This window comes from Platalea leucorodia (genome assembly GCF_965183815.1).
Source record: "Platalea leucorodia genome assembly, chromosome: 3".
Taxonomy (NCBI): domain Eukaryota; kingdom Metazoa; phylum Chordata; class Aves; order Pelecaniformes; family Threskiornithidae; genus Platalea; species Platalea leucorodia.
The window spans coordinates 39,835,723-39,979,149 of NC_138825.1; the positions used below are offsets into that span (position 1 = coordinate 39,835,723).

General features: G+C 43.4%; 4 protein-coding genes across 9 annotated transcripts in view; 1 reads left to right on the top strand and 3 right to left on the bottom strand.

Annotated features, from left to right (window-relative positions):
• Positions 1–11,965: 11,965 nt before the first annotated feature.
• LOC309588294 (protein ELYS-like) lies at positions 11,966–70,959 on the top strand (the record flags this gene model as incomplete). Its single annotated transcript, XM_082307346.1, has 28 exons — positions 11,966–12,112; positions 13,326–13,579; positions 16,721–16,901; positions 17,695–17,902; positions 19,180–19,296; positions 20,296–20,380; positions 23,008–23,158; positions 24,996–25,128; positions 25,216–25,397; positions 25,870–25,931; positions 26,913–27,041; positions 58,063–58,153; positions 58,241–58,330; positions 58,493–58,633; positions 59,414–59,518; positions 60,301–60,394; positions 61,411–61,534; positions 61,658–61,714; positions 62,907–63,053; positions 63,840–64,027; positions 64,200–64,344; positions 64,441–64,572; positions 65,383–65,530; positions 65,618–65,768; positions 66,314–66,421; positions 66,931–66,983; positions 70,600–70,697; positions 70,750–70,959. The coding sequence occupies exons 1-28, from the start codon at positions 11,992–11,994 to the stop codon at positions 70,957–70,959; spliced, it is 3,705 nt and encodes a 1,234-aa protein (XP_082163472.1). The 5' UTR covers positions 11,966–11,991.
• LOC309588156 (saccharopine dehydrogenase-like oxidoreductase) lies at positions 42,082–50,898 on the bottom strand. The gene is made up of 12 exons (XM_082307079.1): positions 50,643–50,898; positions 50,296–50,408; positions 49,360–49,440; positions 48,752–48,881; positions 47,123–47,172; positions 46,541–46,671; positions 45,891–46,008; positions 44,603–44,722; positions 44,415–44,471; positions 43,770–43,881; positions 42,872–42,953; positions 42,082–42,409 (listed from the first exon to the last, which is right to left on the bottom strand). The coding sequence occupies exons 1-12, from the start codon at positions 50,848–50,850 to the stop codon at positions 42,304–42,306; spliced, it is 1,308 nt and encodes a 435-aa protein (XP_082163205.1). The 5' UTR covers positions 50,851–50,898; the 3' UTR covers positions 42,082–42,303.
• A 121-nt stretch (positions 70,960–71,080) lies between the features above and the next one.
• Positions 71,081–79,889, bottom strand: LOC309587940 (saccharopine dehydrogenase-like oxidoreductase). Of its 2 annotated transcripts, XM_082306566.1 has the most exons (12): positions 79,634–79,889; positions 79,287–79,399; positions 78,351–78,431; positions 77,743–77,872; positions 76,118–76,167; positions 75,536–75,666; positions 74,886–75,003; positions 73,598–73,717; positions 73,419–73,475; positions 72,774–72,885; positions 71,876–71,957; positions 71,081–71,413 (listed from the first exon to the last, which is right to left on the bottom strand). In XM_082306566.1, exons 1-12 carry the CDS (start codon positions 79,839–79,841, stop codon positions 71,308–71,310), a joined length of 1,308 nt encoding a protein of 435 aa, XP_082162692.1. In that variant the 5' UTR covers positions 79,842–79,889; the 3' UTR covers positions 71,081–71,307. The 2 variants fall into 2 exon arrangements, with proteins under 2 accessions (XP_082162692.1, XP_082162693.1); XM_082306567.1 differs by lacking the exon at positions 71,876–71,957.
• Positions 79,890–105,877: 25,988 nt separating this feature from the next.
• CNST (consortin, connexin sorting protein) overlaps positions 105,878–143,427 on the bottom strand; it is a 52,293-nt gene continuing 14,743 nt past the window's right edge. For all 5 annotated transcript variants that reach the window (XM_082306106.1, XM_082306105.1, XM_082306108.1 and 2 more), the window contains 10 exons: positions 143,317–143,427; positions 135,612–135,817; positions 131,805–131,835; positions 129,150–129,236; positions 128,569–128,683; positions 126,003–126,024; positions 125,730–125,823; positions 119,786–120,636; positions 111,620–111,755; positions 105,878–110,209 (listed from right to left, as the gene is read on the bottom strand). The exon at positions 143,317–143,427 is cut by the window's right edge and continues 327 nt beyond it. In XM_082306106.1, the coding sequence (XP_082162232.1) occupies positions 110,004–110,209; positions 111,620–111,755; positions 119,786–120,636; positions 125,730–125,823; positions 126,003–126,024; positions 128,569–128,683; positions 129,150–129,236; positions 131,805–131,835; positions 135,612–135,817; positions 143,317–143,427 (1,859 nt within the window). In that variant the 3' untranslated portion in view covers positions 105,878–110,003. The remainder of the gene's footprint in view (positions 110,210–111,619; positions 111,756–119,785; positions 120,637–125,729; positions 125,824–126,002; positions 126,025–128,568; positions 128,684–129,149; positions 129,237–131,804; positions 131,836–135,611; positions 135,818–143,316) is intronic.

Below are 143,427 nucleotides of genomic sequence, written 5' to 3' on the forward strand. Positions count from 1 at the left end.
AACTAGTACGTGCTTGTACATAATGGATGAATGTGGTAATAACCGACTAAGCTGGGAACAGAAGTTTCTTCTGGGGCCGTGGTTTTTCTGTCTCGGAAGAGGTCGTTCTAGAGAAGCAGTTGCATGCACTTGGATGCTTTTCCCCTTGGGAGTATTCATGGCTGAATGAAAGCTTAAAAACAAGCCACATGTTGACAGTGTGAAAGTGGCAGCTCGAGTGAGACCTTTCAGTCAGGTTCGTAATTATTTACTCTGAACATTTTGTACTTGAGCTACAATATAAATTTGGTCAAAGGGGGCGGGGAAGTTCTAGCAATATTTTTTTAAATTCACATTGTACAGAAATGTAGCGCCTAGCTCAGAAAATGGGGTAAAAGATGAAACTTTCAAAACCGGAAAAGAGAATGGGCGTCAAAGCTGAACAGACGTTTTGTGTAGTGCACACGAGTATTTATAAAATGCTCCAACTGCTGATCGAATAGAAGTGACTGATGAAATGCTAGTGAAGATTGCTTCATAGGATTTTAACGTTTCTGTCATTTGTACGTACAGTATAGTCTTTGTATGAAAATCAACTGCAACAAACGAAAACATGATACTAGCTGATTTTATTGATCATTTGTAGTAATTTTAGCCTCTTTATTTTATAACCAGCTCAGCTGAGTTATCCTCATTCGGCAGTGCTTTGGAGGAAAAAAGAAAGCAAGAGTAGTAACATGAAAATTGGCATGAGATTTAATAACTTCCTAGAGGTTTGTAACGGTCTAGTAATTGTTTACTTTAAAGGCGTTTTAATCCAATTTTATGTTAAAATGTTTTCCTCCATTTTTCTTCAGTGACTTGGATTCAGTGCACAGTTCTTGGGTGCTGACCAGTTTCCCCAGGGAGCAGTTTAAAAAGAACGGGCGTGTAAGCGTAACGCATAAGAAGGAGTGGGATTTCGGAAAGCTAAAGGACATAGACGGAAGCAAAAAGAGGCACTGGGAATTTTTATTTAGAGCCTGAGAAAAGCAAAAGAAGCTAGCTAACAGCGTCAAGATGGCAACTCAAGGATGGGTCGGCAATGAAGTGGAGAAAACAGATTTTCCTTGAGGGATTCTTTGTGTAGGCTTGCTGCAAGTATGTGAAGGATAGACCGGAGAGATTGTTTCAACAAATGTGCGAGAGAGCCGGTGCGTGAGCAGTGCTTCTTAACAGCGAGGATGAATCTGAACAGTGAGGCTGAATCGGTGAGAGATGATCTTCACGGTGCCAGAGAAGGGCGCGAGGTGCCTGTGGCAGAAGAAGGGGGGTGATGCATCGTTGTGGTGGATGCCTGCAGAAAGCTCTAGGGGCACAGAGCAGCAATTCTCTTGCGAGCAAGATGAGCATTTCCCAGGAGCTCCTCAGTACAGTTTGTCACTAAACACAGCAATTCTGAAGTTTTCCTATAGGAAATGTAGTTGCTTGAGGGTTGGTTGGTTGTTTTTCTCCCCCTAAAGAAGAGCTGGGATTTCTCAAGAGTGTTTGGATGCATCTGCTTTGGCCTAATGTCAGATGGCTAAAAGCTGGAGCTAAACTGTGCATCTGTGCCTTTGGGGCCGTAACCCCGAGAAAATTCCACTGGAAGGCTGGCTGCCTTGGGGTAGTAGACCTTTCAGCCAGAATAAAAACAGGTGTAATGGCAGATTTTATTTCCAGGAAACACATAGTAGGAGAGACTAGTGAAGGGAGTGTGAAGAAGAGCTCTTCAAAGCTGCCCGGAATCGGGAGAAGAACAAGCAGTAGCAGGTGGGATTAGCACAAAGTGTCGTTTATGTCCAAGAGCGTTCCAGGTTGTACTTTAAAAGATTCTGTTAATTTCAAATGAGCAAAAATAGAAACCGTGAGTAGACAGAGCAACTTACAGTACAAGCCACAGGGGGTCCTATAAAATAGGCTTGAGCAACAAGGTGGTGTAGTACAGCTAGATTTACAGATAAGCCCTGAAAGGATAATTTGTCATGGATGTAATTAATTGATCCCTAACAGGAGAACCAAAAGTGTTAGCCTTTAGTAAACCTTTTCTTTACCAACTATTCAAACACTGATCTTCCTTTACCTACCATCAAGTGAGCTGATCATTCATCTCCCTTATGCTTCCTCACTTCCCTCTGGCACAGGGTATTAAGAGAAAGTCTTTCCAGCACCTCAGTAGAGAAAACGAATGCTTTCTTCTGTACGCCTTTATAGTGTGCAGAAGCTTTATAGTGCCGTACCTCTCCTATGCAGTAGGAGCGATGGTTTTAGCCTTGCAGTACAGCTTTGGTAGCTGCTGGACATCCCACTCCATCAGCATCCTTCTGCGCTTGTCGTCCACGGGATTCTAGCACTGCTGTAAGCAGAAAGCTTCGCTCCCGGGCTGTAGTGCCTTCTGTCTCCAAATCTACCACCCTGATTACTGAAGGCTGCTTGTGATTTACTCCTGTGGCACTTCCCTTGAGAAAGAGCACTTTGTTTTCCCTGCCCAGCTCTGTGCCAGCAGAAATGATGCAAGGACGCCATTTGTGAACAGGTTTCTCTCTTCCTTCGACATCAGCCGCTGTGCGCCCCCGTGATAAACACGACAGTGAAAACTCGTTCCTTCCCATCTCGCTCGCCGTATCAACATGGAAATGCAAAACCCTCTTTGAAGTCGAGTTGCTCCTACTGCAGACAGTTCTTGTTGCTTGGACAGAGGGAAAAAATCCTGTCCTGGATCTTTGTGTTTATTTTCAGTTATTAACCATAGTCTCATGGCTGCAGAACAGATTTCTTTTTGAAGTTGGTCGATTTATTCTTGTGAAGCTTAACGTTTGACGCCAGTGCCTGCTAAGCAGCGAAGGGAGGTTACCAATCTGCTAACCCAGGGCTTCCTCCTTCAAAAATCCACATTCGCAATTCCTGAGGTTTCTACAAAGCTGTCTAGACGCTTAATAACTTAGTATCTAAGTAAAATGATTGATTGAAGCACGTGCTTCCATCATATATGCTCTCTACAACTACCTGAAAGGAGGTTGTAGCGAGGTGGGGGTCGGTCTCTTCTCCCTAGTAACGAGTGATAGGACAAGAGGAAACGGCCTCAAGCTGCGCCAGGGGAGGTTTAGGTTGGGTATTAGGAAAAACTTCTTCACCGAGAGGCTGGTCAAGCATTGGAACAGGCTGCCCAGGGAAGTGGTTGAGTCTCCATCCCTGGAGGTATTTAAAGAACGGATGGATACGGTGCTCGAAGACATGGTGTAGATGGACTTGGCAGTGCTAGGTTAACGGTTGGACTCGATGATCTTAAGGGTCTTTTCCAAACTTGACGATTCTATGATTCTAAGGTATCTTATGATGGAGTCTACCTGGGCAGCCATGAGGGTTGTACACATAAGGGCAGGTTGAGGAAATGCTGGAGAAGAAACACAGTTGGGATGAAACAGCATGGATCTGAGAAATAACCGCGTGAATTAAGCTTACGTAATGGTTTGGGATGAAGGGAAGTTTTGATCCCTGTAAGCTGCGTTAGTTTGACAACGGGATGACACTCCATGAAGTTTGTGGGCTTTTTCAAATATGCTTTACCTTCTGGATACTTCTTGTCTTTACAGATTTCTTTCCGTGTGCTAGAGATTTGTAACGAACAGGTAATGAACTCGCTTTGTTTCACTATTAACAACTCTTAGTTTTCTATGTACATTTATTTCTTTGTTGCCTATTGTCATCATCGTCTCTGGACCTAACAGCATCTTTTTGCTGCTTGAGCTGCTCTGCCATACCCCTGGCCAAGCTCTTTCATCCCCTGTAGTACTTTTCTTCTTTCTCTGTTCTGTAGTTTGCTCCTTTTTGAAGGCAACAGGGGTTAAGAAGAAAGTTAGCATTTTTATTTACTCTTTCCCCCGCTATGCTCCTCTTCTTGTTAGTCTCTTATGTTGGCAGATGCAGGACTCATTGCTAATTGGAAATGGGTAATCTGTTTCTCTTAAGCTGGGAGGGGATTTGGAAGATGGTCTGTGTCTCAGAGGACTGAATTTTTTGCTCTCCTCCTAAGGTTTATACAATTAGCCACTTGTTTGTGAACTACTTTCCCCTGTACCTTCCTCCTCATTGCTTTTGAGCCACGTGGCCAATTTCAGACAAATTAAATGCAATGGGCAGGAGAGAGAGGAAAAAAATGAATATTCAGGAAAACAAGCTTCACTGGTTTTAGCAGCTCATGGAATAAGCTTTTTTAAACTCCTCATCTGATGACGATAGCCGAAGCAGAGGGAAATAACGCCTTTATCCTGAATTTTGCAAACATCTTAAGCCTGCAGATGTGAGCTCTCAATGTAGATTAAATTGACCTGGAAAGCGGAACCCTCTGGGAACGAGTTTCTAAACATGGTAAAGGCAGAAGAAGTAGCCCGTGCTCAGCCGTAGTCTATCTTAATTTTGGTTCTCTCCTTGCTAAGTGTAACAATTTTTTTTCTTCTGTTAGTAACAAATTTTGACTATCAATCTCTCTCCCCAGGTAACAGACTTACTGTCTAAAACCAGGAAGCCTGGTAGGCTCAAGATCAGAGAAGACCAGCAGCAAGGTTTTTATGTGGACGGTTGGAAGCTGGTGCCTTGTGATCATTCCGCACAGATCGAGAGGTCAAGGGAACAAGGGCAGAAGATGAGAACAACAGCTACGACTACCACGAATGCCACCGGCAGTCGGTCTCACGTGGTCATCGCCATCCGATTCAAACAGGAGGGTTCTCCTTTTGTGTTTAAGGACTTAATGGTCTGTTTTTCCTTATCTGATTTTTGGCAGTGTTTAAAACTATTTTTAAAACCCGCCTTCAAAATCTAATGTCAGTTAATGCTTTTCATACACTTACAGACTGTGGCCGTGAGTCCAGCAGATGCCTGTTACCAAGAAACTTTGTCAACTTTACGGTATGCTGAGAGGTACAGCTTTGTCATTTTTCCCTCTCTGGTCTCGGCGCAAACTGCAGTCAGGTGCTGGGCAAAATGACAAAAGATACCCGCTCAAAGTGACTGACAGCTCAGGATGAAGAAAGAGTGAGCCTGCCAGTGAGCAAGGGCAGCATATGAAGAGCTTATTCTGCATTCTTATTCACAAACGGCACATACTTTTACGGCTAAGGTGTATGACAGAGGTAACTCTTTTTCCTGAGAATTCTGGCCCTCTCTCATCTGTGTGACTTAATTCCGCTTCTTTCCTTCCCTTTCTCTCCCAGAAATGCGGCCCCTCTAAAACTAAGCTGTAGTTTGGGCTCCCACAGACCAAACGTGGTTGAAACGTAGAACATAGAGATGATCCCTGCTGCCAGGCCTTTGTCGGCTCTGCTTCCCAACCCCAGATCCCAGCGACGGTGCCACACAGAGCTATTCCTTCCTGGGCAGGAGCAGCATGCGTGCCGGCCACTTTCGCGGTCCGTCGGCTCCTTCTGGACGAGAAGGTTCCCTCTCTCCTCCCCTTTGCTCTCCTCCTGCCCTTCCTGGGGCTCAGGACTGAAACCCGCTCTCTTTGCAGTCCTTTCAGTTAGCCTTTTGCTGGGACTCCAGCACTGGTTCCTTCTTAGTCCGGCTCCCATAAAAAGAGGGCAGGCACTTACACGTCTGTTATCCCAAAGCGGACCACGGCTCAGGGACCTTGTAGCCGCAGCAGCCTGGCTGCTAGCAGGTGTCAGGAGCAGAAGATTTAATGTTTCCAGCACCAGTCCAGTCCTGCAAAGAGCTGAATTGCTTTCATGTGCCCATGAACGCAGACCAACAAACTCCCCACGCCTGAGCCCGCTCCGTGCAGGGGCAGCTGGAGTTGTCTCTGCAGGAGATTTGTCTGCCTGCCTGGTGTACACACACCTAGAGCGGATGAGGTCTGGTTTTCCCATCGCGCATTGCCCCACGTACTAGAGGCACAGCAGCTATGGCTACATTGCTGCAAGTTAGGGTTAGCCGGAGAAGAGAAGGATTTCACTGGGCTGGCAGGGAAAGCAGCTTGCGATGGCTGCTAGCGGTACAAAGAGGGCATCGCATGCTTCCACCTGAGGAGCAAAGTGGCCGTGAGACTTTTTTGCAGTCATTTGCAGCACTGGCATGGGCACATCCAGTTGCTCAGAGTCAGTTCCCTTATCAAGCGTTGATGGTTTGCTCAAGGTAAAAACCCAAAACAAGTGTAAGTAAGGATATTGCAGGCAGGAGTGAAAAATATTTCAACTTTAAAAGTAAGGAATGCTATAACATGACAGGAGAGGAGAAGAAAGAGCTGGAAGCGTTTGCAATTGGCAAGTATTTGCAAGTGCCTTTAAAGAGGATTCACCTGGGTTGGTTCCTGTGCACGCTCTGGGCACAGTATTTGATTGATCACCTTCTGGGTAGAAGAGGAGAAGGAAGATTGCAAGCTTGCATTTCCAGTTCAGGATGCTGACAGCAGCAACAAACATCTCGGCTGTTCAGCAGCAGGGTGGGTTTATGTCGCCACCTGCCACACCGTCCCTAGGAGGTCCAGATAGGAAGGGCTTGCTCCGCAAGAGGCCAAACCAGCTCCCAGTGAAGAGGGCTGGCTGGGGTGAAGGGGGAGAGCACAGCGTGACAGGAACCCAGCGCGTTTTGGGGGGTTCTCTTGATTTTTGCACGAAGCACGCATCACGCAGCAAAGTTGCTGACTTAAACAAAAGTGCTTGATTTCTTCCTTAACAAACCGTGAGCGCCGGTCTGGAGCTTCTGCCAATAGAAAGAAGCGTGTTGTCAGTCTTTCAGGTCTAAGAATTGCTTCCTGATCACGTTTGGTAAATGATGGGCAAGCGAGGGACTTAATTCTGCCGGGAATGCTGAACCCCGTTCAGGGCGGGTGGCTACACGTGGGGTAGTTCAAGTGCCTTCTTGGGCCCGTCGGTCTGGATGGCTGTAGGAGTCTTGGCTGGCAGCTGCCACATGCGTTTGGGCACACAGTACCGTAGGCTGTTCTGCTGAGGACAGCTCCTCGTTCACGTCCTGCAGCAACTTGTTTTCCTGCGTTGATTTGCCTGGGGTTTGCTTTTTTAAGACAGTGAAATGAGCTTAACCAGGCTTCTGTTAACTTTGTGTCTTCTACCTGGTAAGCTGCCGGATATAGTCTTTGAGAAATGACGGTGACAGGCCTTTGCTGGTGTGGTACTGTTTTAGCTGCGTGGTGGAGAGAATACTTAAACTGGTAGGAGAGAGTCCCCAAAACCGGGGCCTGTTGCATGTGTTGCAAACGGGTTTGCAGTTCTGCCTGTCAGGGTGCTGCTTGTAAAAGCGTGTTTCAGAATTAGATATTCAGAGGCCGCCTGGGCATGGTCCAGGGCAGGCTGCACTAGATGACGCTGTTGGAGCAGGGGGTTGGACCAGATGACCTCCTGTGATTCTGGAAGGCCTCTCTCTTCATTGTGATTCCGTGATTCTGGAAGTTGTGCTGGGAGGGGCATAGCGGTGGGGTGTGCTGGAAATGTCTTGTCAGCTACTGTCTCCCTCTATTCGGAAGGCTGCGTGTGTGCTCTGTACTGAGACGCTTGACATCTCCGTCTGTCTGTGCAGGTACGCCAAGCAGTGTACAAAAGAGCATCGTCTCAGAACTGACTTTAGGAACTTTTGCTAGCTTAGCCACGTTAGGCAGGGACTGTGACTCTGGAATGAGAGCGTAGTCGTGGTAGAGAATAAGCACAGGAGGTGGCTGGGTAAACTGGCTCTAGTGTCAGCTTCTGATCTGTGTTGGTTTTGTTTGTTTTTTCATTTAAAGGGACTCAGATCTGTGCTCTGCATCAGGTACAGGACCTTAGCTGCTTGGGTACAGGTTGGGACAGAGAGCTGAAATTCTTTCTTCCTCTCACCTGCTGCTGTAGCTTCGTGCTTCTCGGAGAGCTTGTGGAGCATCCGCACAAGCTCTGCAAGACAGTCTGTAGGCTGCACTTGAGGGAAAGAAGCCTGATTGTAGAACTCTGATACAGGCCATCTCTGTAATGCTAGTGGCTTTTTAGACTAAAACTTAGGTTTCGGATGAAATGTTGGGGTTTTGCCTCAAACATTGGCGGGAGGTTTTCTGCCTAAGTGGGAAAGAAAGGACCCAGTGGTACTCACTAAATCACCTGCTAACTCACTCACTAAATCCTCTTTCTGCAGGAGTGAAATATGACAAAGTGCAAATTCACTGAACCTGACTACAACAACATTGCTGGCCTTTGACATGGATTTTCAGGTACTACCGTCAGTCAAAACTGACATCCCAGAACCCTGACTTTTGGCTGTAGGTGATTCTGCTTGAGTGTATCGTTTCTCAATTGTTTGGTGTGGTGTTTTTTTTTTTTTTTTTCATGGAGCTTTTTAATCCAAAAACCTGTCATCAGTCTATGGCTTGTGGCCCGTTCCTTTCTTTGGCAATAGTTCACGATGTTTGGAAGCCATAAGCAGCTAGGCTGAAGAAGAATGGTAATTTTGGCAACTCGTACACAGACCCCTTGGGTATAGGATGCAGCTGGGAGGTTGGATTCGGGTTTACTCCTGAACATGGAGTAAGCCTGTGGGGTTTTGCCCTAATCTGATTTCTAACAGACAGCAATAGGAACGTGATTGTAGTCATTGGTTTCAGAGAGAGCAGAAACGCAGTTAGTGTTGGATCTCTCTCTTGCAGGAGAGGCTTCATGCCTTTAACCTATCTCGATCTAACTATTTTCCCACTGTTTTGCTTTCCCAGTAACGCTTGGTTTAACTTAGCAGAATGATGCAGGTCAAACATCCTGATAACCAGGTCGCTATTTCTGTTGTTCATCATTTATTATGGATTTTATCTCCCCAGTTCCACCTAGCCAAGCTGGATGTCTAGAAAAGCACTGTTTACAATGCCCGTTGGCTTACTAGAGGAAACCTGGGCACGCCTGATGCTGCAGCATTTTGGCGTGCTTTGATAGGTGGTTAAGAACGGCAGCATGATTAAACTGACAGTTAGCTGAATGGTCCAGGGGTTGGAGTGTTACTTATTTGATGGTTCGTAAAGGTGGAATTGGACTGATAAGCACGTTTGACGTGTACTGTGGACAGGACTACACCGCGTCGAGGTGTGAGCTTTCCGCCAGAGAAGAATTCTTTCTGATTTGGTGGGGAGTTTGGGGTGGTGAGTGGTTTGTTTTAAAACTCAAATCTCCCCAGTCGAGTGTCTTAAAATTTGATTTCCCATTTGGCCACACAAAGTTGTGTGCTCTTGGCCTATCCAGGTAGGCAGTGGCACAGGCAGGGTGACTCAGGGTGACTCATGGAGAGCGTGCAGCTGAGCTTTCTTGAACGCTGTTACCTGCCCTGCTGGAAGATACTTGTTCACTCTTCTTCTTAAAACTGCTTTGGTACTAGTGTAATACATTGCATCGGTAATCACGAAGTGCTTACCACACAGACTTGTTTTTCAGACATCTCCGTGCTTATTTACAAAAAATTTTTCATTCACTCGGATCATATAGGTTCTTTTCAGAATTTTGCGCTGTTTTCTAAAATTCCTTAATATATGTTGTCGTAGTCAGCGTTCTCCTTGAAGCAGGATTGACCAACTGAATATTTTAAAATAGGCTGCTTTGCCGGGGCGGGGCAGGGAGTTGATTGTTCAATGTTTTCATTAATGATGATGTGGGTGATGGGGCCGAGCGTACCCTCAGCGAGCTGGCTGCTGATGCAAACCTGGGAAGAGTGGTGATCCCCCGGGGGTCGTGCTGCCATGCGGAGGGACTTTGACAGGCTGGAGAAATGGGCTGCCGGGAACGTCATGCAGTTCAACAAGGGGAGGTGCAAAGCCCTGCAGCTGGGGAAGAACAACCCCGTGCACCAGTATATGTCGGGGGCTGCCCAGCTGGAAAGCAGCTTGGCAGCAGAAAAGACCCTGGGCGTCCTGGTGGACCCCAAGCTGACCGTGAGCCGGCAACGCGACCTTGCGGCAAAGGCGGCTGCCGGTATCCTGGGCTGCGTGAAGAGGAGGAGCGTTGCCAGCAGGTGGAGGGAGGTGATCCTTCCTCTAATCAGCACTGGTGGGGCCGCAGCTGAAGTGCTGTGTGCAGGTCTGGGCTCCGCAGTCTCGCAAGAGAGATACGGACCTACTGGAGAGAGTGCAGGGAAGGGCCACAAAGATGGTTCGAGGGGACTGGAGCATCTGTCCTGTGAGGAAAGGTTGAGGGAGCTGGGACTGTTCAGGCTGGAGAAGAGAAGGCTCAGGGGGGATCTCATCGATGCATATAAATACCTGAAGGGAGGGGGTAAAGAAGAGGGAGCCAGGTACTTCCCAGTGGTGCCCAGTGACAGGACCAGAGGCACTGGGCACAAGCTGAAACATTTAGAAGATGCTATGACAAGTACCACAAAGCAAACCCAACGGAACTGCTGCAAATAAGTTGTCCCACTTGGAACTTGATCTGTGCTAGCTGGGAGCGCTGGCAGAGGGGTGAGGCTGGCTGGCTGCAGCAGCGTCCCGCAACACTGGCTCTGCCATCGGCAACGTTTCTGTCAAAACGTTGACTCGCGCTTAGTGCGGGACCCTGACTGACACTGCCTGTGTTTCACGCGCTCCTTGTTTTCATGCTGGCAGAAGATACGGGACCATATTCCCAGATAGAGCGCTCGTGACTTGAAATGTCGCAGATTCCAACGCCCAGGCTTTAGAGCATAATCTTTCTCCACAGAAGGACACTCCATATAAATTGTATTGATTTATAAACCTTTCCCTTTCATAACTTTGTGTGGCTCCCAGAGTCTCGTCTTCGAAACTAGCTGTAACCTCCTGTGCTGTGAGGCAAATAGGTTAGTAGTGCACGCTGGAAGAAACAATCATAAAGCTTCATCTGCAGGAGAACATGTACGGGGCAGTTAATGCAGTATGTTTGGTGTGCACATTCAAGCGGTGGCTGGCCGTACTGGTTTGTAGCACAGGGCAAGGGTTCTGTCTGATGCCTGCGTTGGTCGGCACGCGTAACAGCCAGGAACAGTGAACTGCGTACAACGTCTTCCTTTTGAGAGTTCATGAAGAAAGCGGTGCTATTTGAAGAGGATGATGAAATCTGTCTTGTCTTCCAGAGGCTTCTTCAGTAACCCATAGCACTTGCAAACACAGTTACTTCAAGTAGTTTGTATTTCCATGTGTATGGAGTATCTCCTGTTTAGGCTCCTGTTTAATCTTGTAAATCAGCTCAGCTATTAAGCTTTTCCACCAAAAGATCTATCTTGACATGGTGACATGTGAAGTCTTTGTGGAGCACCTCCAGAAGTGTGGAAGCTGTCTGAAAGGCCTAGAAACGTTTGTAAAATCCTGCAGAGATGTGATAAGGACAGGCAAGAGGAAGGAAAGGACTGGAATAAGGAAGATGAGGCTCTAAGCACAGAAAACAAATCAGTCTTTTAAAGTGCTGTGTTATGTCTACATCACAAGGGTCTGGAGAACTACTATCTAATCGATGAGATATGAAAGTCTGTATGGCTTGTGATGTGAAAATATCAACGGTACATTTTGTGGAAGTATTTGAGAATGAAGGTAGTTGAGAACGTAGTATGCCTTAATGTTCAAAAGAAGCATGCAAAAAGTCAACAAGGCATAAATGATGCGTGAAATCTACTAGAGGACAACTGACAATAAGTAATAAAGTATAAAATCAAGGGAAAGGACAAATGGAAACTTACACCTGTTACTGAGAAGCGTTGTAAAATACGATTTCTCTCAGATCGCATCTTGCTAACCGATGGGAGTAGACTTGAACTCACAGCGTATTGGTTTTTTTCCTGTTATCTATCTCGTCCATCCCTCTGCGTCACTTTTTGCGGGTGATCTCATAGGCATGGGGAGAGCAAAGGATTCTGCTTTTGCTCTGCTGTGGGATCCAAAACTGTCCTGAGTGCCATATTTTAAGGAAAAGAGCTACAGGAGACGGATAGGAGATTATTCGCTGCCTACTGATGAACCCTCTGTCAGTCGCAAAACTATCTATGGCTGACGGGAGTCTATTTTTGCATTTTTTTCTTGATTTACAGTGAAGAATGCGAGACCTAGCGGCCCAGGTAACGAGCGGCCTGCTGCAGTTTCCGGAGGTGACTATTCAGGCACTTGGGGAAGATGAGATAACCCTAGATTCTCTGCTGTGTGGGAAGTTCTCTGGAGGTGAGCATTTTCCTTTAAATTTGGTCTTGGTATAAAGTTACTATTGCCTGGAGGTTACCTGAAGCAGAGCGTCACAGTACAGCTGTGTCAGGTTGGTGCTGTTAAGAAGCATCAGGTTTCGAGAGAACAAAAAGGATGGTTTAACTCTTAAAAATGCTAATATTAGAACATTGGTATAGTTGAACTTTGAAATGACAGCAGCCTGTGCCAGTCTTGCGCTATGAAAATAATTTACTTAGCCATGCGCGTCAGTGAGCCCTCCTCAATTTCTAATTAAATAGAAGGCAGGTTTCACAAAAGGAATGGTGGCGGTGTTTTGGGCGGTATTTCTTTGCACCGGCTCAAGCTCTATGACCATCGTAACGCCACACGCAGAAGTTCGTCTCCTACAATGTTGCAGAGGCAGAACCCCCTGCTTCTTCTTTTCTAGTCTGAATAAACACAGGAGGAAGAGGACAGCACTGTGAAGCGCTGCAGCCGTATTCCCAAAGTGTTTAATAGGATGCAGACGAGTACGCAGTGAGAGCTGCTGAAAGTGGCCGAGCAGATGAGGGAGTTGACTGTCTAGGGGATCTGAAAGTAGAGCTGGGTGCCCACCTGGGTGCCTAGGCTTCTGCTAAGACCAGGTGGAATCTACCCACCCGACTGTAAGTGCAGTAATAGCTAATACTTCCTCTGAGTTTGAAGTAGTTGAGTGAAACAAAACGTGTTCAATTCTTCCTGTGCTCCGCACGTGTAAAAGTTTAAATTCACCCATGCGGTGCCCATTTTAAGATGATTTCTTGCTGAAGTTGAAATCCCTGCCCAAAGCAGGCATGTGTCAAGTAACATTCATAACCTGGAAAGGAATTGGCTTAGATCTGTTATAGGTGAAGTATGCTTTAAGACTTGCGTTCCCCTATGTATTTAGATGATTTAGAGCGAGTAGAAGCCGAATACGGTATAAAGACGATAGATGAATATATTGTAACCTTTGCCCCAAGCAATCAAAATTCTCCCATGCAGGAATGACGAGTACAGATGCCAAATAATAAGGTGGTTAATTTTAAGATGTATTGCTTGAGGATTTCAGTGGGTGATTTGAAAATAACTGACGAGAAGTAGGTAAGTCGGTCTTCCTCTGTTAGGTGCTTTTATTGAAGGAAAGGGGCAGCGCCTGTGATTTTTCAGTTGGTTGGAAACTTGCTTTCGTCAGCTTTCTTTGCTCTTACAGGGAGAAACGGCCTAGCATGGTTGGCGCGTGGTCCTCAACTTGAGGTAGTGAACTCTGTGACGGGAGAGCGGCTCTCTGCACACCGCTTCAGTGGAGTAAATGAACAGCCTCCCACTGTTCGTGTGGTAAAGGAGTTCTCCTGGCAGAAGAGAACTGGACTGCTGGTTGGCTTGGAAGAAGCAGAGGGAAGTGTTCTCTGTCTGTACGACCTTGGAATATCAAGAGTGGTTAAAGCGGTTGTTCTTCCAGGAAGGGTACGTACTTTTTAATCGGAGCAAGGAAGCTTTTGTGCTGTTAGGTGCTGCATGATCCTGTTTCAGGAAGAGCTTTGGAGCGCCGCTTTGGAGGAGGTATTTCTTCTACGTTGCACGCACACACCGTCCCTTCAGAGCATCCAGTCAAGAGAGCCTTGATGTAAAATCTTGGGCTTAATGGTACCATTCTCTTTTTGAGTTCACTGAGAGTAAAACGAGTCTTCTGGTTTTGTCGTAGGGCACGTAGTTACCTAATTCTCCACTTCCACACAAAGGCACTGAAAACTATCTTTTTCTGGCCAGAGTGAAAAAGAAAAAAACCCAACCTTACTCTTCAAATGCCTGGAGCGTACATTTCCTTAATGGTTAATTCCCGTCAGAAAGACGGTCTTTAAAATACCTCAGACTTCCATCGTTGTGCTGTAAATGACTTGGGCACATTCCCATGAATCTCAGCCTAGCAAGCAGGTGACTTTAGAGCGGAACACATTTTTGTTTGGGTTGGTTTGTTTTAGGGTAGGAAAAAAGAGCCTTGCGTGAGTTACCTGACAGATTGTTGAAAGATTGCCTTTCCGTCTGAAGTCCTTGAATCTCTGCTTATTGAATGTTGTGTTTGGGCAGATGGGATACACGGGTGTAATGTTACTAATTTTTTCCGTCTTCTCTAACCCGTAAAGTCCGGTGATGTCATGTCCCCTAGTCGCTTTATCTCCATGTAAACTAGAATCAGCGTAAGTTAATAGAACATCAAGATTCACTATATTTTTATCATCCTAGAATCCGCAACAAATAAATAGTTATTCATGACTCGGCTTTCCCTAACGTCCTTTGGTTTGACTTGCTGCAGTACAGGTGGGCTTTTGTTTGCTTGTAATGCTACAGTGTGATTACCAGTAGTAAGCATTTGTATTGTGGTCATTTCTAAAGATAGGAGTTGGGCTGGTGCTCCACTGTGTTAGTTTGCCTATCGTCTCGATAAATCTTGGAGTTTTCGATGGAAAGGCAAGCTGCGTACTGACGTAGGCGTATATGCCTACTGACATAGGCGTATATAAGTGTTATTTCTTACATCTAGGTAAGCTGGGAATAGGAGAAGGAAAGGCTAAGAAGGATCATGTCACGTATTGACTTTGTGTCTACCAAAGCAGTGATTTGAAATAGAACGTAGTTGTAACTATCAGTTGTATTAGGGAGTTTTTGTACGCCACAAAAAAAGTGGTTCAGGAGCAAATATGAAGAAGCCTCGGGGGGGAAAGTTGGCTGTTGTGTGACAAAGGTTATGACTTTTGGAATAAAGCCAAAGCTTGCCAGCATTTTTGCTCTTCTGCCCTGAATGCTCTTGATTACAAGCACGTTTGGTCTGTTGCTTTCATTTTGCTTCCTATCTTTTTGCTATCGGATTAGTTAGGTCGGCATAGACAGGACACAGGTATTGCTAGCTGGACGGTTAACTTTGAAGTTGTGCGTGGGAGGAAGGGTAAGCAAAACCAAGTAGATAAAACGGGCACTTGGCCAGCGTCCATATGTTTTGAATTTATGCGGTAACTCATGCTTCCAAATTATACGTTACGTAATACGGGTTTTTAGTCTGCCTGAACGTTTCTGTGATTTTCACACTGGTTCTTGTTAAAAGGAAAAGGCAGATCTATTCTTAACATCACTTGCTGCAGTTTTTGTCATGACTGGTCTGCACTGTTTTCCGTGTGGGTCTGTCTTCTGTGGACAACTAAGTTGTCCAGGTTAACACCAACTTAGAGTAACTCTGGCCCAAGGTGTCAAGCCATGAGCGTCTTCATACAGGGTATTTACAGTGACTGTATGACGGCCTTTTAGTGTAAGAGTAGGCGTGTAGTCATTCAGAGAGTACAGGAATGAGTCAAAAAAACCAACCTCACAAGCTCAGAAAGAATTTTGGCATAATGTTTTTTTTTCTTTTTTTGTGGCAGCATCTCTCATTGCCCTCTGGACATACAGGTGAAATGCAGCAGGACACTGAAAATGTTGTTGGAGTATAATTTGAGTTGGCTTCTTGTAAAAGCAAATCTGAGATGAAAACATTAATTATATGAAATTGCTTTATAATGGCTGTCTGTTTCAGAACTGTTGAACAGTATTCTCCCAAATTTTGCCTGGTTTGTATGAGGCAGAAGGGTAGCATTCAGCTTCAGTGAGCTGAGACAAGTTTTCTTTGCTCATTCCCAGAATGGGTTGGCAGTAGTCTAGGAGAATATGAAAAGCCGGTGCATAGCGCAGTGGAAAACCAGGCAGTTTCAGGAGCTTCGACATGGAAAATTGAAGCGTTCAAACCGGCAAACGTTTTTGGAAGACGGTATGCAAAAATGGAAGAGCTTGATTTGGAGGCAGTTGTACAAGGAAAAAAAAAGGTCTTGAAAGAAAAAGAAGTTTGATGCGACACCTGACCTTTGGCTGATTCTGCGGCAGGATACGTACAGTATTTCTGCTTTCCTCGTAACAGTCATGGGGACTTGGAGCAGCAAGAATTGGAATAATGAAATGGCTTTTGATAGTCCTTCGAGTAGCAGAGAGGGTTGGAAATTTAATTTGATTTATAGGAAATCCGAACCAAAACAAAGTTGTCTAAAGCCCTGCAGGTCCTTCTAAGGTTAGAGTTTTTGTGACCAAGATGAAAGGGAAAGCCTGTAGTAGATTGCCAGGCAGCGTAGTCATGGCAAGTGCTTGATACAGGCATAGACTGCATCACAGTGCTGATGGGCTGTGAGCAGTGGGAGAACTAGATTTAGTTTTGTCTTTCTGACTTAGGTCCCTGAAATATGATCAAGTTTCTTGCATCTAACGGATTTTCTATGTTTCCTTAGAGTTAATTATTTCTAAGCAGCACATGGGAATTGGTAAACTGTAATCGTAGAATTTAAGCTGAAGTTATTTCAGTTAAATAACTGTAGGAAATCTAGGAAAAGGAAGGCAGTAACAGATTTTTACTGTACAGGGCTGGTTTTTTTTCTTTTTTCTTGATAGAATTGGAAACAATGCTTTGTTTTTAAGTCTTATGATCCTGTATTTACTTTCTTGTTTCGGGTGGGCTAGTTCTGGCTTTGCTTTTGAGTGATTTCTGTGTAGCTTGTCAAACGGCTTAAAGAGTAACTTGCAGTTTTCCTGCAGGTAACTGCTATAGAACCCATAAGTAATGACGGAGGAGCCAGCGTGAGCACTCGGCACCTACATCAGAGTCTGCGATGGCTCTTTGGAGTGGCAGCAGTGGCTACAGACGTTGGTCATCTCCTTCTGGTTGACCTTTGTTTGGATGATTTATCTTGCAGTCAGAATGAAATAGAAGCATCGGGTAAGCTTGCTGGTTTTAGACTTGAATTTAAAAGTAAGAAAAGGTGTGTCTTTGAAGTAAACGATATGCATCCCACTTGGAAGACAGCAGTGTGCAGACATGCATAACTACTGATTACGGATGGCGGGTTGACATCGTATAGTCCTGAACGGATTAAAAAGGGGAGTGGCTTAATACTCCTTCAAATGTCATAAATGCTCCCCTCCCACCAAGTCCCCTATGTCACTGTGATTCTTGCCTGTGAGGAGCAGGAATTTTACCACCTGAGTCAGTGCAGCTGCCGGATAGGAAGCTGTCTCAGCGGTGCCCTCTTTCTTGGGAACGTTCTTCTGCTTCTGTTAAGTGACTTGGGGCAAACGTTAGGCTTGTTTTTAAAAGCAAATCCGACTTCTCAAAACTCATGCATTTGGAGGAATGAAATCTCTAATTTGTGTGTTCAGATTGCGTACACTCTTTTGGCTGTCACAACGGTGGCTTCAGGAGCTGATGTCACTTCAGATAGATAGCTTCATCATGAGGCCCAGACTGCCCATTTACAGAGTCCAAGAAGAATTTGCCTACGAGGGTTACCCTTTCACCTGGTTTTGAAACGGGAGTGAGAATAGCCTGTCCGATCAGAGAGTTCTTATCTTCTTTGCATACGTTCAAAATGGCAATAGCAAAAAAAGTGTTGCATAAATGGGTATTTTGCCTGGGACGGTAGAATGAGGTGATACATGTTGTCACGTCAGTGTTAAAAATGCAACCTAAATGGCATAACACATTCCTTTATTGTGTGGCTTTGTGTGTGCAGATCTCGAAGTCGTCACTAGAGTTCCTGCTGAAGTTCCACAAAGAAGAGAAACCGTGACCAGAGAAGGGAGACATCTCTGTTTCCAATTACAAAATCCTTCAGGAACAGCAATATCAACCCTGTGCTACATAAGCAGAAGCAATCAGCTCGTTGTGGGTTTTTCAGATGGCTACCTGTCGCTATGGAATATGAAAACGCTGAAGAGGGAGTAAGTAGGCCTTGGCACTTGGCCATGCCTGGAGGTGCAGGGGTCTCAATTTTTTGCTTAAGGAGGAAGCATGTTAATTTCAAGAGAACTTTTTCAGGGACTGACGTTTTGAGTACCACCTTGGAATGTTTAGAAATCCTCTTCTGAAATAACTCTCAAGTCAGGCATGGACTAAGCGGACTGCCTTCTCCCCAGCGCACTAGGGTTGTTTTCCTTATTGTGCCTGTGGAGTGAGGAATTGCGGAAAGCATGCTTCTTTGGGTTATGTCAAGCAGCTAGGATGTGACAGCGGTGATTTCTAGAAGACAGTTTGTTCTGTCAGTAGTATTCAGCGAAAGCCGGAAATGTGTGTCTTTCGATGAAACGGATTTTTAAACTTATTTTTCAGAAGCAGTTCCTGCAATTAGGGCGTACGTTGAAAGGCTTAAGTATGTTAATAATGTGGTTTTGGTGGTGATATTCTTTCAAGTGTCCGGGATGAAACTAGTGAGACGTGAAAAATGAAGAGCTGATCTGTGCCTGAAAATCCATTCTTTGCTCCCTTTCAGCCTTGACTGAAATAGGGGATTGACCCATTCCAAGGCAACGGTGCATGTGAATGAGAGTTTGCTTGGAACACTTGGAGATGAGACTAAGGGACATGTAAATCTCTGAGCAACAGAAAAACCAAGAGATGATTTAAACTGTGCCAAAGCGCAATCTCAGTTGAAATATTTGACCAAATGCAGAGAGGGATTCACTTAAGCAAACCTGCAGTGACTCACCAGAAGCTATGCATAAATAGACAGTGGAGGAATAATTAGGTGGCAAGAATAGATTGTGAAGGTAGAAATAAGGTTCCGAAGTCTGGAAGAAAGTTGCTTTACACAGTCCAAGTAAAGAAACGAGGAACGACTTCTGTTTGGCTCTCTTTTCAATTTGTACAGCAGATATGCTGCCTTTTCAGTTCAATATTGAAGTAGGTTCCAATAGGAGGAATTATGCTTCTCCTCCTCCTCCTCAGGCAGAGGAGGAGATAAACCCAGGTGACTGCATTTGACGGACAGCAATGTCCTCACCTCTTGACTGTTGCCTAAAAAGTAGTTGCTTCCTTGGCTCACTTGTTTGAGATGGAAGCGTGACCTTCTGTACCTTGAGGAGAAGCATGCAAGGTGCTCTGTTCTCAGAAGATGCTTCTACCCTTCTACAGAGAGTTAGGGCCAGTAGGCTCACCTTTGTTTCCTTTTCTTTTCTTCTTTTTTTTTTTTTTTTTTTGTTTCCCCCCCAAAAACGTGTAGGCACCACTCTCAGCTTGAAGGAGGAAGGATTCCTGTCTATGCTGTTACTTTTCAAGAGCCTGAGAATGATCCTCGCAATTGTTGCTACTTGTGGGCTGTTCAGTCTACACAAGAAAGGTGAATAAAAACTTGCTAGTAGCCACGGAATTCGTTTTTGTTTTAATATTTGTTCACAGAGAGTTGATACATGTATATTTGTTTTGTTTATTTAGCTGTGCAGGAGATTCTCTCGGGTACGGAAGGTGTTAAGCTTGCAATGCAATTTTTACAGGATGGAATGGACGTGAAAAGGGACCTACTGGTTCCTACCTTCTGAAAGAAGGCAAAGCAACAGGGGCTGTATTTTTGTGCTTGCATTCTTAAATGATTTCCTTTGTTTCTTGATGACTGCTTCATGATTTGTGTGATGTTCTCACCACGGTATTAAAAGACCGTGAAAAGTAGTTGAGGCTACAGACCTAGAGCACTAAACGTGCCGATATAACAGCCTGCTGCCCCTAAAGGAGGGAGGCGACAGCATTGCTGAATACCTTGTGCCAACTTTAGCAGTCTTTGGAGCCTTCTTGAGCCAGCTCAGCTCACCTGGCAGAGAACGATCACTGTTGAGCAGCAAAGTTAATGGTTTCCTGGTGGGCTAAAGCATCAAATGAGTATGTGGCAGGGTGCAGCGTGTGCGAGAGAGGGACTGGAACTTTGGCGGGAAGGGAAGGGAGAAAGATCTCTCTCTTCCAGCATCAGCAAGCTATTTAATCAGCTCAGCTCTTAGTCCTTTTACGTTTGTTCATGGAGTGGCAATCTTTTTATGTTTGACTTTCAAGCAGTTTTGATCGAGACCTCTTCGCTGCAGAGAACGATGTCCAACACTTTTTAGTCCATACGACGTATGAAAGCTTTCAAATTGTATGGTTAGCATTTGGCCCTGAAGCTGTTAGTGTCAAAAGTTCCTCCTTTACGTTTTAGCGGCTAAACGTGACCAATTGTCATGTTTTGGGAGGTGTTGTTTTCTTTCCAGCAAGAGCATGCTATTAAGACAACTTGAGGCTAGGTCTAATGAAATGATAATGAGGACGGTAAAGCAGCTTTGTAATCAAATTTCATAATTTATACCTTTTTCAGTGAAGGTGATGTTGTGAGTTTACATCTGTTGCAGTTAGCATTTGGTGACAGAAAACGCTTGGCATCAGGACAAGTCCTGTACGAGGTAAGACACGCATGCATGTGAAAGGGTGAAAACAGTAATTTTCTGTAAGTGCTTATCATCAGTGAAGTTGGCAGGGGTAATACTTACCATCACAATTCAGAGATGAGTAGAGAAAAGAATCTTTTGCTGGGTCTTCTTGGGCATGGCCTTTGTCCATCCTTTTTGAAAACAAGTCATACAATTTCATATTGCAGTGTCGTGTGTTCCAACTAGATCCATCTGCAAAGAGCCCGTATAAATTCAGCTCCTGAAGAGGAAGCAGCTTTTACAAATAGAATTGTTCTTCATTTCAACACCAAATTGAAGGCACGTGGGAAGAGAAGACAGGGCTTTGGACGGCTTTGTTGAACCAAACTGCAGACTTGAATAAGCTTTTCTCGGTCTCCCTTTCTTCAAATGCGGTCATCTAGCTTTACTCTTTTCTGATCTTTGGGTTTATCTTCTTGTTTTTCTTTTGAGCTCTGTCAGCAGGACTTGAAATGAAATGCTCCTACAGTGTCACTCGAGTGTTGATCCCCAAACTTTGTAGGTGTAAAGCTAACTCCTTCTGCTTTTTGGCTGGGTTACCTAGAGGATTGACTCTTAAAGCCAGCCAAAGACATAAATACAGTACACAGTGGTGCCATTTGGTCAAAAGAGTATACGTAAATTTTTGGAACTGGCTCCAACGATCTCCTGCACTTTGGCAGGTTGATAGGTGGAAGATTCCTTAATCCTTCTCCAGTTTCACTTTTCAACTTCTGCTTTGTTTAACCTCTTTTAAAAGTTATTTGTAGCTACAGTCTTAGCAGTGGCAAAGACAATACCTTGTACGGTGTGCTGCTTTGGGAAAAAAAGCGGTTGTCTGTATCCATTTCTCTCGCAGCTGCTTTGTTCTGTCTCAAGCCTTTAATGATAAAATGTGGGACCTTTTACTATTTGGCAATTCTGTGCCTCGGTCATCTTATTTTCCTGAATAAGATGTGACGAGTGTCAGTTCTCACCTCAGCGGGCTGAAATGTTTCCGCAGCTTTTACATATGGCTCTACTAGACATTCCAGTGGACACTCTTTAAAAAAAGCCCACAAAGTGAGTAAATAGTGTTGTTGTGTTGGTGGCCTGAGAAAGCCGTGGTGTAGTTAGTGTAAGACTTTTAACCCTCTCCAGACTATGCAACCAGTAATACATTCACAGGCTTATAGGAGGTGTCAGGCACCAGTCTCTGCGTTTGAGATATTTTGCTCCCCTGCTGTTTCGGCTTCCCTGGGATGAGTGTTGTGGAAGGTTGGAACAGGAACCAGTCTTACCAGGTAGCTGAAGAGGGAACTTGGACACGCTCTGGGGAGAAAAGACAGGTTCTTCAGCTAGCTTCCGCATGAGCCACTAACACGTGGAGCTTCATACCAAGACCTGATAACACCTACTGCCAAAATAAAACCCCCAAAACAACTCCCAGCCCCCCCAACAACCCCAAAAGATGCATTAGGACAGGATCCGGGCTCTACGGTGGACACTTGCAGTCTCGGAATACCTCCTTGTAGCCACAGATTGGTCAGTACTACGTGGCTGTCCGCCTACCTGACTGGCTGAGTCAAGTTTCTTGTCCAACTTCCGTGGCAGAAAATTTAAGAGTTGTCCCCAGTTGCCAGGCCAAGTTTGAGTCAACAAGGAGGAATCTACTGTTGACCTTTGCTCATTGAACAGAGTTCATAGGAGCTTGAAAGGCTTGTCTACTACAGCAGTGCTTTACTTTCCAGGAATCAGACCTGAGGCTCTGAAACAGCGCCTCTTTGACTTTGTATCATGGTAAAAAGTCACAAATAGGACTTTTGGAACATGTGGCACTGTCTTTTTATAGACGTGTGTCAAACTTGTGTCTCCATTGCCCTCAAGGCTGCTTTAAGTCTGTGCTCAAGGAATTAAACATAAAGGTATCTCTAAGTTATGCTTTCAAAGACCTGTTTTATACCGTCTCAGCGGTTGCTAAATGTAGTGCATCCCATCACGGTCATGGAGCACATGTTCACCTTTGTCTTCCACAATGCTTGCGGATGGCCAGAGTGTACAGTCTCTACTTTCCTATCAGAGTCTGAGCAGTGCATCTCCTTTGAAAAGTGTCTTCATATTTCTCTGGTCGATAAGGACGACAAAGACAGCCTTGATATTTATTAGTAGTATTTCCTAGAACGGTTAAGAGGAAACTTGTCTCTTCTCAGATTGGGTGAACTAGATGTATCGTATCAAGTCGTGTGAGAATGTATTGTGTTGTGCCAGTTCATTTTAGAGCTCTGAAAGTTTAGGAGACTTGGGTAGAATGCGGTGTGATTGATTTTGGGGTTGGTTTTTGGGTGGTGGTGGCGATTTGTTGTTTTTGGTTTGGTGTTTTTTTTCTTTTAATTGTAGAGCTGCTATTTGTCCACAATACAGCCGTTTCTGTGTTGCATTGTAGAGAGTTTGAACGAATGCCGTATTTGGACAGACGTTATTTCCGTTAATGCTTCCATTTGCCATCAGAAATAAGCTCCTTGGAAAGATACAGTGTAATATGCATATTGTATTAGATAGGTACTTTCTTCTTTCATACTTCGGTATAATGTAAGTTTTTATCTCAAAATGACCTTTCCTCACTTCTTTTCTTTTTTCCCCAGGGTTTGGAATACTGTGACGAAAGGTACAGTTTAGAGCTCACGGGTGGAGTCTTTCCCTTGAGAGGGCAGACCAGCAATACCAAATTACTCAGCTGTCAGACTGTAGAAAAATTTCGCAACCATGTTGACAGAGAGGATAGCGTTAATGAAGGTTAGTTCTGATGTCTGCGTGTGGTTATTCTAGAATAAATGGTTTTGGAAGCTGAGCAATGAATGCAGTTCTGTACCCATAGTCCGAAAGCCTTAACTACCTGTGTAGACTAGCTTGTTGGGCTTATTTAAAAAGAAAAATTGGGTGCTTAAGTTATGGGGGACTTCTTGAAGGGAAAGGATAGGTGTTAGTTTATGCTTGCTGCCACGCTATAAGCGATGTATGGTGGGCTCATCTGTATAATGCTCGTCAGTTGTGTTGTATTCCTCCAGCTGTCTTTTCTGAAGAATAAGATCATTCTCTCGATTGCTTAGGAATGTTACCTGATTTTTTTTTTCCCCTGTTCAAACCTATGTCTGCATCTGCATGCAGTTGGCAGCCGGTCACAAGTGGTGCTCCCCAGGGCTCAGTATTGGGGCCACTTCTTTTTAATATCTTTATCAATGATCTGGACAAGGGGATTGAGTGCACCCTCAGTAAGTTTGCAGAAGACACCAAGGTGGGCAGGAGCGTGGATGTGCTGGAGGGTAGGAAGGCCCTACGGCGGGATCTGGACAGGCTGGATCGATGGGCCGAGGCCAGTTGTATGGGGTTCAACAAGGCTCAGTGCCGGGTCCTGCACTTGGGTCACAACAACCCCATGCAACGCTACAGGCTGGGGGAGGAGTGGCTGGAGAGCTGCCTGGTGGAAAAGGACGTGGGGGTGTTGGTCGAGAGCTGACTGAACATGAGCCGGCAGTGTGCCCAGGTGGCCAAGAAGGTCAACAGCATCCTGGCTTGTATCAGGACTAGTGTGGCCAGCAGGACTAGGGAAGTGATCGTGCCCCTGTACTGGGCACTGGTGAGGCCGCACCTCGAGTGCTGTGTTCAGTTTTGGGCCCCTCACTAAGAGAAGGACATCGAGGTGCTGGAGCGTGCCCAAGGAAGAGCAACAAAGCTGGTGAAGGGTCTAGAGCACAAGTCTTATGAGGAGCGGCTGAGGGAGCAGGATGTCCAAATCTGATAAAAAATAATGGATATCTTCAAAGGCAGTTTCAGCGGCTAACAAAACTGAAATGGCACAGAAGTTCACACTGAAACACAATAAAGTGTGTGAGGTTCCCTAACCGGTAATGATGAATTCGAGAGGGAACAGAGAAACATTTTGCCAAACAAACTGTCGTCTTGTTCCTTACTCTACTAGGGTAAACGATATACCACGTACTTTGCTTACATCTAGAGAAGGCATTCTCCCCGGAGAAGACAGACCATTCCACTTCCCGAGAGAACTGGAGTATAACGTTGTGAATGTTTCCTGTTCAAATCTTTACTCCAATTTCCTGTTTGTTGGGTTTGTGGGTTTTCTGTTTCTTTGTGTGATAACCGTGTTCTTTCATTGTGAATATGCTGGAAAGGAGCTATTCTTAAAACTTGCAATGGAGTCAAATCTGGAAATGAAGAATGCCAGCTGAGGAATGCAAGTGTGTACGATAATTATTTGTATGCTTTCTGAAAGTAGCAACGTATGTGTTCCTAGCATATTTTTTTTGCTAAACTACTCTTCTAGCTGAACGTCTTGTTCGACTCTTACCGTGTGGAAAACTTAATTAGCGAACAATTGTGTATTTGATTTGGCTTAGAAGTGATACAATTTGAACGAGAAAAAGGGGTAATGTGTGACTGAAATCTATCACAGAGATGTTTGCTATTCCGTACTTTTTCTAAATTATTCTTAGCAAGTGTTGTGTTTCGTGAGCGATATAACAGAATTAAGCCCAAAGAGAAAGTGGTGTTTCAAATGTATCATCAGCTTTGTCGTATTTTCTACAAATAAGAAACAATGTCTTGTCTTTTACAGTAATATCTCCCGACACCAGTGTATCAATCTTCAGTTGGCAAGTGAACACATATGGTCAGGGAAAGCCATCTGCTTATTTGGGTGTATTTGACATTAATCGCTGGTATCATGCTCAAATGCCAGATTCGCTAAGGTAGACTTCTCTTCAGTTGTTTTCAACATCCCTACAAACAATTCATTTGAAAGTCGGCGTTTAGCTTATGCACTTGTTTTCTTCCAGGCCAGAAGAATTCCTTCACGATTGCCCCTATTTTGCATTGTGGTCACTGGATGCTGTAATAAGCATGACTTCTCCAAACCTCATTCTGGATATTCTGGTGCATGAGCGGAGTCTCAATCGGGGAGTTCCTCCTTTCTATCCACCACCTGAGCAGTTTTTTCACCCAGGCAACTATAATTTTGGTAGGTATTTCACTGCTTTTACTAGTGATGAGCTTAAACGGAGGTCAAATGCCATTTATTGGTTCTCTTGCTCATTGTTTCTCACTCCAAACCCAACCCAACCCAAAAAACCCCAAACCTCCACAAACCCACCTCTGATTACATTGTACCAACAAAGTATTCAATGCTGTGAAACATATCTGACAGTCTGCTGAGGGTTGGGTTTTGGGGCTTTTGTAATGTAGCCTGTGAAGTGGTGATGGTTACCAAATGAAACGACTTTGAACTGAAGCTCAAAGCACAGCCCTTGTTAGCGCTAGAGATAAAATTGCTACACGTGGTAATTATTTTTTAAAAAAGTTGGTAAGTGGTCTGATGAAGAAAATGGGTACTCAATCATGTCTTTCCAGACATTGCTATTTAAAAAATGTAAAGTGGTGCTAACATGACTGTGAGAGTATGGAACGCTGTCAAACATTCATTGTTTCTGCAGATGGTACGTGCTTGCTGAACTCCGGAGTTATTCATATGACTTGCACCGGCTTCCAGAAGGAGGTGATCTTTTACTGTATCTTTATTGAGAAGGTCAAGAGATGTGCCTTGTCTAAGTTTTGTCTTGCACTGCTTTCAGTGTCAGAGGCCATTTTACGCTCATCCTGCCCATCCGCACACATGATTGCAATTGTATCCTGCCAGTTTTATGTAAATGGTAATGTTTTAGCTCTGCTCTTGGGACTGGAGAACTGCCACTGCCTCCTGTGGAAGCACGATCAGGGCTTGAATGCCTAGAAAGGAATACAACGTTGCTCTAGGAGCAAGAACAAAACTGTCGTGGAAGTCAGGGAAAGTGTTACTTCTTCATGACCCATCAGTCAAACTGCCTGCCTAGTCTGGAGTTAGGGTCTTGATCCCTGATTAACTTGACAAAGGAGGACAGAATGGAGAAAATGAAAAATGATTTAACTGTGTAAGAAGGAATGAATTTTTTGTCCTCCCAAGCCTGGCCAACTTACAAGTTCCGAGCCACTGCGCGGATTGTAACAAATAATTTTGAATTAAGTTTCAGCTCACTAAATATTTCCAACTAAATATTTCCAAATCAGCTGCTGCACAAGCAAGCATAGAAAGGGTCTCCCCAAAGTGTGATTTAAAGTTGTGTGTTAGTTTTAGCTTTTGTAGAATGTCTCTTGTGTCAGTGTTCAGGGAGAAAGGCAGGCCTGCGTATTGACAGAGAAGCCAGAAAATACTTAATCGAGCATTGCAAGGGCTGATATTTTGCTTTACTGGTGTGTTGTTTTTTTGTTTTTTTGTTTTTTTTTTTTTTTTGTTAATAAACTCTAACTGTTAGTTGGGCTGCCGTCTTTAAGACTCTACCTAGTAACGCTTACTCAGATTGCTAACCTAAAGCATATTACTGATGCAAGCTTTCTGACAGTTGAAGTGAACATTTATATTCTTTCTCTTAGTGGTTACCCAGAACCTTAGTGATTGAATAATAACGCTGTCTTAATCTGTCGTTTTTGATTGATGTTTCAGACCTTGAAGTTTTTAAAGAAATCGGGTCCTTCAATAAGTGAAGCCATTCCTGATAGCTACAACAGGTGCCTTGTGGCTGGCTTGCTGTCTCCAAGACTAGTCGATGTCCAGCCATCCAGTTTGAGTCAGGTGAGCGCATGTCAGGGAATCGAGGGGGAAATACATCCCTCTTGTCTGACAGGGCCGTAGAGGCTATGAGACACGCTCATCTGCTTTTCACCTTACTTGCAAGTTGCATTGAAATGCAGGCGTTGACTTTAGTTAGCAGAAGTAAGAGTAGTCTTAGATCCAGACTACTGAGTTGGACTGGGAACAGCCCTAAGAGCTCTGTCTTTCCAGACCCATCTATTAATTCTGTGCCACAGACACGCACAAGGAAGCGTGCAGCCGGTGCCGGTCACGCGCAACAGCAAGCGTCTTTCCCTCGGCACAGCCTTCGTCCCCGTCAGTTTCTCAAGGCGTTCGGTTCGGTGCAGTAGCTGACGACAGGGGTGTCTGGCTCGGATGGGAGCTATTGCGCACATCAGCTTGCTGCACGATACGTGATCATTTGCTTCCCAGGAAGCGGGCTGTGGTAAACAATTGCCGTTGTCAGCTCTCCCTGACGATTTCATCACCGCTTCCCCTCATTTTCCCTTCATCAGTAGGCTCTTCTGCAGCCTCCCAAAGCAGATCTTTGCCTCTGCAGCCTCTGCCTTCTGCTGCGGCAGCCCCATTTCCCCCTCTTAGATGGCCCTCCTGTTGCTGCAACACCTTAATCACCTTTATCTCATGACACCCACTACCTTCTCTCTGCTTTCTCCCACCAGAGTGACTTCCCCCCCCCTTCCATAGGTTTTCCATTTGCAGTGCACCAACCTTTCTCTCTCGTCTGAAGAGTTTCAGGAGAGATGGAGCCTTTGTGATGGACAGCCCACCTTCACCCAGGCAGGATCTAAGCTAAAGGATCAGCTAGCTAGTCATCAGACAGCGGAGCAATTAGTAGGAAGGGGGAGAGCAGTCTTCCCACTGCCCTCATCTTCCTGTCTAGGGGGTTCTTCGCCGGATTTGGGGAGGAGCGTGCTAGGGCAAATAACACTTCTGAACAGTGTAGTAGCTGAAATAAATTTCTTGGCAAGTTGACCTAGCCCACAGACTGTGTATTTTGCAAGCCTGATGTAGACTCTTCCATTCAAATGAGATGTTCTGATGTCAACTCCAGTTTGGAGATAACTGGGGAAATCAAGAAGTTTCTCAATAGCCTTTGCTGAATTGCAACTATATCGTTCAGAGGCTTGTTCGGCAGTTGAGCGGGGATTTGGTTGGAATGTTGGCAGGACGAATTTCAGAATGAGGGTCAAGAAGCTTGGTTTGGAGCTTCGTTTGCCACCGTAAGGAGTATTTGGTGTGTCCCCTTGTCTGAAACCAGTTTTCAGAAAAAGGTGGGAATGGCCCATGTGTGTTCTCCTGTGTAGAAATGGCTTTGAATGGAATGATTTTACCATGATTTGTCCTTCAGTAAGTTGAAACGTCAGAGGAGAAGTTTAATGTGTTCCTCAGACCAGCAAGCAGTCCAGCCTGTGGCGAGAATTAAGAAAAAGAACGTGGAACTAGTTGAATTAGTACTAATGGCCGTGGTGATGTCTGAATGAGTGTACAGTTAGAAACAAACATTTACTGTTGATGGTTCCGATACTGGAAGTATGCAAGATTCTCATTTTGTTTTGTTGGTTATGTTTAGGAGGAACAGTTAGAAGCGGTATTGTCAGCTGCCGTCCAGACAGGTTCTTTAGAACTTCTGACTGGATGCATTAAACATTGGACATCGGAAGGTAATACTTCTTACGTTGGTTTTATGTTACATATTTTTTTAGTTTGAAATTGTTGATTCATTTCTTTTTTGTTCTCTTTTTTTAAAGAGCAGCCAAGTTCTGCTGCTAATTTACGCTTTGTTCTTGAGTGGACATGGAACAAAGTGATCTGTACGAAAGACGAATTTGACCAAATATGTGAGTACTAGTGCAGTCATTCTGCAAACATAAAACCATTCTTTCTAATTGAGCTTATTCGGTAATCTGCTGGTACATGATATTGCACGCGGTTCTTTAAGTGTACTTTGAAACTCTGAAATTGCTCTGTAGGCTAATGATTTAATACTTATTCTTGAAAAGGTGTTCCGCTGTTTGATGGCTCTTGCAACTTCATTGACCCACAGATGTTACAGTCTCTTCAGCACTGCCAGTTGCTTTTGAGCAACCTTAGCACAGTCTTAAACTGTTTTCTAACAGAAGCACAAGAGCTTACTGACAAAGGTTTGTAGAAGCATTACGAAATCTTTGGTATGTCTTATCAAGATTTGGAATTATGCTTGGGTTGTAATTGTGGAGACACGAGCTTTTGTTGTTTCTGGTGATTGGAAGACAGTCAAATTTAGCTGGGAGAAGGGGCTTAAATGTGAGAAGTTGGGACCACCACTCAATATGCCTTGAGTTCAGGGCACTAGTTTGTTGTGGACTTCACGCAAGTGGGCAAGGGAGGCTGCATTCAGCAAGAAGCTGTGTAAGCAACTGGCTTGAAATTACAGCAGCTGAATGTGGTCATGCTGAAGATGTTTCTTTCTAATTCTTAGCTAGCAATGTATAACTGCATGCACATATTGTAGTGCCAATTACTAAAACCATAAAGGAAGCATAAGCGAGTAACTTGTAAAGTAAGTTCCTTGAGTTTCTATGGCTTTTTGTCTTACAAATTGTTCGGGGCATATGGAGGGGGAAAAAAAGAATATCCCTTTGCCATGGTAAAAATCTCGGCTACATGAAAAACGGGTGCCTTATTTGTGAGTGTATTTAATAGTTCAGGCTTTATTTCTTTTATTTTCACTTTTAGTGAAGCTGGTTCTTTGTAGGGGTTGCGTTTTGTTTTGGCGGTGATCGTGGTTTTTTTCTTGAGACAAGGAAGTGATGCAGAGTGAAAAATGCAAAGAGAAAGGTTTCTACCGTGTTATTTCTGTACTTTCTATTCAGGATGATGAAGGGAGTTTTGTGCAACTGAAAGGAATTGCGTAACAAAAATCATCTTGTGCCTTCTTTCAGGTTTTGCAGACTTGACAAATAAGCAGGTGGTAACCAGCCTCGTTTCTTTGTATGCACAAGTGGTCATCTGGTTCTGTCGATCCGGTCTCCTTCCAGAGGGTTTAGGTAAGCGTAAACTGTAATACATTTGTAACAGGGAGACTGTGCAGTAGGTGATTCCTGTGAGCACATGCTTAGCCATGCTTTTGTAAATGTTTTGTCGATAACAAGTGGTGTTGGTTCAGTGACAGCGTCTGCTGAAGTTGTGCTGGTGAAATTGAGATGTAACTGTTTTTTCAAGCAGATAGTGTAGAGTAATGCGAGCGGGTTCTTTCCTGGATGTTTTTTAGTAATAGCAACAAGCCTCTGACTTCAAGGAGTTGCTTGTGTCCACAGCTTGCAATACGTGGGATCTTAAACAAATTGCTATTCAACAACAAATGCTGGAGCGCTTGTTTTTGCAGTAAAAGCGTTACCCGCGTGTTTTGAACTTTTGATTTATGGCTTGAGGAAAAAATGCACCTTGGAAATACTCCTTTCTTTGGATGGGTTATAAATTCTATTGTCAGCCTTAATTGCCTTCCAGATGCTCACATGACAAGTTTAGGTAAACCATGGCCTTTGAGAGTTGTTCTTTTTTATAGCGAGCTTCAGCTTACACTACGTGTTCCGAACGCTACATCAACTGTAACCGTGAACGGGCGCTCGAGACAAGAAGGAATTGAGTCTTGTGTCTTACATCTCTTTCAGCAACGGCAGAAAGAGGGTTGGCTGGTGTCAAAGTTGGAGGCTTGCCTGTGCTTCTTGATGCTTAGCTTGTACGATCTGCTGTCAAGTGTTTAGTTGAAAATTTTCGTTTAAAAATGCGATACCGCTTCTTTAACTTGCTTTTACTTGCTCGCCTGCAGATGATGATATGCATTTGTCCAGACCTTTCTACACTTATCCTCTGATTCAGAGCTACTACACTGGGCATCGACAGAAACTTGAGCGTTTATCAAGGTAAGACTTGCGGGAAAGCTCTAGAACACTTCCCCGGCAAATTCAGAAGTGGAAGTGAATGGGTTTTATATCGCCACTTGCATTTGCTGTGCTTAATGCATTTGCCGGCAATACTCTTGACTTCAGCGACGCAAGTGTTCCGTTGGACACAGAGGGTACTTTCCCGTGTTAAAATGTTTATATATACCTCTGCTTAGTGCCATTGGTCGGTATCGTCATTTTTTGTAACATGCTTAGTTCGTTGGCTAATCTGTATAATTTGTTACGACTGAAACAGGTCATGTGATTAGGATAGGATCAGTCATCTCCAGTTGAGCAAAGCACGGCGTTCACAGCGAAATTGCTTTGGACACAGAAGAAAGCATGTTTTAAAAAAGCAATCATCCCTCTTGTTGACTAGTAACAGATGGTAATAATTGTGGTGGCCTAAATCTCCTACTCACAAGTAGATTTGTGTAATTTAATAAGCTAGTCGGAGTTACATGTAACTCTCTTGCCTGGACCAGCATATAGGTGATATGCCTTGGATTAGATGATCATAGGTTGTCCTCTGGGAATTGTACTGAGAACTAAATAAAGACCGAAAGAAGGTTAGGCTGTGGCACTGTGAACAAGCTGCTGCAAGACGAGTTAAGGTGGACGCTGCAGTGTAGCAGGTGTTGACTTTAAAGCCCACCTTACTTAGCTTACCGCTCAAGTAACTTAGGTACCGGCTCGTGTGTGCCTTAGAAACATACACCCTCTAGCGTGCTTTTTCTGCTGTGTATCATCGGGAAATTAAAGGGTAGTGTCGCAGCCAGCACAAGACTGGGATGGACTTTGGAAGAATGTCATTTTCAAAAGTTCAGCCATCCGTAATTGTCACGGTATGTGTGTAGAAACAGAAATGCTGCGTAAGACGATACTGAAATGTACCTGTATGCTCAGCTTCCTGAAAATAACTTTTTTTCAGTAAGAAAAGTGAGATGCTGAGAGCAAAACCTGAAATTTCCGTGATGTTGTCTCACAGCTGTGTATTGGAACACTCCAATTTGCGGCATTAGGTTTGCGTTAAAGAACAGTCCTGGTATTTTGAAACTGTTGCGTTTCCTCTGTTAAGACAGCATGAGAGTGGTTATTTCTGGCACTTAAAAAACTTTGTCTACGCTTCCTTTGTATTACAAGTAACACAACAAGAAAGAAAACCTGAAAACTGAAAGGCCATTGCAACTTTTCCCTTAATAAGAGAGCTCTTACGATTTCTATTTTGAACTCCTTTAATAATTGCATACGATCTAACGAACGTCTTTCGTCTGCCTCAGAAACTTCTTCCACGTCTATTTCAAGTCATGGTCGTGCCTTTGTCTGTTTGCTGCTTTCTTTGGCTCCTGGGAGCTTTTGGTTTTGTTTTGAGTGGAGGAAATGAGTTACACCGAGAGGCTGGAATTACTCTTTCACTCGGTCCAAATCCTTGCCACCTTTTGTTCCAGGGGAAAATGGGATTCTGACTGCTTGATGATTGATGGAATGGTTTCCCAGTTAGGAGACCAAGTCGAGAAGCTGTGGCGGAGAGATGAAGGAGGAACTGGGAAGTATCCACCTGCTAGTTTACATGTGAGTGTTATGTCCACTGGAAACAACAACAACCACCACCCCCCAGCCCCCACACCCCCAAAAAAAAGCCAATGATTTGTGAAAGACAGGAGTTTTTAAAGAACTCTTTAATTTTTCCTTTCAGGCACTGCTGGATCTCTATTTGCTAGAAAGCATTGAGGAAAGCTACAAACATGCAATTGTATCCTTTCTAGTTGTTTTTATTACACCTTCAGTATACGCGCATCAATGTTCTTAAATGTTTGTCACCTACGTGTTTAATAACATTTTTTAAAGTATGCTCCAAACACAATGCACGTGAAAGCTTTTAGTTTAGAATTAAGTGGTAGACAGAAGCGTTGTTTTGTTTCTTTGCACTGTGGATTTTTTATGATTTTTTGAATGTTTTGTTGCAAAGTCTGTTCTGATAGGGGAAAACAGGTTTACTAGGAAATGCTACAGATGATAAACAGCCCCTTTAGTTCTTCTCAAAATTTAAATGCAGAGTTTAATTTTTTAAAGCACCCATACCTGTAGCAAATGGCTGCTTGCTAGAACGATGCACCAAAACGTGCTGCTTCAGAGCAAAGGGATTTCTAACAGTGGTTTACCAGTACCTGAGTTTTGCCGAAATCATCCATTTTCCAGCACAGCTAGTGACAGGCTTGCTTTCGTTCTGCTAAAAGGGCAGGCACGCAGCATAATGAACCGAGAGAAGAGCAAAGTCATTGGGCAGAAGAGACTTAACTTTCAAGCTGCCGAAACATACACAATTGCTTTTGTTGTTCGTTGCCTAACCCGAGAGGGGAGCCTAGAGAGCAAGGGGTTTAAAAACTGTTGTACCCCAGAGCTGTCTTATCAGCATATGTCCCTAAAAACGGATGTCAGAAAGAGACAAGGACGCTACCAGTGAGTGACGCACATAGTGGTTTAAATCCAGCTTTCATCATTCAGAGCTAAGTGGTATCGCAAGGGCACCGTAATCTGCACTGGTTTATATACCCTGGAAATGAGGGAAGAACCAACTGTAGAATTTGTTTGCTTCAATAATTAAGCATTGGATGTCCAAATGTTTTGAGTGTCCAACTGGTAGCTCTGCTGAGTGAAGAGGGAGCCTGAGTTTATAACTGAAGTATTTAAATGTCCAAAGTTAACCTTTTGGAATGCCTTACAGAAATCAAAGAGTCTGTCTTTCTGCTTATTTATTCAGAAGGCAATTTTGTTGTTAGCACCTGACTCTCTTCTTCAGGTTATAACAGCTTAAAATGGCAAGGCGAATTTCCTGCCTCCTGCCACTTTTACCTTCTTCTTTCATTATGGTTTTCTCAATGCAATGATGTGATGAATTTTTGGCCTTGCAAAGTTATTAGCCTTAACTAGATACTTGATACCAGACAATTTACTTGCTGCTCGATATCATGCATTCCCTTCCGAAGAAAGCGGAAACTTCAATCGACTCCTTCCCAACTGCCTTTGCCATCCCCTGGGGTCTTGTTAAGCTCATTCAAGGTTTTTGGCTTCTGGATCACAATGATTATGAAGTACGTACGTTACGGTTTAGTTAGACAGGCCTTGCAGTACAAAGCTATAATCTATAAAATGGCTTTAAGAAACTGGTGCTTAGCTGACAACAGGTGATAAAACATTAGCAGCTTTTTTGTAGTACCGCTCCGACACCTTCAGCAAGAAGTGATGATTGAAATTTTAATTACTTTGACAGGAAATGGATTCAAACAAAGAAGAAATCAACTTTAGTAATGCTTGATATGTGAATTTTCCAAGCCATCCCTTTAGGCTGTTTTCAGCAGACCAGTTGAGCACTTTCTCAAAAAGGGTGCTTTAGGTACTCTAAATAGTAAAACTGTGACCACAGAGCAGCAAGATTTGAGACAGAAGACTGCAAAAGTGACTGGTCAACCTAATCCATGTTCTTTCTGATGCTGAAGGTTGTTCTGTGCCTGTCACGACGTTCATATAACCTGTTTGTCTGGGAGAATGACTTATTATTTAGCCGTGTGTTTATAAAAAGCAAAGTTTGTATAGAGAGATTTGGTTAACCTAGAAAAGTGTGCATTACTCCTCTTAAAAGACTCGCTCTGGTCTGTATGGCTAACGGAAGCTTTTTCTGCACATACTTAAGAATTTTTCTGTACATGTCCTGTACCAAGTATTTCCTTAGTTAGTCCTCTAAGTTTGTTTAACCCGCATTCACCCTTACCTAAGAAACCGCTGAATGTTTTTGTTGCATGAGAGTATGTCTGTACCTTAATAAACCTGATCTCTGACTTCTACAGAGTTCACTGGCCCTGCTCTTTCATCCAGCTACGATCAAAACTGTGTCATGGCAACATAGGAGGATTATTCAGTCCCTCATGTGCCAAGGAGAGCACAGGCGAGCCCTCAGATACATACAGATGATGAAGCCATCAACGTCAAGCAGTAGTGAAGTGCGGCTTTTCCTCACTGTGTTGTTGTCCAATAGGTAAGGAAATACACCCCACCGCTTTGGCATTCAAATACTGTGAGAGGTGGAGAACAAATAATACAAATCACGATGCCCGAAATTTCCTTTAAGCTTTTGAATGCAGTCATTTTGGGGCGTCTTTCTGGCTCTACTGTTAATATTCCTTCACGTCTCAAAAACTTAATTGCAGGTGCGTGGTGGAGGCTTGGGGTCTGTTGCAGCAACATAGCACTAAGGTAGACATAGAAGAGCTGCTGAAACACATGTATGAAACCTGTCAGGAGATGGGACTAATGGAAGACTTACTGAAGCTACCTTTCACAGACACTGAACAAGTAAGTGTGGACAAGAAAACAAAAATCTTGATCGTCTCTTGGAAAGGAGAAGAGGCAGAATCGTAATAGATGTTTGCAATGTGTTATTTCTCATAGGAGTGTTTGGAGAAGTTTTTACAGACCAATGCTGGTGTTCAGAATCGGGAATTTCTTTTAGTCCACCATCTGCAGCGTGCCCACTATATCCCAGCACTACAGTTGAATCAGTCAATGAAGGTTAATCTTATGGTAAGCCTGAAAGTTCTGTCAAGCGTGCAAGTTTCTGTTAGGTGTTACGAACCATTTTTGATAGTACTCAATAAAAATCCTGCTTTGTTTTTTTTTTATGCCATTCTTTGAAGTACCAGGAATAAGTTTCAACACCTTAAGTTACGGCTGAACCGAAAAGTTGAACAAAGTATTTCACTACTCCAAAGCTACTCTGTGAAGTTATAAATTGAATGTTACAGACCATGGCTGACGCCACTTAAAATAGTTTGTCTGCATCTGAGGAACAAATATCTCGCTCTTCTATCGGCCAATCTTATCGTTCAGTTACTCAGATGCGTATGCTACGTATGGTTTAAATTGCTGAAAGCTGTTTGTGCCACTCCTTTCTGTGGAATGAAGAGTATGTTGTATGTCATCTCTTGTATCTTGCACGCAACTTTCTTCTTCTAGCTGAGAGCAGTCCGGATGCCAATCCACAGGTAAAATTGGCGTGGTGATGTGTTTGGGTTTTTTTTTTTTTTATTTCCTCAAGTTGTAGCGTGAGCTCTACAATTCTACAACTTTCGTTTTACCACTTCTACGACAGAAATTCTTATCTAACTTCTCTGTCTCAAAATTTCTTCTTATGTGAACTTCTGTTATGGATCTGTGATGCATTCGCTGTTTTCCGGAACGACAGTTCTCCAGTGAATCAAACGTATAAGGTGGTTTTGGAAGTTTTAGGTCCTGCGTTTGGAAACTTGGATCCAGCCGGAAGGGAAGGTGCGTGTAGGTAGCTTTCCCTTACTCCTTTTAATAGTCCCATCATTTTGTCCATCATTTCGTCAGAACGATCGTGATCCTCGCTTGAGAGAGAGAGCAGTTGTCAGAAACTCCATATTAGACCAATACGGCAAGATCCTTCCTAGAGTCCAAAGGAAGCTGGCTGTAGAGAGAGCCAAGCCTTACCATTTGCCTTCATCGGTCTTCAGAGAAGGTAATTTTTAGGGGGGGGAATATAACGGACAACTAGCCATCACTTTGATTACACAGGGCTGATATGTTTTCCCCTCTTGCTTTACAGTCGCAAGACCAAAGCCGTTATCAACAGTAACAAAACAAGCTAATGCAGGAAATGTGCGTACAAGAGCAACTTTCATCGGTAATGTGTTGTCCAAAATTGGAGAAGTATGGGTAGGGAACGAGCGGAAAACCAGTTTCTCACAATATGATAGGTAAGCAGCCTTTTAACAAAGTTTAGTCTTGAGCTACGTGTTTGGAGAGAGCGAGAAAAAGCCATTTGCATTATGGTAGTGTTTTGGAGGGAAGGTGCACCCGAATAAAGCTTTGTTTGCCTTTTTTGCACATACAATGTGTAACATTCGAGAAGCAATGCATCTGAAGTAATATTTGGAGAGGGATTTTTTTCTGCTGTGATGAGGTCATTTATGCAAATACCTGTATTTCCATGATGGTAAATGTGTTTACAGAATTTAAGACGGTTGAAACTAGAACACTAGGATTACCAGCGAGCCATTGGTGTACGGATTTTGGTAGACTCGATTGTGGATCAAACAGCCATCTTTCACCGCTTCCTGCCCGGTTTCTGCTTCGTTTCTGCCCTTTTTACTTAAAACCAGGCAGACTTCTAAAGAGCAGAAAAGAGGCTCGTAGTTGTCAGGTGACTTTCCTACAGGTGGTATGGTCAAATAAGCTTGAATTCTGGTGTGCTTGGACTTCAGGCGAATGAGAGTCAGTTACGTTTTCCTTTCAATTCTAGCCCTAGAGCTACAGAACCACCAGGCTTAACACACGCTCTCCCTGGAGCAGAGTTGCGCGATCCATTTGTTGGGACACCGGTTACAAAATGTTCACAAAAACGTTCCAGGTATAGTAGATCTACAGAATGAATACTTCAGCAAGGTGTTGCCTCTCATATGTATGTGTGCACGTATGTTGTGTGTGTATGCGTGTGTGTGTATACTTTCTGTGTTTGCTACGTGTTCTGTTTGCATGTGGGTTTGTATCTGTTAAAGAAAAGGTCAACTTAGGGACACAACTAAGTGGAGAATTTGAAGTGGTCCCAGCACAGAAGTGCAGATGAAGTTTCTTCTGACATGAGAACTGCATCACTTGTGCAACTTAAAATTGGACTGCTCTTGCCTCAGAGGCAGTGGTTTAGGAAATTAAGTGTGAAATGTAAAGAATTAATTGAAAAAAGAAAATGCCTGTAACTTGCTCGTGGGCCTGATGCATCACCCCAGCAGTGCGGGTTCACCCGTATTTCTCGTTCACTGAATGTTTTTGTTACGTATCATCTTGGATTTCTTGAACGCAGCATCATTTTTTTCCCATGTATTTATTTGTGTTCATACTTTAAATTGTGTATCTCAACAGATTGCTGGATTTGGTGGTTCGTCCTGTTCCTTTGTGTTCTGCAGCCCAGGGTGGTAAAGCCTGTAAACTTTGTTTAAAATTAAACCACCAAAGTGTTTAACACAAACACTGTTGGATTCACATTGGGGGATATTTTCAATATGCGTGGGGTTATTGTATGCACAGTCCTTTTGGAAGCAGTACGTTGGGAACAGTCATGCAGATCAACGCTCCCGCCTAACTCGGTGTCATCTGCAAACTTACTGAGGGTGCACTCGGTCCCCTCGTCCAGGTCATTGATAAAGATATTAAACAGAACTGGCCCCTGTACTGAGCCCTGGGGAGCACCACTTGCGACCGGCCGCCCACTCGATTTAACTCCATTCACAACTCTCTGGGCCTGGCCATCCAGCCGGTCTTTTTACCCAGTCAAGAGTACGCCCGTCCAAGCCACGAGCACCCAGTTTCTCCAGGAGAATGCTGTGGGAAACGGTGTCAAAGGCTTTACTGAAGTCCAGGTAGACAACATCCACAGCCTTTCCCTCATCCACTAAGTGGGTCATCTTGTCACAGAAGGAGATCAGGTTAGTCAAGCAGGACCTGCCTTTCATAAACCCATGCTAACGGGGCCTGATCCCCTGGTTGTCCTGTATGTGCCACATGATGGCACTCGGTATGATCTGCTCCATAACCTTCCCTGGCACCGTGGTCAGGCTGACAGGCCTGTAGCTCCCCAGATCCTCCTTGCAGCTCTTCTTGTAGATGGGCGTCACATTTGCTAACCTCCAGTCGACTGGGACCTCCCCAGTTAGCCAGGACTGCTGATAGATTGTGGAAAGTGGCTTGGTGAGCACCTCCGCCAGCTCCCTCAATACCCCTGGGTGGATCCCATCCAGCCCCATACACTTGTGTGTGTTTAAGTGGCGTGGCAGGTCACTGACCATTTCTCCTTGGATTATGGGTGCTTCATTCTGCTCCCCGCCCTTGTCTTCCAGCTCAGGGGGCTGGGTATGCCGAGAACAACTGGTCTGACTCTTAAAGACTGAGGCAAAGAAGGTGTTAAGTACCTCAGCCTTGTCCTCATCCTTTCTCACTGTGTTTCCCCCCACATCCAATACAGGATGGCGATTCTCCTTAGCCCTCCTTTTGTTGCTAATGTACTTGTAGAAACGTTTTTTGTTGTCTTTTACAGCAGTAGCCAGATTAAGTTCCAGCTGGGCTTTGGCCCTTCTGATTTTCTCCCTGCAGAACCTCACGACATCCTTGTTCACCCATCTTCCTGAGCTGGTGGCCCCTTCTTCCAAAGGTCATAAACTCTCCTTTTTTCCTGAGTTCCAGCTGAAGCTCTCAGTTCAGCCAGGCCGATCTTCTCCCCTGCCAGCTCGTCTTTCGGCACACGGGGACGGCCTGCTCCTGCGCCTTCTTTAAGATTTGCTTCTTGAAGAATGTCCAGCCTTCCTGGACTCCTTTGCCCTTCAGGACTGCCTCCCAAGGGACTCTGTCAACCAGGCTCCCAGACAGGCCAAAGTCTGCCCTCTGGAAGTCCAAGGTAGCAGTTCTGCTGACCCCGCTCCTTACTTCTCCAAGAATCATAAACTCTATCATAATTTTGCCATCACTAGGCCCAAGACGGCCTCCAGCCGTCACATCACCCACCAGCCCTTCTCTGTTCACAAACAACAGGTCCAGCGGGGCACCTTCCCTAGTTGGCTCCCTCACCAGCTGCGTCAGGAAGCTATCTTCCACACACTCCAGCAACCTCCTAGACTGTTTCCTCCCCGCTGTATTGTTTTTCCAGCAGATATCTGTAAGTTGAAGTCCGCCACGGGAACAAGACCTAGCGCTTGTGAGAACTTCTCCCAGCTGCTTATAGAATATGTCATCTGCCTCTTCATCCTGGTTGGGTGGTCTGTAACAGACTCCCACCATGATATTTGCCTTGTTGGCCTTCCTCCTGATTCTTATCCATAAACATTCAACCCTGTCATCACCACCATTAAGCTCTAGACCACCAAAACATTCCCTTCCATACAGGGCTACCCCACCGCCTCGCCTTCCTTGCCTATCCCTTCTGAAGAGTTTATAGCCATCCACCGCAGCACGCCAGCTCTGTGAGCCATCCCACCATGTGTCCGTGACAGCAACTATGTCATAGTTTTCCTGCTGCACAATGGCTTCCAGTTCTGGAAGGCTAGACAACACTACTTGTGCTCCTGATCCCTTAACCAGTCATCCCAAGGCCCTGCAGTCTCTCTTGATTGCCCTCGGACTACTTGTTGCAACTTCATCACCGCCTACCTGAAAAATCAATAATGGATAGTAATGCGAGGGCCGTACCGGGGTAGGGAGCGTTCTCTTCCCATCTTTAACCCGGGTGCCAGCAGACTTCCCCAAGAAGTGGGGCTGGTCTGCATATTGGGCCTTCTGTTCCCCTCAGGAGAGTCTCCTGTGACAATGAGACATCTTTTTTTCTTTATGGAAGCCGTTTTGATGCAGGACATGGGCCAACTTAACCTCGGCAACACCTCTGAGCCGGATGAACCATCGCCCTCGTCATTGTTTGCTTCCACTTGCAGAGCCTCATACCTATCATGCAAGGGCACCTGGGAAGGGGGGGCAGTCACAGAGGAGACGTGCCTGCTGCGCCGGGCAGGCACTGGTCGCCATTGCCCCCTGTCCCTTAAGTCGCTGCCTTCAGCCAGGCGGAAAGAGGATAGGGGATCCTCTGGGTCATCTGTCCTGTCTGCATGTTGGGCCTGCCTCAGGGAAGGGAAGGTGCGATTCCAGCAGTCTCTCTCTCTCCTTCGCTCTCCCTGATACTCCACAGCCTACACACCTCCTCCCGGAGCTCCAAGAGGAGCCGTCCCTCGAGCTGGGCGCACCTCCCACAGGCGTGCTCACTGCTGCCGGCCGGTACTGGCATTAAGAGCAGGCCACACCCTGCAGCCTGACGCCTGGGTGGCAGCGTGTTCCCGCCAGACCTCTGTCTGGGCAGCTGCGTCAGTGGAGCCCATTGCTCCCTGCTCGAGCTGGCAGAGCTTCAGCGCCCTGACGCACAAACTGCCCCACCTCGCCCTGGTTGGCAGCGCTCCCCGGGGGCTTCTTTTATATGGGGCGGGGGGGGCGAGCTTGGCTTCCATCGCTCCTGGCCCCGGCCAGGTCTTGTCAGCTGCCAGCCCCCGGCAGCTCTCTCGGCTCCCCCGAGGCTCCCCGGGTTCGGGAAACCCCGCTGTGCACCACGCCAGAGCCCTCCGCTGCTGACTGTGCCGGCCCCGGAGCCACTCGCCTCGGCAGCGCAGAATACGTGTGTCGTCTCAGGCAATCCCAGTGATTCCTTAGCGCGCAGCGTTGAGTTGTGGGATGCGATACCTGGCCAGTTAGTTTGACTAAGTGCTGCGGTCACAACTGTCACGACTGAAACTTCAAACTTTGTATCTTACATGATTGTATCTTTCCCTGTTAGATGCAGAGTCGGTCGCTCTGTGTGGATCCGTAGTCAGTCCCGAAAGTACTGCGATGGGATGACGACTGCCAGTTGTGTATACAGCTTGCACTGTAAAACTGCTCACTTTGTTCACGGGTGGTGGCAAATCGTTAGGCATGAACAGAAATATCAGAAATGGAGCACGTGATTGCAGAGACTGAATACTCTGTTCTCCATCCCTTAAACGCATAAACTTTTCTCTCCAGTAGAGAGTGCGCTGGATGTTTCTAACTTTACAGTCAGTGGTGATCTGAAAGGAAAGGCAGCGTTTCGCTGTCCTCAGTCTCATCTAGCTCAGCTGGAAGTTAGTCCGTTTGGTAATCAATAGTGCATTCACAGCCATTTTTTAACTTTAGGTTCTTGAAGATTGCGCGGTTAAGGCACAAACCTCGGAAGAAGCCCCTGAAACATCACCACATAGTGAACTGCTTCCATCAGGCAGTCCTCAATACAGCTATGCTACTATAGAGCAACAGTCTGCATGTGATTTGCCTGATAATAGAGATGGTGAACGTGAGGGAGATGGAGAGCTTTGTATATCTCAGAGTAATTTTCAGAGCTTCTAGAAGCTCTACTGATACAGCAAATATATATATATATATATATATATAGCATCAAACACTATAGTGGTTCCATTAAGTAATAACTTAAAACGTAGATGGAAAGATTAAACAAAATTCTAGAACTAGTACCCAGTAAGTCACTGCTTTAATAGGCTTGTGAATTAAAACTCAATACCCTTTATGGGTTTGCTCACTACAGCACATAGCATTATGATTTTTTAACTCAATTTTTCTTCCGTTTCTGCTGTAGACAATAGCACAGTGAACCTATTTTATGACTAGGCTTTTGCAGCCAAATGAGTTTTGTTGGAGTTAGACTCAGGAAAGGTGTTAGTTCCCACAGTTACGTTCTGACTTCAGACTTCAGGCTTGCTGATAACAGAGAACTCAACGCCGTGTTTGTTGAGGCGATCAATGAGTTTTGTTTTAGAGAAGGCAGCTCCCGGAGAATATACACCACCCCTGTCAAGGAAAATCGACAGAGAAAAACATTAGTGGTACAGCAATTGAATGACAACCCCTTTTTTTGAAGTCAAAGATGTGCCTTCCTGCCTAAGAAAGAAAAAGCCACTTTGTCCCACAGGAGAGCATACGAGGAATTTGGCAAGCTGGTTATAGTCAGAGGTTCGCTTCTGCATCCAAACTCAATAGAAACCCTTCCATTAACTGAAAATATAGACACCAGAGCAACAGATGCGGCAAAAGCATTACCAAAAACCTACGACTACATCCTTTCAAACTGAAAGGCAGATGAAGAGTAAGCGGCTTTAGATCAGCTTGTGGTGAAGTATCTCCCTTGCACAGCCATTTGGGTCAGGTAACACAGAAATCCACAGGGTTCCCACACCTGCATTTTCCAAGAGAAACATACGCACACAGAAGCTTTAAGGAAGACTGAGCTGTTCTGCATGGGCAAGTACTTACTGCTTAGGCAGACAAGCTGCATCTTCCAGAAGAGACAGAGCTGCTTGCACCATTAAAATTGATGTAGTAACATAGCCAGGATCTGACAAAAAAACCAAACAACGTACAGCGTGTTAAAGTGTAGACTGTATCTTGCTCTGCCCTACAGCACGCTGAAGAATCATCTCTTTGGCAATGAAACAGCCTTCCCCCTTTAAGAACAGCTTTTTTACCTGTAGTCATCCCAAGTAGCTGGTGAAGTCCTTAAGATCTAATCTGGACAAACGCTGCTTCAAATACAGGCCTATAACCACACAACCACCATGAGCGATCACCTCACAGTGACAGAGGGCTCTCTGTGACAGCAAGAGCTTTCCCTTTTTAAGCAAGGCTTAAATTCAGAATTTTGCTGTGAGACTGCTGTGTTCAGCTACATCTCTAGTTATTTAAAGAAGCTGTGCTTCGCTAACTCCTTTCTGAATATGCATCCTTGCTCTCTCCTAACTTTACTTCAGGTGTCATCGCCCCTCAAAGGGATGATCTGAACACGAGTATGTTCCAGCTAGAAATGATACCGTCCCAGATCTGTTTCAGCTCTCTCACAGGGGACTGGAAATAAACAGGTAGCAAGTCCAGGCTGTAACAACTGAAAACTATCCTTAAAGCACTCTGCAAAAACGAAAATTGAAACGGGGAAGGTCAGAAGGAAAGAGAATGACAGGAACGCAAATGCATCGGCTATTTCCAAAACCTGGTCACAATGAATGCCAGAAGCCAAGGTAATACTCGGTAAAGGCTCTTGTCTTTGTCCATGTTGCAAGTGCTCCTCGAGGGTGGAAGGAATAGCAGCGGAACCATAAACCTATTTTAGAGCAGGGAACGCGAGGCAAAAGCAGTTCCCTGCTACTAACATACATACCTGGTGCTTTCACTTCGGTGCAGATCTTTACATTCGGTTTGCCATTCTGGGGATCTTGCCCCTCACTGTAACCCTCGCCAAAAAAAGTCATTGTAAAAGAGGTTCCGTCGATCTGTAGCGGACAAGACAAGCGTGGTCACCAAAACAGTAACTCACTTATATCACGCAAGCACAAGCAGTAAATACAAGTATTCCATTATGCCAAATACCATGAACTATCTAAACATGAGAGGAGTTACTCTCAGTTATTGCTTAAAAGGTACAACCTAAATTTTTAATCACTTCCACTTTGTTGGAACTCTTATTGTTCTAAAGTCCAACTACTTCTCAGTGCTTTCAGTCCTGGGTTTTTGCTACTCAGTCTCCCTCTGGCATCACCTTCGACAGACTGAGCGCCGTGAGCCACCCAGGTAAATACATCAGACCCAGCAACACGAGCCACTTTTTCCTCACAGGAGTCCCACCTACTTTGTTGTCTAATAGCAGAAGGCATGATTATTTACATAGTCAAAGCTAGCTGAACAGGCACGCACTATGTGCATTTAGAAATTACTTCTTTGAGACTAAGCAGCTGACTCCAGGTTACTATTCCACCATTACCATAACAGATTTCTTCAGTAATTGTGATGGAGAACAGTCAGTTACCTGTTTCTGGCTTGGTCCTTTCTTCGTGAAGCGTCCAGCAGAGAAAAATTCCGGGTACTATATAGCAACGGAGGGGCATAACGGGGGGAGACCAAAAAAAAAAAAAAAAAAAAAGACCAACAGTTAGCTGGGGGGGACGGAGGGGACAGACTCCAAACACTTAATTCTTTTGTGTTTTGAACACTTACTTTTATCAGAAGTTTTCTTCCAAAGCTAAACTTCACAAGAAGAAGAAATAAAATGCCAGCAAACATCAGCTTGATAACAGAGCCCAGACCACCTATGTTCACATAAGCACCATACTGCACCTGAGGCAAAAACATATTTCCAGTGATAGTATTTACATGAAAGTTTTTGCATCAATTCATTTGGAAAAACAAGTCTACCTCCAAATTCGCATGCGGTTGTTTGATACCAGGGAGCGCTGTTCAAATAGGGCCTTAAACAATCGTCTTCGTTCTAAACAACTCTCTGACTGATGCTTCACTTTATAATTCATCATGAGAAGGCAATGTAAGTACAGAATGGCGAGGGAGCGAGCATGGTAAACAAGAGTGGAAAACTTTAAAGAAAGATGTGTTTTGGTATCCGATTTCAGGCTTCTTTCCCGAGATCTTCCTTTCCTCCTCTTTGTGCTTTAGTTCAAGAGAAACCGAGACCTTACTTGAGAATTCCGGAACAGCAACGGCAAGCCTTTCGCGTTAGTAGTTCCCAAGTATATTTTTAGAGCGCTGCCTCACCTTCACCTCCTAACTGATGCCTGTGGCTCTGCACGGCTGTCATACAGATTGTTGGTGCTGGTCTCCTCTCAGGAAACCACGGAAAACAAAACCTAAACGCCTTTTCCACCACCACCACTTCACATCGCCTTTACTCTGCACACCAGAGACCCAAGCGTCAAAGAAGTCTCCAGATACAAGTGAGCAGCACGTGAACGCTTTCTCAGAATGTTTACTACTCTACAGTGACCTGACTACAGTTACACACACTACGGTTACGATGCTCTAGAAGCTCTACTGACACAACAAAAAAAGCCTCTGCACAGGAACAGAATTTAGTCTGTTGATCGTTCCCGAAAATCATGAAGCCTACCTTTCAAATACTTCTGTGACTCAAGGCTTCCATTCCCTACAAATACATAATCAGAAATCAGACAGCATGAGAGCCCTACAAGAGGCTCTCGTCACTATTATGCTAGCAGCAATAAGCAAGCTCATCAGGCAGGGTACCGGGTAGAACGAGACAGGCCAGCGCACCCAGAAGAACCTGGACCACATCAGGTCAAGCAGCTTCCCAAGGTGGTCAAGACAACAAGCCGCCTTCTTTACAGAAGCAAAAGCACGTCGCAGGTCATTACTATTAACCTAACTCCAGAAACGCTACCACCCAGATCTGCACCAAGAACAGTTATCACATAAAGGAAAGATTTGTTGAAAACGGTAATAAAGACAGAGTATACCAAGAACAGTAACTTACAGGTGTTTCCTGAAACTCTGTGTGCAAATAACGCTGAGACCGTTTCACAACGGAAACGTCAGATCCCATGAATGGCATGGAGTACTGTCTGAATTCCCGACTGTAAAACACAAGTCCTCTGCAAATGGGAAAAAAAAAAGTCAGAGAAAACGTTCACATGTTCACGCAAACTGAAAGAAACGGATCGTAACGGCCCTACCAATACTGGCTTTTCCTCAAGCATTTTTATGACATTCTCTCTTTTCACTGAAAGCAAACCTTTCCAAATTTATCCCTGCCTCAACTCAAGATTCCGTGCACTACAGCAAGGATGGATTTCATCATCAAAATAACTTTCTCCTCACATTTCTTTTCTCCGTTCTACTGACCACCTCTGAAATCAAAAGTCTGCCACGTCACTAGAAGCCTTTCAGAACAAGTTAACTTTGAGACCCACTAAATGCTGGGATATGTTCTTTTTTCAGTAAAATACAAACAAGTCAGTAAGACCAAACTTACCTTCAACTCTACTAGACGAGCATCGACGTGTTCATGCTATACTAACGTCCTAAATGCATCTCTTCAGTATTTAAACAATACGTTCACAATCTATATAATAAATACTGGAACTGTGAGAAGACAGCATGTTTCACATCTTACACTTCTTATACCTTCTTTTAAGTTTTGCACCAACTACTGGAACAGGGGCATATCCTATCTTTTTTCGAAGCTTCCTCAGGTTGTCTTGATCCATAAAGCCATAAACAGCTGACTTCCAGGTCCCATCATGTACACCAGCACCCTGGTGACAGACCACGAAACAGTAATTAATTCAGTATCTAAAGGTTTCATGTATTATTTTAATAAGGACCTCAGAATTACTACATATATTACACATATTACAATTATTACACATATGTAGTAGGATTACATGCCTTGAAGTATACTGACACACTGTGCATCTGTGGTAGTTTACTTGCGTGTGAATCCCTCCCACACCTCTGCAAACACTAAGTCTTTCTTGAAACAGCTTAACACAACAAGCTTTGGGTAGACAGCCTATGCACACGAACCTTACAAAAGGGTGTTTGCTTGGGATACTTTTACTAGCTCCTGAAGTTCTCAGACTCATCATCAAAGAACCGCCAGCTTGTTCCCTGGTCTCAATTAATGTAACGACAGTTATTCTAATGGGCTACGGCGGTGTTATCACAGATACCTCCGACCTTCCAAGAAGGTGTAAGCCAACTAACCTCAGGCCCAGATTTCACCGTCAGGAAGCTTTCGACAGCAGTTAAGGTACCTTTAAGGGAGGAGAAAACATTACTTGGCATATAGAACAGAACAGGCGATTTCAGTTGGAATGGACCTACGGCCATCGTCTACTCCAACTGCCAATACACAGCCGTTCGTTCCCAAAGGCAGAGTCACATCTTTACCTCAAAGTAAAATAAACTAAGTTCCACGGCTAGTTTAGTTAGCAAGTATCAAACTTCTTACGTAAAGTACCTCAATAAGGGTCGCTAATAGTAAATATTATCTTCACTCATTACGTTCTTCATTTCTCTCACCTAGTGAATGCGGTAATGTAAATAATCAAGGAAAAAAAAAAAAAGGAAAAGGCTACCAAGAGCCATATTCAGCTTTCCTCCAAGTTTCAAAATAAAGGATGATGTAGGCTGTGAAAACCGAGACAGACTTAGGCATTTTGGTAGACCTTAACTACAAAAACAAAACAAAACAAAACAAAAAAAACCCACCACACCACAAACCAAACCCACAAAAAACCCAAAACACACAAGATATCCCAAACCACTGAATTTTAGCATAGCTTGTGTTTTGCAAAGAATGCTTGCTTAGTTGTGATGAACAGCAAACAAAACAACTCCTCCCAATTCTGCTTGGGTTTGCCGTGCTCAGTTCCTTCTGAGATTGGAAAACGGCACTTGTATGGGCCAATTTCAATATAGCAAGCAACTGCATAGAGAGGTGATAACACCATAAAGTCAAAATAGGAAGAGAGAAAAGACATCTTCACTCAAAACAAGTATCAGACATCAAATTATAACCCCACGAGCAACCAGATACTCATTTCCATGCCTCTCCTCTCCCTCCCATCCGATCCAGGTTACGCTTCCGTAAACCAAACGTTGATGACACACTCCAATGTAGAGCAACCCCACTTAATAGCAGTTTCAATAGCATACAAAAGCAAAACATGTGGATACTCTTATCTGCCCTTCCAAATGAACGTCAGACCTGACGAACACGGGAACCTCATTTGAGATGAGGATCGAGTACTACTCGCACAGAGTTAAATCACCTCACATCTTTTCTCAAATGTATTTTTCCTCTTTCAGTTACTGTCTAGCTGCTCCTAAAGCAAAAGGCACTGCATGGCACTGTCTGTCTACTTACACTCGTACAACGGCTTCTCAGTGCTTGCGGTAGAAAAAGAAAACTTACAAAACCTCATTGCCCACTAATTTGCCACCCCTCTCCTGCAGCCTTCCTGTCCCCACTGTCTCTTCCCTACAAGATTCGCACTGCAGAAGAGGCAGCGCGCGGAGGCTTGCCTAGGGACGTCCACGCGCTGGCTGAACAGCCCGCTGCTGACGACCGAAGGTTCTGGTCTCGCAGTGAGCAACGTTACCTTGAATCCCTCCGCTACCTCACGACCGATCTTCTCCAGTCTAACGGGAATATGATGTACTTTTAAGTTTTTATCTACCAGATTTGGTTGAAACTGGTCAGCTGGTAAGGGCACATGAAAAGAGGCACCGAAAGAGTTTCCACATAAGCACTGCTGCTTTAGGAAACCAGGTGAAAGCGGCATCTGCATTTCTTTTTCAGCATAAGGTCAACGCTTAACTTTAAGTCACCTTGCAACTGGTCTCTGGTGTACAGGACTCCCATATCGGCTGGTATAGAGTCAAAGCCGCAGCTTCCAACGACATAGACCCCCTTCTCCGCAGCTTTTTCGTTGTATTTCAGGTACATTCCTTCCAGAAACTAAAACACAGTCAGAACAAACATTTTAAGCAGAACGCCGTATTTGGCCACACCCAATATCAGCCACCAGTGCTTATACTGTCATATCATAGCCCCCTACGTACTTCACACCCCTTACAAGCATCTTTAAGACAGATACACGATATGCCCGTTTTATGGTACGAAAGCGTCACAGCAGCGCAAAGAAACGTGATCTACGCAAAATTCCTGCGTAGACTCACAACCGCGACTTCCAGCGGAGTTCAAAAATTTTGCATTTCCAGAGAGAACCTGAGAGCCCCTCGTCTAAAGGTAAGAGAGCTATACAACTCATACGCATTAACGTGCTTAAAATACTTAATGCATCTTAAAACCCTAGGTCAGGGGGCAGAATTTGTCTTCATGTTCAAAAAACACGAGCAGAAACAGGAAACACACGAAACAAACGCTCCTTTAACAGATCCTTGACATAAGGCAGCATTTTCCTACCGTCACATACCTGGGGTTCTCCACTGATGTCGATGCAGCTTGCACCATTTTCAACACAAGCTTCTACCACAGGCTCTCCAAAGAACCTATACTATAGAAGGAAAGACCACCACGCATAACAAAATAAAACCCACACGCCACAGCTCACCCAAGGTGCTCCAACGAAAACATACGTACCTACGATAAAAGCAAACACTTGCTGGCTATTGACTTGGCTCAGCGGGGCAAAGACGGAACAGGACTTGTAGTTTTGGGGGGTGGGGAGAAGGAACAGCGCAACAAACTTCATCGCTGATAACGGAGTTTGCTGCACAGACTACTCCACCGCTATTTCTCTCGTAAGATCAGATCGCCGAGGCCAATTTAACGTATCCAATCTCAACCTACGCTTTTTGCACTCATCCTATCAGCATATTCTCTACTTAAATACTCCCCATTTCACAGACGTTGCCATGACCCAACTGCCAGCTCTCCCACTTTGATCCCCTCCGAGCGCGCCGGCAACATTGCCCCTGCAAGTTTTACAGGGGCCAAGGACTGAAACCGGCGAGGTCACGGGCTTCCTTCCCAGCTCCATTTTCAACCCCGGCACCAGGCGAAACATCCTGGCCCAACCCAAAACTCCTCCCCACTTTACAGGCAGTTTCTTCTGCTGCCTGTGAAAGGCTTAGCCGCCACCCCCACCCGCTGTACTTCCGTGAGACTCCTCCGTGAATGGCACCACCAGAAACCGTGGTGGCAAGCCTTCAGGCGACGACAGGACGCGGGGGCACTCCTGGGTCCGTTTCAAAAGGCTACGCCGCCCCTGGGCGGCTCCCGGAGCTCCGGAGCCCAGCGGCAGCTCTCCCGGCAGGGCAGCAGCTCCCAGCGGCGGGCAGCCGAGCCGCACGCAGCCGAGGAGCGGCGGCGGGCGCCGCGGGAGCACCGCCCGCATCACCCCACTCACCGGCCCCACGCAGTTGAGCACCAGCCGGGTCTGCCTCGCCATGGCGGCCAGCGAGGCCGCGTCGCCCACATCGCACAGCAGCACGCCGACCTCCGCCCCGAGCGCCGCCTTCCCTGCGCACCGGAGACCGCCGTCACCGACACCGCCCGCCGCGCCCGCCTCCTCCCTCCCCGGGCCCAGCCGCCACCTCCCCGGCGCAGCCCCGCCGGCGAGGGGCTCGCCCCGCTTCGCCCCCCGGCCCTTCCCGTCACGGCCGCCCGCGGGCGGCTCCCGGACACCGGCGACATCGGCCGTCCCCGGACAGCGCCACGGCGCTGCGCCACTCGGCCCCCCGCCGCGGCCCGCACCCAGCCTCTCGGCCGCCCGCTCCAGCGCCGCCTGCAGCTTCTCCCGGCTCCGCCCGGCCACGGCCCAGCGCCGGCCGCCGCGCAGCTCCCCGCCGGCCGCCGCCCGCGCCACCTCCTCCACCACGAACTGGCCGGTGAAGCCCGAGGCCCCGAACACCACCAGCTCGTAGGGCCGCTCGGGCGCCCCGCCGCCGCCGCCGGCCGCCATGGGGAGAGGAGCCGCCCGAGCCGCCGGTCAGCGCCAGGCAGCGGCCGGTACCGCGCGGCCCCGCCCGGGCCCCGCCCCTCGCTGGCGGGGGCGGTGCGCGAGGCCCGCTCGAGGGCGGCCGTTACGGCCGTTGCGGCGACGGGGGGCTGGCGGTGCCGAGCCGCGGGCGGGGCTCCGGGCCGGCCGGGCCCGGCGGCGGCACAGCCCCGCCCCGCTCCCAGCGCAGACCCGCGGCCCGCCGGTGCCTCGGCCGCGGCCGGGGGAGAAGCGACCTTCGCTCTCGTTCCGGCAGCGAGGAAAGAGGGAGAGGTGCTGCCTCTCCGGGGGGCTTAACGTACCGTGACGAGCAAATAAAAGCATACCGAGATACGGCCAAGGGGTTTCGGAGCCCAGCAGTTCAAGGCACAACGTTTGTAGGCAGAGGCCATCGTGACTGGTCCCACAGCAGACATCCTCCCTCCTGATGAGCAGGGCTCATTACTAGGGGTTATTGCCATAAGCGTTTCAGCACAGGTAATGTAGATGAGCTGAGGGCTGTTGCTAGTCAAAAAGACGACCTTCATTATTACCTAGAAGTAAAATGAAATCCTCTCTTTCCCCCACAACTCCAGCAGCTATTTGTGTTTCGCTCAACAGCAAAAGCTGGAAGCTCCCGTTGCGCTGGGGAGAAGCAGCGACCCCGCAAAGCCACGATGGTAAGGAGCATTCGCGACTGCACGGCGCGGAGAGGTACGCTCGTGTCTCGCTGCTTTTCTCGGCCAGGCTGCTCACCTGGGTTCCAGAGGCTCGCAGCAGGTCACGCGGGAAGCAGCTGCGTGAATCCTGCTCGCCGGCCCTTTCTCCCCGGGAGCATCTGCCATGTCTGAACCGCTCCTGACAGATGCCTGTCTAACCTGTCTGAAAATCTCTAGTGACAGACGCTTTCACGCGGTTCCCCAGGAGTCTCCCCCTGCGCTTTGTTGTACCTGCGGCTGGAGACAAGAAGCTGGATCTCCACATCCCGTGCTGTCAGCCCCACGCTATTTCTCCTGTTTCTAGAGGACGTTGGTAAAAGATGTAATCCCTGAGGAGCGTGTAAGAAAGATGCTGCAAAGCCGGGAACTTCCATGCACCTTCTCAGTCTTCCCTAGGTTACAAAGCACTAGTTCTTTTGATCTTTCCTCACGGGCCGCTTCATACATACATTTTTTTCCTGTTCTCCTCTGAACGCTCTCCAGCTGGTTTACCTTTTTCTTGGAATCTAGTCTCCACTACTAGGCCCCCCATCCACATTGTCAGTGCTAAACTGATCGAGAAGGTTATGTGATCTGCCAGAATTTACCCCCGTTGCTACAGGCCCCCCACATTTGCCTTTTCTTTTCACAAGCGTCCCATTGCTGATGCACCTGCAGCTCATGATCTGTTCCACCACAGAGGCCTTTTCAAATCACTGCTGCCTAGCCCGTCTTTTCCCGTCTCAGATTTGTACTGAAGATTAATGATGTCCTTTCTGAATACATTCGAAACATCTCATCGCCCAGGCACCAGGAGATCCTCACCTCTAAGCATCAGCATCAGCTCCTTGAGCAGTGCTGATGCAGTTGTTTGTAGGCCCACGCTATCAGCTGTACCAGTGAAACGACTCAGTCTAACAACAAACAAAGAGTGGGGGAGGGAAGGACAAAGACCGGTTTTGTGTTCTTTTTTAATCCAGATCATTTTGTTGATCTGATTTACAGAGCAACCCCGCAAAACCAGTTTCTTGTGTTTGAGGGCACCGAACATCTCATTAGTCAAGCTGGCCTCTTACTACCTTCCCGTCCTTCCTACACACTGGGAGAATTTCCAGCTCTGCTCCTAGTACTGTTGAACTCCTCTGAGCTACTTTCCTCTTACGCTCAGTGGACCTGCTGTTTACGAACAGAGAGGGCCCGGTGGGCAATGTGGTGGTCAGAGGCTGTCTTGGGCTCAGCGACCATGACATCATAGAGTTTTCGATTCTTGGAGAAGTAAGGAAGGGGGTCACCAAAACCGCTACCCTGAACTTCAGAAGGGCAGACTTTGGCCTGTCCGGGAGCCTGGTTGACAGAGTCCCTTGGGAGGCAGTCCTGAAGGGCAAAGGAGTCCAGGAAGGCTGGATGTTATTCAAGAAGGAAGTCTCAAAGGCGCAGGAGCAGGCCGTCCCCATGTGCCCTAAGTCGAGCAGGCAGGGGAGAAGAGCGGCCTGGCAGAACAGAGAGCTTTGGCTGGAACTCAAGAAAAAACGGAGAGCTTACCGCCTTTGGAAGAAGGGGCAGGCAACTCAGGAGGACTACAAAGGTGTTGTGAGGTTATGCAGGGAGAAGATTAGAAAGGCGAAGGCCCAGCTAGAACTTAAACTGGCCGCCACCATTAAAGATGACAAGAAATGTTTTTACAAATATATCGGCGACAAAAGGAGGGCCAGGGAGAATCTCCCTCCTTTGCTGGATGCGGAGGGAAACATTGCCACGAAGGATGAGGAGAAGGCTGAGGTACTTAATGCCTTCTTTGCCTCAGTCTTTAAGAGTCAGACTGGTCATCCTCGGGGTTTTCAGGCCCCTGAGCTGGGAGATGGAGATAGGATGCAGAGTGAAGCCCCGGTTGTCGACGCGGTGGCAGTCACTGACCTGCTCCTCCACCTGAATGCTCACAAGTCCATGGGGCCAGATGGGCTCCGCCCGGGGATACTGAGGGAGCTGGCGGAGGAGCTGGCCAAGCCACTCTCCATCATTTAGCAGCAGTCCTGGTCAACCGGGGAGGTCCCCGATGACTGGAAGCTAGCAAATGTGACGCCCCTCTACAAGAAGGGTCGGAAGGAGGATCCGGGGAACTACAGGCCTGTCAGCCTGACCTCGGTGCCGGGGAAGGTCACGGAGCAGATCATCTTGAGTGCCATTACGTGGCACGTGTGGGACAACCGGGGGATCAGGCCCAACCAACATGGGTTTATGAAAGGGAGGTCCTGCTTGACTAACCCGGTCTCCTTCTATGACACGGTGACCCGCGTAGTGGATGAGGGAAAGGCTGTGGATGTTGTCTGCTTGGACTTTAGTAAGGCCTTTGACACTGTCTCCCACAGCATTCTCCTGGAGAAGGTGGCTGCTCACGGCTTGGCTAAGTGCACTCTGCGCTGGGTTAAAAACTGGCTGGACGGCTGAGCCCAGAGAGTGGTGGTGAATGGAGTCAACTCCAGTTGGAGGCCGGTCACGAGTGGTGTTCCCCAGGGCTCAGTGTTGGGGCCGGTCCTGTTCAATATCTTCATTGATGATCTGGATGAGGGGATTGAGTGCACCCTCAGTGAGTTTGCAGATGACACCAAGTTGGGTGGAAGTGTCGATCTGCTGGAGGGTAGGAAGGCCCCACAGAGGGACCTGGACAGGCTGGATGGATGAGCTGGGGCCAACTGCATGAGATTCAACAAGGCTCAGTGCTGGGTCCTGCACTTGGGTCACAACAACCCCATGCAACGCTACAGGCTGGGGGAGGAGTGGCTGGAGAGCTGCCTGGCGGAAAGGGACCTGGGGGTGTTGGTTGAGAGCCGCCTGAACATGAGCCAGCAGTGTGCTCAGGTGGCCAAGAAGGCCAATGGCATCCTGGCTTGTATCAGGACTAGTGTGGCCAGCAGGACCAGGGAGGTGATCGTGCCCCTGTACTCGGCACTGGTGAGGCCGCACCTCGAGTGCTGTGTTCAGTTTTGGACCCCTCACTACAAGAAGGACATGGAGGTGCTGGAGCGTGCCCAAAGAAGAGAAACAAAGCTGGTGAAGGGTCTGGAGCACAAGTCTTATGAGGAGCGGCTGAGGGAGCTGGGGTTGTTTAGCCTGGAGAAGAGGCGGCTGAGGGGAGACCTTGTTGCTCTCTACAACTACCTGAAAGGAGGCTGTAGCGAGGTGGGGGTCGGTCTCTTCTCCCTAGTAACAAGTGATAGGACGAGAGGAAACGTCCTCAAGCTGCGCCAGGGGAGATTTAGGTTGGGTATTAGGAAAAACTTCTTCACCGAAAGGGCAGTCAGGCCTTGGAACAGGCTGCCCAGGGCAGTGGTTGAGTCTCCATCCCTGGAGGTATTTAAAAGAAGGGTAGACGTGGTGCTCGAGGACATGGTTTAGTGGTGGACTTGGCAGTGTTAGGTTAACGTTTGGACTCGATGATCTTAAGGGTCTTTTCCAACCTTAATGATTCTATGGTTCTATGAATTTTCCTCTTCTGCCACCAGCTCTCAGAGAAAAGCCTGTTTTCTTCAAGGCCGCTGTCTTTGGTCTTCCACTCTCCCTTCTCCTTTGCAAAAGCTTTGAGAAAACATTGCAACAACAAGCAATAGGTGTTTTTTCCCCCAATTTGAAGTTAACAAAAATTGTTATTTCTTCAGACTTTGCGTTAATATTTAAAATTGTTCAGTGACAGGAGACTGTAAGGAGCCTGCAAATTGCAGAGGGATTCTGACATAGCTTGCAGGGCTGCCGGCGACACTCGGCCGGCTTTCTTCATCCCTCTGCTCCAGAAGCTTGCCTCTCTTGCCTTCTCTCCCCCTTCCGTACTTTCTCCTTTCCACACCTAATCCCCTGTCGCTCCCAGAAAACAAGGCCATTTATAAACCTACGACTCTGACTCAACCATTTTTAAAGAATGGGGACTGCACAAGCTTCCTCGGGCCATGTGTGTGTGGTAAGACCCGCACTGTGTTGTTCGGCAGTGGCTTGGCCAGCGCAAGCTGGTAGGCAATGCTGAGAACCCTGTCTCCTCTCAGTGAGGGACACTTTACCCCAAACTGGGCAGACTTACCCTGTTTATCAATCCACAGCTCTCAAGATTTCCTCTACTCTTTCAATGTCAGCTCTATTTCTTTAGAACAGAGCTGCTGGAGCAAGATAATTCCCGTAAACTGCAGCTTACACAAGCAAGAAGTCAGGCTTTCAGAGCTGCAGAGGGCCACCTGAAAACCAACTAGAGGGGCATCAAAACACGAGGCAAACCTGAGGGGGTTTTGCTTATCTAAAATGCCATTACGGTAGCTCCAACTCATTTTTTCTCAAGAGAGACCTGTGGTTGGCAAGTGGAAGAGTTCTGTTTGCAGACATCTCCGGTGTCACGCCAGCTCACCGCGTTAAAAAAGAACAAAAAGCAAAGGCTCTAAGCCAGTTTACATTCCTGCTTGTGAAGCTAACAAGCAGACAGATAGCTTCCAAACTAGCAAACATCAAGGCAATGTCAAGACTCTGATTTTAAAGGGAAGGCTTACAGCAGTCTCGACTGAAGGCAAAAGTTAACCTGTCTCCCTAGTTAGTGTTGCCAGTACAGGATTACAAAAATTATTCTGTGGGAAAGTAGTGGGATGTTTTACGGTTTTTCCTTGTCCAATAGGAAGGCAAGAAATACCAGATCTGCTGCCAAGTGCAGCTCTGCAAAGGAGGTTCCCACCTGAGTCAGCCGTAGAAGCTGACAAAAAAAGATGTTGCTGGGTTTTTTTTTAAATCTTGTTTTTCAGATTTGAAGGTGCTTAATTTTTTCCATGTGCATCTGCATACAGATACTTAAAGATTTCAGTACTTCATTTAAAGCCTCGTTTAGCCAGACTGCCTCAGCTAGAGGTCCCTGCCCGTTTCTTTGGGACAGAGAAGCACACAAGCGCGCACACGCACAAGCCATATCTCTTCAAATTCCTTAAATAGAAAGGGGCATGCCTCCCTTTGCTAGCTTCTCCTGTTCCGCCTGGAGCCTCTGGCAGGATCGGAGGAATCTGCGTAAGCATTTCTAAGAGCACCTGTATGTCCCTTCATTTCGTAGAGCAGGTGTTCTGATAAAATCCTCCCTATCAACATTTATATATTTCTTGGACACCAATCTTTGTGGTAAAGTTTTTCATACTCATTTGTAACTTTAGGGTACTTTTTGTTTATTAGAGTGGAAATGCAGATGTTGTTCCATGACTACTTTTTGATTGGAATAATAATAAGGTAGCAGAAAGAGTGCAATACAATGCCAATTGCACAATGCTGTATGAAGGCAATTTTTTTCAACACAACATGGTAATTGCCTTGTACGCCAAGAGTTGAAATAAGATCACTGGCTTGCATCGTTGCAAAAGTTACTGCAGAACACAAGAAAAATAGAGCATAAGAGTAGGCAGAGGTGTTGGAAAATAAGGTTGATCAACAATGCATGGATAATTCACTGCAGGGTACAAAGACTTACATGGGTGAGTATATAAGGGATTAAAAAAAAAAAAAAGGCAGGCATCTATGTACCTGCTACAGTTACTCAATACTGTAAGACTCTGAGAAGAAATGGTTCTGCAACAAACCCCAGAGTTCTTAGTGCCACGGTGTTTCAGATCCTTAATTTATGCAAATATTACTTTATAATCAAGAGGCAATAGGCTCCCAAAAGCCACCCCATACAGAACTTAAGAATTTGTAATAAACCAAACCATTTAGACTGGACAAAAAAGAGGAGCTTGAAGTTAAAAACTGCAGAGAATCCAACAGAGAGTTGCTTGCCCCATGTGGCAGTTCAGTAATGCTTTATTTCTTTTCATTTTATTTTATTTTAAAATTAAAATGTCACCTAACCTTTCTGAAAAAAAAAATTGAAATCAAGATTTAAAAGCAAGAAGTCAGGCTTTCAGAGCTGCAAAGGGACACCTGAAAACCAACTAGAGGGGCATCAAAACATGAGGCAAACCTGAGAGTTTTTTTGTAGGGGCTGCGGGTTTTTTTGGTGGTGATCGTGGTTTTTTTTTCAAATAAGGAAGTGATGCAGAGTGAAATATTCAAAGATAAAGGTTTCTACCGTGTTATTTTTATACATTCTATTTAGTATGATGAAGGGAGTTTTGTGCAAATGAAAGTATGCATAACAAAAATTGTCATATGCCTTCTTTCAGGTTTTGCAGACTTGACAAGTAAACATTTTACTGAAAATAGTTAATTGGAACTCAGCAAACTGAGACTACGATGCAGAGGCATGCAAATAAAGATTAGAATTAGCCTTCAGTAAGTTGAAACGTCAGAGGAGAAGTTTAATGTGTTCCTCAGACCAGCAAGCAGTCCAGCCTGTGGCGAGAATTAAGAAAAAGAACGTGGAACTAGTTGAATTAGTACTAATGGCCGTGGTGATGTCTGAATGAGTGTACAGTTAGAAACAAACATTTACTGTTGATGGTTCCGATACTGGAAGTATGCAAGATTCTCATTTTGTTTTGTTGGTTATGTTTAGGAGGAACAGTTAGAAGCGGTATTGTCAGCTGCCGTCCAGACAGGTTCTTTAGAACTTCTGACTGGATGCATTAAACATTGGACATCGGAAGGTAATACTTCTTACGTTGGTTTTATGTTACATATTTTTTTAGTTTGAAATTGTTGATTCATTTCTTTTTTGTTCTCTTTTTTTAAAGAGCAGCCAAGTTCTGCTGCTAATTTACGCTTTGTTCTTGAGTGGACATGGAACAAAGTGATCTGTACGAAAGACGAATTTGACCAAATATGTGAGTACTAGTGCAGTCATTCTGCAAACATAAAACCATTCTTTCTAATTGAGCTTATTCGGTAATCTGCTGGTACATGATATTGCACGCGGTTCTTTAAGTGTACTTTGAAACTCTGAAATTGCTCTGTAGGCTAATGATTTAATACTTATTCTTGAAAAGGTGTTCCGCTGTTTGATGGCTCTTGCAACTTCATTGACCCACAGATGTTACAGTCTCTTCAGCACTGCCAGTTGCTTTTGAGCAACCTTAGCACAGTCTTAAACTGTTTTCTAACAGAAGCACAAGAGCTTACTGACAAAGGTTTGTAGAAGCATTACGAAATCTTTGGTATGTCTTATTAAGATTTGGAATTATGCTTGGGTTGTAATTGTGGAGACACGAGCTTTTGTTGTTTCTGGTGATTGGAAGACAGTCAAATTTAGCTGGGAGAAGGGGCTTAAATGTGAGAAGTTGGGACCACCACTCAATATGCCTTGAGTTCAGGGCACTAGTTTGTTGTGGACTTCACGCAAGTGGGCAAGGGAGGCTGCATTCAGCAAGAAGCTGTGTAAGCAACTGGCTTGAAATTACAGCAGCTGAATGTGGTCATGCTGAAGATGTTTCTTTCTAATTCTTAGCTAGCAATGTATAACTGCATGCACATATTGTAGTGCCAATTACTAAAACCATAAAGGAAGCATAAGCGAGTAACTTGTAAAGTAAGTTCCTTGAGTTTCTATGGCTTTTTGTCTTACAAATTGTTCGGGGCATATGGAGGGGGAAAAAAAGAATATCCCTTTGCCATAGTAAAAATCTCGGCTACATGAAAAACGGGTGCCTTATTTGTGAGTGTATTTAATAGTTCAGGCTTTATTTCTTTTATTTTCACTTTTAGTGAAGCTGGTTCTTTGTAGGGGTTGCGTTTTGTTTTGGCGGTGATCGTGGGTTTTTTCTTGAGACAAGGAAGTGATGCAGAGTGAAAAATGCAAAGAGAAAGGTTTCTACCGTGTTATTTCTGTACTTTCTGTTCAGGATGATGAAGGGAGTTTTGTGCAACTGAAAGGAATTGCGTAACAAAAATCATCTTGTGCCTTCTTTCAGGTTTTGCAGACTTGACAAATAAGCAGGTGGTAACCAGCCTCGTTTCTTTGTATGCACAAGTGGTCATCTGGTTCTGTCGATCCGGTCTCCTTCCAGAGGGTTTAGGTAAGCGTAAACTGTAATACATTTGTAACAGGGAGACTGTGCAGTAGGTGATTCCTGTGAGCACATGCTTAGCCACGCTTTTGTAAATGTTTTGTCGATAACAAGTGGTGTTGGTTCAGTGACAGCGTCTGCTGAAGTTGTGCTGGTGAAATTGAGATGTAACTGTTTTTTCAAGCAGATAGTGTAGAGTAATGCGAGCGGGTTCTTTCCTGGATGTTTTTTAGTAATAGCAACAAGCCTCTGACTTCAAGGAGTTGCTTGTGTCCACAGCTTGCAATACGTGGGATCTTAAACAAATTGCTATTCAACAACAAATGCTGGAGCGCTTGTTTTTGCAGTAAAAGCGTTACCCGCGTGTTTTGAACTTTTGATTTATGGCTTGAGGAAAAAATGCACCTTGGAAATACTCCTTTCTTTGGATGGGTTATAAATTCTATTGTCAGCCTTAATTGCCTTCCAGATGCTCACATGACAAGTTTAGATAAACCACTGCCTTTGAGAGTTGTTCTTTTTTATAGCGAGCTTCAGCTTACACTACGTGTTCCGAACGCTACATCAACTGTAACCGTGAACGGGCGCTCGAGACAAGAAGGAATTGAGTCTTGTGTCTTACATCTCTTTCAGCAACGGCAGAAAGAGGGTTGGCTGGTGTCAAAGTTGGAGGCTTGCCTGTGCTTCTTGATGCTTAGCTTGTACGATCTGCTGTCAAGTGTTTAGTTGAAAATTTTCGTTTAAAAATGCGATACCGCTTCTTTAACTTGCTTTTACTTGCTCGCCTGCAGATGATGATATGCATTTGTCCAGACCTTTCTACACTTATCCTCTGATTCAGAGCTACTACACTGGGCATCGACAGAAACTTGAGCGTTTATCAAGGTAAGACTTGCGGGAAAGCTCTAGAACACTTCCCTGGCAAATTCAGAAGTGGAAGTGAATGGGTTTTATATCGCCACTTGCATTTGCTGTGCTTAATGCATTTGCCGGCAATACTCTTGACTTCAGCGACGCAAGTGTTCCGTTGGACACAGAGGGTACTTTCCCGTGTTAAAATGTTTATATATACCTCTGCTTAGTGCCATTGGTCGGTATCGTCATTTTTTGTAACATGCTTAGTTCGTTGGCTAATCTGTATAATTTGTTACGACTGAAACAGGTCATGTGATTAGGATAGGATCAGTCATCTCCAGTTGAGCAAAGCACGGCGTTCACAGCGAAATTGCTTTGGACACAGAAGAAAGCATGTTTTAAAAAAGCAATCATCCCTCTTGTTGACTAGTAACAGATGGTAATAATTGTGGTGGCCTAAATCTCCTACTCACAAGTAGATTTGTGTAATTTAATAAGCTAGTCGGAGTTACATGTAACTCTCTTGCCTGGACCAGCATATAGGTGATATGCCTTGGATTAGATGATCATAGGTTGTCCTCTGGGAATTGTACTGAGAACTAAATAAAGACCGAAAGAAGGTTAGGCTGTGGCACTGTGAACAAGCTGCTGCAAGACGAGTTAAGGTGGACGCTGCAGTGTAGTAGGTGTTGACTTTAAAGCCCACCTTACTTAGCTTACCGCTCAAGTAACTTAGGTACCGGCTCGTGTGTGCCTTAGAAACATACACCCTCTAGCGTGCTTTTTCTGCTGTGTATCATCGGGAAATTAAAGGGTTTCTATTTTGAACTCCTTTAATAATTGCATACGATCTAACGAACGTCTTTCGTCTGCCTCAGAAACTTCTTCCACGTCTATTTCAAGTCATGGTCGTGCCTTTGTCTGTTTGCTGCTTTCTTTGGCTCCTGGGAGCTTTTGGTTTTGTTTTGAGTGGAGGAAATGAGTTACACCGAGAGGCTGGAATTACTCTTTCACTCGGTCCAAATCCTTGCCACCTTTTGTTCCAGGGGAAAATGGGATTCTGACTGCTTGATGATTGATGGAATGGTTTCCCAGTTAGGAGACCAAGTCGAGAAGCTGTGGCGGAGAGATGAAGGAGGAACTGGGAAGTATCCACCTGCTAGTTTACATGTGAGTGTTATGTCCACTGGAAACAACAACAACCACCACCCCCCAGCCCCCACCCCCCCCCAAAAAAGCCAATGATTTGTGAAAGACAGGAGTTTTTAAAGAACTCTTAATTTTTCCTTTCAGGCACTGCTGGATCTCTATTTGCTAGAAAGCATTGAGGAAAGCTACAAACATGCAATTGTATCCTTTCTAGTTGTTTTTATTACACCTTCAGTATACGCGCATCAATGTTCTTAAATGTTTGTCACCTACGTGTTTAATAACATTTTTTAAAGTATGCTCCAAACACAATGCACGTGAAAGCTTTTAGTTTAGAATTAAGTGGTAGACAGAAGCGTTGTTTTGTTTCTTTGCACTGTGGATTTTTTATGATTTTTTGAATGTTTTGTTGCAAAGTCTGTTCTGATAGGGGAAAACAGGTTTACTAGGAAATGCTACAGATGATAAACAGCCCCTTTAGTTCTTCTCAAAATTTAAATGCAGAGTTTAATTTTTTAAAGCACCCATACCTGTAGCAAATGGCTGCTTGCTAGAACGATGCACCAAAACGTGCTGCTTCAGAGCAAAGGGATTTCTAACAGTGGTTTACCAGTACCTGAGTTTTGCCGAAATCATCCATTTTCCAGCGCAGCTAGTGACAGGCTTGCTTTCGTTCTGCTAAAAGGGCAGGCACGCAGCATAATGAACCGAGAGAAGAGCAAAGTCATTGGGCAGAAGAGACTTAACTTTCAAGCTGCCGAAACATACACAATTGCTTTTGTTGTTCGTTGCCTAACCCGAGAGGGGAGCCTAGAGAGCAAGGGGTTTAAAAACTGTTGTACCCCAGAGCTGTCTTATCAGCATATGTCCCTAAAAACGGATGTCAGAAAGAGACAAGGACGCTACCAGTGAGTGACGCACATAGTGGTTTAAATCCAGCTTTCATCATTCAGAGCTAAGTGGTATCGCAAGGGCACCGTAATCTGCACTGGTTTATATACCCTGGAAATGAGGGAAGAACCAACTGTAGAATTTGTTTGCTTCAATAATTAAGCATTGGATGTCCAAATGTTTTGAGTGTCCAACTGGTAGCTCTGCTGAGTGAAGAGGGAGCCTGAGTTTATAACTGAAGTATTTAAATGTCCAAAGTTAACCTTTTGGAATGCCTTACAGAAATCAAAGAGTCTGTCTTTCTGCTTATTTATTCAGAAGGCAATTTTGTTGTTAGCACCTGACTCTCTTCTTCAGGTTATAACAGCTTAAAATGGCAAGGCGAATTTCCTGCCTCCTGCCACTTTTACCTTCTTCTTTCATTATGGTTTTCTCAATGCAATGATGTGATGAATTTTTGGCCTTGCAAAGTTATTAGCCTTAACTAGATACTTGATACCAGACAATTTACTTGCTGCTCGATATCATGCATTCCCTGCCGAAGAAAGCGGAAACTTCAATCGACTCCTTCCCAACTGCCTTTGCCATCCCCTGGGGTCTTGTTAAGCTCATTCAAGGTTTTTGGCTTCTGGATCACAATGATTATGAAGTACGTACGTTACGGTTTAGTTAGACAGGCCTTGCAGTACAAAGCTATAATCTATAAAATGGCTTTAAGAAACTGGTGCTTAGCTGACAACAGGTGATAAAACATTAGCAGCTTTTTTGTAGTACCGCTCCGACACCTTCAGCAAGAAGTGATGATTGAAATTTTAATTACTTTGACAGGAAATGGATTCAAACAAAGAAGAAATCAACTTTAGTAATGCTTGATATGTGAATTTTCCAAGCCATCCCTTTAGGCTGTTTTCAGCAGACCAGTTGAGCACTTTCTCAAAAAGGGTGCTTTAGGTACTCTAAATAGTAAAACTGTGACCACAGAGCAGCAAGATTTGAGACAGAAGACTGCAAAAGTGACTGGTCAACCTAATCCATGTTCTTTCTGATGCTGAAGGTTGTTCTGTGCCTGTCACGACGTTCATATAACCTGTTTGTCTGGGAGAATGACTTATTATTTAGCCGTGTGTTTATAAAAAGCAAAGTTTGTATAGAGAGATTTGGTTAACCTAGAAAAGTGTGCATTACTCCTCTTAAAAGACTCGCTCTGGTCTGTATGGCTAACGGAAGCTTTTTCTTTGAAATTTTAATTACTTTGACAGTACTTTTTACTTTTTACTTAAGAATTTTTCTGTACATGTCCTGTACCAAGTATTTCCTTAGTTAGTCCTCTAAGTTTGTTTAACCCGCATTCACCCTTACCTAAGAAACCGCTGAATGTTTTTGTTGCATGAGAGTATGTCTGTACCTTAATAAACCTGATCTCTGACTTCTACAGAGTTCACTGGCCCTGCTCTTTCATCCAGCTACGATCAAAACTGTGTCATGGCAACATAGGAGGATTATTCAGTCCCTCATGTGCCAAGGAGAGCACAGGCGAGCCCTCAGATACATACAGATGATGAAGCCATCAACGTCAAGCAGTAGTGAAGTGCGGCTTTTCCTCACTGTGTTGTTGTCCAATAGGTAAGGAAATACACCCCACCGCTTTGGCATTCAAATACTGTGAGAGGTGGAGAACAAATAATACAAATCACGATCCCCGAAATTTCCTTTAAGCTTTTGAATGCAGTCATTTTGGGGCGTCTTTCTGGCTCTACTGTTAATATTCCTTCACGTCTCAAAAACTTAATTGCAGGTGCGTGGTGGAGGCTTGGGGTCTGTTGCAGCAACATAGCACTAAGGTAGACATAGAAGAGCTGCTGAAACACATGTATGAAACCTGTCAGGAGATGGGACTAATGGAAGACTTACTGAAGCTACCTTTCACAGACACTGAACAAGTAAGTGTGGACAAGAAAACAAAAATCTTGATCGTCTCTTGGAAAGGAGAAGAGGCAGAATCGTAATAGATGTTTGCAATGTGTTACTTCTCATAGGAGTGTTTGGAGAAGTTTTTACAGACCAATGCTGGTGTTCAGAATCAGGAATTTCTTTTAGTCCACCATCTGCAGCGTGCCCACTATATCCCAGCACTACAGTTGAATCAGTCAATGAAGGTTAATCTTATGGTAAGCCTGAAAGTTCTGTCAAGCGTGCAAGTTTCTGTTAGGTGTTACGAACCGTTTTTGATAGTACTCAATAAAAATCCTGCTTTGTTTTTTTTTTATGCCATTCTTTGAAGTACCAGGAATAAGTTTCAACACCTTAAGTTACGGCTGAACCGAAAAGTTGAACAAAGTATTTCACTACTCCAAAGCTACTCTGTGAAGTTATAAATTGAATGTTACAGACCATGGCTGACGCCACTTAAAATAGTTTGTCTGCATCTGAGGAACAAATATCTCGCTCTTCTATCGGCCAATCTTATCGTTCAGTTACTCAGATGCGTATGCTACGTATGGTTTAAATTGCTGAAAGCTGTTTGTGCCACTCCTTTCTGTGGAATGAAGAGTATGTTGTATGTCATCTCTTGTATCTTGCACGCAACTTTCTTCTTCTAGCTGAGAGCAGTCCGGATGCCAATCCACAGGTAAAATTGGCGTGGTGATGTGTTTGGGTTTTTTTTTTTTTTATTTCCTCAAGTTGTAGCGTGAGCTCTACAATTCTACAACTTTCGTTTTACCACTTCTACGACAGAAATTCTTATCTAACTTCTCTGTCTCAAAATTTCTTCTTATGTGAACTTCTGTTATGGATCTGTGATGCATTCGCTGTTTTCCGGAACGACAGTTCTCCAGTGAATCAAACGTATAAGGTGGTTTTGGAAGTTTTAGGTCCTGCGTTTGGAAACTTGGATCCAGCCGGAAGGGAAGGTGCGTGTAGGTAGCTTTCCCTTACTCCTTTTAATAGTCCCATCATTTTGTCCATCATTTCGTCAGAACGATCGTGATCCTCGCTTGAGAGAGAGAGCAGTTGTCAGAAACTCCATATTAGACCAATACGGCAAGATCCTTCCTAGAGTCCAAAGGAAGCTGGCTGTAGAGAGAGCCAAGCCTTACCATTTGCCTTCATCGGTCTTCAGAGAAGGTAATTTTTAGGGGGGGGAATATAACGGACAACTAGCCATCACTTTGATTACACAGGGCTGATATGTTTTCCCCTCTTGCTTTACAGTCGCAAGACCAAAGCCGTTATCAACAGTAACAAAACAAGCTAATGCAGGAAATGTGCATACAAGAGCAACTTTCATCGGTAATGTGTTGTCCAAAATTGGAGAAGTATGGGTAGGGAACGAGCGGAAAACCAGTTTCTCACAATATGATAGGTAAGCAGCCTTTTAACAAAGTTTAGTCTTGAGCTACGTGTTTGGAGAGAGCGAGAAAAAGCCATTTGCATTATGGTAGTGTTTTGGAGGGAAGGTGCACCCGAATAAAGCTTTGTTTGCCTTTTTTGCACATACAATGTGTAACATTCGAGAAGCAATGCATCTGAAGTAATATTTGGAGAGGGATTTTTTTCTGCTGTGATGAGGTCATTTATGCAAATACCTGTATTTCCATGATGGTAAATGTGTTTACAGAATTTAAGACGGTTGAAACTAGAACACTAGGATTACCAGCGAGCCATTGGTGTACGGATTTTGGTAGACTCGATTGTGGATCAAACAGCCATCTTTCACCGCTTCCTGCCCGGTTTCTGCTTCGTTTCTGCCCTTTTTACTTAAAACCAGGCAGACTTCTAAAGAGCAGAAAAGAGGCTCGTAGTTGTCAGGTGACTTTCCTACAGGTGGTATGGTCAAATAAGCTTGAATTCTGGTGTGCTTGGACTTCAGGCGAATGAGAGTCAGTTACGTTTTCCTTTCAATTCTAGCCCTAGAGCTACAGAACCACCAGGCTTAACACACGCTCTCCCTGGAGCAGAGTTGCGCGATCCATTTGTTGGGACACCGGTTACAAAATGTTCACAAAAACGTTCCAGGTATAGTAGATCTACAGAATGAATACTTCAGCAAGGTGTTGCCTCTCATATGTATGTGTGCACGTATGTTGTGTGTGTATGCGTGTGTGTGTATACTTTCTGTGTTTGCTACGTGTTCTGTTTGCATGTGGGTTTGTATCTGTTAAAGAAAAGGTCAACTTAGGGACACAACTAAGTGGAGAATTTGAAGTGGTCCCAGCACAGAAGTGCAGATGAAGTTTCTTCTGACATGAGAACTGCATCACTTGTGCAACTTAAAATTGGACTGCTCTTGCCTCAGAGGCAGTGGTTTAGGAAATTAAGTGTGAAATGTAAAGAATTAATTGAAAAAAGAAAATGCCTGTAACTTGCTCGTGGGCCTGATGCATCACCCCAGCAGTGCGGGTTCACCCGTATTTCTCGTTCACTGAATGTTTTTGTTACGTATCATCTTGGATTTCTTGAACGCAGCATCATTTTTTTCCCATGTATTTATTTGTGTTCATACTTTAAATTGTGTATCTCAACAGATTGCTGGATTTGGTGGTTCGTCCTGTTCCTTTGTGTTCTGCAGCCCAGGGTGGTAAAGCCTGTAAACTTTGTTTAAAATTAAACCACCAAAGTGTTTAACACAAACACTGTTGGATTCACATTGGGGGATATTTTCAATATGCGTGGGGTTATTGTATGCACAGTCCTTTTGGAAGCAGTACGTTGGGAACAGTCATGCAGATCAACGCTCCCGCCTAACTCGGTGTCATCTGCAAACTTACTGAGGGTGCACTCGGTCCCCTCGTCCAGGTCATTGATAAAGATATTAAACAGAACTGGCCCCTGTACTGAGCCCTGGGGAGCACCACTTGCGACCGGCCGCCCACTCGATTTAACTCCATTCACAACTCTCTGGGCCTGGCCATCCAGCCGGTCTTTTTACCCAGTCAAGAGTACGCCCGTCCAAGCCACGAGCACCCAGTTTCTCCAGGAGAATGCTGTGGGAAACGGTGTCAAAGGCTTTACTGAAGTCCAGGTAGACAACATCCACAGCCTTTCCCTCATCCACTAAGTGGGTCATCTTGTCACAGAAGGAGATCAGGTTAGTCAAGCAGGACCTGCCTTTCATAAACCCATGCTAACGGGGCCTGATCCCCTGGTTGTCCTGTATGTGCCACATGATGGCACTCGGTATGATCTGCTCCATAACCTTCCCTGGCACCGTGGTCAGGCTGACAGGCCTGTAGCTCCCCAGATCCTCCTTGCAGCTCTTCTTGTAGATGGGCGTCACATTTGCTAACCTCCAGTCGACTGGGACCTCCCCAGTTAGCCAGGACTGCTGATAGATTGTGGAAAGTGGCTTGGTGAGCACCTCCGCCAGCTCCCTCAATACCCCTGGGTGGATCCCATCCAGCCCCATACACTTGTGTGTGTTTAAGTGGCGTGGCAGGTCACTGACCATTTCTCCTTGGATTATGGGTGCTTCATTCTGCTCCCCGCCCTTGTCTTCCAGCTCAGGGGGCTGGGTATGCCGAGAACAACTGGTCTGACTCTTAAAGACTGAGGCAAAGAAGGTGTTAAGTACCTCAGCCTTGTCCTCATCCTTTCTCACTGTGTTTCCCCCCACATCCAATACAGGATGGCGATTCTCCTTAGCCCTCCTTTTGTTGCTAATGTACTTGTAGAAACGTTTTTTGTTGTCTTTTACAGCAGTAGCCAGATTAAGTTCCAGCTGGGCTTTGGCCCTTCTGATTTTCTCCCTGCAGAACCTCACGACATCCTTGTTCACCCATCTTCCTGAGCTGGTGGCCCCTTCTTCCAAAGGTCATAAACTCTCCTTTTTTCCTGAGTTCCAGCTGAAGCTCTCAGTTCAGCCAGGCCGATCTTCTCCCCTGCCAGCTCGTCTTTCGGCACACGGGGACGGCCTGCTCCTGCGCCTTCTTTAAGATTTGCTTCTTGAAGAATGTCCAGCCTTCCTGGACTCCTTTGCCCTTCAGGACTGCCTCCCAAGGGACTCTGTCAACCAGGCTCCCAGACAGGCCAAAGTCTGCCCTCTGGAAGTCCAAGGTAGCAGTTCTGCTGACCCCGCTCCTTACTTCTCCAAGAATCATAAACTCTATCATAATTTTGCCATCACTAGGCCCAAGACGGCCTCCAGCCGTCACATCACCCACCAGCCCTTCTCTGTTCACAAACAACAGGTCCAGCGGGGCACCTTCCCTAGTTGGCTCCCTCACCAGCTGCGTCAGGAAGCTATCTTCCACACACTCCAGCAACCTCCTAGACTGTTTCCTCCCCGCTGTATTGTTTTTCCAGCAGATATCTGTAAGTTGAAGTCCGCCACGGGAACAAGACCTAGCGCTTGTGAGAACTTCTCCCAGCTGCTTATAGAATATGTCATCTGCCTCTTCATCCTGGTTGGGTGGTCTGTAACAGACTCCCACCATGATATTTGCCTTGTTGGCCTTCCTCCTGATTCTTATCCATAAACATTCAACCCTGTCATCACCACCATTAAGCTCTAGACCACCAAAACATTCCCTTCCATACAGGGCTACCCCACCGCCTCGCCTTCCTTGCCTATCCCTTCTGAAGAGTTTATAGCCATCCACCGCAGCACGCCAGCTCTGTGAGCCATCCCACCATGTGTCCGTGACAGCAACTATGTCATAGTTTTCCTGCTGCACAATGGCTTCCAGTTCTGGAAGGCTAGACAACACTACTTGTGCTCCTGATCCCTTAACCAGTCATCCCAAGGCCCTGCAGTCTCTCTTGATTGCCCTCGGACTACTTGTTGCAACTTCATCACCGCCTACCTGAAAAATCAATAATGGATAGTAATGCGAGGGCCGTACCGGGGTAGGGAGCGTTCTCTTCCCATCTTTAACCCGGGTGCCAGCAGACTTCCCCAAGAAGTGGGGCTGGTCTGCATATTGGGCCTTCTGTTCCCCTCAGGAGAGTCTCCTGTGACAATGAGACATCTTTTTTTCTTTATGGAAGCCGTTTTGATGCAGGACATGGGCCAACTTAACCTCGGCAACACCTCTGAGCCGGATGAACCATCGCCCTCGTCATTGTTTGCTTCCACTTGCAGAGCCTCATACCTATCATGCAAGGGCACCTGGGAAGGGGGGGCAGTCACAGAGGAGACGTGCCTGCTGCGCCGGGCAGGCACTGGTCGCCATTGCCCCCTGTCCCTTAAGTCGCTGCCTTCAGCCAGGCGGAAAGAGGATAGGGGATCCTCTGGGTCATCTGTCCTGTCTGCATGTTGGGCCTGCCTCAGGGAAGGGAAGGTGCGATTCCAGCAGTCTCTCTCTCTCCTTCGCTCTCCCTGATACTCCACAGCCTACACACCTCCTCCCGGAGCTCCAAGAGGAGCCGTCCCTCGAGCTGGGCGCACCTCCCACAGGCGTGCTCACTGCTGCCGGCCGGTACTGGCATTAAGAGCAGGCCACACCCTGCAGCCTGACGCCTGGGTGGCAGCGTGTTCCCGCCAGACCTCTGTCTGGGCAGCTGCGTCAGTGGAGCCCATTGCTCCCTGCTCGAGCTGGCAGAGCTTCAGCGCCCTGACGCACAAACTGCCCCACCTCGCCCTGGTTGGCAGCGCTCCCCGGGGGCTTCTTTTATATGGGGTGGGGGGGGCGAGCTTGGCTTCCATCGCTCCTGGCCCCGGCCAGGTCTTGTCAGCTGCCAGCCCCCGGCAGCTCTCTCGGCTCCCCCGAGGCTCCCCGGGTTCGGGAAACCCCGCTGTGCACCACGCCAGAGCCCTCCGCTGCTGACTGTGCCGGCCCCGGAGCCACTCGCCTCGGCAGCGCAGAATACGTGTGTCGTCTCAGGCAATCCCAGTGATTCCTTAGCGCGCAGCGTTGAGTTGTGGGATGCGATACCTGGCCAGTTAGTTTGACTAAGTGCTGCGGTCACAACTGTCACGACTGAAACTTCAAACTTTGTATCTTACATGATTGTATCTTTCCCTGTTAGATGCAGAGTCGGTCGCTCTGTGTGGATCCGTAGTCAGTCCCGAAAGTACTGCGATGGGATGACGACTGCCAGTTGTGTATACAGCTTGCACTGTAAAACTGCTCACTTTGTTCACGGGTGGTGGCAAATCGTTAGGCATGAACAGAAATATCAGAAATGGAGCACGTGATTGCAGAGACTGAATACTCTGTTCTCCGTCCCTTAAACGCATAAACTTTTCTCTCCAGTAGAGAGTGCGCTGGATGTTTCTAACTTTACAGTCAGTGGTGATCTGAAAGGAAAGGCAGCGTTTCGCTGTCCTCAGTCTCATCTAGCTCAGCTGGAAGTTAGTCCGTTTGGTAATCAATAGTGCATTCACAGCCATTTTTTAACTTTAGGTTCTTGAAGATTGCGCGGTTAAGGCACAAACCTCGGAAGAAGCCCCTGAAACATCACCACATAGTGAACTGCTTCCATCAGGCAGTCCTCAATACAGCTATGCTACCATAGAGCAACAGTCTGCATGTGATTTGCCTGATAATAGAGATGGTGAACGTGAGGGAGATGGAGAGCTTTGTATATCTCAGAGTAATTTTCAGAGCTTCTAGAAGCTCTACTGATACAGCAAATATATATATATATATATATAGCATCAAACACTATAGTGGTTCCATTAAGTAATAACTTAAAACGTAGATGGAAAGATTAAACAAAATTCTAGAACTAGTACCCAGTAAGTCACTGCTTTAATAGGCTTGTGAATTAAAACTCAATACCCTTTATGGGTTTGCTCACTACAGCACATAGCATTATGATTTTTAACTCAATTTTTCTTCCGTTTCTGCTGTAGACAATAGCACAGTGAACCTATTTTATGACTAGGCTTTTGCAGCCAAATGAGTTTTGTTGGAGTTAGACTCAGGAAAGGTGTTAGTTCCCACAGTTACGTTCTGACTTCAGACTTCAGGCTTGCTGATAACAGAGAACTCAACGCCGTGTTTGTTAAGGCGATCAATGAGTTTTGTTTTAGAGAAGGCAGCTCCCGGAGAATATACACCACCCCTGTCAAGGAAAATCGAAAGAGAAAAACATTAGTGGTACAGCAATTGAATGACGACCCCTTTTTTTGAAGTCAAAGATGTGCCTTCCTGCCTAAGAAAGAAAAAGCCACTTTGTCCCACAGGAGAGCATACGAGGAATTTGGCAAGCTGGTTATAGTCAGAGGTTCGCTTCTGCATCCAAACTCAATAGAAACCCTTCCATTAACTGAAAATATAGACACCAGAGCAACAGATGCGGCAAAAGCATTACCAAAAACCTACGACTACATCCTTTCAAACTGAAAGGCAGATGAAGAGTAAGCGGCTTTAGATCAGCTTGTGGTGAAGTATCTCCCTTGCACAGCCATTTGGGTCAGGTAACACAGAAATCCACAGGGTTCCCACACCTGCATTTTCCAAGAGAAACATACGCACACAGAAGCTTTAAGGAAGACTGAGCTGTTCTGCATGGGCAAGTACTTACTGCTTAGGCAGACAAGCTGCATCTTCCAGAAGAGACAGAGCTGCTTGCACCATTAAAATTGATGTAGTAACATAGCCAGGATCTGACAAAAAAACCAAACAACGTACAGCGTGTTAAAGTGTAGACTGTATCTTGCTCTGCCCTACAGCACGCTGAAGAATCATCTCTTTGGCAATGAAACAGCCTTCCCCCTTTAAGAACAGCTTTTTTACCTGTAGTCATCCCAAGTAGCTGGTGAAGTCCTTAAGATCTAATCTGGACAAACGCTGCTTCAAATACAGGCCTATAACCACACAACCACCATGAGCGATCACCTCACAGTGACAGAGGGCTCTCTGTGACAGCAAGAGCTTTCCCTTTTTAAGCAAGGCTTAAATTCAGAATTTTGCTGTGAGACTGCTGTGTTCAGCTACATCTCTAGTTATTTAAAGAAGCTGTGCTTCGCTAACTCCTTTCTGAATATGCATCCTTGCTCTCTCCTAACTTTACTTCAGGTGTCATCGCCCCTCAAAGGGATGATCTGAACACGAGTATGTTCCAGCTAGAAATGATACCGTCCCAGATCTGTTTCAGCTCTCTCACAGGGGACTGGAAATAAACAGGTAGCAAGTCCAGGCTGTAACAACTGAAAACTATCCTTAAAGCACTCTGCAAAAACGAAAATTGAAACGGGGAAGGTCAGAAGGAAAGAGAATGACAGGAACGCAAATGCATCGGCTATTTCCAAAACCTGGTCACAATGAATGCCAGAAGCCAAGGTAATACTCGGTAAAGGCTCTTGTCTTTGTCCATGTTGCAAGTGCTCCTCGAGGGTGGAAGGAATAGCAGCGGAACCATAAACCTATTTTAGAGCAGGGAACGCGAGGCAAAAGCAGTTCCCTGCTACTAACATACATACCTGGTGCTTTCACTTCGGTGCAGATCTTTACATTCGGTTTGCCATTCTGGGGATCTTGCCCCTCACTGTAACCCTCGCCAAAAAAAGTCATTGTAAAAGAGGTTCCGTCGATCTGTAGCGGACAAGACAAGCGTGGTCACCAAAACAGTAACTCACTTATATCACGCAAGCACAAGCAGTAAATACAAGTATTCCATTATGCCAAATACCATGAACTATCTAAACATGAGAGGAGTTACTCTCAGTTATTGCTTAAAAGGTACAACCTAAATTTTTAATCACTTCCACTTTGTTGGAACTCTTATTGTTCTAAAGTCCAACTACTTCTCAGTGCTTTCAGTCCTGGGTTTTTGCTACTCAGTCTCCCTCTGGCATCACCTTCGACAGACTGAGCGCCGTGAGCCACCCAGGTAAATACATCAGACCCAGCAACACGAGCCACTTTTTCCTCACAGGAGTCCCACCTACTTTGTTGTCTAATAGCAGAAGGCATGATTATTTACATAGTCAAAGCTAGCTGAACAGGCACGCACTATGTGCATTTAGAAATTACTTCTTTGAGACTAAGCAGCTGACTCCAGGTTACTATTCCACCATTACCATAACAGATTTCTTCAGTAATTGTGATGGAGAACAGTCAGTTACCTGTTTCTGGCTTGGTCCTTTCTTCGTGAAGCGTCCAGCAGAGAAAAATTCCGGGTACTATATAGCAACGGAGGGGCATAACGGGGGGAGACCAAAAAAAAAAAAGACCAACAGTTAGCTGGGGGGGACGGAGGGGACAGACTCCAAACACTTAATTCTTTTGTGTTTTGAACACTTACTTTTATCAGAAGTTTTCTTCCAAAGCTAAACTTCACAAGAAGAAGAAATAAAATGCCAGCAAACATCAGCTTGATAACAGAGCCCAGACCACCTATGTTCACATAAGCACCATACTGCACCTGAGGCAAAAACATATTTCCAGTGATAGTATTTACATGAAAGTTTTTGCATCAATTCATTTGGAAAAACAAGTCTACCTCCAAATTCGCATGCGGTTGTTTGATACCAGGGAGCGCTGTTCAAATAGGGCCTTAAACAATCGTCTTCGTTCTAAACAACTCTCTGACTGATGCTTCACTTTATAATTCATCATGAGAAGGCAATGTAAGTACAGAATGGCGAGGGAGCGAGCATGGTAAACAAGAGTGGAAAACTTTAAAGAAAGATGTGTTTTGGTATCCGATTTCAGGCTTCTTTCCCGAGATCTTCCTTTCCTCCTCTTTGTGCTTTAGTTCAAGAGAAACCGAGACCTTACTTGAGAATTCCGGAACAGCAACGGCAAGCCTTTCGCGTTAGTAGTTCCCAAGTATATTTTTAGAGCGCTGCCTCACCTTCACCTCCTAACTGATGCCTGTGGCTCTGCACGGCTGTCATACAGATTGTTGGTGCTGGTCTCCTCTCAGGAAACCACGGAAAACAAAACCTAAACGCCTTTTCCACCACCACCACTTCACATCGCCTTTACTCTGCACACCAGAGACCCAAGCGTCAAAGAAGTCTCCAGATACAAGTGAGCAGCACGTGAACGCTTTCTCAGAATGTTTACTACTCTACAGTGACCTGACTACAGTTACACACACTACGGTTACGATGCTCTAGAAGCTCTACTGACACAACAAAAAAAGCCTCTGCACAGGAACAGAATTTAGTCTGTTGATCGTTCCCGAAAATCATGAAGCCTACCTTTCAAATACTTCTGTGACTCAAGGCTTCCATTCCCTACAAATACATAATCAGAAATCAGACAGCATGAGAGCCCTACAAGAGGCTCTCGTCACTATTATGCTAGCAGCAATAAGCAAGCTCATCAGGCAGGGTACCGGGTAGAACGAGACAGGCCAGCGCACCCAGAAGAACCTGGACCACATCAGGTCAAGCAGCTTCCCAAGGTGGTCAAGACAACAAGCCGCCTTCTTTACAGAAGCAAAAGCACGTCGCAGGTCATTACTATTAACCTAACTCCAGAAACGCTACCACCCAGATCTGCACCAAGAACAGTTATCACATAAAGGAAAGATTTGTTGAAAACGGTAATAAAGACAGAGTATACCAAGAACAGTAACTTACAGGTGTTTCCTGAAACTCTGTGTGCAAATAACGCTGAGACCGTTTCACAACGGAAACGTCAGATCCCATGAATGGCATGGAGTACTGTCTGAATTCCCGACTGTAAAACACAAGTCCTCTGCAAATGGGAAAAAAAAAAGTCAGAGAAAACGTTCACATGTTCACGCAAACTGAAAGAAACGGATCGTAATGGCCCTACCAATACTGGCTTTTCCTCAAGCATTTTTATGACATTCTCTCTTTTCACTGAAAGCAAACCTTTCCAAATTTATCCCTGCCTCAACTCAAGATTCCGTGCACTACAGCAAGGATGGATTTCATCATCAAAATAACTTTCTCCTCACATTTCTTTTCTCCGTTCTACTGACCACCTCTGAAATCAAAAGTCTGCCACGTCACTAGAAGCCTTTCAGAACAAGTTAACTTTGAGACCCACTAAATGCTGGGATATGTTCTTTTTTCAGTAAAATACAAACAAGTCAGTAAGACCAAACTTACCTTCAACTCTACTAGACGAGCATCGACGTGTTCATGCTATACTAACGTCCTAAATGCATCTCTTCAGTATTTAAACAATACGTTCACAATCTATATAATAAATACTGGAACTGTGAGAAGACAGCATGTTTCACATCTTACACTTCTTATACCTTCTTTTAAGTTTTGCACCAACTACTGGAACAGGGGCATATCCTATCTTTTTTCGAAGCTTCCTCAGGTTGTCTTGATCCATAAAGCCATAAACAGCTGACTTCCAGGTCCCATCATGTACACCAGCACCCTGGTGACAGACCACGAAACAGTAATTAATTCAGTATCTAAAGGTTTCATGTATTATTTTAATAAGGACCTCAGAATTACTACATATATTACACATATTACAATTATTACACATATGTAGTAGGATTACATGCCTTGAAGTATACTGACACACTGTGCATCTGTGGTAGTTTACTTGCGTGTGAATCCCTCCCACACCTCTGCAAACACTAAGTCTTTCTTGAAACAGCTTAACACAACAAGCTTTGGGTAGACAGCCTATGCACACGAACCTTACAAAAGGGTGTTTGCTTGGGATACTTTTACTAGCTCCTGAAGTTCTCAGACTCATCATCAAAGAACCGCCAGCTTGTTCCCTGGTCTCAATTAATGTAACGACAGTTATTCTAATGGGCTACGGCGGTGTTATCACAGATACCTCCGACCTTCCAAGAAGGTGTAAGCCAACTAACCTCAGGCCCAGATTTCACCGTCAGGAAGCTTTCGACAGCAGTTAAGGTACCTTTAAGGGAGGAGAAAACATTACTTGGCATATAGAACAGAACAGGCGATTTCAGTTGGAATGGACCTACGGCCATCGTCTACTCCAACTGCCAATACACAGCCGTTCGTTCCCAAAGGCAGAGTCACATCTTTACCTCAAAGTAAAATAAACTAAGTTCCACGGCTAGTTTAGTTAGCAAGTATCAAACTTCTTACGTAAAGCACCTCAATAAGGGTCGCTAATAGTAAATATTATCTTCACTCATTACGTTCTTCATTTCTCTCACCTAGTGAATGCGGTAATGTAAATAATCAAGGAAAAAAAAAAAAAAGGAAAAGGCTACCAAGAGCCATATTCAGCTTTCCTCCAAGTTTCAAAATAAAGGATGATGTAGGCTGTGAAAACCGAGACAGACTTAGGCATTTTGGTAGACCTTAACTACAAAAACAAAACAAAACAAAACAAACCCACCACACCACAAACCAAACCCACAAAAAACCCAAAACACACAAGATATCCCAAACCACTGAATTTTAGCATAGCTTGTGTTTTGCAAAGAATGCTTGCTTAGTTGTGATGAACAGCAAACAAAACAACTCCTCCCAATTCTGCTTGGGTTTGCCGTGCTCAGTTCCTTCTGAGATTGGAAAACGGCACTTGTATGGGCCAATTTCAATATAGCAAGCAACTGCATAGAGAGGTGATAACACCATAAAGTCAAAATAGGAAGAGAGAAAAGACATCTTCACTCAAAACAAGTATCAGACATCAAATTATAACCCCACGAGCAAGCAGATACTCATTTCCATGCCTCTCCTCTCCCTCCCATCCGATCCAGGTTACGCTTCCGTAAACCGAACGTTGATGACACACTCCAATGTAGAGCAACCCCACTTAATAGCAGTTTCAATAGCATACAAAAGCAAAACATGTGGATACTCTTATCTGCCCTTCCAAATGAACGTCAGACCTGACGAACACGGGAACCTCATTTGAGATGAGGATCGAGTACTACTCGCACAGAGTTAAATCACCTCACATCTTTTCTCAAATGTATTTTTCCTCTTTCAGTTACTGTCTAGCTGCTCCTAAAGCAAAAGGCACTGCATGGCACTGTCTGTCTACTTACACTCGTACAACGGCTTCTCAGTGCTTGCGGTAGAAAAAGAAAACTTACAAAACCTCATTGCCCACTAATTTGCCACCCCTCTCCTGCAGCCTTCCTGTCCCCACTGTCTCTTCCCTACAAGATTCGCACTGCAGAAGAGGCAGCGCGCGGAGGCTTGCCTAGGGACGTCCACGCGCTGGCTGAACAGCCCGCTGCTGACGACCGAAGGTTCTGGTCTCGCAGTGAGCAACGTTACCTTGAATCCCTCCGCTACCTCACGACCGATCTTCTCCAGTCTAACGGGAATATGATGTACTTTTAAGTTTTTATCTACCAGATTTGGTTGAAACTGGTCAGCTGGTAAGGGCACGCGAAAAGAGGCACCGAAAGAGTTTCCACATAAGCACTGCTGCTTTAGGAAACCAGGTGAAAGCGGCATCTGCATTTCTTTTTCAGCATAAGGTCAACGCTTAACTTTAAGTCACCTTGCAACTGGTCTCTGGTGTACAGGACTCCCATATCGGCTGGTATAGAGTCAAAGCCGCAGCTTCCAACGACATAGACCCCCTTCTCCGCAGCTTTTTCGTTGTATTTCAGGTACATTCCTTCCAGAAACTAAAACACAGTCAGAACAAACATTTTAAGCAGAACGCCGTATTTGGCCACACCCAATATCAGCCACCAGTGCTTATACTGTCATATCATAGCCCCCTACGTACTTCACACCCCTTACAAGCATCTTTAAGACAGATACACGATATGCCCGTTTTATGGTACGAAAGCGTCACAGCAGCGCAAAGAAACGTGATCTACGCAAAATTCCTGCGTAGACTCACAACCGCGACTTCCAGCGGAGTTCAAAAATTTTGCATTTCCAGAGAGAACCTGAGAGCCCCTCGTCTAAAGGTAAGAGAGCTATACAACTCATACGCATTAACGTGCTTAAAATACTTAATGCATCTTAAAACCCTAGGTCAGGGGGCAGAATTTGTCTTCATGTTCAAAAAACACGAGCAGAAACAGGAAACACACGAAACAAACGCTCCTTTAACAGATCCTTGACATAAGGCAGCATTTTCCTACCGTCACATACCTGGGGTTCTCCACTGATGTCGATGCAGCTTGCACCATTTTCAACACAAGCTTCTACCACAGGCTCTCCAAAGAACCTATACTATAGAAGGAAAGACCACCACGCATAACAAAATAAAACCCACACGCCACAGCTCACCCAAGGTGCTCCAACGAAAACATACGTACCTACGATAAAAGCAAACACTTGCTGGCTATTGACTTGGCTCAGCGGGGCAAAGACGGAACAGGACTTGTAGTTTTGGGGGGTGGGGAGAAGGAACAGCGCAACAAACTTCATCGCTGATAACGGAGTTTGCTGCACAGACTACTCCACCGCTATTTCTCTCGTAAGATCAGATCGCCGAGGCCAATTTAACGTATCCAATCTCAACCTACGCTTTTTGCACTCATCCTATCAGCATATTCTCTACTTAAATACTCCCCATTTCACAGACGTTGCCATGACCCAACTGCCAGCTCTCCCACTTTGATCCCCTCCGAGCGCGCCGGCAACATTGCCCCTGCAAGTTTTACAGGGGCCAAGGACTGAAACCGGCGAGGTCACGGGCTTCCTTCCCAGCTCCATTTTCAACCCCGGCACCAGGCGAAACATCCTGGCCCAACCCAAAACTCCTCCCCACTTTACAGGCAGTTTCTTCTGCTGCCTGTGAAAGGCTTAGCCGCCACCCCCACCCGCTGTACTTCCGTGAGACTCCTCCGTGAATGGCACCACCAGAAACCGTGGTGGCAAGCCTTCAGGCGACGACAGGACGCGGGGGCACTCCTGGGTCCGTTTCAAAAGGCTACGCCGCCCCTGGGCGGCTCCCGGAGCTCCGGAGCCCAGCGGCAGCTCTCCCGGCAGGGCAGCAGCTCCCAGCGGCGGGCAGCCGAGCCGCACGCAGCCGAGGAGCGGCGGCGGGCGCCGCGGGAGCACCGCCCGCATCACCCCACTCACCGGCCCCACGCAGTTGAGCACCAGCCGGGTCTGCCTCGCCATGGCGGCCAGCGAGGCCGCGTCGCCCACATCGCACAGCAGCACGCCGACCTCCGCCCCGAGCGCCGCCTTCCCTGCGCACCGGAGACCGCCGTCACCGACACCGCCCGCCGCGCCCGCCTCCTCCCTCCCCGGGCCCAGCCGCCACCTCCCCGGCGCAGCCCCGCCGGCGAGGGGCTCGCCCCGCTTCGCCCCCCGGCCCTTCCCGTCACGGCCGCCCGCGGGCGGCTCCCGGACACCGGCGACATCGGCCGTCCCCGGACAGCGCCACGGCGCTGCGCCACTCGGCCCCCCGCCGCGGCCCGCACCCAGCCTCTCGGCCGCCCGCTCCAGCGCCGCCTGCAGCTTCTCCCGGCTCCGCCCGGCCACGGCCCAGCGCCGGCCGCCGCGCAGCTCCCCGCCGGCCGCCGCCCGCGCCACCTCCTCCACCACGAACTGGCCGGTGAAGCCCGAGGCCCCGAACACCACCAGCTCGTAGGGCCGCTCGGGCGCCCCGCCGCCGCCGCCGGCCGCCATGGGGAGAGGAGCCGCCCGAGCCGCCGGTCAGCGCCAGGCAGCGGCCGGTACCGCGCGGCCCCGCCCGGGCCCCGCCCCTCGCTGGCGGGGGCGGTGCGCGAGGCCCGCTCGAGGGCGGCCGTTACGGCCGTTGCGGCGACGGGGGGCTGGCGGTGCCGAGCCGCGGGCGGGGCTCCGGGCCGGCCGGGCCCGGCGGCGGCACAGCCCCGCCCCGCTCCCAGCGCAGACCCGCGGCCCGCCGGTGCCTCGGCCGCGGCCGGGGGAGAAGCGACCTTCGCTCTCGTTCCGGCAGCGAGGAAAGAGGGAGAGGTGCTGCCTCTCCGGGGGGCTTAACGTACCGTGACGAGCAAATAAAAGCATACCGAGATACGGCCAAGGGGTTTCGGAGCCCAGCAGTTCAAGGCACAACGTTTGTAGGCAGAGGCCATCGTGACTGGTCCCACAGCAGACATCCTCCCTCCTGATGAGCAGGGCTCATTACTAGGGGTTATTGCCATAAGCGTTTCAGCACAGGTAATGTAGATGAGCTGAGGGCTGTTGCTAGTCAAAAAGACGACCTTCATTATTACCTAGAAGTAAAATGAAATCCTCTCTTTCCCCCACAACTCCAGCAGCTATTTGTGTTTCGCTCAACAGCAAAAGCTGGAAGCTCCCGTTGCGCTGGGGAGAAGCAGCGACCCCGCAAAGCCACGATGGTAAGGAGCATTCGCGACTGCACGGCGCGGAGAGGTACGCTCGTGTCTCGCTGCTTTTCTCGGCCAGGCTGCTCACCTGGGTTCCAGAGGCTCGCAGCAGGTCACGCGGGAAGCAGCTGCGTGAATCCTGCTCGCCGGCCCTTTCTCCCCGGGAGCATCTGCCATGTCTGAACCGCTCCTGACAGATGCCTGTCTAACCTGTCTGAAAATCTCTAGTGACAGACGCTTTCACGCGGTTCCCCAGGAGTCTCCCCCTGCGCTTTGTTGTACCTGCGGCTGGAGACAAGAAGCTGGATCTCCACATCCCGTGCTGTCAGCCCCACGCTATTTCTCCTGTTTCTAGAGGACGTTGGTAAAAGATGTAATCCCTGAGGAGCGTGTAAGAAAGATGCTGCAAAGCCGGGAACTTCCATGCACCTTCTCAGTCTTCCCTAGGTTACAAAGCACTAGTTCTTTTGATCTTTCCTCACGGGCCGCTTCATACATACATTTTTTTCCTGTTCTCCTCTGAACGCTCTCCAGCTGGTTTACCTTTTTCTTGGAATCTAGTCTCCACTACTAGGCCCCCCATCCACATTGTCAGTGCTAAACTGATCGAGAAGGTTATGTGATCTGCCAGAATTTACCCCCGTTGCTACAGGCCCCCCACATTTGCCTTTTCTTTTCACAAGCGTCCCATTGCTGATGCACCTGCAGCTCATGATCTGTTCCACCACAGAGGCCTTTTCAAATCACTGCTGCCTAGCCCGTCTTTTCCCGTCTCAGATTTGTACTGAAGATTAATGATGTCCTTTCTGAATACATTCGAAACATCTCATCGCCCAGGCACCAGGAGATCCTCACCTCTAAGCATCAGCATCAGCTCCTTGAGCAGTGCTGATGCAGTTGTTTGTAGGCCCACGCTATCAGCTGTACCAGTGAAACGACTCAGTCTAACAACAAACAAAGAGTGGGGGAGGGAAGGACAAAGACCGGTTTTGTGTTCTTTTTTAATCCAGATCATTTTGTTGATCTGATTTACAGAGCAACCCCGCAAAACCAGTTTCTTGTGTTTGAGGGCACCGAACATCTCATTAGTCAAGCTGGCCTCTTACTACCTTCCTGTCCTTCCTACACACTGGGAGAATTTCCAGCTCTGCTCCTAGTACTGTTGAACTCCTCTGAGCTACTTTCCTCTTACGCTCAGTGGACCTGCTGTTTACGAACAGAGAGGGCCCGGTGGGCAATGTGGTGGTCAGAGGCTGTCTTGGGCTCAGCGACCATGACATCATAGAGTTTTCGATTCTTGGAGAAGTAAGGAAGGGGGTCACCAAAACCGCTACCCTGAACTTCAGAAGGGCAGACTTTGGCCTGTCCGGGAGCCTGGTTGACAGAGTCCCTTGGGAGGCAGTCCTGAAGGGCAAAGGAGTCCAGGAAGGCTGGATGTTTTTTCAAGAAGGAAGTCTCAAAGGCGCAGGAGCAGGCCGTCCCCATGTGCCCTAAGTCGAGCAGGCGGGGGAGAAGAGCGGCCTGGCTGAACAGAGAGCTTTGGCTGGAACTCAAGAAAAAACGGAGAGCTTACCGCCCTTGGAAGAAGGGGCAGGCGACTCAGGAGGACTACAAAGGTGTTGTGAGGTTATGCAGGGAGAAGATTAGAAAGGCGAAGGCCCAGCTAGAACTTAAACTGGCCGCCACCATTAAAGATGACAAGAAATGTTTTTACAAATATATCGGCGACAAAAGGAGGGCCAGGGAGAATCTCCCTCCTTTGCTGGATGCGGAGGGAAACATTGCCACGAAGGATGAGGAGAAGGCTGAGGTACTTAATGCCTTCTTTGCCTCAGTCTTTAAGAGTCAGACTGGTCATCCTCGGGGTTTTCAGGCCCCTGAGCTGGGAGATGGAGATAGGATGCAGAATGAAGCCCCGGTTGTCGACGCGGTGGCAGTCACTGACCTGCTCCTCCACCTGAATGCTCACAAGTCCATGGGGCCAGATGGGCTCCGCCCGGGGATACTGAGGGAGCTGGCGGAGGAGCTGGCCAAGCCACTCTCCATCATTTAGCAGCAGTCCTGGTCAACCGGGGAGGTCCCCGATGACTGGAAGCTAGCAAATGTGACGCCCCTCTACAAGAAGGGTCGGAAGGAGGATCCGGGGAACTACAGGCCTGTCAGCCTGACCTCGGTGCCGGGGAAGGTCACGGAGCAGATCATCTTGAGTGCCATTACGTGGCACGTGTGGGACAACCGGGGGATCAGGCCCAACCAACATGGGTTTATGAAAGGGAGGTCCTGCTTGACTAACCTGGTCTCCTTCTATGACACAGTGACCCGCATAGTGGATGAGGGAAAGGCTGTGGATGTTGTCTGCTTGGACTTTAGTAAGGCCTTTGACACTGTCTCCCACAGCATTCTCCTGGAGAAGGTGGCTGCTCACGGCTTGGCTAAGTGCACTCTGCGCTGGGTTAAAAACTGGCTGGACGGCCGAGCCCAGAGAGTGGTGGTGAATGGAGTCAACTCCAGTTGGCGGCCGGTCACGAGTGGTGTTCCCCAGGGCTCAGTGTTGGTGCCGGTCCTTCAGTATCTTCAATATGTCTTCAATATATGTTCAATATCTTCATTGATGATCTGGATGAGGGGATTGAGTGCACCCTCAGTGAGTTCGCAGATGACACCATGTTGGGTGGAAGTGTCGATCTGCTGGAGGGTAGGAAGGCCCCACAGAGGGACCTGGACAGGCTGGATGGATGAGCTGGGGCCAACTGCATGAGATTCAACAAGGCTCAGCGCTGGGTCCTGCACTTGGGTCACAACAACCCCATGCAACGCTACAGGCTGGGGGAGGAGTGGCTGGAGAGCTGCCTGGCGGAAAGGGACCTGGGGGTGTTGGTTGAGAGCCGCCTGAACATGAGCCAGCAGTGTGCTCAGGTGGCCAAGAAGGCCAATGGCATCCTGGCTTGTATCAGGACTAGTGTGGCCAGCAGGACCAGGGAGGTGATCGTGCCCCTGTACTCGGCACTGGTGAGGCCGCACCTCGAGTGCTGTGTTCAGTTTTGGACCCCTCACTACAAGAAGGACATGGAGGTGCTGGAGCGTGTCCAAAGAAGAGAAACAAAGCTGGTGAAGGGTCTGGAGCACAAGTCTTATGAGGAGCGGCTGAGGGAACTGGGGTTGTTTAGCCTGGAGAAGAGGCGGCTGAGGGGAGGCCTTATTGCTCTCTACAACTCCCTGAAAGGAGGTTGTAGCCAGGTGGGGGTCGGTCTCTTCTCCCTAGTAACAAGTGATAGGACGAGAGGAAACGTCCTCAAGCTGCGCCAGGGGAGATTTAGGTTGGGTATTAGGAAAAACTTCTTCACCGAAAGGGCAGTCAGGCCTTGGAACAGGCTGCCCAGGGCAGTGGTTGAGTCTCCATCCCTGGAGGTATTTAAAAGACGGGTAGACGTGGTGCTCGAGGACATGGTTTAGTGGTGGACTTGGCAGTGCTAGGTTAACGTTTGGACTCGATGATCTTAAAAGGGTCTTTTCCAACCTTAATGATTCTATGGTTCTATGAATTTTCCTCTTCTGCCACCAGCTCTCAGAGAAAAGCCTGTTTTCTTCAAGGCCGCTGTCTTTGGTCTTCCACTCTCCCTTCTCCTTTGCAAAAGCTTTGAGAAAACATTGCAACAACAAGCAATAGGTGTTTTTTCCCCCAATTTGAAGTTAACAAAAATTGTTATTTCTTCAGACTTTGCGTTAATATTTAAAATTGTTCAGTGACAGGAGACTGTAAGGAGCCTGCAAATTGCAGAGGGATTCTGACATAGCTTGCAGGGCTGCCGGGGACACTCGGCCGGCTTTCTTCATCCCTCTGCTCCAGAAGCTTGCCTCTCTTGCCTTCTCTCCCCCTTCCGTACTTTCTCCTTTCCACACCTAATCCCCTGTCGCTCCCAGAAAACAAGGCCATTTATAAACCTACGACTCTGACTCAACCATTTTTAAAGAATGGGGACTGCACAAGCTTCCTCGGGCCATGTGTGTGTGGTAAGACCCGCACTGTGTTGTTCGGCAGTGGCTTGGCCAGCGCAAGCTGGTAGGCAATGCTGAGAACCCTGTCTCCTCTCAGTGAGGGACACTTTACCCCAAACTGGGCAGACTTACCCTGTTTATCAATCCACAGCTCTCAAGATTTCCTCTACTCTTTCAATGTCAGCTCTATTTCTTTAGAACAGAGCTGCTGGAGCAAGATAATTCCCGTAAACTGCAGCTTACACAAGCAAGAAGTCAGGCTTTCAGAGCTGCAGAGGGCCACCTGAAAACCAACTAGAGGGGCATCAAAACACGAGGCAAACCTGAGGGGGTTTTGCTTATCTAAAATGCCATTACGGTAGCTCCAACTCATTTTTTCTCGAGAGACCTGTGGTTGGCAAGTGGAAGGGTTCTGTTTGCAGACATCTCCGGTGTCACGCCAGCTCACCGCGTTAAAAAAGAACAAAAAGCAAAGGCTCTAAGCCAGTTTACATTCCTGCTTGTGAAGCTAACAAGCAGACAGATAGCTTCCAAACTAGCAAACATCAAGGCAATGTCAAGACTCTGATTTTAAAGGGAAGGCTTACAGCAGTCTCGACTGAAGGCAAAAGTTAACCTGTCTCCCTAGTTAGTGTTGCCAGTACAGGATTACAAAAATTATTCTGTGGGAAAGTAGTGGGATGTTTTACGGCTTTTCCTTGTCCAATAGGAAGGCAAGAAATACCAGATCTGCTGCCAAGTGCAGCTCTGCAAAGGAGGTTCCCACCTGAGTCAGCCGTAGAAGCTGACAAAAAAAGATGTTGCTGGGGTTTTTTTTAAATCTTGTTTTTCAGATTTGAAGGTGCTTAATTTTTTCCATGTGCATCTGCATACAGATACTTAAAGATTTCAGTACTTCATTTAAAGCCTTGTTTAGCCAGACTGCCTCAGCTAGAGGTCCCTGCCCGTTTCTTTGGGACAGAGAAGCACACAAGCGCGCACACGCACAAGCCATATCTCTTCAAATTCCTTAAATAGAAAGGGGCATGCCTCCCTTTGCTAGCTTCTCCTGTTCCGCCTGGAGCCTCTGGCAGGATCGGAGGAATCTGCGTAAGCATTTCTAAGAGCACCTGTATGTCCCTTCATTTCGTAGAGCAGGTGTTCTGATAAAATCCTCCCTATCAACATTTATATATTTCTTGGACACCAATCTTTGTGGTAAAGTTTTTCATACTCATTTGTAACTTTAGGGTACTTTTTGTTTATTAGAGTGGAAATGCAGATGTTGTTCCATGACTACTTTTTGATTGGAATAATAATAAGGTAGCAGAAAGAGTGCAATACAATGCCAATTGCACAATGCTGTATGAAGGCAATTTTTTTCAACACAACATGGTAATTGCCTTGTACGCCAAGAGTTGAAATAAGATCACTGGCTTGCATCGTTGCAAAAGTTACTGCAGAACACAAGAAAAATAGAGCATAAGAGTAGGCAGAGGTGTTGGAAAATAAGGTTGATCAACAATGCATGGATAATTCACTGCAGGGTACGAAGACTTACATGGGTGAGTATATAAGGGATTAAAAAAAAAAAAAGGCAGGCATCTATGTACCTGCTACAGTTACTCAATACTGTAAGACTCTGAGAAGAAATGGTTCTGCAACAAACCCCAGAGTTCTTAGTGCCACGGTGTTTCAGATCCTTAATTTATGCAAATATTACTTTATAATCAAGAGGCAATAGGCTCCCAAAAGCCACCCCATACAGAACTTAAGAATTTGTAATAAACCAAACCATTTAGACTGGGACAAAAAAGAGGAGCTTGAAGTTAAAAACTGCAGAGAATCCAACAGAGAGTTGCTTGCCCCATGTGGCAGTTCAGTAATGCTTTATTTCTTTTCATTTTATTTTATTTTAAAATTAAAATGTCACCTAACCTTTCTGCAAAAAAAATTGAAATCAAGATTTAAAAGCAAGAAGTCAGGCTTTCAGGCTTGTCTGTAATAAAAGTGGCCGCACAGTAAATTAAGACATAAAGAGTTAAACGCCAGAGTGCTCTTGCTGGGTACTGCAGGCCTCTGCCCTACCTCACAGCTCAGTAGTCGTTTTGGTGACAACAATTAAAGAGTTGAAACTTTCGCCCATAGTTGCAGAGAAATAATTTAAAGGCAGCTAAGAAATGAAAAGCGAAAGGATTCAGAAAATGCAAACTAACGTATACTGGAGAAGTTAAAACCTGGAATACAGCTATGCTAAAAGAAACAGGAATAAATGTTTTGCCCAGTGGATAGCAAATGTGGGAGACACTAGCAATGTAGAAGCATCAGATTGCATAGAAGGAAATAAAAATCTGTCTCCATTTGAAAGTCTCTTTTAGAACATTGCATTCTGGTTCAGCCACCTCACTACAATGCATAGACTGACAAATTACAGACAGTTCCAAAGAAATCATCCAGGAAATAATGAATTATCCAGGAGTAGGAATGGAGACACCTTCCAGGAAAAATCCAAAGTTGAAGGTATATATTATTAAGCTAAAAATAGCTACAGGGACGTGGTAACGCTTTGCAAATATCTGAGGATGTAACTTCTAGGGATGGAGGGTGAAGGGCTTGGAATACAAAAAGAGGTGCGCACCTGAGCAAACGTGGCTGACAGAGCGACCAGCACAACCCATTCGTCACAGCAAGGGAGGTGTCGACGGGAGAGTGAGACCAGTGATTTGATGAGTGACAATGGACAGGACATGTGAAAGTAACGGTGTAAGTACGTGGGGCAAAGTACCAGAATGTTAACTGTGAGGAAGCCATACGTAGCAGCAAGAGTAAGTGGATGGCTAGATAGATCGCCTGTTCTTTATTGTTTGCAGTTTTCAGTAGGAGACTGAATTGTAAAATTCTCTAGCCACCTTTCCCTCAATTATGTTGTGAATATAACAACAGAGTCTAATAGTTCTTCAAATATTCCTTGTATCTTACTTAGGCAAGGTCATTATGAAGGGAAAAAACCTATATGCTCTAATTAGCTAAAACTGCTTGCAGGCAAAAACATACAGTCCCTCGATGTTATTCTCTGTACTCGACCAACTCTAGTTGCCCACAGAACTTCTTGGGATCCAGCCAAGGCCTGGCCCCACACCCAGATGCCTCTGTTCAGTGCATTTAAATGCTCTGTCAGTGTTCATGAAAAGTATCCACAAGTACTCTTCTTCTTTCAGGTTGTATACTGTCTGCTCACAGGCAAAGAAGGACTCTCAGATTGTCCAGTTTTACACATTGGCAAAACCACGACCACTCATTTTTGTCACATTTATAAATCACAGCTGAACTACACAGGTATTACTGTTCTCAAAACCCTTGTAGCTGTCTTTGAATTGATAATGTATCCCATCTTTTGACCTCCAAAGACTTTTCTTTTTCCCAGTACTATCTTGAACAGCTCCTGTGTCAGGCCATCTATCCGCTGCACCTGTTTCCTTTACAGTAAGGGTTAGGAAGGATGGTCCTTCACAAAACTCTGATCCTCATCCCAGAAACTATAGCAGCTCTGTGCAAAACACACCCCCCACCCCCACCCCAAGTCTGTAAGCAGAGCACGTAGCTATTCCTTCTGACCCTATGGCAGTTTTGAAACCTTTGCACCATCATAACTTCCCTTGAAGCCACCCTCTCTCACTAATGCTATATCCCCATGAACTGTCAGAGACTGAAGGGAAGGGAATTCCCAGTAAGGGGAAAAGAAACGCTGCAGCGGTGGAGCTTTTCTCCGTCTTGCTCCTGTGAAAGAAAGTGGGAGAAGAGAGCACACCATTTAGTTTTGTGCGGCTGCTCTTGCTCTGTGTGGATGTTTTGTGTAGGAGAATGGCTGCAGAGTTCTGGGGGGTGAGAGCAGAATGCCAAATGCCCTGCGCTTTCAGCCTCCATACCCTGTGAGGTATTTCTATGCTGAAATACAGGTAAGAAGCAACATTTCAAAGCTGCTTCTATGTCTCCCATGTAGCTACTATTCAATAGCCCCTAACTGAGCTTCTCACAGGATAAGTGCAATTGAGTTTAGATCTGTCCGTAATGTGAACAAAAGCAAGATGTATTCCATCTTCCTCATGGGAAAGATCCTAACAGATCTCTAGTGTCTGTAATGTTGGGATGGGGCACATTTTCCAAAACCTGCTGCTCACAAATACATCTCATCAAGGAGGTTTTCTGCGAATTGCCACAAGAATGACCAACTATATCCTTTTGCTCATTCTGTAAAAAGAAGTTGTTTAGCTTTCAGGCCACTGTCTTGCCTCAGGACTGCGTTTAGAGCTGAGCAGTCAGCACATGTAGCATTTACTGTGAGGATGGAAAGAACAAAACCACAGAATGTAATGCAGGACAGCAAAGTCCCCTCATTTTATAGAGCTGGCCTGCTCAGCAGCGTGCAAGGCCAGTAACTGAACTTTGAGAAATACTGAAGAACCAAATGGTCCTACAACACAGTGAATATCTGCAGTGCAGCACGTTTTGCCATGTTCTTTGGCATACCTCCAACATCCCAGGTGACTCTTTGCAAGCCCTGCATCTGTTCATGTCAGGACAGAGCCTCGCAGAGACAATTCTCTCCCACTTTTCTGAATTTCTGGGATAGCATCAAGGTGTCTAACCTGGACTGAGAATCAGTTATTTAAGGCTTTACTTTAGTAACACCATCTTATCTGTCACCTACCAAAGCTTGCTCGACTCATGCAAAATAATGAGTTGACCGTATTAACCATTTTCACTATGTTGCTGAACATGTGCAGGGTGATAAGGGTGAAAGGCCCCAATCTCTTCTTCTCTGTCCTCCTCCTGTAGCACCCCCTCTTTAGCAGGATGCCTAAGACTGTCCTGGGTGGTTTGGATGATTTTTCTAACTCATACTAGTATTTTAGTGTTCTCCAGCAAAAAAGGCTCCCAAGGTGTGGCACACAAACTTTTTTACAAGCGTTTTTTGAAGGAAAAATCAGCTTACATGGCAGCAGTAGCAGCTTCCAAGTCTGCTGTGTGCTGACTCTTGTCTGAACAAGAACAAATACCTCCACGTGAACAGCGACTGTGTGATGTGGGGAGAACTGCCTGATGGCAGATAACTACCTGACCACAAGGGAAGCACATTTATAGAGGTCTTTACTCATTAATCACTTCCTGAACATTAGATAAACACTTTCACAACAGCAATTACAGCCAGTCAACAGAACCTCACTGCTGTACATAGTGCATGCAACTCCTCCTCTCAGAATGCCTCCAGCAGCAACCCGGGTGGTGCCTGAACCTGCACTTCCAGCTCAGGATGGTGGAGCAAGGAAAGATAAGGGGAAATAATAAGATAAAGCACAGGGTATTGGTGAAACCTAATGTGCTTTAGGTAGGCGCGTGGATTAGGTCGGGGGCACGCAGTAGGCGGACAGAGGCGAAAGGCTGGGATCTGAGTGAGGGCGTGTTGCTCACACAGGGAAGTAGAGTGTCTCGGGTAGGTACACCAGTTCGTAGGAGCAGGACGTGCAGCAGAAGGATGTCAGTACATGGAACTGAGGATCTAACAATGGGGAAGGAATGCACGTGGAGGGAAGAGGCAGGCAGGAGGGGAAACAAACCTCTTCCACCCCATTTTTATGCTCTGGAAAAAAGTATTCTGGTAATATCTACCGATGCTGACAAAGAAATTCAAGTTTGAGACCTCCCTGCCCTAGTTCAGTATTGATTTGCAAATTATCTGCAATTGAAAGCTCAGTGTACTTTTCATAATGCAGGCTATGTAGCTGCCCACACAGAAACTGTAAGTTAATCAACGGGAGACATTTACTGACAAACAGGGCAAGTAGCAGGGTGAGGTATAGTAGCTCCTTGCTAGGCTCAGAAACTGTCTGAGCTCCCTCTAGTGAGTTGTGTCGGTTTTCTACGCTCAAAGGTCGCTACCAGCTACCATATACCTATTGATTGAATAGCTAAATTCAAATACTTTTAAAACAAATAAACAGGCAGAGGATCTTTGTACCTGTCCTGTAACAGTTCACATCCATTCTGCTTCACAAAGGTAAGTTCTTCTTTTTGGAAGTTTCCAGAAAAGTAAAAAAGAACAAATGCAGTTTTAGTGGTGTTAGAGACAAATTGAAACTAGGCTGTTTCCAAAGCCCGTGCAAAACAAAAGCAGCAGGCTTGTATAACTTCCTACTGCAGGTAACATAAATATTTTCTAAAACACAGAAGGGAGTGTGCTAGAGGGCTTTTGCCATCATGAACACAAAACAACTCTCAGAAAAAAGGCTGGCATAGGGTTCAGTTCACTTGATATCTTATGAAATAAGCAAATGAGTGCATCACTAACTTTTTCAAAAATTCAGACTGCTCAATTTTCTACATGAGATATGAACCCTAAAACATGGCCACTGTAAGACTAAAAAGAAGATTGTAAAATTTATTTAAGTCTCAGGATTTGGGGTCCTCCCCCAATAACATCCCCTTTGCAAACTTTAAAAAATGTTTAAAATTGATCAATTTTTAAAGTAAAATTTTTTAAAAACTAAAATAGACATTAAAAAAATTCTCACGGAACATGTGGCTTGAGACATGTATGTTCATTCTGATGGCCTTTCTCTGCCTGCCGGTTTAATTATTTCCTCCTGGAATGTGGAATGGAAGGGACCTTTTTGTATGGAATGAGCTTAAGCTACAGAGGCTACAAAGTGTTGCCCCAGCTCCTTCATACAGGCACACACATCTACCTATGTTTTTCCCCACAATGGGAGGAAAAAAGGAATACTTTTATCAAAACAACACTCAGCTATCTTGTGGTGATCCTAAGCGTGTCCTCCAGCTCTACGGGTGATTTGCTGTGAGGCTGTACACAGTTTACTTCACCTGTCTCTGTAGCATATGGGACCCCTTGTCTTGGTTGTAACCTCTTGCCCAGGCACTACTGCTACAGCAAGCTGCGGACATCAGCATTACTGTTTCCTGACACTGCTGTTCTCTGGCTTGTTATCATTTCTGCTATGCTCATAGGACCGCATTTTGTTGCATTGTTTAGGCACAACCACAAATCAACTTCTCTTCATGTATTCATCCTTTCTCAAGATTCCTGTGCCACCAAAAAAATCCCTGTCTCCTAGATATATGCCCCTAACAACCTTTATCAGTCCTACCCCCTTCTGGGTACAGCAGAGAAGTGGGTCCCTCACAGTTCCTGTCCTCACACTGCCCTGCCTGGACTTCACTTCCAGAGTCCTCAACTCCAGGTACGCATTTAGGAGTGGGCATGACAGCAGCCATAAAGTTAAGCGGAGCAGGGTGAGAGGCTGTTATCCCATCAGCCAAGGATGAGTGAAAGCTGTAAAGGAAGTTAATTTACTCAAATGAGGAAGAGAATGAAGAACTGGGACTTTGCATTTCACATGACATAGCAGCAGTATTTCCCTGCCCACCACATCAGGCTCGTCATCGGCTCACCAACAGGAGGTTTGTTCGCTTGTTTTTGCAAAAGATCTCAGAAGGAGAGGAAGCATCCAAAGGCTGTGGTAGTAGAAACCACTGCACTCTCTCTCCACCTCCCAGGCTAGTTCACCATTTGATCACGCACTAAGCATTTGAATCAAATTTTTCAAAGCAGTTGCTCTAACCTGCCCTACAAATCCAGCGGTAATTGAGGCTTCCAAGGAGAATAATAGCCCCACTGACATCTGTGCTTGGTCACCAGCTCTACATGCTGCTTACAACATGCAAAAGTTTCTAGGTGTTTTTTCTAGCCGTAACAACCCACGCTGAATGCACTGCAATGCATAACAAGAAATACAGCATGTGGAATGAAAGGTACCTTACAAGTAATTTGGAGCACCGTGGTCGGATTCTGGATCAGAGGAAGCATATAATGATGAAAGCAGCTGGCCTGCAGCTACGAAAACACGAGAGAGGCATAAAACCAAGTTGATGGCAGCGTGCCAGGGCCTTGTTAAAGAACAACACATCACTAAACCAAGGGAAGTGCTGATGTAGCACCTCCAGAGGCTCTTTAATGGGCCCGGAGACGGAGCGCCCTTACATTTCATTATATGCCTAACAGCAACACCTGCCCCTGCAGAAGAAAGGTTATTTCTAATGATCACTCTCTCATGCCTCATAAGGGTTGCGCACCCCTGGTAAATATTAAGAGCCCTGGTTCTCCTTCTTGCCCTTTAATTTTTTTATGCAACACACTGGAATTTGACTTTTTATGAAAAATGGCCGATCTTCTTTATAGGAATAAACAACAAGATCCAGCAGGTGAAGCTGAAACTGAAACTAGGACATCTTACCTTAAAAATAACTCACTAGGATTTAAGCATTTAAGTCACCTGAACACAGGCCGTAGACGCTCATCAGAATTACCAGTTAAAAAAGTTACCTGTTAAAAACAGATGCTAAACCTGCATGTCTGGTTTAGAGACTGTTACAAATAACCTGAAATTTACTCCTGAAAATTACAATTTAACCTGAAAATTACAATTTACTAGATAAACTGACGGTTGCGTGGTTGTGCACTGAAATGGGCCGGAGTGGAGAAATCACTAAGCATTGCGTAGATCCGAGGAACAGGCTTGTGCTGCCATCAGCTATTACAGCCACGCGACGCGGGCCGATTTCCCTCTCGTTAACGCTTCAGTCCTCCCCGGTATTGCTGCGTCACCGGCGTGCAACCCACCGGACAGAAACGCACAGCAGCGTTGCCTCAAGCGCTTTTGTCTCAGCCGCAGCCGTCAGCCTGCGCCACGGCACACAAGAGGCGGCGTCTCGCTCCCACGGGCCCCCGCCCCGCGTCCCGTCCCGTCCCGTCGCGTCGCGGGGGACGCGGTCCGCGCCGCCCGGGCCCCGCCGCCGCGAGGCCGGCAGGGGGCAGCGCTCGCCCCGGCCGCCTCCGCGGCGGCCGGTTGGCCCCGTGACGTGTTCTGCTGACGTGTGCGCGGACCGCACGTATCCGCTCTGTCCTGTTCAGGATCGCTTTCCGTCCGGGGGGCAGGGCTGCAGGGCTGATGTTACTGCTTTTGATGTAAGTAGGGCGGGAACAGGAAAAATCCAGAGAAGGGCAAAGTGTATAAAAGCTGCTATTTTTGAAGCAGCAGTCTGGAAAGTACTTGCCGCACAGCGGTCGGCGTTTGTTTTGAAATACAGTTCCGGATGCTTGTTTGGTTTTGAGGTGTCTGCTTATCAGTGTTCTCGGAGACTACAGTTAACTTTCTTTTTGTAGGAGCTCTCAATGCTCTCTGCTCCCCAATCATCAGCCCCCCGCCCCATTTTCTCTCTCTTGGAGGGACAGCAGAGAAGAGGGAAGGAATGAAAGTGAAAATAATAATTTCTGCCAAAAATAAGACTGAAGATGTACACACAGCTAGACTAAACACAATGAGAAGGCACTATTATATCTGGGCTCTTGCTTAAACAAGATTGTCTCTCGCTTTTCCCTCTGTCTTCCTCCAGTTCCTGGAAGCCACCGAGCTGTGCCCGGAGCTCACCCCCTCTGTCTCCATCCTGCACGTCGGCCCTCTTCTAATTTGCTCCTCTTTGCGTTCTCGCTGGCGCAGCTGACAGTGCCACCTTTGCAGGCAGGCCACGGGCCGCACGGCCTCACACAGTTACTCACATTTTACTGATGGACAAGGAGGGAGAGGACATCTCCTCACTTTGACGTGGCAGCATATTACCAAGAATTCATTTTGATTCTGCACAAGTGTCCTTCAAAAATTGGAAGCACAAATTTTTGCTTGCAAATAACTAAAAAGTCCTCCTGTGTGCATGGCATTTGTCTTCCTCAGGTAACACTTGGAGGATCTCCCAAGGACTTTGGGGTTAGGGTTTGATGCAAGACATCTTAATAACCTCTTAATCTTTGCAATATCTGTTTTGCTGGCTAAGTGATTGATTTTACAGTATTTTATGGATATAAACAAGCAATAGCTGTGTACACTATAGTGGACAATAAATACTGACCCTGAAATGTTCCAGTGCAATGAATAGGTAGTAAAACAATCAAACAAATCTAGTGAAGATGAGGCTTTTTATATTTAACTTGTAGGTTTTGAGTCTTGAAGCTTGTTAAAATATTTGTTTCTCCATAGCCACAAGGGACAGAACTTTTTATATTAAAAACTTTGGACTCTAGTAAGAATATACACCCTTTAGTCGAGACCACAAAAACACTGTTAGACCTGGGATAAAACATGAAGAGCTGGAAATACGACACACACAGGAGGTCTTCAGCTGTGACTATCAGTCTCCTAGAAGCAACTGATTGTGTAAAATGTCTGAAATCTCAACTAACATATTGTGTAATCGCTTCGCAGCAGATCAGGATTCTGGACTGCAAAAAGGATATCCCCAAACGACCCTTACAAATAAGGCCCACGAGGAGTTTCTCTCTCATTCAAATCCAAAAGCCATAGCTGCAGTGTTTTCAGTTTTATTCCCTCCCATTCCCCTGGGCCCTTTTGCTTTCTCCTAGGCTGAGCTGGCTTCGCTGTTAAATACAGCTGCCTGTCCCCGACTCACGTAGTTCCCTACGGCAGCCAGACAGAACGGCAAAGGACTCTGGTGGGTACGGATGGCACAAAGGTCTCCACGGACTGTTTCTAAATACATGCTTAGAAGGGAAAACAGCAGAAACATTTATAGCGAACATGTTATTACAGACTTCATTGTTAATCACCGAGCAGCTGCAGGAATGTTGCTCTGCGGATCTTGCCACCCTAGAAACCTTCCGGAGGCACTTTGGGAATTTGTCCAAGATTCCACCAAACTTCTGTCCAAGCAGCAATACCTTGGACCTACATCCAAATCTCAAGCGTAGTCAAAAAAAGCTGAACTTACCTTAAGTCCACTGGAATTTATGACTAGTAACAATTTTGTTTTCCTTACCTACACCAGAGGTTTATGCTGGCTCAGCTGTCCAGGAAATTAGTCACACATTGATGGCACTGGGGAAAATTCCCATTATAGGTGGAACCAAAAAAGTCATAGCCATCACCCTCACAGCTGCAGCCTCTTGTCCAAGGTCAGCTGGATCCAGCTCCTCCCCAAAACCTGTTAGAAGTTGGACAAATTGCCAAGAAGCTTTGAGAGAACTGATTGCTCCTCCCCGGACTGCCAAAGTGAGAGCAAGCAAGCAAGCAAGCAAGAATCAGTCACCTAGAGGGGACGGCAGGACAGGCAGGGAGCTAGCAAGAATCACTCAGAGAACCTGTTTTTCTGTCTTCTTCCACTTTTTAAAAGAGACACTCATTCTGCGTAGTGTAGCAGAACTGATTACAAAACACAGGTTTCAAACCTCTAATTACAGTGGATGCTTCTGCCTCAGTATTGCTGGAGGGAAACATTCATGCAATGAAACCGTGGTATCTGTGACAACAACATCATGCGCCATGCTGATCAAATACTAGTTCATGGCTAAATTTTAGCGTCGCCCTTCCTGGTGCTAATTACACCTTACAATTAAAAAAGAGTCATCATCAAGGCTATGTACAAACAAAATGTTTTCGTATGAAACAAGGAACTCAATAAGCAACGTATTGGAACATTTGTTAATAATCTATAGCATATATTTCAAACAGTCTAACTATTTTAAGGGCCAAAGGATAAAACTTCTGCCATAATGAATAGTCTGAGCTTTCATAACTGCAGCTAGGTCAACAACAAATTAAATTACCCAGCCAGAATGAAAAAGATTAATTGCAGGAAAATTAAAAACTGCTATTAAAATAGATTTCCAGCCTCTCTTGCTAACCCACATGGAAGGGAAAACCCAGTAATATCAGGATGTCAGTGTCATGAAAAGGAATTAGGCAGTGTCGTGCTGCTTTCCAGTTTCTGAATCAAAGACAGAAAATTTACACCAGGATAGTAAGATACAGAAACATCAGGAAGGTTATAGCAGCCAGTTATGGAATTCTTTCAGTATGTCTTTTATTGAAAAATATGAGATAGATAGCTTGAAATTAATTCGTGTTGGTGTCAAATCATAACAGTAGTATCTTTTTCTCTTTTGTAGCACTTTTTTTTTTTTTAAGTCAAGAGCATCTCAAAGCATTTTACTAGTTTTAGGTAGGTGTCAAATCTAATGGAAATGAAATTCCTCTGCAGGGCTGCACTGCAACGGTGGGAGGGAAATTAAGCGCCCTTACACCCCAGCCGTGTCCTGTCAAAGTATGGGTCAGAAGTGCAGCACTTGGGGAGCGGGGCTGCTCGTACGCTGGTATTCCTGTCGGTAAGAACAAGGTACCTGGGAGGTGGAAGAAAGGGGAGCAAGGTCTGTCTGTGTCCTGTGGCTCTGGTTTACAGAGATGTAGACATATACTAGAAGTGAAGCATACACAGAAGCCTCATGATATCAGGACCTGTACTCTGCCGAGCAGTTTGACACCTCATGTGCTTTAAACACTAATTATAATAGTAATAAAATGCATACCTCCAAGATGAGAAGATCAGTAACAAATCCGTACAAGAACTTCTGTGAAAGAACAGTTGTGAGAATATAAAAATCTGGCTTTGCTTGAGCTAGAGATGGTGTTGCAAGACTATCAATCAAAAGGCTTTTTCCCATTTTGCTATGATTTTGTTTTGGAAGAAAATAGCCCAATACTCAAAGCATTCTGATTTTGATGGAGCTGCGTATTTTAAAGTAACGCAGCTCTCTTGCTGCTTCTCTGAAGAGCACTGTTTATTGAGACTGTGAAGTCAATGCCTCAAATCCCAGAAATAAGGCTGCTTGTACTTTGTGATTTGGGCTTTTGGTACTTATGTATTATGATGTTGTCTTTAATTACATTAACATATCCTGTTGTCTCCAAGGAATCCTGCTCATGCAGTCACCGGGAAGCCATTCAGTATTCTTTTTGCCTTCCTTACTCAATGAGTGGATTCAGGTCTGTCTTAGTTAAAATGCCTCCTCCACATCAGGTTCTGCTTATGCATCTCTTCACTTGAAGTGACGGATTAGCACTAATTTAACTACAGTGTTCGAAGGCTTTATTGTAAATATTGAGGTATTGCCTTAAAAAGATAGAAGACTTTATCTCTACCAACAAGTTTGCATATTGTGAGAGAAGGCTGCTCTACAACGCACATTAAACTAGTGCAAGTTGGGCCAAGTACAGATATGCATGGGCCATTTGTTGCTTTGAAGACGATTTTGCAATTCAAATGTGGTTACACTGGAAATTTGCAGTACACCTAAATAAAATTCTTCTTCCTAAGGAGGAAAACTCAAAGGGAAGCACATAACTTCTCTTAATGATAATATGCAGTCCTGGTGACATTTCAAGCCTAGTCTATCAGTAATTTACTTTAAAAAAGCAATGCTTCTCACAGTAATAGAAGCAGCAGCAGGAGTCTGTGGCTTTTTTGTAGAATGAGATATTTTGAGGTCAAGAGACAATGAGAAACAAGAAATAGCCTGAAGAAAGGACAACACAGTTCCATCCCTTTCTCCTCTCTCCCTCCCCAGTTTGAATAAATTGGCAGCAACGAGTATTTCATCACAAGGAAAATCCAGTCATACGACCTCTTTTCATCTAATTACATGACCTACCCTGCCCCTCCCCCTACTAAAGAGTTTTTTTATCATTTACTCACACGTGCCTTGGAAATCATGACACGTGCTGAAAAGCAGTACCTCAGTGAGGTCTGCTGAGCTGCGCACCTCAGCTCATGAAGATCTAACAATGAATTTTAATAGGGGCTGGTAGGATTATTCACCTAACGTCCATTTCTGGATTTCCTATGTGACACAGGGAAAGGCAGCATTAAATGCTGGCTTCTCTGTACTTAGTACTCCCAGCATCAACTGAAAAGACTAGGACACGCATCGGTCCGAAAAATGGGTGCACAGAAATGTAACGATAGCACTGAAAAATGGGTGCTAGCTACTGTGACCATGTTCTCTTTCTATTTCAGTAAGAGATTATGATGGCATCACTCTTCTCTGCCACCGCCTGGGAACATATTTGGAAGGAAATGGGCAAAAGCTAGAACCTCCACCTTCTGCACAAAAATCCACAAGGAAATCACTTATAAAAAGGGTAAAAACACAGAACCAGCAGGCAAGATGCCCAAATCTTTCTGCAGTTAAAGGCAGTTTCCACAGCTAATATCTATGGCAGAAGGGTGCTTCTAGAGGTGGCTGCACTAGGGAATTGGCCGTGTTTAGACCAGAAGCCGTACCTTAATTTGTCTCATTTTTTCCTTTACGTCAGCCTCCCCGCATTGTTTTCAAGGTTCCCAGTGAATAGCTTATGATGGGCAATTTCTCAGTGAACCTGAGAATCTAAATCACTAAATATATCTAAATCACTAAATCCCCACTAATCCTGTCGCTACACTGAGTCACACAGTAGCAAAAAGCTTAATTGCTATAAATGCTAATAGTATGGGGGACAGACTTTCAGATTTTCTCTCAAAGCTTCTAGCATGAATACTTCAAAAAACAACCGGGTCGTATTTTCCACAGCCTGTTCCCACCCACCCCCGCACCCTCCCCCAGCTAACCCCTGGTAATATTAAGACCATTAAAAGCTCTGCTCCATTGCAGATACTGCAGATACCAGATACTGAAATCAATCAAGCAACTGGTTTTACCCCTCACTCCCACAGGGAAATGCTAAGATGCAAAAGCAGTTTATAGTTCTACAGGTAGCTTTAAAATAGCTGTAAATTCTTACAGTGTAGTCATTATGATGCTAAAAAACCTCACAAAAAATAAAACCAGATGCAATTTCTTCACCTGATGGCACAGCACAAAAACTGGCAGGAATACTAAAGTGTATCTTGCTGTTTTTCAATCCTTCCTTCCTACAGTCTCTCTGAAACAGCTATCATATTCATAGAAAACTCAAAGAAGAAAGTGAAAAACAAGAAGGGTTTTCTCCCCGTCTTTTGTTCAGGTGTAGGGTTCATTGCAATTACTTGTGACAATGCAGGGTAACCATTTCAGACAAAGTGTGACTAGCAAGTTGCTAACATTGCTTAAAATGTTTTACTTCTGAGATGGCCACGACCCCACTCACTATCAGGAACACTAAAATGTGTATTGCTCTATCGCCACAGAAGCATCAAAGGAGAATTGTCCCCGTTACATAGACAGGGTACTGAAACACAGGAGAATTAAGTGATGTGCTTAAGACCACACTGAAGATTTGTGGGAGAGCAGGCAATTAAATCAAACTCTCCCAAGTTCCAGTTTTGTGTTCATATCACTTAATCACTCTCTCTCCCAACTACTTCAAACCATGTCACAGCACAGCCTTTTTCAGCCACAGCCAGCATTTTTTTTCTGGCCATATCAAAAAAATACTGAGCCAATTGGTTAAAAGGGATGTCATTCAGAGGCAGAAATGAAGGTTTGAGGAAAATAAAATAGAAAAGAATATAAGGACAGAACTGGAAAGCAAGTGGTCTGCTATTTAACAGTGCAGTTCAGAACAATAGCCAGAAAAATATTCATTTTAAACTTGCCCTGTCTCCATCCTAGTGTAACCTGTTAATTCATGATTGTGATGCTAAGTGCTCTGCGATGGTAAGTGCCACAGAGCGTAGCCTTTTATCCTTAGGAAACTATTTCAAGTCTGCCCTTCCTGTTCATATTTGAATGATCTTGAAATCCTGAGGCAGTCTCAGCAGCACTGCTTCCATTCAAACCCTTCTGCAAGTGTTTTTATGGTTTCTGTGATGCCTTTGTTGTGGGATCCTAAAGCGTTCAGTCCCTCATACTACCTATTTCTACTGAAGGAAGATCAGCAGGTTTAGATTCTTAAAACATTTTGTGGAGTGCTCAGGATAGCAGTTACTTTGAAATACTCCTGAAAGGACCACAGGACGTGCTGCGCAGTCTCTTCTCTGCTGGACCGCAGGCAGTAGAATCTCAGGCTCAATCCTGAAGGATGCTGCTTGATCTCCCGCTAGCGGAACATTTGACTCGCAGTCATGGCTGCTGCTCTCCTGCAGAGGGAATTATGTGGCAAAGAGCATCTCCTCCAGGCTTGCACGGGTAGGAACTCATTACAGGCACCTACTGCCTACCTCACCTCTAGCTGCGGGGAGCGTATGAGAAGACAGGCTGTTCAGGAGTTTCACGACTGAAACGCCAGAGGCCTCACAGACAGCTCACGGCTGTTCTGTTTGGGTGTGAGAGACCGGCAGCTGCTGGTCACCTCAGCGATCAAAGGAGCAAAGGGAGGAATACTTGCCTCCCTGGCTGCTCTCTACTGGGAAATCGTAGCTGTCAAAGGTCCCAGTACAAAGATGAACAAAGCGCCAGACCGAGCTGTCAGCGTGGGTGGGCTGCGGAAGGCTCGCTCCGCATTGCAAAATTCAGCCAGTTCACTGAAAATATTGTTTCATCGTCCTACTGCATGAGTCAATAGAGATGGTTCTTTTTAATGGGGCTGTTTTATAATACATGAGTCACTTATTGCTAATGGCCATCTATTTTGCCTTTGTAGGTAAACCATGGGCTATTACCCAGCAGTGAACTGGCTCAGAAAAGTAATGCCCTATTTATAGAAAAATATAAGAGACAGTACATGCCAAATTAAAAAAAAAAAACAAAAAACAAACAAACAAAAAAAACCCATTGCTTAATTTTCCTCTTTGCCTTCAACTAAGGGAAGGCTTTCAATAATACAAAATTTAAAGGATAAAAAGGTTATTTAAAGGCATTTTGAGGGATGCCAAGAACATTTGAAATTATTTTCATCTTCCACGTTTGCAGGCAGTGACGACAACATCCACTTTATGGTCAAAACATTTCTGTGCCTCACAAGGACTTCATTTCTGCTGGGAGGCAGAGTCTGGTGACCGCTACTTCTTTCTGCATCGCTTTGTTTCCTCACTCTTGGCACAGCGACAGGTCTTGAGTGAAGCCCAGCAGAGCTGCGAGATTATGGCTTGATTTCTTTAATCGGATTCTCAGTAGGGCCTGCTCTGCTGGGCGTTGTTACTTTCCTCATAGTTAACAGAGCACAAGTAGTAAGGGTTAGATGGCGAAACACAAAGTGACACGGACATCTTGAGCCTCATTTTCTGATGACAGGAATTGCTGTTATACTGTGTGTTCCCATGAGGTCTGTTGATACAATTTGCTTTAATACATGTAAATAGCAACCAGCTACCATGGGTATGATGATATCACGAACGAAAAATATGCTAAAATGGCATTTGGACTTAGTGCTGCATACTAGAAAGGAAATTCATCACTTGAACCAATTTTATTCCTTAAGATCACCACAAAATTGATGGGAATACAAAAATATCTTGAAATAAAGTCTTCAAAGCTGTGTGAAGTCAAAGATAATGTGAACAACGGGGTACTCATTTATTTTCTCTGATCTGTGTTGTCTTAGTGGGAACCGGGACCAGACAAAGATCAGAAGACAGGATTGATAAGCTCTGGTCCTGCTTTGCTTCTTCCTGCTACGTGACCTTGTACAAACCACTTAAATTCCTCCTAGGGAGCCCTACAAAGAATTCAGCAATATGTTAACCATTAGTCCTTCTTCTCCCTGATGCCATTAAACTATTGTGCATTTTTTTTCTGTTTCTATAAAATCTAACTGGGAAAAAAACCACCATCACTGATAGATATCATTATCAGAAATATTTTTCATCCTTTACCAATAAATTTTTTTTATCATCTTTGATCAAAGGTCTTTATTACATTCTTTCTGCAGCCTTTTTGCCTGTAATATCCTCGGTCTTTACCTTTGTAAAACCTTGAGAAGTTGTTTCCCCTTATGTCATTTACTAACTTGTACATAAAGCCTCAGATCTTTGAACAGTCACTGAGATACAAAGAAAAAAATTATAGACGGATGTAACTATTTTCAAATATACTCTTGTCTGTTAATTATCATAGGCCTTTCTGGAGCAACATTGCTAGTTTCTATGATGGTAGATACTGACATTTTGTCTTGCTGAAATTGACTGTATAGATCCTTAGTGATTCAAACCTTTTGCTCTCTTCTTTTCTGCGAGTCCTTGCTATAGTGCACTGAATTCAGCTAGCTCAGAAAAAGCAGTGTGAAAATATTCTTGCTACTCTCAGCCTCAGAGACTAGTTACCAATTTCTTTAGAAATTCCGGCAGAAAAGCCAGAAGTATTAAGCTGTACAAGCATGAGGATTCTCAGCATCACATACAAGTGGCAAGATTCACGTTATCTCCAGTTCCTGGAGAAGAAGCGGAGGAATTGGCTTAATGCTGTCTCTCTCTAATAAAAAGATGTCAGGGAAAACTGATGAATGGTTCCTAAATGGAAGTAAAAAAAAAAAAAAAAAAAAAAAAAAAAGTACATTTTTAGGTGTAAGGTTTATGCGGAAGTAACAATATCCTCATGTGGCTCAGCTTCTAGTACCTGTATGCTTTCACCGCCGCTTCTGGTGCCGCCGTTACCTTCTCGTGCAAGGCTGCCAGTTCAGGAGGGCAGAACGAATGCCGGCCAGCTGAGGGGCGCGCTGTAGGAAGCACTGCGTTGGCACTGCTTCCGTGCATTACAAATGGCAACTGTGGAATCTGGGCATGTTTTGGCAAAACTGCGAAAACCAGTGAAGTTTTCTCATTGCAGTACTTGGCACATGGCACTTTCTGAAAAAAGCCTATAGCTGTCACTCTGAAAGTTGTTTTTGGTAACAGCTTTGAAGTTGATCAGTCTATGAAAGCACAGGAATGGGGCTTAAGCTCATTTTCAATGCCAGGCAATGAAATGGGACACAACCATTAACTGTCATTTGACAGAAGTGTTACTGGAAACTTCCCCAACAGCCTAACAAATGAGTCCCACATCAGGGGCCCATCCTGGCTGAAAGATGCCACGTTGCCAGACAGTTTCTTGGCAGAAAGCAAAAGGAGATAGCTGACTGATCTATTGTCATGTGAAGCTGGATTCAAACTTGTTTTCAAGAAAGGGCAGCCCAACAATTTTAGATTAACGGAGGACTTCGGTCTGGTATCAGACATGCCTTTGAAATTTTGGCTGTGCTTCGGGCTGTCTCTAAATTTTTTATTTTAGCCTGTTTGCCATTAAAAACAAGCTCAGGATGAACCCAAGTGCAGAATCAGATCTTTCGCTGAAATTCACCGATATCAATTCTGTAACACCTTAGCTGTCACAGAGCAACTCTGTAAAACAGCACGCATCTACTCCCCATTGTCATTTTCTTCAAGAGATGACCACAATTTTGGGACATTACTGAACACAGTAAACCCTAGGCTTGTGTTATGGCAAAGAAGAATTACCATGACATTTAATTCAAAGCAATACAAATCATGAATGATATAAAGGACCCTCAAAGAAGCAATGTCTAAAAATTTCGTTTTTTAAAAAAGGACTTTATAGTTAAATACTTTAGGCTTCCTTGGGTAGCTATTTTAGAGAAAAATATTTAGATTATTTCATTAAGGCATATAGAAGTCAGCATGCGATCCTGCAAACACCAACTGTTTAAGAGTAGGACAAGAATCAGGATAAGTTTTGAAATCACTACTACACGCTAATGAATCGGTGAGAGTCACCGGTAGTTTTTAGGGTAACAGTAGTTGTCATTGCTATTTCAGTTTTGCCTGTGGCCTTGTTACTGATTTTAAAATCTTGATATTGAATTCGAGAGTGTAAGGTGGAAGAGGAAAGGGAGAAGCATACAGGATCCCTGTTCTAATAGGAGAATGCTGGATCCCTAACAGGAAGGAAGATGCTGTGGGCAAGAAAGTGAGAAGAAGGATCAGAAGGAAAACACAGTGTCTCGCCTGGAGAAGAGACGGCTTTGGGAACCCTAGTAGCAGCCTTCCAGTAACTATGAGGAGGTGACTAAGAAGCTCTTCGCAGCAGTGCACGTCAGGAGGATGAGAGACAACAAACTGAAACAGAGGTTCAGACTGGGTATAAAGAAGAACTTTTTCACCCTGAGGACAGCCAAGCAGCGGAATATGCCCAGGGCCGTTGCGCATTCTCCATCCTTGGAGGGTTTCAAGACCGCCTGGATAAAGCCCTGAGCAATTGCGTCTGATCTCAGTTGACCCTGCCTTGAGCAGAAGGTCGGACTAGAGACTTTCTGAGGTCCCTTCCTAACTCAATTACCTTATGATCCTATGAACGGTAGAACACATGCTATTTCATACTGGGAAAGAAACTGTAAAGGGGGAGGGAGACAGAAGGAATAAAAGGGGACTCACTGGGATGAAGACATGGATAGAGCCTGCAGCAGCTCCTCATAAAGGCAGGGACAGAAGACTGTTCACAAGAAGGTTGTTGAGGAGAACCAAGGAATGAAAACAGTGACTGACAGATTCAGTGAACTCAGTCTGTAGTAGTAGTAGTACTGAATCAGCACAGCTGTGTCTACAAAGCTGAAGCCTAAGGCAAAGCCTGTCTTTGGGACAAAAGAGTTTACTGACCAGTTCTAGAAACCCATCCAGGTTCCTCAGGATTCCCAATGCTTCTGGTCAGGAGTCAGATCAAGGCTCAGAAGTGGAAGATCAGCTGCTTGTCTTCCTGAAACCAGATGCCAGTCTTTACAGAAGAACTGTTCACAGCAGCAATTTACTTCTACACATGAAGACCACCCTTAGGCCACACCTCCAGGTTGCCAGATATTATGTTATGACTTAGTCTGGCGCTGTGAGGTGTTATCTCACAAGCTTCAATGAAGTTGTATGAAAATCTCTTACTGTTTCTCACTTTTTCTGACTGTGAAGAACAACTTGAAAACAACACAAAGATAACAAAACCAAAACAAAATGTATAAAACTGCCTCGTTTTTTCTTAGGATTTCACTACTGTTTTAGCAGTCTAAAATTCTGGTTGGCCTCATTCCGAGGCTTTTGGGGGAAGAGCCAAGGTGGGGGATGTTACACAGTGTAGTGCTTCTGTGCAAATCAGAGGCTGCTGGGCTGGGCTGAGTTGGAATTGGGCTTTTTTTATTCATTTAATTGAACTCAAAGAGCAGACTGGCCTGTGACCACTATCCAGGTCACCCACCCAGTTACTAGGATTTCTGAAACTTACCGCCTGCCAATTTGTTTTCAGAACGATGCAGCAAGGCAACATTTTAGTACTTTAAACCCACCTGTCTAGAGGAACCAGGCTCTGTGAGGAAGCTGCGTTTTCATTTAGCTGTTAAAGCAAAGACAAACCAACCCACCCAGGAAAACTACATTACACCAAAACCCAAACCAAACCTTATGCATTTTATCCTCATTTTCCATTCTGGTTTTGGTTTGACCATGAAATTCTTATTGGAGGTACTGCTCATTTACTTGAATTTCACAGAAAATCTTCTCAGACTTTTTATACATTTAGAAATCACAGTACCCAAAAAGGTTCATATATTTTCTTTGGGACAGTTTTTATTTATTTTTTTTTTTTTGCTACAGTATTTAAATTACAAGCTTGGGTGATGGTTTCAAACACAAATATTTACTCCTTTTGCTAAAGGAAGCTTAAGTTAAATTTGTTACAAATAGTTATTAGTCCTTTCAGGTGGTGGTTTTACATTACAGTACAAAGTAGGCAAACATGTTTTCTTAGCAGGGTAACATCCCCTTAGGTTATTGAGTGGAATAGTACCCAGTCACACATGAATCTGGACTTCCAATCTACCCTGCTTATTTGATAGTTCAAGCTTGCCTTTACTCCCCCAAACCCTAATCAAGGGTTTCCCTCTTCGTTAGACTGCTTCCTACTGCTTGTCACCAGGGCTATGCATTTTCCAAGTATGAAAGCAAAGATATTGCAAAAATTTTAAAACATGGGCTACGTCTAGATTACAAACGTCTGCTGGCATATCTGGGCTGTGGAATATCTGCTTCCTTACTGTCACTGTTTTGAAAACAAGCCTGTAGTATAGTGTGGCTATGCCAGAGCACAGTGCTTTTCTTGGTGTAGTCTATGCTATTTGGGGTGAGGGTGTTAATTATGTCATGAGAAAGCTCTTTTTGGCAGCGTATGCTGAATCTGCATCAAAGGTCTTGTTGATTTTGCTCTGTTGTGAGAATCTCTTCAAAATAATTATGCTCAAAGAATAAACTGGAAGGTGGGGGTTTCTAGCAGAGTACTGCAGGTGATTAAGTGGCCACAACTTCTTTGAAGCTACACTATCAGCCTGAAATCCAGTCATATTTTAAGAAATTACTTTTAACTGCTGTCAAGTACTGAACCATTCCCTTAATTTTCCTACCAACTACAAATTGTTTTACACTGGCATAGTATGTTTCCCCTACTGCCAAGCAGAACGGCCATACAGACAGTGGCAGGGAAGGAAACATAATAAATAAAAACTTATACACAAAGGGCTTTAAAATGCACAAAGGGGAAAAAAAGAGCCTTTTTCCTCTGTTTTCTTCCTACTTATAACAATCCTAGCTGTTGCTCAGTATTATTTTACCTCAAAATACTCAGACAAGAGGAATAACTGTTCACATCAACAGTTTCTTTTAGCTTGGATTTACCTGACTGTAAGATGCTAACCCCTCAGGTCACCCAGGTGGAAGCAATGTCACCAGCAATCTAAAGAGAACAGAGCACATAGGAAGGCCAACATCAGGCCTACCCGCACACTCTTCAACGCAAGAGTTCAACGCAAAGCAAATTTTGTTACGTTGGTAGCTGGAAGTTTGATAATGTACTACAGACCATGCAAACTATTTGCACTAACAGAATTGTCACGTGAAGCAAGAATTAGTTCCATCAGCTTTTTATAAAGGAATGCCAACAGAAATTAGATGCAGATCCAACCACTTGGTTGCAACCGAGGAGTGAACAGCTCAGATCAGGAGCCGTGCAGCCTGTGCATATGCGCCCCTTCTGCTCCCTCAAATCCTGAGAGCCTTTGCAGGTGTGGTACCTTGGCATAGGCTGGGAAGGCTGGAGAGATGCTCCAAGCTACAACACAAGTGTAAGGTAGCTGAGTTACACAGAATGCCTGGCCGCTCGTTTTTCATTGGGTACGTGTTGGTAAAGTGGTGCCCAACCTCTTCATGATCTTGTAGGCAGTTCTGCTGATACTCGTGAGTCTTTGCACTGGGAATATAGCACAAAGTGGACATACCAGGATTTGGACCATTGATTTTAAACTGAACTGCTTATTAAAAATTGCTTTGACTTTAAATGGCTTTACAGTTTTAAATAAAATAATTACTTTAAAATAGTTTTAATTAAATGAACCTAGAAGTAGAGGATCTTTGATCTCCATATCTGATATACTTTTGAATAAATAGTTCTATATATACCTCTTAATCTTTTTGGTGATGAAGTGCACAAAAACTTAAAAAGATTTTTTTAAGCTGAAATCAACAGTTGTCTCCTTAAGAATAAAATTAATATTCTGAAACACTCAATGCAAAGTTACAGAAACCCAAAATATATTCTAACTACATAGTCACTACAAATACGTATTTTAACTGAATGCATGCTTTTTAATTACTCTGAGTAAATTACCAAAAAAAGAAAATTAAGATTCTCTTTAAAAGAAAAACTAAATAAATAAACAAACCCAGACTTCAAATAATAAACTGAACCAGCCAGTAACACTTTAAAATACAAAAGTGTCTTTCCCTTTCTCCTTTAGATTAGCCCAGCATTATAATACTCTGAGGACAACAAACAAAAAAATATACCAAACTACCATTCTCAAGTTTCATTCTGAAAGCAAAAGTTTTCATTAATTTGGGCATTTTAAACTTGCTAGTTTAATATGAAGCTGCACATGAGGCTCCTAAGGTATAAATAAACTAGGCCTCTGCAGTGAAAACAAAAAGAGAAATCATACATGCAATTTATTCTAGAAAAAAAGGTGATTTTAACTTTCACTTTAAAAACTCATTAAGTGTAACAGTGCGTTAGGAACAATCAGGCTCACTAGAGGGACAGTTTGCTTGCAAATGCTAGAAAGCATGATCATTTAATGTTATAATTCTGAGCAATCTCTTGAAGATTTCATTTCATAGTATTTTACAAAATAATATTCTAAACCTGAACACACTGCATCATACAACATTAGTAAGCAGGAAATCATGGAGTGGAGTGAAGCGGACCCCTCAAAAATGCTGTTTCCTGAGGTGTAAAGGAATCGTTTCAACACTAGCACCTTCAGCAGGGCTGGGCCATTATGCTCTGTGCAAGAACAATTGCCACATTTTGACCAGAGTGTGGGCCAAAGGCCCGTGTATCTAATTCTCACCTTCACAGTCACGTCAGTGTTTCTCTCACATACCACACAGGGAGGGCTGAGCACCAAGTGATAGAAATACCTATTTAAAATTACTCTTTGTACTGATTTAAATTTGTTTGTATAGCTGATAGAAAAAGAATAGATTTTACAATACGTGTCTCAGAACCACAGGGCAAATAGATGCAAATGTGCTTTATCTGCTGGAACGAGTGCCCTGGACTACTAGCGTGCCGTGGATCTGCAGTGAGCCTCTGAATCTCTTCTGTTGGATCAGTCCCACTTTGTATAAGCGTTCACTCCTTGAGAGAGGCTGCAGCCACACAGTTCAGTGACCCTGTGCACTCATCTGGGATGAATCGGACACGAGCCCTAATTGCAATAAATATTCACAAAGGCAAGGATCATTATTCCCCATTTACGGAGGAGAAGCTGAGGCACAAAGTGATTACTGCAAGTCAGTGACACAGCTGGACAGAAAACCCAGTTAGCCCCACACCTGCTACCAGGCGCTTTAAAATTGGCCAAAGCCACTTTACTGTTTAACACAAATAATTTAAGGTGTTTATCTTACTTTTGTTTCTGTGTTTGGTGAGACCAATGATTTCTTTTTGTAACCTTCCACTTCTAAAACAGCCCACACAATACCGGGAGTAAAGTTCCATGAAATTTAGTGAAATCTGCCAGCAGATTTATCCCACTCATGATATTCACTGTAAGCTATAAAATACAGGGTCAGCCTGTTAATCACCAAATGAGGGCTCCGTGAATGCTGCTGCACTCTTCTCACTCCACCCAAATAATTACATGGCTCACCAGGAGAATTAAAATGAAGAAAAATACTAAGACTTAGCAGAAAAATAACGTTTCCATAAAACACAGACTTATTGCATGATAGCTGGAGGCAACACCTTTGCACAAACAGCTGTAAATTAAAGCTGTCCTTTTACTAAGCTTCCAGAGATTGCTTACACGATGTGTGGCAATGGAGAGCATATAGAAGATAGTTAATTTTCTTCCTTCTCCTTCGCTTGCTGAAGTTGTTGAAAAGCTACTTGCCTACTCTCAAAAGGGTGAAGAGAATAACTTTTTATTCTCCCATACCACACTGCTACAGCTTAAGATGTGAACATTTTGCCACCTGATTGCTAAACTAGAATTTTCTTGATTTCTAAGTAAAAGTGTAAGTACGTCATAAAATACACATCACCTGCAGGTGGCAAGTGTTAGAGAACTTGAAATCATAATTTTTTATACCCTCGCCAGTAACCATTGGTGAGCTCTCAATGTGCTGTCTCCGCTCATTTCAACTATGAAAAGGCTATCCAGTGTTTAAGTTCTTCCATACGCTGCAATATCTGGGTATAATAGAAATCCATGTTGGCTGCAAAATCAGTACACACAGGGGATTCCATGTCACCAAAGGTGCAGTACAATGCAGTTCCTCCAATGCTAAGGAAAACAGTTGCTATGCACAGCAGGATCAGCAAAATACAGGAGCCACCAGCTACTTCATCTGTAAATATAAGAGCAGAAAAGGTGAAAAAGGATGATCTACAAAGCAATATGAACGCGCGTGAGAAAATCTGACATAGGTTTCTACCGTGAATGGGTCCACATCCACACGTCTTTTAAATACCTCCAGGGATGGGGACTCAACCACTTCCCTGGGCAGCCTGTTCCAGTGCCTGACTACCCTTTCGGTGAAGAAATTTTTCCTAATACCCAATGTAAACTTCCCCTGGTGCAACTTGAGGCTGTTTCGTCTTGTCCTATTGCTTGCTACTTGGCAGAAGAGACCAACTCCCACCTCGCTACAACCTCCTTTCAGGAAGTTGTAGAGAGCAATAAGGTCTCCCCTCAGCCGCCTCTTCTCCAGGCTAAACAACCCCAGCTCCCTCAGCCGCTCCTCATAAGACTTGTGCCCTAGACCCTTCACCAGCTTCGTTGCCCTTCTTTGGACCACACTCCAGCACCTCAATGTCGATAGTGAGGGGCCCAAAACTGAACACAGTATTTGAGGTGGGGCCTCACCAGTGCTGAGTACAGGGGCACGATCACTTCCCTAGTCCTGCTGGCCACACTATTTCTGATGTAAGCCAGGATGCCATTGGCCTTCTTGGCCACCTGGGCACACTACTGGCTCATATTCAGCCAGCTGTCGACCAGCAGCCCCAGGTCCTTTTCTGCCAGGCAGCTTGCCAGCCGCTCTTCCCCAAGCCTGTAGTGTTGCCTGGGGTTTAGCGGCTGGCACACACAGTGGATATAGAAAGTACTATCATCAGTAACCAAAAGTATTTTTCTTAACGTCTCTTTAGTGTGAATAATAGAGATCTTAAATTCCAAGAAAAGCATAACAAAATAGCCTACTATATTTCTTATGAGGCTATTAGCCCATCAAAAAGGCAGTGAGGTGTTTAGCCATATTTAATGACAGCTAGCAAATATATATGGATGTTTAATTATAAAGCAAAGTTAAAATCCGACACCCTCCAATCCCATGGTCTGCTAGGAAGGGTTGGAAAGCTACCTGTGGACAAAGCACAACAGACTTGTTTCTTTTGCACCCCTCATGAATTAGATTTAGGGAGAAAGCCTACACCTCCCACCTTTGAGCTCTAAACATTAATGAAAGGATGTCCATTCGATGTCACTCGCAAATCATTCAGCCAGAGGAAAACCCCTGTGGCTTCAGTCTCAACTGAGCTTTAAAACAGAAGTGTACTTACTGTATCCTCCTGTAGCCTTGTTACCCAAACCTGGTATAGAATAATCTTTGATCAATCACCTTCACTTATTACTTGATTAAGTTTTAAAAAGCCAAGACAGTATGTACAATGAATGCCCACTTTGCTCTTATGAACAAAAAGATCAACATCATTTGCACCCCAAGAGTGCAACCCATGAATTCACAGCTTTAAATTACCTTGATCCAATGTGTCTTCCATTTCTTGGAATCGCACTCTTCTCTTTGTTTGCCTTTGCTGGGCTTGAACAATTGTTTTTCCTTCCCTGTCATCTCTCTTCTTTAGTATAGACACTAAACCTTCCGCTGGGGCAATCTATCAGGAAAGACAGTGAGTGGCACAAGAGATGTGAGAAATCCAAGCATAAGATCTATTTAACAATGACTTTAAGGAGGAAATGAGCTAAACAGTTAAAAATGGTTTCCAGTCTACTACTCTTAAACATTGCAGCACTCCTGAAACCTCCTTCCTGAATACATCAATTCCTTAACATGCAGGACAGCTGCAGTATCATTCTGCTGTTTGCTGACACTACTTGCCCTTAATTGCTATCAAAGTTAAATACACATACATTTACTGTTTGTATCATTCTCTGTATTCACTGCAACAGTTCCTTTGTAAGCTCACGTTATTAAATCACAGGGGTTGGGGCAGTGGTGAGGAGGGTTCCTGTCAAAAACGTCATCATCAGAGGGCAATAAGAATAAGAAGTCAATGACACACTGCTGCTGCCTCTCCAAAGATAAAATCCTGCAGAGACTATCAAATACTTATTGAGAGATTAATTTTCCAGCATTGCAATTGGTTCCCCCAGGGTGGACAACAAGCTACAGTGGGGCCACAAAACCCAAAAGAGAGAACAGCAGGGAAAAAGAGCTTCAATGCTCTGCATAGATTCCAGCTCCGCATTGTAATAAGCTCTCTGGATACAGCGGCAGTTCAAAAATCGTTCCCTACAGGCTGGTCACCCAGACAGCTTCCACAAACAGCAATACAGTCAACAAGTCAATAAACTGTAACTTCTCTTTCCTTTGCTACAGCATTTGGCTTAGCTGCAAGGGTATATGCTTAAGCTATACTAGGATGTTACATCAGCCTGAGCAGTCTGTAATTTCCTAGTTATTAGAGAAATGAAAGCAGGAAAAGTATCAGGAGAAAAATGCTTTTCTAAGCAAGCAGCTCCCAGTGTGCTAGAAATAAACAGAAATTAAAATGGGAAGCATATTTAGACATGCCCTTTTTTATCTTGAGATCACCTTTACCCAAAAAAAGTCTTAGTCATCTCTTCGTAAATCTAAGTAGCACTTTTTAAAACTTTTTCTGTAGATCAGCAATAACATTTGTTAAATTGAAAAGTAATCTGTATACATTGATGCTACAGATAAGAAAACATATCACATTTGCAACAGAGTTTGCAACTCATCTATATAGCAGATGACGCCAAATGCCTATAATTTTCACAAAAACTCAAAGTGGAAAAAAAGCAACTTTCCAGATAACACTGTAGTTGCAGACAACTGACTGCTTAACTCTCCCCATAATCCAATGAAGTTAGAGGACCATACATAAGAACTGGTTTGCGTTGCAATTATAAGAGCTGTAGAAAAACAGAAACCAAGTGACTTCATAACTTATGCCCCTAAACTTGCTTCATGCCACAAACCTATATAATGCATCGATGCATGCTGTAATTGGAGAGGTGGTGCATTGAACATAGCGAAACACAGAGCATAATCCAATAGGCACTGTACCAACTATTGAATTTGGCGTTTGCAACGTTTTAACTGTTAAATGTGGCAATTACATTTGCAGGTCTCTAGTCTGTCGGTATTTTATAGCCCTCAACTGGACAAATAATGTTGCCCTGAACAACTCACAGAGCTGGTCACTGTGGGTATATGCCTAACAGTCTAACAATAACAGTCTAACAATTTTTCCCCAAATCACAACTGAGAGGATAAAATTGATCTCTGCCACACTTGCCCTTTCGGTGTTCACTTTCCCTTTTGATTATCCGCTCGAGAGCTTGAATGGATTATTTAATGAAACAATGCAATCAAGTACCTACAAAGTAGTGAAAGTGTGGAGGTGGTGGAAAGAAATTGTTTAAGTCAACATATGGAGGACCACTATTTGGCACAAATGAACCAGAAGTACTAGCCCAGCCCGCAAGTGTCTCATCACAACAGACAAGTGCACTGGGGTAAAGCTTCTACTGGTAATGTTAAATTGGCCTTGCAGAACTGCAATGAAAATTTATCAGGCTAGCCAGAAAAATCAACACTTGTGCTTCCTTGTTGTGAAAAGGAAGGGGGATTGTGTAGGAGTGCATTAATTTGACTTATTTATTTGGGAGGGCAGAGATGAAATTATGTGCTTTAAAAGAGTAGACCATTTTAAGCTTCTGTGTACGGCATTGCTTTCATAAAGCGGATCAATGGCTCCTCCCATGCCACCCATGCAGCAGGCTAGCTGTCGCCCGCCACACGTGTTCGCAAGTGGCTCGGACTGCACTTGGCGGGAACGTCACCCCGGGCCGGCGGGGCGTTTGTACCAGTCTGCCCTAAGATTACCATGTGGTGGTCTGTTCTGCAAGTAGTCATTTCAAACCGAGACACTTCATTTTGTCTGTTGGCTCTTGGTAGTTTTTAAATGACTGTGACACAAGCTCTGTCTTCTCCAAGCTTAAAACCAGAAGGCTATCTTTGACAGGATTATGTGGAAATGTGTGTTTCAGTGATTACAGTTATGTAAAAGGCTTGCGAAGGAAAGTCTTGCTACAATGAGGCTCATTTACTTTCCCTGTCAGCCTACATGGCTGTTTCAGGATTTACTTCTAAATGTATAAAGAACTAATTGACACAGCACAGGTTTCTCTATTCTGAACATCTTTTGCTTAAAAAGGGGGAGCAAGGACTTTTGATTTTGCAATAAAATCAGCGTGGCTAGTGTTACTCTCCTACTATCCTGTCCCAACACAAGCCATAGACTGTATTTTTAAGAATGCCCCCTTTACGTGATATGTAATTCATACCTAGAATATTTCATCTGCCCTTGAATTTCACGAGTCATGTAATTAAGGTTTTTGGTTTGTTCTGCAAAGGACCTACAAAGCTATGCCTCCTAATCAGATACAATTTATTGTTAAAATGCAAATACAAATACAAACATATGTAATTCTGCATAAAGCAATATTTACACCTCATTTTCTACCATATTCTCAATGGCAGCTCAAAAATATTTAATGCAAACATCACCACATTTTATTTTTCTTATTTTCAGTCATAAAAACGTCATTACTGAAAGTAAGACTGACATGTAAGCATAGGGTCTGTCTTGCTACAAATAAAATCTCATTCAATTAAAACAACTGTAAATGTATTTTTCTACCATACCTTTAGAATCATAGAATTGTTAAGGTTGGAAAAGACCCTCAAGATCATCAGTTCCAACCGTTAACCTATCACTGCCAAGTCCACCACTAAACCAGGTCCTCGAGCACCACGTCTACCCATCTTTTAAATACCTCCAGGGATGGAGACTCAACCACTTCCCGGGGCAGCCTGTTCCAGTGCCTGACTGCCCTTTCGGTGAAGAAGTTTTTATTTAGAAAGATTTCAAAGAAATATATAAACTGATTGTATCAGATCCATCTCCCATTAATTAAACATTCAAGGAGAGGGAATTAGCTGCCATGCAAGACTTGAAGTTTTCCATCCCAGTCTTAGGAGGCAGGAGGAATTTAAAAAGGCAGAATACATTATTTAAACTGGAAGTTAATGAGGGAACTGTGGTTAATACAGTTGACCACAAGTCAAGCCTCTGCTGGACTTGAACCACAGGAGGAAAAATGTAGGCTTGCACCAGGCTGCACTGCAAACAGCTCTGTGTTACATAAAAGAGCTACATAAAGGACCCTGTTGAAACATCGAACGTTTTCTTAATCCTATGTTAGATAATTAACAAAAGATGCTCTTGGGAGCATCTATGTAACTGAGCTTACTCACTCAGCTCTGCTGGCCTTCACAAAATCTTTTGACCGGTGCTTTTATAATTGCTGTACAGGAACGGAAAATGGCATACAGGTATGTGCTGGCATTTTGACCAACAGTCAAAAACGAAAGCATCAATGACTGTTGGTTTATCGAAACTCTGTTAAATATTTTAGCTTTTCTCTTTTTACCACTATTAATACAAAATGCTTCTGCTTCACAGAAAAGTTTTAATCTTTTTTTGGATAGAGTTTAATATCTTGGCTGCAAAATAAGAAGGAAAAAAAAAGCTCCAATTAAACTACCTGTCTCTTCTTAAAACAGCATTTGCTAATAAAATATTAAAATATTAAATATTAAAAATTAAAAAAAACTTCTTATACTATGCATATTTTCACCAAATATGATGTGTGTATATGTATTTATAAACACATTGGACAAAACTATGAAAACAAGGTCGTGTACGTCAAGGTCTTAGAGAAAACAGATTAAACTTGACTATTGCAATCATTCGTAGCATACAGAAATAAATAAAAACCCCAAAACTGGAGGCACTGCAAACTGGGATCTGGGAAGAAAAGTTCATTGTATGAATTATTTTGGTCTGAATGCAGAGAACTACTCAAGGAGGAGTTTTGTTTGTGTATTCTTCTGTGGGCTATATTCCTTATTCCGTTACTTGGCAAAGGCCTACAGTTTTACTCCTAGCAATACCAGATTTTTTAAAATCGGTAATCCATAACTGTACGACAAACACAAAAAGCAAGACTGCCCTGGGTTAAGCTATAAGCAGCAGACAAACCCCTTAGCTAATAAAATACATTACATACATGAATAATTTGAGTTTGAAAAGGAGCTAACTTAGCAGATTCAGTATTCATACCACAGCATTGGACTCTAACCATTTTTCTGCTAATACACTTGCCATGCAAGTACCGTGGCTCCTTTATACAGCAATAAATAGCTCAGATACCACATAAGCATTTCATACGGAAGCATAATTCTTGTAAACTCAAAACTACAGGACCCAAGCCGTACAAGAGAACAGGGGACCTCAATACAGCATTGTCTCCAGACCTAGTACAGATAGGTGGAGATTTCATTTCTGCAATCAAATCAGCTGCTAGTCAGTACATACTCAGCACTTTTAAGAAGTCTTAGTGTACAAACAGTGCCAACCAAAAGCTGCTACCTTCTGTTGTGGTAGAGACTCTCACTATCTTTGCTTTCTGAAAGAAACTTCAAACGATAATTTTTGAATAAGGAAAAACACTATGATTTTACTCATTTCCCTAATCATCACTCAGATAAAAAGTGTATGTTATAAGCTTTTATTTCATATGGCAAAATGCAACTTACATTCTTGAGGTTACAATTTGTTTGACTGCTGGTGTGTCATTTCATTCTCACAGAAATGATAGCAAAGAGATCTAAGAAGAGGTTATATACTCCTGATATCTGTTGCTGCCAACTGCTGACTGTGCTTCAAAACTCTTTGTTAGTTGTATGAATTAAGTTTCTATAAAATGACAGTGATTTTCCATCATTTGCACGTTGTCGTGCATGGTTTATACTAGTGAAGAAATATCCAGTATAAGGGACTGTACAATATGTAAAGTACTATTTTAGTTTTGCAATTATTTAAAGCCAGAGTCAGAATTTAGTGGATTTTCAGTCTTGTAACTAGTTACTGTAAATGGTAGACTAAAAGCAAGTGACATAAAGGATGTAAATTAGAGAACTATGAGATGATTCTTTGATCTCAATACAGGGTCAAACAAAACTTCCTAACTGTAAATACATGCACAAGTACTAACCCTTCCCCATTTTCAATATGTTTAATATTATACTTCCATTGAAGAATATTAATGAAATTTTGTCCTACCATATGATTTTTGTACCTAGATTATTTCAGAATAATCTTTATTTCTGCCTTCTATTCTAACTTATTTGTGGCAATTTTGTAAATACTTACTCCATGACAAGTTTTATCACAGTCAAATTGATGTATGTTTTGGGTTTTTTTTACTGACACACTGGTACATTTCATGTAATTCATTTCATTTCATTCATGTGGCTACCAATGCATTTTCTACATATTTCTTTCACAACTACTGTATGAAAACATGGCCATCTTATTAGATGGCCACAGCCTGAATAACGCAACTTCAAAGGTATCAGGAGGACAAGAAAAGAAGAAATGTTATGGCTGGGTGCAAAGATCAGTCTGCTTGTCAAAACATCAGTGGAATCTTGTTTTAGCACTAAAATAAAATCAGTGAAAGCAAGTTAACAGTGCTGCTTTCTCAGGGGTGCCAAACTCTCTCAATTCCTAGTGTCTCCCAGGTAAACTGTAGGTGCCCACCACTTCTGAAAAGCAACCCCTAGGGTAATGATAGGTGGCAAGATTAACTGGAAAAACAAAACATAAGTGTATAATGAAACAATACAAGCTGCTGTGCTGTCCTTAACTCACCCTGCTGCATCTAGAAATCTCAGGTATTGCAAAACAGCCCCAGATGCTGCATATTACAAATTTTAATCGGTATTGAGATTAATCCTTCTCTTCTCCCTGATTTAAATCCCCTGCCTCACACACAACACAGGCCTCTTGCTAAGAACGATTAAAAAAGACTCCCACCAGTGCCAGCTAACATTATGCCTTATATGGCCAGAAAAAGTACTATGGAAAGACTTAAGGTACTGTTTCCTCTCCAGAGACTCAACTGGCCATCAGAGTACTGGCAGTCCTAGCATAGGGATAGCAAACTAGAAATGAAACTAGATGCCCTGTAAAGCATCATCATCGGTCACAGGCCAATCAATGCAAGCATAAGTTTTCTAACAGTATCAATATGCTGCTTCCTATCCCATCTTCTAAAATGCAAATGGCACAAACATAGCAATTTAAAAATAGTTGCTATAGGATTGGTTTAGGATTTTTCTACATGAAACAGAACAGTTCTCTCCTGTAGCTTAAAATGCTGAACTTTCAGTGGGCTCAAACGAAATCTAATCCTGAGGGATGATATTTAAATTACTCTTCTGTTATACATATATATGGTCATAGCACAGACTGTCAACAATATGCTCTTTTTCAAAACCATCTTCTAAGTGAACACAAGCCAATGGATTTAGTGCAAAAGTTTGATTACATGTATGAACATGTATGTGGGTTTCCACATCCGTGTGTTGTCAAGAGCTTGTGTACAGCTTTGTGCACATGGGCCTCAGTCCTGATATGTGGTATACTTCCTGACATCCCACAGAAAGACAAGGTGTTTTAGGGACAGGGCAGGATGAATGATCTTGGAAAGGAGATAAGAAGCTGTTCAGGTGGGGAGAAAACCCCAAATGCTCTGTTTCCAGCTCTGGAGATTTTGCCAAACATGTAATAACATCAGCATGGATCTCCAGTATTTAGTTCCCTGCTTGGCTGCTGTCCCTGAGTGATCGTGGGTTCTTGGTCTCTGTGCATTAGCTTCTGATCTGTAGAGAAGTACTGTTACTTTATTGCCAAGGGATGTTGTATTGTTAAATGCATTAAAAATAGAGATGAACTAAGAAGATATGTTTTTACAAGTCTTCCCCTTCCAGCATCTGGAACCACATCATTTCACAATAATCTCACTTTTTCATTTAAAGAAAAAGTTTTTAAGGTCCCATGGTTGCAAATGTACCAAAACCAGAAGACAAATAAAGCAAAGATGTCATCATACACTCTCCAAAAAAGTCCCAAACCAATAAATCTTCTATATTTTCAGAAGAGCAATTTAGCTTATGAAGCACTCATCCTTGTTGTGGCCTATCAGCAGTGCTTCAGAAAGGTGGCTTCAGGCTTATAAGATCTTTCTTAGTTTTGGCTGAACAACAATACTGCCTAAACTTGGCAAAATTAGAAGCCCATACATTCATATACAGTTTATTACATACATAGTTCTCACCTATATGGAATAGGCACAGAAAAGCAAATTTTATTCTATGAATAGAAACAAACCACATGTTACATCATAGGCATTATGTAGATCTCTGACGTGAAATTGTGATTTAACAGGAATTGTCAGGCCATCTCCTAACAGTCTCTGTCAGAATAAAAAAAAAAAAGTGTTCACACTCATATGTAAAAATGAATCTAATTTTTAGAAACACAGAGCACTGCCGGTTGAGAAGGAGGCGACCAGACAAAAAGAAACTTTTTTTCTGAATTAACTCAGAATGATTAAGTATAGATTTCTTTTCAGATTAAAAAGAGTGATATATGAAGAAATATTTAACATATTTTCAAGTTGGCAATATCTAAAATATTTCAATTGAGATAAACATGGAAGATTTTATAGGATTCACAGTATTTACCTCAGCAATCTCTATCCTTCTTGCAAGTTCATCAAGAGAAGAAAAGCTGTCATCTAGTGATAAAGCTTCCAGTGAGTTGTAAGATGCTCGTTCAGGTGAAATATCTGGGACAGTGTCAAAGTCCTCTTGGTTTGCTAAGTTTGCAAATGATTCTTCAGTGTCTATTATGTTACCATTTAAAAATCTGAGAAATAAATCTTCTTGCTCTTCGTTATTTACCTTCTCCTCCTGTCCTGCTGTTCTCTGTATTCCCTTGCATACTCGTGAATGGGCAGTACTCTCATGCTCAGACACATTATTACACCCAGAGCACGCATTTGATGCAGTTCTGTCCCGTGAAGATTTTTCATCATCAGGCTGCTTTAAATCACTGTTTCCAAGCTGGCCACTAGCAATTTCCGAAGAGCCAGCAGCATGTTTTGATCTGAGCAGATTTCTATCAGCTTGCTCATCTTTATCAGTAGGAACCAAATCAGCAGGCATATAATCAGCATCTGTTAAAACCAAAGCATCTACCATTGGCTCAAGAGGGAGTTTCACTCCAAGCTCCCCAGCTATTTTTTCCACATCCTTAGAGAGCTGTCTTTCTCTCAGCTGCAAACTGTTATCTTTACCGGCATTCCCAGATGATAAACAGCCTGAAGAAGGCCTGCCCACTGTCCCTGTGGACTGGGTGTGTGGCTCCAATGTTGATTCAGCACTGCAGTGCTGCTCCTCCATGTGGTCCTTTCCTGCAGCTACCCAAAGGCTTGCTGCCTCTGTCTGTCTCTCAGTTTTGTTTTCACCTGGAGAACTAGTGCTCAGCTGTTTATCTTCTTTCTTTGGTCCAACGCCAGGACAAGTTTCAGTACCTAAGTGTAACAGGAAAAACAGTTCCAGTGTTTTTAAATGATTCAAAGCATCACCCCAGGGGGGAAAGAGTATACTGTGATTTGATAATGTTGTAACCTAATGCTTTAAAATGCACTCCCATAAAAGGCAGGTATTTTATGCTCCAGTCAGAATAAAAGTTTCTTTAGTAGTCCGAAAAGCTGACTCCTGACTCAGCAAAGTGTTTGCACACATTCTTGCAGGCAAAGCAAATGCTTTAGTGCCCTCCTGGAAAGAGTTACTCCCATACTTCAAGTGCAATATGTATGTAATTATCTTTCTGAACAGCCACATTTCTTCTAAAGCATATTTTATGCATCTCATGGAGGCCTGGAGTTCAGACAAATGCACTTAATTACAGAAAACTGTATTTTGATGCTACTGTTATCTATCACACAGGGAAGTATCTGCATTTCCTTTAAAGAAGCTGAAGTCATACTAATTTAATAATTTTTTAAATTCAATTCCTTTAAGTGGGTAAGTAGCTCCTTTGGTTAATGCTAAATTAAATATCCAATTACAATATTTTACATAACGGACTGCATAAAAAAATGTTGCTTTTTGGATACATGTTAGTTTACATATTAAAAAAACGCAACTGGATGCAGCTTATTTCTGTATTCACATTTACAATACAAACTGATTTTTCTTATCTGAAATTTCAGAGAGAAACAAGGGGAATTCTACATAGCTTGTGAATTCACCTGCTATTGGCATGCTCTGCTGATGAAGGAGTAGATGGTTAGCCCACGTTGTCAATAAAATTATTAGGCATTAGCCATTACGAGATGCTCAAAGCCAAATCTCCCCTTTTAGGCTTACGAAGAGAGAAAGGGGTGTTTAGAATTAGAATATCAAAGCAAGCTAGCTATGACAGAAACTGTCTTTTATTCCATACTTTAATAAAAACTAGGTTAAGACTAGTAATAACCTCAAACAACAAATTAATACCTCTAGAAAACATTCATTTGCATTTTTTGGTCACAGCGAAAAGCAGAAAGGTCTTATGAATAGATTAATGAAGAGATCAAACAATGCCCTTATTAACTGTATATGTTCTCATAAGAATGACTGAAGATCTCTATGCCAATCTTATCTTTCCTCACCTGTTAAAACCTCACTTAAAATCTGAGCAATTTCCTGAACTTGTTACATGAAACGCGGTCACATTTGTTAGTCTTTGAAGAAATGTTTGCATTAATTCATTGTATTGAACAGTTTTATTAAATTCTAAACTATCCCCATTTTAAAGGATAATGAAATACAAGGTAGAAAAGACAGGCTTGGAAATTGAAAGAGAATATCTAACCATCTCAAAATACAGAAAAAAAAAATCATAACAACATTAACAGATAGAAGGGGTACAGGGAACCTAACTTCTGTAAAACACTGAAAGAAGAAATGGGCGTGAGACAGGAACTTTTTGAAAATTAGACACAGATGAGTAGATAGCTCAAGGGATTTGTAACAGGATACTGAGTCCTTCACATATAGGTCATGAGTTCAAACACAGCCTGGATTATTGGTACAATATTTTGTTTCCATCTGTCAATTTTTTCTAGTCGATACATCCACATTACAACAGGCGTCTTTGCTGGCAGCCCCAACTGCAACAAAGATTAAATGGAATCAGAAATTAAGTCAAATTCTTTACCATGAAAGGTGGCCCTTGAGCTTAGGGATCTGTTCCTAAAGAAAGTAATAAATGACCCTAGCATTGTTATCTAATTACAGACATACAGGAACTGAGATGTAATGATCATTGTTACATTCCACATCAAATTTCCAGCAGCTTTCAATATTTTCTTTACACCTACTTCAACACCTGCTTTAGACAACCCATGCCCACTGTAGACTCAAGGCAAGTTAAGACAAATACTTGAACACGTAATTAGAAAAGATACTTTTTCCTACTAAGTTAAATGAAGACGTACCCACCAGCGTGGCAGTAATTTTTCTCTGACTGTCAGAGATATAACAAAGCGTCTACTGAAAATTTTCTAGCAACAAAAGCACGTACGGTAATTTAAGAAATGTTTTTTTTTCCCCCAAACAGAGCTACTTTAAAATTGACACTTGCTTTGTTCATCACAGAAACCTGTAGCCACCACTTTTTTATCCTGTTAATCCAGGACAGCCTAGCAGAGAGAGTACTGACCTACAGCATTCTACCAGTGGAGAATTCACACTTCTCCATCTTTGTCCCTCTTCCCATTTAAAAACAAATCCCATATGACCTAAAAGAAAACAGGGTATAAGCAGTTTCTCCCCACCTTGGAAACAGGTCTATGTGTACACACTGCAAACTTATGCTAAAGGTTTTATTAAATTAATCATTTAATTAGAAAAGGTTTCATGAAACACATGAATTTGATTATCTTTAGTTAACACTAAGGCTATTAAGGCTTCCAGTCAGAAACTGAAGAAATTAATGGATATAAGATGTATCAAATCTCATCTTTTAAGATACATATATAGCTTTAAGGGCCCAGTTCTCTCTGTTGGTAGCCTCAAAGAGAAAATCTGCCAGAAAGGAAAATGTAACAGAACAGACCATTCACAACCCTTGCTCAGAAGGGCAGAAAACTAATTCAGTGACTCTCGCAGGAATTTTGACTAGCCAACTTCTTATAAAGCCGTTTCTTGGTCACTGTATCCTCAGGAGAGAGGAATCGTTAATTCTTAGGATCAACTGCCTACAGAGATTCAAACTATGTTCCTAAGTGCCTGCAACAAGTCAATGGAGTAATTTTTCCTTTAGATTAGTAGGGAAGTGTGATTTTACTTCAAAGATGCTACCACAGTACAGAGCAACAATCTCTACAATGTAATATATATATCTATGTATAAGCTAATACTTCTTATTTATAATTGCTAGATAAGTTCCTATTTTGGGCACATGAATTCACATGAAGGACAGTCTTCAAACCACTTGAGAATTTCCTTTTCTTGTCTTCCTGTAAGTTGGACTTCTACTACCAGCAGCTAAGTGAGTTAAGTAGTTCTCCCTGCAGACTGGCAGATAAATTTCTAAGAGAAGAAGTTGTTTACACATTTACTGCTCATTTTTCTTGATATAGAGAAAAAAAGCCCATCCAAAAAGCAGAATAAGGGCATTCTAAGGTTTCAATGAGAAGGCCCATGCATTTAGGCTAATGTTGAACAAGGTTAGTTTAACTATTAGGAACAGTATGGTTGTTATAGTATAGGGTTCTCCTGGGGTTCAGGCAAAATCAAGAACCAGTCCCAAATGGCCATATTGCTTCTAGTCCTGAGCTGGATCACCCAGCCACAGCTTGAATAATTTTTGTGCAGCACTGAGTGGTGTATACAAATTCAGAGTTATGGATCATGTTTGTCCAATTTCTGTATTAGCTCATATCAATGCCTTCCCTACTCAAAACCTTCTAACTGCAACCAAAACATTCAACCTCATGCTGCTGATGCATTGACTCAGTCAGGGGCAGCAGTGCTAACTGACCACGCACTGCCTTAACAGATCAAGAGACCTGTCAGGGTGCTTCCTCAAGAATTTGCTAATTTGTGAAAAGCATCTTCTGCAAATTTTAAGCATTTAAACTTGAGTTAGGCTTGAAATATTCATATTTTTGTATTGACAAAGTATTTAGCACTGCTGGAAAATTCTCAGCAGAACCACTTTCTATTGGATGACATAGCTTTATTAATTTACAAACATTTCACAGGAACCCAAAGATTTTGATGACATTTTGACAAGAGTTATAGTAAGAGAAAGGCATGGAAAAAAATCCATTTACACCATTAATTACTTCCACATGAAGTTTAATATGTCTAGATGTTGTACTGCAGTATTTTAACATTGACACAAAATGCTCCTTAATTCAGAATTTTCAAATGTTCAGAAATTCTGCTCTCCAGAAAGCTCTTTTTCCCACTTGGAATAAAAACAATGGAAAGATTTTAAGTGTCTAATTTTTTTCCATGGGAATTTCCAATCATCCAAAAATAAAAAGCATTGAGTTCTTTTGATCTGCTTTCTGAGCTGTAGAACATGTTTGTTTTGTGTTTTCAATGTTTTGTGTTGAGTTAGGTTACAAGAACAAAGACAGAGAAAAGGCAGTATAGGGGTCATGGTAAAAGAGGATGAAGATGAGGAGGATCCACACATGCAGAGAACTGTGACTGTATCTTTGTTAATTCCTGATTCTCTTGAACATCCTGGCTGATACACACTGGTAGGATAATTTAGGTTGAAAGGGATCTCCTGAGGTCACTTAGGCCAACCCTCATCTTGTGAGAAATTCTAGCTGGTTTTGAGGAAAGGTACTCAGTTTAGGCCAATTTTGGCAACTGGAACATGGCAAAAAAGAAACTCTTTGCTCAAAAAGAGGAGAGAGAAAGCACAGCTTCGTAGTCTACCAATGCTCTTTCCCCCTCTGTCTCCATTTAAAAAATTCAATAATTTGAAAATGTTTCATAAGAACCCAATGATTCTAACAAATTACTCAAACAAAACAGCCACTGCCCTAAGGCAGGAGGAGGAAAATAAAGCTGACATAAAAGTGTACTGAAAAAATTAACTGAAGTATGTTTTTCTCTTCAAGACCCCCCCAAAAGCTTCCTGATTTTCTGTGCTGTTACAGAAAAGTGTGTCTCAAAATCAGTATATCGTATGTAATTTAAAATAGTTACTAATACTGTTAACCATACTGAATTGCCACAACTCGGAATATTTATCATCAGATTGTTTAACTTATATTTTATACATACAAATTATGTATCTTATCTTTAGTTTTACACAATTTTGTAGCTTATGTAGGCTGCTATAAATGCATGCACATTTAAAAGACTTTTTTGATGGAGGCTAGAATTACTTTAATTACAATTCTGAATATCAATGACTAATTAAAATTGCATAGTACATCCATTGTGCAGTTGTGAAAAAAAATAAAATTTGCACAAATGGATGAATCTGTGGGAATCCAACAAATGCTGTAGCTTCAAATTAAATAGCTTCATAGTAATTATAGGAATATGTCATTACAGTATAATACTTAAAACAAACGCATGCATATGTACATACACACAAACATACCTGATTTAAAAGCAGCAGCTTCTCTTTCCTTCAAATTTTTTGATTCCATTAACTGAAGCAAACAACCGCTTTCCCATGTATTTTCTCCAGCTAGCTGTAAAATATGATAGTATTTCCTGTAATTTTTGGAATTAAACAGGAACACTGACTTTTTGAGACATCCAAACTTCAAACAGTTTCTGTACTAAACTGGAAAGATTATATCTAATAATATTAAAAATATATTTATTAGCAATCTTTGACAAAGCAGAATTCAATTAAACAGCTGCTTACCTTAATTTTAGATGCCTGTGGCCTGCAGCAGTAAAGAAAAAAAGAATAAAATTAAACAACTTAGTAGCAACATTCTTCATAACAAATGTCATCGAAATCTTACAAGCCTTTGCTCTGCTCTAGTATTAGCATAGAACTTTTCTTACATTAGGACAGTGTCAGCATGCTAGCATACTTTCAAGCACAGATCTGTACCATATGTGAATATCATCAGAAGACCAATTAGCCCAAACATTGCTCCACCTAATTGAGAAAGCAGTCAAAAGAAAATGTACAGCAACATATCAAGTGATCTAAATTCCTGTAAAACTTTATGCTCAGAAGAACTCTACCAACTTTAAAAATCATCTAAGGACTCAGTATCCACTAGTATTAAAACCACTGATCACTAGAACAGAGATTGAGGAATAGAAAAAAACCCCACAAAACCTAGTTCCCTCTCCAGGGAGGGACTGTTTACGCTGGCACATGTTTTCTGGGTGCTGTAAGATACAGCAGCTCCCACTGATTCCACTGGGGTTCACATGTGAGCCAGCACTGCTAACAGTCAGCGTGGACTTTGCAAACTGTGTAGAGGTTCATGCACAATGTGTTTTATCATGCACAATCTGTCTCGCAGCCTTTCATACAGCAATGAAGATAAAATGTTGAGCATTTTGTTTAAAGCTACTGAAAAGAAATAAAAGTAGAAGAGACAAGGGAAAAGTACTGATGTTCATACTCTCTAACAAAAACTTCTAAAAGTTGCATTGACTTTCAAATTTTACCATTTAAACTTCAAATAAGGGACACTCAGAACTATCTTTAAAGAACAGACATGTCCAGTATGTAGGTGTAGACCTTGAGTATCAGAAAAAGTTACATTACTTTCAATTACAAAAGCAAAGTGCTCACATTTTCTGAGACCTGCATGTTATTCATTAAAGTATAATTTTAATTAGAAAATAAATTTATATTAAAGCTTAGGAAAAAAAAATATGAAACAATAAAAGCAAATAGGCTTTTGCCTAGAGGGTCTGGAAGAGTAGTAACATTAAATACAGAGAACTAATCATGGCAAATGAACACCAGCCTTAATTTTTATCAAATTGCAGGGTTTCTCAGAACCGGGAATGATGTTACATAACTGAAATTTTGCATTTTGAAGTGAGGCTGCACAGAAGAATTAGAAGGAGAAAGCAGCATTATTCTCAACAAGATGACAATCAAGGTCTCAATAGGGAGGTGCGGCTAGTTGCAGCATATAAATTACAATAGAATTGAATCTTAATCTTTCTGTGGGCTTGCAAGGTCATGTGCAAGGAAACGTAGGCTGAGGAACCCTGCAGGCACTCAGAGTGCAGTCTCTCAGTAGCAGCAGGCTGTGGGTGTAAACATGCAGCTACGGGGCTAGAGCTGCCTCCTCCTCCTGTGGAAATGCAGGAGTACGCTTTCCAGGGGCTCCCTCCCAAATGCATTCAGACTACAAATAAACAATCCCTGCCTGGGTTCGGGCAGTCAGCCTGGGTGTTTTCAAACTTCTGTACAGTCACCCAGAAGAAAAAAAAGTGGAAGCCAAATCATACTGTCTCTGATCAACAGGAGCATTTTGGCTTTTGTTACATCCAGACTGACTAAGCCAATGCAAATGTATTTGAAAAAGTTCTCTCTCCCCATCTGATTGAGAGCATCTCCCCTCTCACAGGTTGGTCTTTTCACAGCCTATGAATGTCGTTAGTTTCTTTATTATCGTTGGCTGATCATTTTTCAGTGGCAGCTGGTACAATTTTTTCCATCTGTCCCTTAAACTCAATGTCTAGTAGGTAGGACATTCACCCATGAAACAACAGATCTTCTTCCTGATGGGTACAATCCTGTATGTGTTACTACCCAGAAGAGCACCCTAGGCACTGTCCAAAAGTTTGTGATACTGTGATATACTGATTCAGGAGGCTGATGAATCAGGCAAAGCAGGTATGAACTAAGATTTCACAACTTTTCAGAATACTGCCACACTGGGGAACTACAGAATCACTGCTTCATAATGTTTACACAACCTACATGAAATCAACAGAAGATAATGAGAATGACTTAAAGCATTAGGGAATTGTCCTAAAATGTGGAAAATTTGGGAATAAAATCCTATAGGGTAGATGTGAGTGCTGGAGTCTGAGATGCTGGGCATTTAAAAACAATGATTAAAACAACAGGTATTAGACACAAGCACCATCATCAGTTCTACAGTCTCTCTCTTCCTAAATTAACACTACTCAGTTTTTACTTTGGCTGAAAATACTAAAACTTAAAACTCCATTTCTGGCAAACTAATAATTTGCTGAAAACAGTTCAGATCCAGTCCCTATACATTCCTCAAACCATATTAAGACATTGTGCAAACTGATGCTAACGGAAACATTTTAGTTACATGTCAAAAAGAACCACCGCTTTATAACCAAATTCACTGAAGTCAATGGGATGCAACTTTTATTTTGACATTGACTATTTTAAAACACCCATATTGGCAAGTAGACAATGGCTGCGCTAACATATTAGTACTGGAAAAGTAATAATATTTTCTTATACTTACTGTTGATGCGAAGAGCAAACTCTAGCAAGCTTTTCCAGCTCCTCACCACTCAGTTCTTTAGCTGAATTCCTCAGTGTTGTAACTGGACTAGGAACTGCTGTTTTCCATTTTCTTTCTAAATTAAATAAAAATAATTTTTATCCAAAGTATTATAAAAGTAACAGAAAACATATACATGAAACTAATTAATAGAAAAGTATTGACAACTCTTCTGTGTATGCTCTACAATCTTGTTTCAGACTATGCAAAAAAGCGTTGTATTTTTTCACAACACACTTTATTTTCATCACATCAGATTCACCAACCCTAAACTAAAAATAGGCTCAAAACAACTGTGGATCAATCAAAGTTTCAATGAATAGACTAAACAATGGCAAACTATTTGCACTTTTTTCATGAAATGTGTGACAAGAAATCTAAAGCAGGAATACTTCTCTCATAACAAGCTCAGAGAAATTCTGATATAAATGCTGGTTTTACTATGTAACATTTTTAAACTAGCAAAATGTATACTCTGTTACTTAGAAATACACAACAAATCAACTCTTTCTTCTACCAGTTTAGTTTAAGCTTGTACTCACCCCACTGCTCCTGTATGGAAGAAAGATTTGCAAGCAGCTGCTCATGATACAGTCGTTCAAGCTGAATGAACTTCATTGCCTTCTCATCTGAATTGAAGGTTAAAGAAAAATGCACACATATATGGACATGTTATGATTTATTTATATTTGGCACCATATTTTAAAGGGCAATCATTATGTACCTGAAATTTGACATAATTGAATCAAAATTAATAATGGTTAGCATCCAGATTTCTGTGCAAGGAAGAAAATAATAGCAGACATGAAAACAGCAAGTAAGAAGTAAAGTATGTTGAGAAAAGTTCCAAAAATGAAAATCCTGTTCTCTTCAGCAGTTACCTCTTCCCACATGCCTTAAGTCCAACAAAAGTTTTTCTAGAAAAGAAATGAGCAAAATGTTATTATGCTGACAACTCTTATCAGGAACTGAAATCTCTGGGAAATGAAAAGCAAAACAATTATACAAATACCAGCATGTATCTTTCAAGAAATACAATTATAGGCCAATAACCATAACGAACTGAAAATATGGCTCCTTTCTACTGACCAGCTGGGACAGTATTTAAAAAATTTCGCCAACTCAAACTTTAAAAAAATACCCTCCCCCTTTTCAACCATTGTATACAACACTGTTGGACAGCTGAATTCACCTTTTGTCTTCTTTCTGAAGATTCTGCTTACTTTTCTTCCATATGAAGAACTCTTTCCCCTCCCTTAGGGTTATCAATATATTCACAAAGGTATACTGATAGTTATATATTTTGTAATAGTCGGGATAATTCTAGTTCCATCAAGCCCGAGTTGTTAGTTGTTCTGTTTACAGCTGTTTTGCCAGCTATTTGAAATTTAATTCTACAGTACAATGAGGATAGAAGTACAGTGAATGAGGTTCTTAGTAATACAGAAAAAATATCTTCCATTATTCATGCTAATTAAAATACTAGAGTTAATTATTACAAAAATACAACCAGTACTTGTTATTCTTGTTAGCCTCATGCAACATATACATAGCATGGCTTATGAACAACAATATTAATGGAAAGAATATTCCCTGCCTTCAAGAAATCTGTTATTAGAAACAGAATTACAGATCAGAGAGAGAGCCTTAGAGGATCACAGCAACAAACCCTGAATTATTGTTAATGTGAAGTTCTACACTGGATGAATTAAAATGCCTGTCATGGATAATTAATACAGTGCAACATGATCAAGTAAGTTCTTTATTAACCTCGGGAAACCAATGGTTGCAAGTACAGAGGAGATATCCTTCATAAATATGTATTATATAGTGGTACTGAATTCTACACATCAGGTGTACACTGCATTAAAAATATTTCCTTTGATCAGCTTTAAATACAGTGCCCTTCAATTAAAGCAACTTCTATGAAAGAGAAACTTTCTATCATACTGTTGAATGCATTTAAAATTTACTGTATTTCCCCCTGCAGAGCCATAATTTACCACAGATTTTTTCCATGCCTTTAATTTGTGCTGTGTATTTTGGATTTTCTGATGGATGCTTTTGAATTAGGATGACCAAGACAGAAGTACAGTCTCCTAAGACAGATATATTGCTTTTATAACACTGCAACAGTTATTTCTCTGGTTTTGTACTACAGGCTAATATAATTTGGCTAGATTTCAAGGATACCTTTCCAGGTTTCTTATGCTTTATTATTTAACCATTACAATTGCCTATTTGCTGTATTTTGTTTGTAATAAATTACGTAATAAAGAAATAATCTGTATGCACAGATTCTGTAATTTATGATGCATCTTAGTGAATCACATATACCTTAAGGGCTTACCACTCTTGCCTCTTCTTTTTATAGTCTGATCATTTTCCCTTAAAAGCAAACAGAGGAAAACCCAGTCCACCTTTTCTAAAAACATAATTTCACTTTAAGGTTTAATATGATTACTCTCTCCCACAATTACTGAAATATATCAGAGTAATTAGCAGCAGTAATTAGCAAAAAGCTACTATAGCTTTTTGACCAAACTTATTTGTATTATCTAGGAACAAATCAAAATAAACTGGACCATTGAACTAGCTGTTCCCAGTAGCAATTACCCATATTTTCCTACGACAGTTTCTCAAACCACCTTGATATGATTTTGACTAATTAGCATTTGCCAAACAACATGTTGCTATTGTTTGCAGGTTGCTGATCTCCCTTAGCTCAGTGTGTTTGGTATTTTTATTCTAATCTAGACACTTGTAGTACATATTCTAATGAACTGTTGTGTTAACTTTGTTCTTACTATAACAGTGCCCTATTTGATACAATAGAATACGTACCCTATCTAGATTGGACATATTCCCAGTTACTAATACTTAGAACTGAATTTATCCTATAAAAACAGACATTCTTTGAAGATATTTTCCTACTTCCTTGTTTGTGCACAACTACTAATGATTGTATCAGTACAGGTTTTGGAAGCGGATTTATTACTTAACTCATATTCCAGCTGTCTGATTAAGGAGGACTTGCTAACATATTGTATATTCAATCATGGGTAAATTACGGCTGTTCGCTTCCTTCTAACCCTGACCCACAACCTATGAGTCAACAGTAAAGCATTTGTCTTTTATGTTTTATCATGCCAGATTATTTTAATATTGTGTAACAATTTCTACAAGTAAAAGGATACATTCCTCCTCTTGAAAATAGGTCTCAGCTATCTGCAAAAGTAAAAAAAAAAAAAAAAAATCAGTATTCTATAATTTTCATGCATGGTAAGGATATAATGTGAACTTTTTATCATAGTTTTAAACATCTGTTTTGCAGGTTCATATTTATTTTGGGTAAAATGTGAACGTTCAGACTAAATACATGTATTCTTATTCTAGGAAAGATGTTTAAAAAGAATATCAAACAACAAAGAAATATTAAGTCCTCTCACACAAATGGATTTACCCAAATGTTAGATGGGTTTTATCTTGTTACAACGACAAAAAATTATTTCAGAAACTTTTTTAATGATCATATTAGACAGTTTTAAAATGACCTAGAAGTACTGTATTTATTGACATGAGTTGAAGAGTTTGAATTCTGTTATTGACCATTTTTTCCTTATGTTTGACCAAATTAAGATCATTGCTGAGCTCTCCCGAGCATTACAGTGCAATGTGATAAAATGGAGAAATGGAGTTTTCCTGACTGATAAGAAAAGAAGAATCTTTGGATAAAAGACACTAAAAACATCACCTATCAAAGGATCAGAGACATACCAACAACCTTCCTGTTTATATCCTATTTACAATGAATAATTACAACAAATACATTCAAAATACATGAATTTATGTGTTTCAAATACATAGAATTTGAAATATTTACAAGATGAATATTTGAAATTCATGAGATAAACATAAAAGGACTCAAGTTCTTAATTTTTTTTCTGTATTGCTCCTAGTGCACCTACAGAAGCCAGACAATACCATTGCAGCAGCCTTCTGCTACATCCTTTCCTGAAGCTGCTCTGCCGTGTTAAAAAGTTTTAAAGATCCTCTACCTCGTGTATCTGTCCACTAGGCCTAACATCTTGATATGCTGGTGAGGGAGCCAACTAGGCAAGACGCCCTGCTCGACCTGTTGTTTGTGAACAGAGAAGGGCTGGTGGGTGATGTGACGGCTGGAGGCCGTCTTGGGCCTAGTGATGGCAAAATTATGATAGAGTTTATGATTCTTGGAGAAGTAAGGAGCGGGGTCAGCAGAACTGCTACCTTGGACTTCCAGAGGGCAGACTTTGGCCTGTCTGGGAGCCTGGTTGACAGAGTCCCTTGGGAGGCAGTCCTGAAGGGCAAAGGAGTCCAGGAAGGCTGGACATTCTTCAAGAAGCAAATCTTAAAGAAGGCGCAGGAGCAGGCCGTCCCCGTGTGCCGAAAGACGAGCTGGCAGGGGAGAAGATCGGCCTGGCTGAACTGAGAGCTGCAGCTGGAACTCAGGAAAAAAGGAGAGTTTATGACCTTTGGAAGAAGGGGCCACCAGCTCAGGAAGATGGATGAACAAGGATGTTGTGAGGTTCTGCAGGGAGAAAATCAGAAGGGCCAAAGCCCAGCTGGAACTTAATCTGGCTACTGCTGTAAAAGACAACAAAAAACGTTTCTACAAGTACATTAGCAACAAAAGGAGGGCTAAGGAGAATCGCCATCCTGTATTGGATGTGGGGGGAAACACAGTGAGAAAGGATGAGGACAAGGCTGAGGTACTTAACACCTTCTTTGCCTCAGTCTTTAAGAGTCAGACCAGTTGTTCTCGGCATACCCAGCCCCCTGAGCTGGAAGACAAGGGCGGGGAGCAGAATGAAGCACCCATAATCCAAGGAGAAATGCTTAGCTATCTGCTATACCACTTAGACACACACAAGTGTATGGAGCACACAAACATTCAGTCTCAAAATCTTTGGGGTGTATCAATTTAGGCATTCATAATTTGAAGGGCTTAACAAGTGGGCACTTTTGTGAAAGTCTAATGATTGCTCAGAAAAGACAGCAACTTGATAGAGCAGTCTAGATTACAAGTTGCATATTCCTCACTCTCAGCTTTATTACTAACCACTATATCATTCTGAGCCCAGTACCTCCAAAAGAGAATTGGTAAGCAACTTCTAAGGTTCTTTATTTGCACATTTTTTCTGCTATCCACAGTAGTCTTCTAAGGATTTCTGGGGTTGCCAAAGCTCTGTATCTGTGTTTTATATATAAGTACTTCCTAGATGCTGTAACAAATGCTGAACAAACCACATGAATTCCATTCAAGAGAGGAAAAAAATTACATCCTATTTTAACTGAATGTTAACCCTTAGAACAGCCCCTAATATCCCACAGCCTTTAAATACAGGCTTCCCACTAGCAATGTGGATTGTTAATACTCCAGAACATCTAACACAGCCCTTTATTTTACATTGAATTTTGTCACACAGAATAAAAAGAGAATGTGATAGAAGAGTATTTGCTAGACGGCATAAAAGAAAGTTACTGGCAGGCTCTATTAGCAATCTGAAAAAAAGACTGAAGATGACAGGTTAATTCACTGGAAAAGGAAAAAAAATTCTTATAGATTCACTTTACATGAAAACATGAATGCTATCTTTAAAATCCTTTATTTTTTCCCGGGATTAAAAAATGTGTTATGATCCTTGTAAGTTCTGTTAGCTTTCTTTCAAACATTTCATTCAAAATGCTCGATATTTCTTAGGAAAAAAGAGCTGGTGTTTGGTAACATGTTTGAATCTGAAAATGCAGATTCTGTTCTCAGTTCTGTCACAGTTCCTGTTTGACTTTCAAAAGGTTGTTAGTTACCCTTAGGGTTTGGCTTCCTCATCTAAAAACCAGCAAACAGATTTGACCTCTATCATGTTTGATGGCACTCCTTAATGTTTGCAAAGCGTTTTGAAGTTTTTGTCCTGTGTCGTTTTCCAAAACAGACCTTTGTACTGACTCATGCATAACCACCAAATTCACCGTGGCTAAAAGTACAAACGGTTAACCCTAATGCTAAGTTTCAAATAAATTAAGGAATGATATCAAATATCTTTACTCAACCACATACTAAAAAAAAAAATTAAAATTCTATGTCAAACGTAAATTATCTATCATTTGCAATGCTAAAGAGAAACCTCTTTCTCAAATATAATAGCTTATTTATATCAAAGAGAATACAAATGCAGGAGTGTCATCACAGTTTAGAAGTTTAAAATATCACAATCATCCAATTTTCCACAATAAAGATAATGCAACTAAGCCAAATCAGACATTGCATAGTATCTATATATATAGCCCATATTGGACACTACAACCAAACAAAAAGTCTTCTAGTCCACTGTTAGTCTGACACAACTAAACTATAAACTAATATTGCATCAAGTCCCATCAACATATTCATCTTGCATCATAATCTGCAGAAAGAAAAACGTACTGGCCAGTTAGTAAAAAAGATTGCTTTTCAAATCACACAATATTTCCTTTGGTTTTGCAGGTGTGGCAACTGTTCTATAAAAAAAATATACACTAAGAAACCTTGAATCTTAGCATTCATGCATGAAATTCATGCTAGAAAGAAGTCTGCAACAGTAAAAATAATTCCAGATTTAAAACGTTATTTAGACATCATCTGTCTTGTATCTATACCAGTGTCTTACAAACCATATTTAAGGTATATTGAAGAGCAATTTTCCTAAATCTTCCTGCCAAACTAGAATTTCATCATTTGGGGAATTAGAAAACCCATCTTTGAGAGTTTCGTTTAACTGCAGAATATAGTTTCAAGGCTATTTATAATTTAACATATACTAGAAGACCTTAGAGGAGATATTTGCCTTGACCACCTGTTATACATCAAATTACTCTGTCCAGATATGAATATTTGCATATGTTGAATTAATGCATTATTTCCTAATGAATAAAGGTCTCAAACAAAAACAAAATTGTGTGCAACACCCCAGAATCATAGGAAGTACCTGATGGAGACACAGGGGCAGTATTTTTGAATCCATCTGCTCAACCTCTTCACGAAGCAAAGAGAAGAGAGACTGCAACATTTGTTTTTGTTCTTTTTGGTGAAAGTTTTCATTTGCTTCAACAGCACCTCCAGCATGCACAGAATCTGTATCTTTAATAAGAGTATTTTCCTCCTTGATTGCTGTGGTTCCCACTATAAGAACTCCTTTAAAAAGAACAAGTACTTAGGTTAGGATTCAAAAAATACATCAACTTGTTTTTTTAGGAAATTTCAATACAAAAGCTATAAATAAAAACCTAGTATCTTAAATAACATCCCTGCAAGTAAATAAAATACTTATAAATAAAAATAAAATAGTCTTGTCAAAATTAGTTGTGATAAGTCTGTCTCAGTGTCAGCTCACCTACCTGAAAAAAACAGTAACATACATCAGGTATTTTTGTACACTTCTAAGACCTGACTTTAACTTGGGGCAAAAACCCCCCACTTAGTCTAAACTGTTCTACAGAGTTATTAATAAGAGACCAGGATGACTTAAAATAAAAAGTGTTGTGACTGGTGTTACAGTTTCAGGTAAAAAAATCAATACTTAGATCCAAGTGGACAAACTTCTATGTTAAGACTGAATTGTCTTACATACAATACAGCCGAGACAGACAGCAGGGTTGTTTGCAAGACAGTTTTGCTCAAAAAGGCAAGGAGAGCGCGAATGAGGTTCTCTGTTTGTCTCTTCACTCCTGCCAAGGACCTTGTACGGGGAGATGTCCCAGGGAAGGAAGGACAATTTGACCTGTTCTTCAAATGATAACACAGTGGCTCCTCACAGTGACAACAGGATCTTAAAGGATAGAAAGAAGCAGATGATGACAGTGGAGGATTCTATTGTGGGGGACAGATGTCCAGCGGGACTGTCCTGCTGAGTGAAAAGGAAGACACCCCCCCCCCCGGTAATTGGACAGTTCAATTGAGAGTCCAGGGAATGAGCCAGTAGTGGTGATCTATGTTGGTAACAACGACACAAGGATGTGTAAACTGAATTTAGCCTCCAGAACTTCTTGCTAGGCAGAAAACTAGGTTCTCCATGGCATGTTCCCTGGCAGTCCACTGTTGCCTGTCTCCAATTTTACAGAAGTCAAAAAAGTCAGACATGCAGGTGGAGGACTGGCAACATATATGAAGGGTAACGTAAAGCATAACAGTATAAAAATATTACAGGAAAAACTTTCTGGGTGCAAATCCCACATTTTATTGTTAGAAATACAATATTTGTAGTATATTGCTGATCATGAATATGATAGTTGTCAGGAAATGTTAAATGAGATTAGGCAAGAACTTTAGAGCGGGCAGTAGTAGTGGGAGAAACCAACTACCCATATACAGACTGGAGCAGTTTCTCATGAAGATGAAAGAATAAAAGGAATAAATGATGTCTTCCTATAACACACAGGCTTAGGAGTAACCACAAAACTCCAGCTTACTCCACCAATTAACAAACATTCTTTTTTTCATAAACCAACACTGAATTTGATACATTTACATAGGACTGAACTTTTAAAAAAATAATCCCATAATTTTTTTAAACAATTTAGAGAATTTGGCCACTGAAATGCGCACAACAAACTTATAAACTCAAGTTATGATGAGTATGTTATTCTTCCCTGGCTACACCCATTTGCTGAAAATCGTATTATCATTTAAAAGCAGGACAGGTGGGGGCACTGTTTCAAGTAACCAACACACTGTTTCTACAGCTTGGGCCCAAAACTGAACGTAGTACTCGAGGTGCAGCCTCACCAGTGCCGAGTACAGGGGCACTCTCACCTCCCTAGTCCTGCTGGCCACACTATTCTTGATACAGGCCAGGATGCCATTGGCCCTCTTGGCCACCTGAGCACACTGCTGGCTCACATTCAGGCAGCTGTCAACCAACACCCCCAGGTCCCTTTCCGCCAGGCAGCTCTCCAGCCACTCCTCCCCCAGCCTGTAGCGTTGCGTGGGGTTGTTGTGACCCAAGTGCAGGACCTGGCACTGAGCCTTGTTGAATCTCATGCAGTTGGCCCCGGCCCAACGATCCAGCCTGTCCAGGTCCCTCTGTGGGGCCTGCTTTTCCAGTATTTATTTGGGCTTGCTGTGCACCAAAAGCAACAAGAGACATAACTAGATGCAAGATACAAACCAGGAAGTACTTTTAGAGATGGAATTAAGGCTGTCTTTAAAGTATAGCTTTCTGTTCAGCACATGATCATGACACCAGAAAAGAGGGTCCACATGTTCTGGCAAACCTTTTCTCTCAGAAAAAAAACCCCAACCAACGAACCAACCAAACCACATCACTCAAATTACATTTTATTAGGCAGTTAATAATCACCTGTCATATCAAAATATGAACATTGACTAAAACATGCTCAATACCAACTATCATGAAAAACCTTCATTTTAATGTTACTGTGGTACTGTTGTTAACACATAGTTTATAAACTGCGTATTATTCCTTCATATAGTTGAGCTGTCACTTACTCAGGATCAAATTCTGCCCTCAAATTACTCCCCTGATTTTGAAGTAAGGCCTTACAGCCATTCAGGTTAATTCTACCTTGTTCTCTTTTAAACACAAGACAGCATTTGTGCCTTAGTAGCACTATAACCAAGAACTTTTCTTGAGGCTGTAACACTTAGTAATGCGTGCTGGTTTTGGCTGGGATAGAGTTAGTTTTCTTCACAGTAGCTAGTATGGGGCTATGTTTTGGATTTGTGCCGAAAATGGTGTTGATACTACAGGGGTGTTTTCATCACTGCTGAGCAGTGCTTACACAGAGTCAAGGCCTTTTCTGCTTCTCACACCACCCCACCAGTGAGTAGGGTGGGGGTGCACAAGAAGCTGAGAGGGGACACAGCTGGGACAGCTGACCAAAGGGATATCCCACGCCATATGACATCATGCTCAGCATATACAGCTGGGGAAAGAAGGAAGGAGGGGGACATTTGGAGGGATGGCATTTTGTCTTCCCAAGTAACCATTACACAAGATGGAGCCCCGCTTTCCTGGGGATGGCTGAACACCTGCCTGCCCATGGGAAGTAGTGAATGAATTCCTTGTTTGGCTTTGCTTGCGTGTACGGCTTTTGCTTTACCTATTAAACTGTCTTTGTCTGAACCCTCGAGTTTTCTCATTTTTACCCTTCTGATTCTCTCCCCTATCCCACCTGGGGGGGAGTGAGCAAGCAGCTGTGTGGTGCTTATTTGCCAGCTGGGGTTTAAACCACAACATAATGTTATTTCATCATAAAGGTGTTATGGGCTAAGATCCCTATTTTTTTTTCCCATGTTCTTGAAAAGGGCACACAACACTGCTTTTTCCTGGAATCAATCAATCTTACTGTCCAAAGCAGATTATTTTTTTTACTAAAGACTGGTATCTTACATATATTTCCGATATTTTAAGAAGCAAGGATTAAGTTTTTTCACTTTGAAAAGCATCAATAGTTACTCCATACATTGATATTTGTTTCCATACTGGAATGAAACCAAAGCCTTTATAACAATAAATGTGAAAAAACACAGAGGATACCAACTCTCCATGGCCAGAGCACTCACTAGGAATGTGGCAGAGAGCTAGGTTCAAGCTTCTGCTCTTCCACATTCAGAGATTTCAACTGACATCTATGCCCAGTTGGGTGTGCCAATGTTTCCTAAGACATGGGGAGAAGCAAACTTTCTCAAAATTTCCCTAAGAGTTCACAGCAGCAGCCCCATGTTTGCAAAAAGATCCAATTTTGACAGACCTTGTCAATAAAAATGACAAATGTAATTTTTATATTTCAATTCCTATTTTCAATATGTCTCACCTTTTTTTTGTTTTGTCAGTACTACAAGTATATGAAATTAAGATGCTCTTGCCACCTGCCTGAGAATGAGTCAGAGGTACAAGTATGAGGCATTTGCTATCAAAATAAAATTATGGATATCGTCCTCTGTTTTTTAATTGAATTTTAATTTTCACATTCAGTAGCATTAGCTTAAGTCACCAGTAACAGAAGTTTCTAGTACAGAAAACATACGGTAATCTCTTTTTTTAAACATTCTTTGGTACTCAATACCAGAAAGCTGGTTCAGACTGATTCATTCATGAACTAGTTAAAAAAAAAGACCAGCAAGTATTTAAAAAAATATTTCATTTTTAAGGGAAGAGATTTTAAGACAGGAGTGTTGGCAGTAAAGATATAACTCCTAACTGAGCAAGCTCAAAATCTTGTTTAGTGCAGCACAGAACCCTAAATAAAATAACATTGCTTAAATTTTCATATAATTTGACTACTTTATATTCATATATTTCATTTGCTGTAACACCAATCCATCCCAGCCACTCCACTTTCTTCCCCACCTTCAAGCTGCTTCAAGAAATAAGTTGAATAATTTACAGGAAAAGCATATGTTGCAGAATTTAACTTGGGGAAAAATGATTAAGTGCAAGTTACTGTGCTATACTACATTAAGGAATTACACACTGTGATTTTACAATATTAAGCTACTAGTTATGGCAGGACGGATCTTTTGGAAAAAGATGAAATTATTTTCAGAGAACAGGGATAATTTGAAGTCCACATTTACAAAAATATATTGAAGCAGATGACACTTCATGAATCACTCTCTCTACTGCACTAAAGTTAGTATGATTCATTACAAGGAATCCAAGTATGAATAATCACCGAAGTTTAAATTTGTCAATTTAAATTCCCATCATTTCTTTGATCACCAATGTCCTCCTTAAACATATATAATCATAGTCTATTCAAAACTATTATTAGTATACAAAAAGAATGTGAGAGAAATTTGCGATCTGGAAGCTATATCCTTGTCAGTTCACTCTAATACATCTACTGCAGCATCAAGACAGCTAAAAGGAGGTGCTTCTTCAAACAATGCATAGGTGAAATCTTGGAACTACTCACTCCAGGACACCAAAATGGACTCAAAAAACAACTGCAAGTCTAGTAACAAATTCACTGTAAGCTATTACAGTCTATCAATTCCCACTTGGGGAAATCCTGAATGGATAATTGATGATGGCAGGCAGAACACATGAACAAATCACTACCTCTTTGTCTTGTCCTACTCTTACCTACCCATCCTCTATTGGCCACTGTCAGGGGAAGGATATTGAACTAGGAGAACCTTCAACCAGATATAGTGATTCTTAATCTCACATTCCAGTCTACTGATTGTAAGAGATAGGATAATTCTAGCTCCAACACATTCCAAGCATACACAGAAACATAATAATTGAATCCTTGTAACTGTTTATGCTTTATAAGCAAATATTTAGAGGGTTTCAAACACATTGCAAGTGTGAGTACTTGCTCTTTCTTCTAAAATAAAAACATATGTCCAGAGCAGAAGATTGGCTTCTCTAATGATCACCAATCTTCTGCCGAGCAAGTCCCAAATAAATAAAATGTAGTTTTCCATATTCCAGGTTCATTGCTTTAGTCACTAGCAAGAGAAGGAATATGAACAACATGCTTTTTAAGTCAAATGTTATCTTTTCCAGAATGGCAACATTTAACAGCAACCCTAATGGGTTTGCTTATAGGAAAAGAGAAGAAGATTCATAAATCTCTTCTTTAGCTATGAGTCAAAGTAACTCACCCATGATTTCTCAACAGTTAAAAATCAAAATTAAAAAAATATCACCATAACACATGCCATGCAAGTATTTAGTTTGTGATTCCAGCTTGTTTGCGTGGCAATCTGCTGTCATCCACTCAGGGATCTTCCACTCCAGTTCGATTATTCTCTCCTTTATCCCTGAGGTGGTATAAAGACAAGAAAGCTAGTTTGGTCCTTTTATGTGGAGGGATACTCAGGAATGGTTTAAAATAGCTGGTGTTAAAAATTAAATGGAAGATTCTTTACTAAAGTAAAGACATTTGCAACATCAAGAAATTGTGACACATTCACTGCGTTGTGTGAAAACCGGAGAACCATCATGTGAGAGTATCTAAAAAGCTAAAAGTAAATTGGCGCATAATCAATGGGAGATACAATGTAATTTTATATTTTGATCTTCCTTCTATAACAGTCAAGGTTCTTTATTAATAAAGTAGTAAGAGTTTGGTCATAGGAATTCAACAAAACTCTCTTAAGAGAGTTTTGCAGGCAGGATGTTCTCTCTTGTGGTATTATACATATCTAGATTTTTCCATGAAATTTTCTACATTTCAGATTTCTGTTTTTTGCCTTGATACTGCCATCTACTGTGCACAGCTTGTTTTGTGGTACTTCTACATCAGTTGATTACGTTTATCAGCAAGCATACAAACTAATGGAGAGAGAATACAAGCAAAGTTTAACTTTCGGTGTTCAGGTGAATTTCTCCTTTTCTTCCTCCCATTGTTCTTCAGATACCTCTGTCCACATATCTGTATCACATTTCATCAACTTGTTTTTTGTTATTCCCATCATACAGATGACTGGTTCTCAATTACTTCTGCCAGTCTCTTGTTTTAATTAAGTATTTCCTTCTATTTTTAAACATTAAATCTACAGTTGAAATATATATTTAATGACTTTCTACATCCTTTAATGAGAACTCATTCTCCCTATAATGACAGATTTCAGGCTCCTCTTATCTCTACTAGAAAATATGATTTTTCTCTTCTAGATTTTACCTATACGTAGAAGATATGGAACACAAGGGTTCCTTCCTTTCCCTTCTTTAGCTATTTTATAATCCTTTAAGATCATCATCAGTTTTCAGATTAGGCCATAAAAGACTTGCCATTTGGCAGGAGAACTGTATTTTAAAATGATTTATTTTAAGTACCCAAATTCCCCATCTTCTCAGCCTTTCAATGAAAGAAAAAAAAAAATGCATGGAAAAAAAGCAGACATGATTCAGTTGTTCCAAGTAACTTTCAAAGATACCTATGTGATGAAACACACCAATTTTAATTAATATATTTGCAGCACTGTGATACACAAGCTTTATGATTTATGGCAAAAACCTAATATAATAACACATTGTGATGATGCAGACAAATCCTGCTCATTCAAAAAGGTAAGAAGCACGTCAAATAAAGAACATGTAATAAACGTTTACATTTTCCATATCCAATTCATATCCAAAGATCTAAAAGAGAAGTAACATAAAAAATTGGTAGAAACACATTTTTTAATAGCTCATTACTCAAAATGCATATCCTAGGACTATCTATTAAGCTTTGAAAACTGTAAGTAAATTTTGACAACAGCAGGCCAAGATCAAGTTATTTGGTACTCATACCAAGATTTCAAATCTTGACACTGGATCAAGACATCAAAATGTTGCACTTGAGCACAATGTTCAAATGAACAAAACCACATTGCCTGAATTTCTGGCTACTCTGATTTGGAAGTCAGCCCAATTTCCATACTGAAACTCTGCACCTCCCTCTACTCATGCTTCCTTGATATGTTCCATTGCTACATAGCCAATGTTTAAATACAGAAGGTGAGAACAGCTAGAGTTGAATCTGATTTAGGACTATTAACAGTTCTGGGGGAAAAAAAAAAAAAACCAAACCAACCAACCAACCAACCTTTAGTGAAATTTTAAAAATAATTAGTATGACAACTAAAGTATATCTTTCTTATTAGTTCACAGTTTAGAACTACAGTGTTATTATTTTAAGTAAACAGAACAAAACCATTTTTTTATAAAGTACCTTTAGATTTTTTACTGGAGCTTCTTCTGCTTCTTGGACTTCTTTTTCCACCTGGCTGTTTTTCTGTCATAGGCTTTTCCTCCAGCTGTGGTTCCATATGGACATTTACAG

Bases quoted from the DNA above. Each gene is read 5' to 3' on its own strand.
- LOC309587940 (XM_082306566.1), bottom strand. From the start codon at position 79,841: ATGGCGGCCGGCGGCGGCGGCGGGGCGCCCGAGCGGCCCTACGAGCTG. The intron at 71,958-72,773 runs GTATGTATGTTA...TTTTTTTGTCAG, and splicing joins CACCGAAGTGAAAGCACCAG to ATCCTGGCTATGTTACTACA. The intron at 71,414-71,875 runs GTAAGTACTTGC...TTTCCTTGACAG, and splicing joins GCAGCTTGTCTGCCTAAGCA to GGGTGGTGTATATTCTCCGG.
- LOC309588156 (XM_082307079.1), bottom strand. From the start codon at position 50,850: ATGGCGGCCGGCGGCGGCGGCGGGGCGCCCGAGCGGCCCTACGAGCTG. The intron at 47,173-48,751 runs GTGACTTAAAGT...CCTCCCTTAAAG, and splicing joins CACCAGAGACCAGTTGCAAG to GTACCTTAACTGCTGTCGAA. The intron at 42,410-42,871 runs GTAAGTACTTGC...TTTCCTTGACAG, and splicing joins GCAGCTTGTCTGCCTAAGCA to GGGTGGTGTATATTCTCCGG.